At 49.9% G+C, this 120,301-nt stretch overlaps 5 protein-coding genes across 10 annotated transcripts; 4 read left to right on the top strand and 1 right to left on the bottom strand.

The window, feature by feature from the left end:
* The first annotated feature begins 11,586 nt into the window (after positions 1-11,586).
* Positions 11,587-27,253, top strand: CNBP (CCHC-type zinc finger nucleic acid binding protein). Of its 6 annotated transcripts, none has more exons than XM_062200556.1 (5): positions 11,587-11,736; positions 23,865-24,002; positions 24,131-24,193; positions 24,364-24,565; positions 26,155-27,253. In XM_062200556.1, the coding sequence occupies exons 2-5, from the start codon at positions 23,879-23,881 to the stop codon at positions 26,270-26,272; spliced, it is 507 nt and encodes a 168-aa protein (XP_062056540.1). In that variant the 5' UTR covers positions 11,587-11,736; positions 23,865-23,878; the 3' UTR covers positions 26,273-27,253. The 6 variants fall into 6 exon arrangements, with proteins under 6 accessions (XP_062056540.1, XP_062056538.1, XP_062056536.1 ...); XM_062200554.1 differs by having other exon boundaries at positions 11,588-11,736; positions 23,865-23,981; positions 24,101-24,193; XM_062200552.1 differs by having other exon boundaries at positions 11,588-11,736; positions 24,101-24,193.
* A 6,358-nt stretch (positions 27,254-33,611) lies between these two features.
* Positions 33,612-61,255, top strand: ISY1 (ISY1 splicing factor homolog). Its single transcript, XM_062200550.1, has 11 exons — positions 33,612-33,706; positions 34,803-34,825; positions 36,974-37,025; positions 38,430-38,495; positions 38,670-38,712; positions 44,388-44,500; positions 46,054-46,171; positions 49,202-49,324; positions 51,366-51,487; positions 56,267-56,353; positions 56,704-61,255. Exons 1-11 carry the CDS (start codon positions 33,704-33,706, stop codon positions 56,809-56,811), a joined length of 858 nt encoding a protein of 285 aa, XP_062056534.1. The 5' UTR covers positions 33,612-33,703; the 3' UTR covers positions 56,812-61,255.
* Positions 61,256-64,118: 2,863 nt separating this feature from the next.
* On the top strand, positions 64,119-93,471 carry RAB43 (RAB43, member RAS oncogene family). The gene is made up of 3 exons (XM_062200551.1): positions 64,119-64,524; positions 90,873-91,056; positions 92,581-93,471. Exons 1-3 carry the CDS (start codon positions 64,321-64,323, stop codon positions 92,829-92,831), a joined length of 639 nt encoding a protein of 212 aa, XP_062056535.1. The 5' UTR covers positions 64,119-64,320; the 3' UTR covers positions 92,832-93,471.
* Positions 93,472-93,573: 102 nt separating this feature from the next.
* Positions 93,574-96,977, top strand: LOC133766801 (LIM domain-containing protein A-like). The gene is made up of 2 exons (XM_062200549.1): positions 93,574-95,659; positions 95,847-96,977. The coding sequence occupies exons 1-2, from the start codon at positions 94,965-94,967 to the stop codon at positions 96,175-96,177; spliced, it is 1,026 nt and encodes a 341-aa protein (XP_062056533.1). The 5' UTR covers positions 93,574-94,964; the 3' UTR covers positions 96,178-96,977.
* Positions 96,978-108,161: 11,184 nt separating this feature from the next.
* On the bottom strand, positions 108,162-108,692 carry GP9 (glycoprotein IX platelet). Its single transcript, XM_062200090.1, has one exon. It carries the CDS (start codon positions 108,690-108,692, stop codon positions 108,162-108,164), a length of 531 nt encoding a protein of 176 aa, XP_062056074.1.
* Positions 108,693-120,301: the final 11,609 nt, after the last annotated feature.

Here is a 120,301-nt window from a genome sequence, read left to right as displayed (position 1 = left end):
CCCTGACACCTTTGTCTTTTATCCGCATATAAACTAACTTTCCATACTATCCTTTATAATATGAATATAATAAAGTGAATAAAAAGTGAAAAAGGGTATGTATATGCGATGTGAGGAAATGGCCCTTCATTAGCTCCTCTATGAAATGGACCTTAATATGTTACCATAACAATGAGATTACATTCCAGATGGTGACTTGACCAGTGTGTTCTGCTGGTTAAGAAGGTTAAATACTGTGTTATAGAGGAGGTGAAAGCAGGTAAGCACCCAACTGTGACATTTCTCCTGGTGATAAATGGCAGGATTGGAGGAGACTTGACATGAGATTAAGGCCATTGAGGTGACCTAGAGTTGATGCTGTACTGTTTACCACCTTAGGGCATCCCATGGATCCCACCCTGTGAGAAGATACTGGGCTAGGACACCAAGGCCTCCTTACCTAGTACATCCTAAGATACATTCATCTTACTTCGGGAAGTTGTGCAAGAATCTGTGTGGTTTCTATAGGGACTAAATAAGACAACAAAGGTGAAGCTACCCTGGATAGCACAGCACATAACAATCTCTCAATTTGCTGGTTGAGTTTTTAGGTGCAAACAATAAAGTGCTGTGGAAATATAGGTTATTATTCTCCTAGCGTGCTTTGGTTAATAAAATGGTAATCCCCACTAGACTGGGGCTGGTCAACCTTGAAGACAGAAGGAAGCAGTCCTGATTCACCCAAGATGTCCCTAGAGAAGTAGATGTGAGACCAAAAGGAAAAAAAAGCAAAAAAAGATCCTATTAAGCCCCCCATTTAAGTTTTTCCAACACTGTCTTTGAATTCTCTGTGACCCAAAGAAAATTTCCTTTTGGATAAATCTTCAACATTTAGAGTCAGTTTTAGTTCTTTGAGAATATTGCATCAAAGGGGGAAGCCAAAATCTAAAAAAGGGAAAAAATTACTTACAATCTTTCGTCAAATGCAGTAGGAATATTATGATTGCCTATTCATATGTCAAAAAAAATTCCTTTATATGTAATGAATCAATGTAGAAAGGGGATTTCATGACTTAGATGTATGACATTCACAGAATCTGATCTTAATCTTTTACTTTGCAAAACATTTTGGAATTCACAAAGCATTTTTATGTATTACACTTTATATAATCCTTACCACAGCCCTTTAAAAGTATCTACAGCCAGTGGTGGGCATTGTAGCACAGCAGTTAGGACACTGCTTGGGGCGCCCACATTCCATATCCCAGTGCTTGGGTTCAAGTTCCCACTCCACTTCCCCTACAGCATTCCTGCTGATGCGCAAGCTGGGAGGCAGCTGGTGATGGCTCAAGTACTTGCGTCCCTGGCACGTGTCCCTCCCATACGGGAGACCGGGACTGAGTTCTGGGCTCCTGGCTTTGGCTTGGCTCAGGCCTGGCTGTTGTGGGTATTTGGAAGATGAACCAGCAGATGGAAGATTTCTTTGTCTGCTTTTCTCTCTCTCTCTTTCTTGTTCTGCCTGTCAAATAAATTAAATAAACACAACTTTAAAAGAATGCATCCAAAACCTCTTTTCCTTAACATTATTTGTATCATATAGGTATAAATCTTATGCCCTTAAAAATCCCATTACTTGCCTCTATGTTTTTGCTGTGTTTTGTGGGGGGGAAATTATAAGAAAATTTGTATATCAGTTTCTTCATGAATAATTTGGGGCATTGCAATATTTATATAAATAACCTAGTCAAGGTAATTTTGTCTAGTGAATGTTTTATCAGGTAATTTATTAAAGTGAGAGCTAAATTTTGAGTTGTTAGCTCAGCTCTGAGACTGACTGCAAACGCCGAGCTGCAGCTGGCCTCCCTCCATACAGATCAGAAGGACAATTCACTGAGCTCAGTAGGACAGTATTGGCTGTGCCAGCTTGTACAATCCACAATTCTATGGCCAGGACTGCAGAATCTCTGCTTCTGCTCCCATCAAGGGAGAAAACAGAAGCAGTTAACAGATGAGAAAGCGAGAAAAGAAAAAGCCTGGCCATGACCTGGTTTGTCCAAAAGCTATTTCCCTTTCAAAGTCACTTTCTGAGCATGGACCAGACCAGAATAATCAGCATTCACTGTGGCTGGCTGAAGGGTGAGTCAGGATTCTAAATTCTGGCTTCAGTGCCCAGCCAAATGGAAGCACCAGCGAAGGAAGGAGTACATCATGATGTCAGCAGTTTCTGAGGGCTGGTCAAAATGCTGCAAAACAGGGCTGGTTCTGTGATGCAATAAATATATCTGAATGCCTCCCGCCCCCAAATCAGGCAAAGGATTAAATCTAAGGCTCCCCTGCCCCATCCTCCAAACCTAAGGCCCTCGGCATCAACTGGTAGAAGTTTTGATATGTTCTACCTAGCACCTAACATGTCGCCAGTTAAAGCATTTTACTTAACAATGCAGAAGAAATGCTGTGATGTGTGGTGCAGCAGCCTTCGCAAACTCAGTCTGGGCAGCCCCAAATGAAACTCCTTGTCACTTCGTCAAGGATCCGAATCCACGTTTCACTAATTATCAAGTTCTAAACTTGACAGCACTTGGAGAGATGATAATCACTAAAATGTTAAAACTTCATATAACTAATAGAGGATTCATATCCAGAAAATAATAAAGCCTCTTACAGGGGGATGGCATTGTGGTGTAGAGTGTAAAGCCACTGCCTGCAATGCTGGCAAATGATATGGGCACCGGTTTGGATCCTGGCTGCTCCACTTCTGATCCAGCTCCCTGCTAATGGCCTGGGAAAAGCAATGAAGGATGATCCAAGTGTTTGGGCCCCTTCCTCATGGGAAACCAGATGAAGCTCCTAGCTTCAGCTTGGCTAAACCCCAGCTGTTGCAGCCATCTGGGGAGTGAACCAATAGATGGAAAATTTCTCTTACTGTCTCTTCCTCGCTCTCTGTAACTCTTTCAAATAAATAAATAAATCTTTAAAATAAGAAATAGAAAAACCTCTTGCAAACTCCTAAGAAAAGGGTAAGCAACTTAATAGAACAAATGAGGAAAATAGGCCCAATAAGCTTGACTCCTTACAAAACATATGAAGGGACAGATGTTCAACACCATCTGTAATCTAGGAAGTGCTCCCTGAAAAAACAAGACACCAGCCGGCGCCGTGGCTCAACAGGCTAATCCTCCGCCTAGCGATTCCAGCACACCGGATTCTAGATCCAGTTGGGGCGCCGGATTCTGTCCTGGTTGCCCCTCTTCCAGGCCAGCTCTCTGCTATGGCCCGGGAGTGCAGTGGAGGATGGCCCAAGTCTTTGGGCCCTGCACCCGCATGGGAGACCAGGAGAAGCACCTGGCTCCCAGCTTTGGATCAGTGCGGTGCGCCGGCCGCAGCAGCAGCCATTGGAGGGTGAACCAATGGCAAAGGAAGACCTTTCTCTCTGTCTCTCTCTGTCTCTCTCTCTCTCTCTCTCTCTCTCTCACTGTCCACTCTGCCTGTCAAAAATAAAGAGAGAGAAAAAAAAAAAAAGACACCAAATGGAAAATTTTCATTCACATCCAAACCTGCTATTGATGTTCATAGCAGCTTTGTAATAGTCAAAAACAGGAACTAATACTTACCTGGCAGGGGAGACAGCATGATCACGCAGGTGGTTTTCCTGGGGCTCGGCTCATCCATTGCACTGCAGATGACAAAATTTTAGAAATGAAGAACAAGGATTAGAGAGGAGGGGAATGGAAGGGAAATCGGCATGACTGCAAGAAGGCACCAGGTATGATTCTTGTACTGAAACTGCTCTGATTGATGAGTGGAGGTAGATACACAGGCTGTGAGACAGAAGAATATCAGAGTAAATAGCCTACACTCAGACAAACACAAATGAGTACAAATGTGGGAAATCTGAACTAAAGCAGTGGATTATTCCAGTTTTTATATTCTGTTTGTGACACTGCTCTATATTTTTGTAAGAATTACCATTGGGGGAGCTGGGTAATGTTTGGGAAGTCCCAGTATTATTACTATTATTTTTAAAATTTTTATTTTTCTTTTATTTTAACATTTTATTTATTTGTGGGGCCAGTGTTGTGGCACAGCAGGTTAAGCTGCTGTCTGCAGTGCCTGCATCCCATATGGGTGCCATTTCAAGTCCTCGCTGCTCCACTTCCAATCCAGCTCCCTGCTAATGTGCCTGGGAAAGCAGTGGAAGATGGCCCAAGTCCTTGGGCCCCTGCACCTGTGTGTGGGAGACCCAGAAGAAGCTCCTAGCTCCTGGCTTTGACCTGGCCCAGCCCTGGCTGTTGTAGCCATTTGGGGCGTGAACCAGTGGATGGAAGATCTCTCTCTCTCTATCTCTCTGTACCTCCTCTCTTTGTAACTCTGACTTTCAAATACATAATTAATTCTTAAAAAATTATTTATTTGCAAGACAGAAGGAGAGAGAGAGAGAAAGAGTAAGAAAGATACACCTTCCGTCTGATGGTTCACTCTCCAAATGCCTGCAACAGATGGAACTGGACCAGGCTGAAGCCAGGAACCAGGAACTCCATCAGTCTGTCATGTGGGTGGCAGGGACTCAAGTACTTGAACTTTCATCATCTGCTGTCTCTAAGGGTGTGCATTAGCAGGAAGCTGGAATCAGAAGTGGAGCTGGAACTCAAACCCAGGACTGTGATATGGGATGTGGGTGTCCCTAGCAGTCCTGAACTGCTATGCCCAAAACCCCTCCCTATATTATTTCTTTCAACTACAAATTAATCTACAATTATCTCAATAAAAATATTAAAAAAAGAAAGATAGCATGTTTCACCCATCAGATTGGCAAGACAAAAAGAAATCCTCATAGTCTAAAGTGTTGTCAAAAGAGAAGTAAAATAAAATGTTGGCCAGGATGTGAGGAACATGTTGCCCTTGCCCACTGCTGCAGGGAGTACAATTTGGTATGGCCACTTTTGATAGTAATATGACAGGCAACCAATAAAACTTAAAACACATACCCTTCCTTGCTCAGCGTTCTTCTGAGTGTACATTCCCTAGGGAAATTCTCCCAGATAGTCCTGAAGGGATGTGTACAGAAGAGTGCTTATTATAATATTGTTTATAAAAGCAAAGTGTAGAAATACTGTAGCCTGTAATCAGGGAATGGAGATTGTTTATAATACATAGCATGATAAGGAGCTTCTCTAGAAGTACAGGTAAAAACAGACAAGACAAACTTCCTGGTTCACATATCTTAAATGTAGTAGTAAGGAAACATAAATAAAAAAGCAAATAAATATGATACTATTTATGTTAAAAATTTTTAAATGTGAAGTATGGTTTAAGATCTCAATATCAAACATATATTAGTGTATACATACATTTATTTATATAATATTAAAAACAGACCAGAAGAATATACAGCTATCCCTCAGTATTTATAGAAGAATGGTTCCAGGACCCTCTCTGGGTACCAAAATCTTCTGATGCTCCATTCCATAAAATAGCATTGTATTTGCATAAAACGCATGCACATGCCCCACCCATACTTTAAATCATCTCTAGATTACCTGCAATAGCTAATATAATGTAAATGCTATGTAAATAGTCCTCATAATGTATTGTTAGGGAATAATGACAAGAAAAACAATTTGTACTAGTTCAGTACAGATGCAAGGCCTAACTACATAGGTATACAATCCGAGATTGGTTGAATCCAAGGATTTGGAACGCGTTAAGATGGAGGACCGATACTTCTCTGTCTCTCTCTCTGTCTGTAACTCTGCCTTTCAAATAAATAAATAAATAATTAAAAAAAAAAAAGATTTATGGGCTGGTGTTATGGCATACCAGGTAAAGCCACTGCCAAGGTTGCTGGCCTCCCATATGGGCACTGGATAGAGTCCCAACTGCTCTACTTCAGTTTCAGCTCCCTGCTAATTAGCATGGGAAAGCAGTAGAGGATGGCCCAAGTGCTTGGGCTCCTGCACCCACGAGGGAGTTTCGGAAGAAGCTCCTGGCTTCTGGCATCAGACTGGCCTAGCTCCAGCTGTTGTGGTAACTTGAGAGAGTGAACCAGCAGATGGAAGATATCTCTCTCCTTCTCCTCTCTTTCTGTCACTCGGAGTTAGAGAGAGGGAGACAGAAAATGGTCTTCTATTCACTGGTTTACTCCCAAATGGCTGTACCAGCTGAGGAAGCCAGGAGCCAGGAACTCCATCTGGGTCTCCCTTGTGTGTAGAAGGGACCTAAGTACTTGAGCCATCATCTCCTCTTCCTAAGTGCCTTAGCAGGTAGCAGGATCAGAAGCAGAATAGCTAAGACTCAAACCAGCATGCCAACATGGGATGCAGGTGTCCCAGGCAGAGTCATAACCCACTGCACAACAAAAGACTGCATCCGCCCTTTTATTTTTTAAAAAAAGATTTATTTGTTTGAGAGGCAGAGTTAGAGAGAGGGAGAGACAGAGAGAGAGTCTTCCATCCACTGGTTCATTCCCTAAATGGCTGCAATGGCCAGAGCTGGGCTGAACCAAAGTCAAGAGGCAGGAACGTCTTCTGGGTCTCCCATGTGGGTGCAGGGGCCCAAGCACTCGGGCCATACTCTGCTGCTTCCCCTGGTACATTAGCCTGGAGCTGGATCGGAATTGGAGATGCTGAGACTCAAACCAGTTCCCATAATCGGCGCCCATATGGGATGCCTATGATGGAGGTGGCAGCTTTACCTGCTACGCCACAGGCCCATAACATTTTGCTTAAGCATATGGGCTGCTGGTGTTTGAAACCTGCCCTGTCATTCACTTTCTGACCTTGGGCAGATAATTAAACTCTCTGAACCTTTTCCTCATGGGGATATTAAAGTACTTATCTCTAGGGCAGTCTTGTGGCACAGCAGGTTAAGCTGCCATTTGGGAGGCCTGAAAGTGAAAACTTTTAACAAGGTTCTAGACAATGCCTCGCATATAGTAATCACTCAATCATACTAAACAATAATAACAGGCAACATTTTAATGGTAATTCTTTTATGCCATGCTGTTGTAACAGTTTCGTATATACGATATTAATAATTAGCTTACTTGTTAGTGTTCCTGATTGCCATTTCAGGATCTGGCTTAGTAAACCATGTTTTTGCTTCAGAAGCAGGCAGGAGATGTGGAAATATCCACTTACTCAGCCCGAGTTGCATCCTTTCCAAGTCAAGTCACAGAGCACCACTGTCCTGCTGGCAGAGGAACCGGACTTGGAAGGGTTGACATGATACCATCACAGTCTTTTTTTTTTTTTTTTTTAAGATTTTTTTTTTAAATTTTTATTTTTTTGACAGGCAGAGTGGATAGTGAGAGAGAGAGACAGAGAGAAAGGTCTTCCTTTTTGCCGCTGGTTCACCCTCCAATGGCCACTGCGGCCAGCGCATCGTGCTGATCAGGAGCCAGGTGCTTTTTCCTGGTCTCCCATGCGGGTGCAGGGCCCAAGGGCTTGGGCCATCCTCCACTGCCTTCCCGGGCCATAGCAGAGAGCTGGCCTGGAAGAGGGGCAACCGGGATAAAATCCGGTGCCCCGACCGGGACTAGTACCCGGTGTGCCGGGGCCGCAAGGCGGAGGATTAGCCTGTTAAGGCACAGCGCTGGCCAGCCATCACAGTCTAACAGCAAAATCTAAGGCTTCTGCTCCACACTGTGCCATTTAATCAGAAATTAAGAGTTGGCAGATATTGCTGCTCCACTGGTACCCATTCTAAGGAATCCTGAATCATGCTGAATCAGAGAAGTTCAGCCGGTCCCCTCTCCGGACACTTGATAGTTACTTATGGTCCTTGTCATCCTGCAGGTTCTACAGCAGCAACGTCTGTGGCTTAAGTAGCCACTCTGGTAACCCCACACCTGGGTAAGACTGAAAGGCTGAACAGGGATAAAACACAGCTCCGAGGGAAGGGAATGTGACAGGAACCTTTCTTCAAATATCATTGGCAGTTTTGAGTTAGCTGGCTTTTCTTCTTTTTCAACATCTCTAGTGAAAGGGGTACACCCCAGGGCAAGTCCAGGCAATACAAATACTGTAGTGAAATTTCATTAGTCTCCTCTGAAGACAGTCATAATACCCTCTAGCTGTTACTGTTACTGTTCCTAGAGCCAAGCAGTAAAGCTCACAACATGTCTTCTTTTTTTTTTGCTATATAAGCTCTTTTAAAACCTGTGGAACACTGTTGGGTACTTCTTTGTCACACTCAATCTCATTTTCTGTAGCTGATTTTTTTTTAATAAGTCTTTTTTTTTAAAGATTTATTTATTTATTTGAAAGTCAGAGTTACATAGGAGAGGCAGAGAAAGAGAGATTTTCCATCTGATGGTTCACTCCCCAATTGGCCGCAACGGCCCGAACTGCGCCAGTCTGAAGCCAGGAGCCAGGAGCTTCTTCTGGGTCTCCCACGTGGGTGCAGGGGCCCAAGGACTTGGGCCATCTTCTACTGCCTTCCCGGGCCACAGCAGAGAGCTGGATCAGAAGAGGAGCAGCCAAGTCTTGAACTGGCGCCCATATGGGATGCCGGCGCTTCAGGCTAGGGTGTTAACTCACTGCGTCACAGTGCCGGCTCCTTAGCTGATTGTTTTTTTTTTTTTTAAGATTTATTTATTTATTTGAAAGACAGAGTTAGAGAGAGGTAGAGGCAGAGAGAGAGAGAGAGATCTTCCATCTGCTGGTTCACTTCCCAGATGGCCATAACAGCTGGAGCTGGACTGATCCGAAGCCAGGAGCCAGGAGCTTCTTCTGGGTCTCCTATGTAGGGGCAGGGGCCCAAAGACTTGGGCCATCTTCCAGTGCTTTCCCAGGCCATAGCAGGGAGCTGGTTTGGAAGCAGAGCTGCCGGAACTTGAACTGGCACCCATATGGGATGCCAGCACTGCAGGCAGCAGCTTTACCCGCTACACCACAGAGCCAGCCCTCTTCAGCTGTTTTTTAAAGTTTTAATATTAGGAACATGCTGGGTCTACTGTCAGCAGCAAACACTTTATGCAGCATTACAGTAGAAATGGTAAACAAAAAAACACACTTTATGACTATTTGAACTTGTTCTCATGGTGTAGTGTGGATGCATCCAGGCTGGGCCTTGTGTAGGATTATTTTGTGCTTTTCTTTTTTTTTTTTTTTTTTTGACAGGCAGAGTGGACAGTGAGAGAGAGAGAGACAGAGAGAAAGGTCTTCCTTTTGCCGTTGGTTCACCCTCCAATGGCCGCCGCGGTAGCGCGCTGCGGCCGGCGCACCGCGCTGTTCCGATGGCAGGAGCCAGGTGCTTCTGGTCTCCCATGGGGTGCAGAGCCCAAACACTTGGGCTATCCTCCACTGCACTCCCTGGCCACAGCAGAGAGCTGGCCTGGAAGAGGGGCAACCGGGACAGGATCGGTGCCCCGACCGGGACTAGAACCCGGTGTGCCGGCGCCGCAAGGCGGAGGATTAGCCTGTTGAGCCACGGCGCCGGCCTATTTTGTGCTTTTCAAACTCAGTGTTAGAGCTTAAGAAGTTACTATTTTCTCTGCAATTGCTACTCTACGCCCTCCTTAAAGAGTCTATGAAGATTAATCAGATTAGGGAGGGGAAATCTATAAAGCTGTGAAAGCATTTTGGTAATAAGACCATATAAATACAAAATCTCATTTTATAACTGACAACTCCAGTGTTATAGGTCAGTACATGTACTGCTATGCATTTATTTAATCTGATTGGAAATGGAGCCTTTCCAAATTGGATTTTAAAACATTTTTACTTTACATTGTTTAGGATAAAAAAAGTTTAAAACAGCTTTAGTGGTTTTTTTTTTTTAGATTTATTTATTTACTTGAAAGTCTGAGTTATACACAGAAAGAGAAGGAGAGGCAGAGAAAGAGAGAGAGGTCTTCTATCCACTGGTTCACTCCCCAGTTGGCTGCAATGGCTGGAGCTGCGCTGATCCGCAGCCAGGAGCCAGGAGCTTCTTCCGGGTCTCCCATGTGGGAGCAGGGGCCCAAGGTCTTGAGCCATCTTGTACTGCTTTCCCAGGCCACAGCAGAGAGCTGAATCGGAAGTGGGGCAGCCAGGACTCAAACCGGAGGCCATATGGGATGCCGGCCCTGCAGGCAGCGGCTTTACCCACAGTGCCACAGCACCGGCCCCAGCTTTAGTTTTAAAGCCATATGTTCACTCTGATAACTGCTAGCCTTGACTGGCAGTGTTGAGCATCATCTGCCACTTGCCTCCCAGTGGTTGAGCATTAGTGATCTGAACCCAGGGTCAATTCCTGATGCTCAGCACAAGGGCTCTCGACCCCTCCTCACCAGCCTGATTCTACAAACCACAGCCTCGGAACCAGGAGGCGCAGAGCAGGGGCAACAGCAGATGCAGCATACACAGGCATCGGCAGAACGGCTGCTGCAAACAGACTGCTCAGCCCTCCTCTCAACAGCCCGGTGCACTTAACTTCAAAGGAATGAAAAGCCGCTTGGTGGGATCCAGGGACAACAGGGCGTGAGTGACAAACTGAGTACATCTTAAGACCCGTTAGAGGCCGGCGCCGTGGCTTAACAGGCTAATCCTCCGCCTTCCGGCGCCGGCACACCCGGTTCTAGTCCCGGTTGGGGCTCCGGATTCTCTCCCGGTTGCCCCTCTTCCAGGCCAGCTCTCTGCTATGGCCCGGGAAGGCAGTGGAGGATGGCCCAAGCCCTTGGGCCCTGCACCCGCATGGGAGACCAGGAGAAGCACCTGGCTCCTGGCTTCGGATCAGCGAGATGCGCTGGCCGCAGCGGCCATTGGAGGGTGAACCAGCGGCAAAAAGGAAGACCTTTCTCTCTGTCTCTCTCTCTCTCTCTCACTATCCACTCTGCCTGTCAAAAAAAGAAAAAAGACCTGTTAGAGCTGCAGAGATGTGGGCTTTGCCCATTCCCCCCACCACGTTTCTAATAAGAGCCATTCTAGAACAGTTCACTCCGTGTTGAAGTTTACACTGGGTGATGACAGCCGCCTCTGTTATCATCCTCAAGGTATCTATGGCCACCCACACCACCTCTTTTGGAGAAAATAAACCAGAAGCCGCTGGTGACCGTGACAGCCGCCCTCTCACCCGCTCAGGTCCCAGCGTGCTACACGGGTCACAGGGGGAATTGTGAGGCAGTGGCCCTCCAGTCCCTGCACCCCTTCACAGCTCCCCCCAGGCGCCAGGCCTTTACTTCGGCAGGAATTTTAGCGAAAGCCTAAACCGACCTCCGGGTCTGCGGCCTAGTACCACGGCCACTGTCCGTTCCAGGACTTCGGGCCCTGCTCTGATAGCCCAGCGCCTAGGGGGAGACTGAGAAGGGGAAAGAATTTCCCCGGGCCCCAGGCTAATCAAGATCCCCTCACCCAGCCCCAGCCCCTGGCATCCCTGGGCTCCAGCGGCCCGGCGGGGCGGGGCCCGGACTCTGAGAAGAGGCCCGGGGTGGGGCCCCGAGGCCAGGGGCCAGGGCCCAGGCGGGAAAGGCCGCGCGCGGGGCACGCCGGGAAGGGCCGCCGCGCGCTGTGGAAGGAGCCCGCCCCGCCCTGCGCCGCGCTCGGGATGGGCGGACCCTCCCCGCGGGAGGCTCTGATTGGTCGGTCGAGCCTCGCGCGCTGATTGGCCGTGTGGGCGAGGCGGAGGAGAGCCGTGCGCAGCGGCGTGTGTGGGGCCGTGTGCAGACCCGCGTGTGGCGCAGGCAAGGACCCTGAAAATAAACAGCCGCTAGCTCGCGAGCCGCCTTCTCCGGGCCTGCGTCCGAGTCTCCGCTGCTGCGGGCCCGCTCCGACGCCGAAGGTGAGAGCTGGGGAGGGTGGGCGCCGGGGCTGGCGCGAGCCGCGCCGTGGGCCGCGGGCCGAGGCAGGCGAAGAGGGTAGAGAGCGGTGGGGCGACGATGGCGGCCGCACTTCGGCCTGCGCTGCTGCTGCGTCAGGCGGGAAGCCCAGCTTCTGCCTCCGCGTCGGACTTGGGTTTCCGGCGCGCCGCGGCCTGGCGACCCTGCCGGCCCTCCTCCTGCCCCGAGACGCGGGGCTGCCGCGCGTCGGGACCCGCTCCAAGGCCAAGGCCGCACCCCAGGCCGCAGGCTTCCGGCGAGGGAGGCCCGACCCGTGCGCCCTTGGGCGCTGAGGCGTCGGGGGGCGCGGGGCCGAGGGCCGATTTGGCGGGAACTTCGTGGGGGAGGCCGTGGGGTGGGCACGGACCCTGGCGGCGGAGGAAGGGGGGTGGGGAGGGCTCGTGCGGGCCATGTGCCGGGGCGGTGGGCCTGCGGGCCATGTGCCAAGAGTTCTGGGCGCCTTCGAAACAGGCCCTTGAGGAAGTCCTTGTGTTAGGGGTGGCCGGACGTTCCGCTGGGAGACTGGGGGCCTTTGGAATTCATACTCTCCACAGCCGTTTCCCGAGCCTTGAATTTTTTCTTTTTTTAATGGTCATTTAAATTCTCTTTTTTTAAGTTGCCTGTTTCAGTCTGCCGTTGAAAAAGGGTAGGCTAGGACTCACTTTTCCTCTATCAGCGTGATTTAGTTTGCGGGGGCTTTTAAGAAACCTCGTTGTCAGAAAAGAAAAAAATCAGTTTGTCAACACCCCAGGACCATAGCAGCAGCAGTAGTCTTTGGATCGTTTCTTGGATTAATTAAGCGGATACGAATTACAAGTGAGACACGACGTTTAATTAGCCAGGCCCCATCTAGATTTTCCATAACGTGAAAACCTATTTTAGAACGGCATAATCGCCCGCATTTGGATTTGGGTGTTGATTTTATTATGGGTAAGGCTTCTGCTTGTTGCCACATGTTAGCCACATGGCCTCAGCCACGGAGCACTTGGAGAGGAAGTGACTACATCTGGTCTTGGGGGTCTTAAAGGATTGCTCAGTCGTCATCTGGGACTTCAGGTACCGGGTTTCAGGCAGTGATTCAGAAGGTGCCACGGAAGCGGTACAGTGAAGAAGCTAAGAGTCTGAATTTTTTTTGTCTTTTTGTAAAGTAAAGGAGCATTAATAAACACTCCCGCCTTGCTGCTGAATTACATTTTTTAAGAATAATTTTCCCCCGTTTCTGTTTGAGCCAATTTTGTCAGAGAGACAACCAATTAATCGTTGCATTTTGAGTTAATGTTTGAATTTAAACTAGCACCTTTTTTATTCGTTTCCTCAAACAGTGTAAATTGAGCATGAGACTTTGAGGATTTTAAAAAGGTGTATGGAATGTCGTCCCTGTTTCTTAGGCTTTTTTTCCATTCTATCAGTTTATAAAAAATACTTGTAAAGCATTCAAACTCCTATAAATCAGTTGAGCCTGATTCTTGTCTACGAATAGCTCAGCAGGTAGTGGTACATAAAAAAATAATGTATTAGAGTCTCAAAGGCTGAATTTAGGACTTGAAGTGTTTTCCAAATTGATTTACTCTTGGTAAGTTTTTTAATATGGTCATGCGTACCTACACCTACCTGCATTCCTCTCCTTAGAAATAAAGTTTTTCCCATAAACCAAAGGTCCACATTCCTTTTCATACTGATAACCAGAGGTAATGAATTTCGAACAGATGTTCAATGTAGTAACTGATTTTGAAAAGACTCAGTGAAAGACCAAGGATATTTAAGATGTAAATGAATTTTTTAACATGGTTTGTGACTGAGTTCTTAACTTTAAAATTCAGTAAAAAATGTGTGGCGCAAACATGGGAATGTGCCAGATGGGTGTTTAAAAGAGATGAGGCCACCTTTGGACTAAGCACTTGACCACAGAGAGATTGTGCTTTTTTCTCCCTGCAGAAATGAGAGTTAAACCGTGCTGGCTCTTTCCTCTTCCAGCCCCTGGTAGTAAGTGGAGAGCCTCTTTCTGTTCTGTGTTGGTAGAATCCCTGTTCTGGCAGTTTCAGTTGCTGCTGCAGTAAGGGAATGCCCCATTGAGAGATTCCAGCAGGCTCTGCGGCATTTTCATATTGTAGGGAGCTACTGGGATAATATAAAGCGTTTGATGGCAATGAAGGTTCGGGTTCTAAGTACAGGATTTTGTTAATTAGGAATATAAAAGTCTACAGCGATCACCTGGAGTGGCTCCTTAATTACAAATGGTGGGGATATTAACTATAGAAGGCAAATTGCCAGTGTTTGTGTGTCATGAAGGGAAAAAAAATCTTGGCCTAAAAATTCAAGAAAGGTGTATGGCAGAGTGAATATACTGTGAATGAATTCAGAGTCATGGCTGTAGATGAGCAGAGAGAAATACAGAAGGTAATTTTCATATTAAAACTCAAATGAACTTTTTTTTTTTTCACTTGCTAAACAGTGATACTCTTGTGTAGTATGTTTGAAAGAAGGAGTAAGTTTGGTGTCCTGTTAAAAATAACATTTTCATATACTTTATTCTAACCAAATCCTCTGGTGAGGATTTAGAGCTAGGCTGTTAAAATCCTGAGTCTGGTACTTTATGGCTGTACTGGCTTGGGTAAGTTGCTTGGTCTCAGATATTCATTGTCCTTATTAAAGTGGAGCAAGAACACATAACTTGTGTTGTAAGACATAGATATGTGTATTAATTCCTGACTCATAGTAGATATTCAGCTATTAAAACCCTTCAGAGATAAATGGATATAATTAACTAGGGAATAAATGCAGGAGCTTGGGTAACAGAATTAGTTCCAGTAATCTCTTCTCCATTATTCTGGTTAGAGTTCAGAAATGTGTCTTGCTTCCATTGAACCTGTACTTTTATTACAACAGGCTTCAGTACTGTGTTGGGAACACCAGACTGATTAATTTGTAGTATAATAATGAGTGAATGCGTTCAGAGGGTGCAGAAGTGTCACTTTGGGCTAAATGCAGGGATAATCCCGAGCTTGGGAGAGATAACTAGGATGTATGTCACACAAATGTGAATCTTTGTTGCCAGTTTGCCTTCACTGACATGAGTAATTGTACCAGACTGTTAATAAAGATTTACTTATATTTATTTGAAAGGCAGCATTGGAGACAGAAGGAGGTACAGAGCAAGATCTTCATCTGCTGGTTCACTCCCTCACTGACTGCAATAGCAGGGGCTGGGCCAGGCTGAAGCCAGGAGCTTCATCTCAGTCTCCCATATGGGACAGGGGCCCAAGGACTTGGGCCTTCTGCTGCTGCTTTACCAGTTGCACTAGCAGGGAGATGGACTGGAAGTAGAGCAGCCTGGAACAAACTGGCACCAAAACAGGATGCTGCCATTGCAGGTGGTGGCCCAACCCACCAAGCCATATCACCGGCCCCTGTACCAGACTTAAGACACAAAACCACCAGACCTCTTAAATCTAATAGTGTACAGAATATGGTCTAGACTAGTAACACTGGGGTTGGCGCTGTGGTGTAGCAGGGGTGCCAGTTTGTGTCCCAGCTGCTCCAGCTACAATTCAGCTCCCTGCTAGTGCACCAGGGAAAGCAGCAACTGCACCAACATGGGAGACATGGATGAAGCTCCTGGCTTGGACCTGGCCCAGACCTGGCCATTATGTCCATCTGGGAAGTCAGTCAGATGATGGGAGATTTCAGTCTCTCCGTATCTGTAACTCTGCCTTTCAAATAAATAAATCTTCCAAAAAACAAAGAAAAAACTAGTAACAACAGTTTCAAATCTCTATCCTAGAAAATAGATTGAATATAAGCAGCAACAGGAAAGCTAGGGATAATAGTAACCCTTGCAAAGCATGCATTTGAATTGGGCAGATGGCACTGTTTCATGGTTTCCCTGATAACCTCCTGGACACCAGGGACAGCTGGCATAAACACCTGGGCATTATCACCTCTTGAAGTATTGTTTGTGTCTGAAGTTTTTTTTCTATAATGTACATTTTTAAGATTTATTTATCCTAAAGTCAGAGTTACACAGAGAGTCTTCCATCTGATGGTTCACTCCCCAATTGGCCGCAACAGCCAGAGCTGTGCCGATCAGGAGCCAGGAGCTTTCTCCTGGTCTCCCATGGGGGTGCAGGGGCCCAAAATCTTGGGCCATCTTGTGCTGCTTTCCCAGGCCATAGCAGAGAGCTGGATCAGAAGTGGAGCAGCCGGGTCTCGAACTGGCGCCCATATGGGATGCCAGCGCTTCAGACCAGGGTGTTAACCCGCTGTGCTACAGCACTGGCCCCTGAAAATTTTACATATACAAATTGAAACGGAGAGTTGAAACTTGGAAGCATTTCTAGGGAGTGGGTATTTGGTGCCTTGGTTAAGCTGCTGCTTATGATGCCTGCATCACATATCCCAGTGGCTGGGATGGAGTCCCAACTCTACTTTGAATTCCAGCTTCTTGCTGAGGTGCACCCTGGGAGTTAACATGTGATGGCACAAGTAGTTGGGTCCCTGACACCAAGACCTTGTTGGAGTTCCTGGTCCCCTATTTCAGCCTTGCCAGGCCTTGGCTCTTGTGGGCATGAATGAACCAGCAGATGGAAGATTTCTCTTTTAATAAATTAAAAATAAATGCATCTGATTTCTGATAGTTGAAAACATGAATCACTTGAAAATCACCCACTTTTCTCTTAATCTCTTTGTCATTGTATTGAGGAAATGGGCTATAAAATGGGAGATATGAATTACTCTTTTAAAGATTTATTTTTTTTACTTGAGAGAGTTACAGACAGAAGGAGAGGTCTTGCATCCAATGATTCAGTCCCCAAATGGCCACAGCTGCCAGGCGTGGGCCCATCAGGAGCCTGGAGCCTCTTCTGGATCTCCCATACGCATGCAGGGGCTCAAGCACTTGGGCCATCCTCTGCTTCTTTCCCAGGCCATAGCAGGGAGCTGGTCTGGCAGTGTATCGGCTGGGACACCAACTGTCGCCCATATGGATGCTGGCACCGCAGGCTGATGCTCAACCTGTGCCAAGGTGGCTCCACTTTGACCTGCTGTGTAGGCATTGTAATGTGTTCTGTGTGTAAGCCAGTGGTCAAGCTGTTTTAAGTGTTTAATCCAGACTTACCCAAAATCTAATTATTTTACTGCTTTGTCAGGGTACATCATTGCAGTGTAGATTTTTTTTTTTTTTAATCAAAAGCAAGAGAATCTGTCCTCCTGCTGCCTGACAACAGTGAAAATACAGTCTTTTGGTGCTCCCCCGCCCCAGCCTTAAGTTACTATATGTGCAGCATTCCTTAAAATAGTACCAGCGTCTGATTGTGAATTCTTGGAGAAGATCCTGGGTGGCAAGTTAGGGGTCCTGGCCTGGCTGCTGGTTTAAGTGACCTCAGGTGAAAATGCCTCAGACATAGATGTACATTGTGTTAAATAATCTGAAATGTGCTTTCATTGCTTAACATTCAACAGCTTAGCTTTATTACAAATAGGAATCACAAAAAGAATATCTGAAAGTAGAAGTTAACTCTGTCATGCTTTGTTTTCTGGTTGTTTTTTTTTTTTTTTCCCAGTTGTATTGGGACTGTTTTTAGGGAACTGGATCCTAAAACTTAATTTGCACAGAATCTGACCTATGATTTCCCAAAGCTGGGAGTTTCAGAGAGTGATTAGCGTTACTCCTTAATGAGTATGTATTTGAAAATATATTGTTAACTTTGATGTGTCTTGCTTTCATGATTGCTTAATTCTTGTGAGTGATAGCAAGAACTTGGAGTGCTTTTTTGTACTTAAATTGGATTGAATCCATACAAGATACATAGTTTCATTCAGCAAATAACTATAAACATCCCCCACCAGCAATTAAAATACCGAGCTTATAACTGCTGCTGAAAGGATAACTATATAGAGAATTGTGATAGTTCAAAGGTAAATTATTTGGGCTTTGCCCTCAAGGAACATGATAAAAGTCTGTATGGTAATTCCACCAGACAGATACTACCAAAGTGTCACGAGTTTTAACAGGAAGAATAGTTTCAGACTGGAATATATGGCCAGAGTTGGCATTTGAGTTGGTCCTTGAAGGCTGACAAGGTGTGACAGGTGGAGAGTGAGGACAAGAGGACATGCAGTGAAATTACAGCCTTCCAGCCGGGAGCTGTCCCAGACATTGAGAATAATAGAGTCAACTTTATCAGCTTGGCCTCCCTTTAATTTCCTTAGGAATAACATGAAATTCTCTAAAGACTTTTTTTTTTTTTTTTTTTTTTTTTTTGGGACAGGCAGAGTGGACAGAGATAAAGAGAAAGGTCTTCCTTTTTGCCTTTGGTTCACTCTCCAATGGCCGCTGCGGCCGGCGCATCGCGCTGATCCAAAGCCAGGAGCCAGATGCTTCTCCTGGTCTCCCATGCGGGTGCAGGGCCCAAGGATCTGGGCCATCCTCCACTGCACTCCCGGGCCACAGCAGAGAGCTGGCCTGGAAGAGGGGCAACTGGGACTAGAACCCAGGGTGCCAGCGCCGCAGGCGGAGGATTAGCCTATTGAGCCACCGCACCGGCCTAAAGACATTTTTTAACAAGATAAAATAATACTTCTTTTGTTTTGTTTTAAAAGATGTATTTATTTGAAAGGCAGAGTTACAGAGAGAGAGATCTTGTATCTGCTGGTTCACTCCCCAAATGCCGCAACAGCTGAACTGGGCCAGTTTGAAGCCAGGAGCTTCTTCCAGGTCTCATGTAGGCGCCGGAGGCCCAAGCACTTGGGCCATCCTGTGCTGCTTTCCTAGGTGCATTAACAAGGAGTTGAACCAGAAATAGAGCAGCCAGGACTCTTAGCCAGTGTCCATACGGGATGCCCTTGTCACAGACAGTTGCTTTACTTGCTACACAACAACTTGGGCCCCAGTGACATCCCATTTTAAAAACAATAATGTAAACAAAGGTACATGATAATCATACTTTACAGACTTTCTCAGAATGTTTTACAGATATGTGGAGTATTTACAAATGCTGTTCACCATGTAGTAAAGATTGGTTGGAATTTTCCCTGCGCTTACTCCTCAGTAAATAAGTGTATTGGTATTATGTAGACATTTTTAAGAAATAGGGAAAGGCAATTTTCCTAAAATTATTTTTAACATTTGGGAATATAGAAATGAGATATAGTTTTGAGATAAACATAAAAGGGGGGCTGGCACTGTGGCGCATCAGGTTAAAGCCCTGGCCCACAGTGCTGGAATCCCATGTGGGCACTGGTTCAAGTCCTGGCTGCTCCACTTCCAATCCAGCTCTGCTATGGCCTGGGGAAGCAGTAGAAGATGGCCCAAGTTCTGTGGACCCTGCACCATTGTAGGAGACCTGGAAGAAGCTCTGGGCTCCTGGCTTCGGATCAGCTCAGCTCTGGCCGTTGTGGTCATCTGGGGAGTGCACCAGCAGATGGAACACTCTATAGCGCTGGCTCTACCTCTCTGTAACTCTTTCAAATAAATAAAAATAAATCTTTAAAAAAGTGAACATAAGAATGCCTAATTTAATATTTTAAAGCACCATTCAGTTAAAGCGTTTACATTCACTATAAAAAATGTTGCAAGAGATCTAACACTAATTGCTGTTATGCAGATTGCATGTTGGGTAGTGAAGACCTTAGTAAATACATTTATATGTAAGATGAATGTTAGAATGGGGATCTGCCTCCTATGATAAGTAGTATGCTTCTGAAATAATGGACTATACATGGGCTTAATGTTACTAAAGAGCCAAGTCTATCACAAGGGACCAGTTATTAGGAAATGTAGACCTGCTGTGTGACTGGATTGGCTAAATGGAGAAAGCAGATATACCAGTTACTTAAATCCACTGGAAAGACCTCTTTAAAAATCATGTACCATATGTCAGTGGTTTTGTTTTACTTAGGTTTAGTCCTTTTTTTTTTTTTTTTTTTTTTTTGACAGGCAGAGTGGACAGTGAGAGAAAGGGAGAAAGGTCTTCCTTTTGCCATTGGTTCACCCTCCAATGGCCGCCGCGGTAGCGCGCTGCGGCCGGCGTACCGCACTGATCTGATGGCAGGAGCCAGGTGCTTCTCCTTGTCTCCCATGCAGGTGCAGGGCCCAAGCACTTGGGCCATCTCCACTGCACTCCCTGGCCACAGCAGAGAGCTGGCCTGGAAGAGGGGCAACCGGGACAGGATCGGTGCCCCGACCGGGACTAGAATCTGGTGTGCCGGCACCGCTAGGCGGAGGATTAGCTTAGTGAGCCGCGGCGCCAGCTTAGTCCTAATTTATTTTAATGAACAGTTCTTTTAAAATTTATTTATTTGAAGGCAGAGTTACAGAGAGGGAGGGGCAGAGAAGTCTAACATCTGCAGGTTCACTCCCTAGATGCTGCAACCTCTGGAGCCACTCTGATCCAGAGCCAGGCGCTTCTTCCAGGTCTCCCAGGTGGGTGCAGAGGCCCAAGGACTTGGGCCATGTTCCACTTTCCTAGGCCATAGCAGAGAGCTGGATTGGAAGTGGAGCAGCCAGGACTCAAAACCAGTGCCCATGTGGAATGCTGGCATTCCAGCCAGCAGCTTTACCTGCTATGCCAGGTATAATGGTGCTTTCCCTGAATAATTCATACTGAAATAACTTTGTAACCAATTTTTGGTTGAGTATTAGAATAAAAGAAATAGAGCTTAATATTTAAAGTTACTTTAAATAGTTGGCTTTCTGTAAGTATTCTCATTTCCCTCCCTGAATATACTTTGGCTTTGAATCTAGAAATAAGACACAGTGAGGAAAGAAACAGTTAACAGTTGGTTAACAGTTGTTGAGTGGTTACATTTTTTGAGTTGATATTTCTTTCCCAAAAGTAAACCTGAAAACTAAACTTTCTTACTGATATTTGATGATTCATTGACAAGGTGAGGCTCTTTGATCTGAAAAGCTCCCAAATCCAAAGTTTTTTGAGCACTGACATGATGACATGAGTAGAACGTTGAGTCATGAAACTTTTTCATGCACAAAACTATTCAAATTGTATAAAATCACCATTAGGCTATGTGTGTAAGGCATATATGAAACCTAAGATAATTGGCATGCTCAGACTTGGGACTCATCTCTAAGATAGCTCATATATGCAAACATTCTTTTTATTTATTTATTTGAAAGAGTTACACAGAGAGGAGGAGAGGCAGAGCAGTCTTCCATCTGCTGGTTTACTGGAGTTGCGCTGATTGGAAGCTAGGAGCCAGGAGCTTCTTGGTGTCCCACATGAGTGCAGGGGCCCAAGGCTTTGGACCATCTTCTGTTTTCCCAGGCCACAGCAGAGAGCTGGATTGGAAGTGGAGCAGCACGTGGCAGCTTTACCTCTGCGCCACCATGTCATCCCCATATATGCAAACATTCTAATCCAAAACACTTTTGGTCTTTCTTGGGCATTTTAGGTAAAGGGTACTTAATATACATGTTTTTTCCTTTTCCAGTTATGAAACAAGCAGGTTTTTTTTTTTTTTTTTGAAAGGCAGAGGTAGAGAGAGAGGTATCTTCCATCTGCTGGTTCACTCCCTAAATGGCCCCAATGGTGGGGCCTGGAGCTTCTTCCACATCTCCATTTTGGGTGCAGGGGCTCAAGCACTTGGGCCATTTTCAACTGCTTTCCCAGGGTATAGCAGAGAGCTGGATTGAAAGTAGAGCAGCAGGTTTCTCTCTGTCTCTCTCACTATCCACTCTGCCTGTCAAAATAAATAAATAAATAAATAAAAATTTTTTAAAAAAGTAGAGCAGCAGAGACTTGAACCTGTACCCCTATGGGATGCCAACACTACAGGCAGTGGCTTTTACCCACTACACCACAGCACTGGCCCCACAAACAAGTCTTTGTGAAGCATTGTGAAGGGACTTAATGACTGGTTTCTTCTGACAAGCAGTGTCTATTATACCTATGGATCCACAAATATGCTGTGCAGCTAAAATGTTAGATTCCTGTCAATCAGATTGCAGAGAATTTGGGATAGTTGAGTACTGAGTTCTTTAGAATATTTGAGAATGGAAGCATTTTGAAACTAAAAACTTAAGCTTAATTATTGCTGCATGTTGCAGTTACTGACACCGAGAGATAAAAAAGATTCATGTATTTGAAAGGGTTAAGAGAAAGAGGAAGAGACAGCTCTTTCTACTGGTTCACTTCCTAAATGGCCACAATGGCCAGCACTGGGCCAGGCTGAAGCCAGGAATTTTATACAGGTCTACCACATGGGTGGCAGGGGCCCAACACACCTGGGACATCTTCCACTGCTTTTCTTATGCCATTCACAGGGAGCTGGATTGGAAGTGGAGCAAGCAGGACACTAACTGGGACACGTTAGGGATGTTGGTGTTTTGTGTATTGGTTTTACTTGCTACACTACAATGCCAGCCCCAAGAAGATATTTTAAAAACCTTATGTGTTGGGGCAGCACTGTGACATAGCAGGTAAAGCCATTGCCTGCAGTGCCAGCATCTCATATGGTTGCCAGTTCAAGACCTGGCTGCTCCACTTCTGATCTAGCTCTCTGCTATGGTCTGGGAAAGCAGTAGGAAAAGGCCCAAGTCCTTGGGCCCCTGCATCTGCGTGGGAGACCCAGAAGAAGCTCCTGGCTTTGGAGAAAGCAGTAGTAGATGACCCAAGCGCTTGGGTTCCTGCACCCATGTGGGAGACCCAGAAGATCCTGGCTCCTGGCTTCGGATTGGCTCAGCCCTGGCTGTTGTGGCCATTTGTGGAGTGAACCAGTGGCTGGAAGACCTTTGTCTCTCATCTCACTGTTTATAACTCTTCCTCTCAAATAAATAAAACCTTAAAAAAAAAAAAAAACCTTATGTGTCATAGTGACAGTAGAATTAAGGGTAAAAATATTCAGATAGGGAAATATGGAAATATTAAATTGCTTCCCATTTCATTCTGTGCTATTCTAGGAATAGCCTTTGTCTATTTTTAGATTGTTACATAAGTACAACATACATTTGCTTTAGTTTTATTTTGAAATACTTAGTTACGGAGTCTGTTATGGCATTGCAGATATCTTTGTTTTAATGTAAAATTATGTTACAGAATTCACTTGGAAAGAGAAGATGAGAAAATACAATTTTTTTCTTCTGTTTAACTATGGTGTACGTCATTTTTTCCCCAATATTTTTTAGTATACCTGTAGGATAGATATAAAATTTATATATATGTGTGTATATATATATGTATATATATGTATATATATATGTATATATATTCTCTGAAAACTGGATGATCTCTCAACTGCTGATTTACTCCTTAAATATGTGCAGTAGCTGGGGTTAGGCCAGGCCAAAGCCAGGAGCTGGGAACTCAGTCTCCCACATAGGCTGCAAGGACCCAAGTATTTGAGCCATCACCTGCTACCTCCCAGGATACACATAGAGTAGGAAACTGAAATTGAGAGTGGAGCTGGAATTCAAACCGAGGCACTCAGATAGGAGATGTAGGTATCCCAAGCTGGGTGTGTGTCAGCCACATTCCCTGCCCCTCCAGCCAACCCTTGAATTTCTTGCAGCTTGTCTGCTCTAAAACTGTCTCACTTGAGGCAAGTGCTGTGGTATGAATAGATATGGTTTTAAGTGTTAAGGTTACACAGATTATTTAATTCCATCAATCACCTTCTGGATCTGTACAACTCCCATTAATTTGGGTTATTCCAATTTTGTAACCAGTACATGACTTTAGTTTCCCAAAATGAAACCATGTAGCTCATAACCATGAGTGTCTAATTAGTTGTACTTGGAATTGGGTGTTAGCTACTGTTTTTTTTTTTTTTTTTTTTTAATTTATTTATTTGAAAGGCTGTGTGTATGTGTTGCTGGCTCACGAGCACAACAGAAAGATCTTCCATCCACTGGTTCACTCACCAAATGGCTACAATGGCCAGGCTGAAGCCTACTTCATATGTTGGATTATTTTACAGTTTGCTTTTTACTTTAATGTTTTAAATAGATGTTTAATTTCCTATCTAGTATAGTAGCTAGTTACTTCATCTGAGAATAATTTTTCAAAAATGCACTTCTAATGGAATTAAAGCTAGAAATAATCTCAAGTGGTTTAATGTTGTTATTTTTAATATTTTAAAGATCTAACTGCAGCCATGAGCAGCAATGAGTGCTTCAAGTGTGGACGATCTGGCCACTGGGCCCGGGAATGCCCTACTGGTGGAGGCCGTGGTCGTGGAATGAGAAGCCGCGGCAGAGGTGGTTTTACCTCGGATAGAGGTATTTTTGTCGAATAAGAAATTTTGAAATATATCAGTATTTATTAGTATCAAGACTGGTCTAATTAGCCAAATTCTCTTTGTTTTTGCTTAAAATAGGTTTCCAGTTTGTTTCCTCATCTCTTCCAGACATCTGTTACCGCTGTGGTGAGTCTGGCCATCTTGCCAAGGATTGTGATCTTCAGGAGGATGGTAAGTATTTAACACTTCCTTTCATATCCCTCTAGAATTTGGAGAGATGAGCTTTTGTACTGCATATAGCATTGGAAGAGATTTTCCACCTTTGAAGTTTTGTGTTGTGGTTTAAAGTGTAACTTGATAAAGGTTTTATAGTCTTGGTCTGCTTCTTTTCCTTATTGTTGAAGCCTGCTATAACTGCGGTAGAGGTGGCCACATTGCCAAGGACTGCAAGGAGCCCAAGAGAGAGCGAGAGCAATGCTGCTACAACTGTGGCAAACCAGGCCATCTGGCTCGTGACTGTGACCATGCCGATGAGCAGAAGTGCTATTCTTGTGGAGAATTTGGACACATTCAAAAAGACTGCACCAAGGTGAAGTGCTATAGGTAAGTTGGAATCTCGGTAGAGGAAAACTGCAAATATTTTTCTAGGGTTGGATTAGCTATGAATAAGTAGGTGGATTTAGTAGATCAGTACTTTTAGTGAAAGCTGTGGCCAGATGAAACCAGTGTTTGGTATACATCCAGCATCCTATCTGTATCAGTCCATAATTTGCCATGGTAGCTTGTTTATGGCACCTACCTGGACATTTTATGATTATGGAATTTCTTTTTTTATTTATTTTATTTTTTTGACAGGCAGAGTGGAGAGAGAGACAGAGAGAAAGGTCTTCCTTTACCATTGGTTTACCCTCCAATGGCCACTGCGGCTGGCGCACTGCAGTTGGTGCACCGCGCTGATCAAAGCCAGGAGCCAGGTGCTTCTCCTGGTCTCCCATGCGGGTGCAGGGCCCAAGCACTTGGGCCATCCTCCACTGCACTCCCGGGCCACAGCAAAGAGCTAGCCTGGAAGAGGGGCAACTGGGACTAGAACTCGGTGTGCCGGTGCTGCAGGCGCAGGATTAGCCTATTGAGCCGTGGTGCCGGCCGGGGAATTTCTTAATATTTAAACTATGAGTGTTACCGTTGTTTGAATCCTCTAGGGAATTGGATAAAGCTATATAATTCATATACATTGATGTTTTGTCATGTAACAAGAAATATCTGAGTTGACATACAGTACGGTGTACATATATATAACGTTCACTTTGGTAGCCCATGAAAATTTAAGAGTCTGTGTAGATCATCTTAGCTTGCGCTTTGGTGCTGATTTCTTTTTTTTTTTTTTTTTTGACAGGCAGGGTGGATAGTGAGAGAGAGAGACAGAGAGAAAGGTCTTCCTTTTTGCCGTTGGTTCACCCTCCAACGGCTGCCGCATCTCGCTGATCCAAAGCCAGGAGCCAGGTGCTTCTCCTGGTCTCCCATGCGGGTGCAGGGCCCAAGGACTTGGGCCATCCTCCACTGCCTTCCCGGGCCATAGCAGAGAGCTGGCCTGGAAGAGGGGCAACCGGGATAGAATCCGGCGCTCCAACTGGGACTAGAACCCAGTGTGCCGGCGCCACAAGGCGGAGGATTAGCCTGTTAAGCCACGGCGCCGGCCCTGGTACTGATTCCTTATGGCAAGAATTTTTTTTTAAGATTATTTATGTATTCGAAAGGCAGAGATAGAAAAGTCTTCCCTCTGTTGGTTCACTCCCCAAATGGTCAATAACTGGAGCTGGTCCAATCCAAAGCAAGGGGCCCAAGGACTTGGACTGTCTTCTGCTTTCCCAGGCCATAGCAGAGAGCTGGGTCAGAAGTGGAGCACCTGGGGCTATAGCCAGCACGCTGGTGGGATGCTGGCATTGCAGGTCTCAGCTTTACCCACTATGCCACAGCGTCAGCCCCAAGAAATTTTAATTCTATAACTTAAACTGTCTAATTAGCTCTATTTAAATCTTCTTTTGCCTTAGTTTATTGACAGTCTGTTATTGTGTTGAAAAATGTATTGTTTAGCTTGTTGATGGCTTTTTGTTCTGCATTGGATTTTGGTTTAGTGGATTTTTGGATTTTGCTTTCGGAACATCATAGTGAAGACTTTCTAATTTCCTTTTTAGGTGTGGTGAAACTGGTCATGTAGCCATCAACTGCAGCAAGACAAGTGAAGTCAACTGTTACCGCTGCGGCGAGTCAGGGCACCTTGCACGGGAATGCACGATCGAGGCTACAGCCTAATTATTTTCCTTTGTCGCCCCTCCTTTTTCTGATTGATGGTTGTATTATTTTCTCTGAATCCTCTTCACTGGCCAAAGGTTGGCAGATAGAGGCTACTCCCAGGCCAGTGAGCTTTACTTGCCGTGTAAAAGGAGGAAAGGGGTGGAAAAAAAAAAACGACTTTCTGCATTTAACTACAAAAAAAAGTTTATGTTTAGTTTGGTAGAGGTGTTATGTATAATGCTTTGTTAAAGAACCCCCTTTCCGCGCCACTGGTGAATAGGGATTGATGAATGGGAAAAGTCGAGTCAGACCAGTAAGCCCGTTCTGGGCTTCTTGAATATATTCCCATGTAGGAGGTAAAACCAATTCTGGAAGTGTCTGTGAACTTCCATAAATAACTTTAATTTTAGCATAATGATGGCCTTGGATTGTCTGACCTCAGTAGCTATTAAATAACATCAAGTAACATCTGTATCAGGCCCTCATAGAACATACAGTTGAGTGGGAGTAAACAAAATAAAAAGACAGACATGCGTGTTAGTGGCTATGCGAGAGAAATCGAGATAAAAGCCTAAACAGGAACAACTTCATCACAGCGTTGATGCTGAACATACAGATGATGATGGCAAAGGTTTAGAACACATTTTTTCAAAGACTAAATCTAAAACCCAGAGTAAACATCGATGCTCAGAGTTAGCATAATTTGGAGCTATTCAGGAATTGCAGAGAAATGCATTTTCACAGAAATCAAGATGTTATTTTTGTATACTATATCACTTAGACAACTGTGTTTCATTTGCTGTAATCAGTTTTTAAAAGTCAGATGGAAAAAGCAACTGAAGTCTTAGAAAATAGAAATGTAATTTTAAACTATTCCAATAAAGCTGGAGGAGGAAGGGGAGTTTGACTAAAGTTCTTTTTGTTTGTTTCAGATTTTCATTAATGTACATAGTGCAAAATGCCATATTAAAGAGGGGATTGTGGAGGACTGAAAGCTGACAGTTTGGACTTTTTCTTTTTGTATTAACACAGTCATGACTTCAGTAAAACATAATTGCTATTATGAGGACACAAGGTTTGGGTACTTTGAGATGTCTTGCAGAGCTATAGAAAACTTCATAATCCATTGTAATGACACCTTTTAGTTTTGTGTTTATTTTGAACATTTCTTTTAAAGATTGACTTACTTGAAAAGGCAGACAAATCTTGCATCTTAACTCCCCATATGCCTGTAACAGCTAGGCAGAAGGCAGCAGTCTGGGACCCAGTCTGGTTTTCCACGTGGGTGGCAAGGACCGAAGTACTTAAGGCATCACCTGCCTCTCGCCCGACTGTGTGCATCAGGAAGCTGGATGAGAAGCTAGGGCTCAGCAAGTTGATGTCCCCATAAGCATCTCGAACACTATGCCAGACACCTGCCCTCCTTTTGTGTTATTGTGTGAGAGACAGCTCTCTGACCACAATAGAACCCAACTATTTATCACTGCTGCCTCCAAGCATCTATACCAGCCTAATTCTAGGAACTCCCAATGTGGGATGCCAGCATATTTTGCGAGAAATAGGCCTGGTGTAGTTAGTTCAGGACCACCTTTAAATGTATGGCTACATCCTGCGCCATGGCTCAACAGGCTAATCCTCCGCCTTGCGGCGCCGCCACACCAGGTTCTAGTCACGGTTGGGGCGCTGGATTCTGTCCCGGTTGCCCCTCTTACAGGCCAGCTCTCTGCTGTGGCCAGGGAGTGCAGTGGAGGATGGCCCAAGTCCTTGGGCCCTGCACCCCATGGGAGACCAGGAGAAGCACCTGGCTCCTGCCATCGGATCAGCGCGGTGCGCCGGCCGCAGTGCGCCTACCGCGGCGGCCATTGGAGGGTGAACCAACGGCAAAGGAAGACCTTTCTGTCTCTCACTGTCCACTCTACCTGTCAAAAAATAAAAATAAAAAAATAAAAATTTATTTGCTACTGCACTTTATCTTAGTGAAAAGGCTGAGAAACGATTATTATTTATTTGAAAGGCAGAGCTACAGAGAGGGGGAGAGGGAGAAGTCTTCTATCTGCTGGTTCACCCTGCAGATGGGCACAATGGCCGGAGCTGTGCTGATCTGGAGCTAGGAGCTTCTTCCGGGTCTCCCAGGCAGGTGAAGACACCCAAGGACTTGGGCCATCTTCTACTACTATCCCAGGCCATAGCAGAGAGCTAGATTGGAAGTGGAGTAGCTGGGGCCTGAACTGGTACCCACATGAGATGCCAGTGCTGCAGGCAGTGGCTTTACATGCTATGCCACAGCAGTTCCTCCCCCCCCCCCCCCCCCCCCCCAGAATGCTTCCAACACTGAATGGTAGGATGGGAATAGGATACCTGTAGTAAACAGTCCCCTTCAAGTGCAAGAACATGGGGGCTGGCAAATGTGACGTATTAGGCTGAGCCTCTGCATCACTAGCTGCTGCCCTTGATCCAGTTCTGCTTATGGCCTGGGAAGCCAGTAGAAGATGGCCCCAGTGCTTGGGCCCCTGTACCCATGTGGGAGACCAGGAGGCTCCTGGCAGATTGGTGCAGCTTCAGCCATTGTGGCCCTTTGGGGAATGAACCAGTGAAGAATGAAGATATTTTTCTCCCTCTGTAACTCTACCTCAAGTTAATCCTTAAAAAAATGGGAGAAAATGAGAAAAGGAATTTTGGGTTGATTGCAAGCAATTTCAAATCTGAGCAAATACTAAGGTTTCAAAACGATCTGGAACACAAGCCTCCTGAGAAAGGCAATACCTAGTCACAGCTTAGTAGGTTTATCAGCCTGTTGACTGCCTATAGTTTGAGGAGTTAAATGGCCTCCTTTTTCGTTCTTTGTCACAGTTTAAACTGGTAGTGGTTCTGGTGTAAAATTCCCACAGACCTGTAGATGTGTGTGTGTGTCATGGGAATTCACTCTGTTAGAGAAATGTGAGGAAATAATTTTAGCTTTAGCCCTGGCTCCTGCCAAGCTGGTTCCTAGTTTCTGCCATTTTGTTGCCCCCTCTCCCCAAGTATTTATTTGAAAGGCAAAGTTAGCAATATTCTTCCACTGGTTTACTCTCAATGGCTGCAATGGCCAGGACTGGGGCAGGCCAAAAGCCAGGATCTCTCAGGTAGGTGCAAGGACCCAAGCACTTGAGCCATCTTCCAGGTACATTAGCAGAGAGCTGGATCAGAAGTGGAGCAGCCAGGACTCCAACCGGTGCCCATGTAGGATGCTGGCACTGCAGGTGGCGGCTTAACCCCCTATGTCACAGCGCCAGCCCCTAGCAGCACTTTTGATGTCAGTATTTAGTAGGTCAAATTTTTTTTTTTTTTTTTTGACAGGCAGAGTGGACAGTGAGAGAGAGAGACAGAGAGAAAGGTCTTCCTTGGCCGTTGGTTCACCCTCCAATGGCCGCCGCGGTTGGCGCACTGCGGCCAGCGCACCGCGCTGATCCGATGGCAGGAGCCAGGTGCTTCTCCTGGTCTCCCATAGGGTGCAGGACCCAAGTACTTGGGCCGTCCTCCACTGCACTCCCTGGCCACAGCAGAGAGCTGGCCTGGAAGAGGGGCATCCGGGACAGGACCAGTGCCCCGACCGGGACTAGAACCCAGTGTGCCGGCGCCGCAAGGCGGAGGATTAGCCTAGTGAGCCGCGGCGCCGGCCTAGTAGGTCAATTTTTAAAAATTTTTAAGATTATTTATTTCAAAGAGTTACAGAGAGAGAGAGAGAGGTCTTTGATCCGATGGTTCACTCCCCAAATGGCCACAACAGCCGGAGCTGCGCCAGTCTGGAGCCAGGAGCTTCTTCCGGGTCTCCCACATGAGTGCAGGGGCCCAAGGACTTGGGCCATCTACTGCCTTCCTGGGCCATAGCAGAGAGCTGGACAGGTAGTAGAGCAGCCGGGTCTCGAACCGGCGCCCATATGGGATGCCAGCGTGTTAACCCACTGTGCCACAGCGCCGGCCCCAGTAGGTCAATTTCAAAAAGATCTGTTTGAAAATCAGAGTGATAAATCTTCCAGCTGCTGATTCACTCCCTGTCTCCTAGGTGGGCCATTAAAGGATGCTGGCCTTTGTTATTTGCCCTGGTGAGTTAGGGAGCTGAATGGGAAGTGGAGCAAACAGAACTTCACGTACTCACGTACTTCACGTACTTCAGATGCCAAGAATCCCAGTCCTTACTGATAAAGATTTATTTTCTTTATTATATTTTCTTAGTTCTCACTAATGGGGGTGTTCCCATCCATATTTCTATAAAAGCCAGCCTTCTATGTTTTTGCTCTTCTCAATTCTTCAGCCTCTGCACATTGCCTAAGTCCAAAGCCATGTCCACATTTTTAGCTGTGAGAAAATCACCCCACTTTCAGGTGGCAAAATTGGTATCAGCTTCATAAAGGGGCACACATTTGGCACAGCAATTAAGTTGCCAGTTGGGTTGCCCACATCCTGTGTCAAGCTCTGGGTCTGAATCCCCCATCTCTGCTTCAGATTTCAGGTTCCAGTAATGCACACCCTGGGACAATAGCTGTTGACTCAAGTCCTTGGTCCCTGCCACCCACGTGGGACCACCTGGAATGGATTCCAGGTTCTTTGCTTCAGCCTGGCCCAGTCCTGGCTGTTGGGAACATAATGGCAAGTGAACTAGCCTGTCACTTGGGGGTAGGGAGTGTGAGTGAACATGTCCCCATTCCCAGAGGATTCCCGAGGGGGGAGTAGCTGCTGGAAGGACAGTCATCACAGGTAACGCTTCTTGAACCCTGCTATCTTGGGTCTGCGTGAGCCGAGTCAGGGATTTTTTTTTCTTACTAATTTTTATTTGAAAGAGTTTTACTCTACTGACTCACTCCCCAAGTGAGGCAGGGACCTAGTCACTTGAACTATCCTGGTCTTCCAGAGTGCTGGAATGGAGAGCAGCGCCATAGCTTGAACCCAGGCACTGTGATGCAGGCAAACCAAATGGGGGATTGGCTGCCGAGCCAAATGTCTGCCTCAGGAGCCAGGGACTTGTGGATAAAGGCACTGATGAATGAGTGAGAGTAGTCTGTGCTAGAAATGACCCTTTTTGGGACCATATGTTATTCAAGGTAAAGGTTAAGCTGCTGCAAGTAGAGCGACTTGATGTTTCTCCACGTTACAGAGTTCAGTATTTGAGACTGGAGAGGAGTACTCTGGCTTCCTTACTATAGTATGGATTTTCAAAAAGTTCATTGAAAATGCTTATGACGGGCCTGCGCCGCGGCTCACTAGGCTAATCCTCCACCTGCGGCGCCGGCATACCAGTTGTAGTCCCGGTCAGGGTGCTGGATTCTGTCCCAGTTGCCCCTCTTCCAGGCCAGCTCTCTGGTGTGGCCCGGGAGTGCAGTGGAGGATGGCCCAAGTGCTTGGGCCCTGCACCCCATGGGAGGCCAGGAGAAGCACCTGGCTCCTGCCTTCGGATCAGCGCAGTGTGCTGGCGGCAAAGGAAGACCTTTCTCTCTCTCTCTCACTGTCCACTCTGCCTGTCAAAAAAAGAAAGAAAGGAAGAAAATGCATATGACAGGCCGGCGCTGTGGTGCAGCGGGTTGAAGCCTGGCCTGAGGTGCTGGCGTCCCCTAGGGGCGCCGGTTCTAGTCCTGGCTGCTCCACTTCCAATCCAGCTCTCTGCTATGGCCTGGGAGAGCAGTAGAAGATGGTCCAAGTCTTTGGGCCCCTGCACTCGCGCGGGAGACTGGGAGGAAATTCCTGGCTTCGGATCGGCCCAGCTCCGGCCGTTGCGACCATCTGGGGATTGGACCAACAGAGGGAAGACCTCTCTACCTCTTTGTGTAACTTTCAAATAAAATAAATCTTGAAAAAAAAATGCATATGAGAAAGTGATACATGGTTTCAGTTTTGTTCCACTTTGTACTCGTTTCTAAATTCAAGTAGGCTGTGGTCACCTCAGCATTGGAGGGAGAAGGGTAAGATGCTGCTCACTCAGGAGCATGGCTTAAGTGGCACACTTCTGACTCCGTCCTCGCTGGCCATATTAAATCACAAATCCACATCTAGCTGCCAGAGAGTTGGGAAAATGGAAGTCTAGTGGGGTAGCCACTACCAACTCAAAAAGCCTTGGTGACTTCTCAATATCCGTTTGATCTTGAACCACAAGGCAGCTGCTTCCCTCTGGCTTGTACCTTCCAGCTAGATCCTCTGGTCGTCAGGACATTTCAAAGAGAAGCTGCTCTAACTGGCTGAACTCGCTCCAGGCCCTGACCTAACAGTCACACCGCAGTTCCTTTGCTGACCCCACACGGAGTGGCCACCAGATGCATTCCTACCCGTGCCCCTTGTCTTCCTAGTCCTCGTTCATGGATCTTCTGGTCCCAGGAGTGGGCCCATCACACGCTGACCGCATCTTTCTGGGGATGGTACATTCCACCTCTAACCGCCCTCCATACACGCCGAGTGGCTTTTTCTCTGAGCCTTAAATTTCTATTATAACAGGGTGACTTCGGGGGCTGGGGTTGTGCAGCGTGTGAAGCTGCCGCTTGGGGTGGCCGCACCCCATATCCGAGTGCCTGGAACGGAGTCCCGCCTCGCTTCTCACCCGGCTTCCTCAGAGGGACGGAGTTCCCGGCTCCCGGCTTCCGGACTGCTGCGGGCATTCGGGGAGTGAACCAGCAGGTGCAGGTCTCTGTCTCTCCCAGCTTTCAAATACATAAACAAGATTTTAAGAACACAGGAGGGTAAGCACCGGTCCAGCTCTGAAAGGCCTCGAGATTCCAGGAGGAGGGGCTTTGTAAAGTCCAGCCAGCTCCAGCTCGGCGGTACACACTCGTTTGCATCTGCCCCGAGAAGCGTTTGGGCGCCGGGACCAGGAGACCTGCTCAGACGTGCAGCGGCCGCGGCCATCATGCCCTTGTCCACGCAGCTAGGTGACGGTCCCGTCCGCGAGCCGCAGGCAGCTGAGGACTCAATTCATTCACAGAGATAAGAACCAGTGATTCCCAAACGAGGATCTGTATTCCACAGAATTACCAAGAAGGTGACTGGTGGGATAACCAAAGCACCAACAACCCGGAGAAAGCATTCCACGGACCTGGAGGGGCCGGCTGCCCTAGTACCACAATTATCGCGAGAAATTTCGCAGTTATCGCGAGAACAAGACAAGCTGCCGGCGCAAAGGCCAAAAACTTCCACTGCGCAAGCGCAGTTTTGCTACTCACCCTTCCCCACCCCGCTCTGTAGACGCGTACGGTGGTGCGACGTACAGACGCCACGGGAGCGCCGCCCGCAGGAGCGCGCCCGTATTTCTTCCCCTCCCTCATTTCACTTCCGGTCCTTTACTTCCTGTCTTACCGTCCAGGTCCTTCCGTTTATCCTTCCGACAAAAAGGTCGGGCGGTGCGCGCTGTTAGGCCCTGCAGCCTCGTGAGACTGTGAAGCTTCGTGGGCTGGGGCCGCAGGGCCCCGGGGCGGCGCCCTCGCCGAAACCATGGTGAGTGGAGTGTGTGGGCGAGGGGGCCCCCCAGCCTGGGTCCGGGGGCTTCTCTTCCAGCGGTGGCCGAGCTGGGAGAGGACAGTGGGGTCCGGGGAGCGGCACACAGTTTCGGGCTGCCCCTCCCAGCGTCGCGTGGGACAGCGCGGCGAGGCGAGGCGGAGTCGCAGGGCCGCGGCGGCTGTTGGCGGGATTCTGTGTGTTCCAGCCCGTAAACTTCACGAGGGAGGGCTTTGCGTCCTCAGAGCCCGGCACGGCGGCGGCAGGGCACGCTGTAGGCGTTGGGCACCTGCTGAGCGAGGGCGTGGCGTAGACACGGCCGAGGCGGCGGTGCGTGTTTGCACCGGCGCGATGTGATGATGCTCGTTACTGGACGGTTTGCGTTCAGTGGAACCCCCGTCAGGCGCACACGGCGCCGGAGTGAGGGTGCAGAAGAGGCACCGAAGCCGTTGTTCCCTGGCGAGCACAAGGCCCCAACGAGGAGCAGACCAGCGCCACGTCTCTGAGATAAGAGCTGTGATCCCTGTTGTAAAGGCGGGGAGACAGGAGTTTAGAGAGACCACTTCTCAGGGATGGTGAAGTGGACGAACTGGGAGTGGAACTCGGGTCTCCGCTGCTATTTGCACTTCCGCCCAGAAAATGCGTTCTTTGCCTGGCACTGTTTCAGGGATGAGATGCACTTGACACTTGTGTGACATTATTTACGTAAAACTCACTGTGCAAGAACCGGCCTTGGGTCTGGACCCCTAATTTCACTGACAGACATTTGTGATGCTGGGTGGTCACTGCCATGGTTAAGTGTACACCTGGGACGGGCACCAGCCTGACTGCGAAGAAGGTGTCATTGGAACAACTTTCTGGGGTGGCGATGACGAACGCAGAATCTGCAGTGGGACTGGAGTTAGCCCGGATGAGTGGGCGTAGCATAAGCCACAGGATTTGGACGCCTTTTGATTTTATTGTTATTGCTGTTGCTGTTCATATTAGGTAATTCGAGCATTCTGCTTGTGTCCTTGTAGAATTTTTCGCTTAGGAGTAAAAAACCAAAACTGTATTTAAAACATCATCATTTTTCTTCCCTTCTCTCTCCTTCCAGGCTCGAAATGCAGAAAAGGCCATGTAAGTATCCACTTGTTTTGCACTGTGAATTTTTTGTAACTTAATAGCCACCACTGAACTCTATTAGTATTTGATCCTTTACCAAAAGAAGCCCGTTTCATTCTCTCTTTTTGAGATTTATGTATTTATTTGAAAGGCAGAGTTACACACAGAGAGAAAGAGATTTTCCATCTTCGGGTGTACTGCCAAAATGGCCACAGCAGCCAGGGCTGTGTCAGGCTAAAGGCAGGAGCTTCTTCCAGGTCTCATGCCTGGGTGCAGGGACCCATAGACTTGCACTGCATTCCCAGGCACATTCACAGAGAGCTGGGTCAAAAAAGTGGAACGACTGGGACTCGAACCGGTGTCCATATGGGATGCCGGCACTTCAGGCCGCAGCTTAACCTGCTTGGCCCCCCTTTCTTTCTTTCTCTATGTTAAAATAGCATCTTGACGTTGGCTCTTTGTATTTTCTGTTGGTGTTTTCCGACAGCTTCTAGAAGTTTCAGATGAACATCCCTTCAGCTTGCCAATGGTACAGGGGCTGTGAGGATGAGAGTGAGGGCACTTCACAGCGCTCTGACGGGTAGAGTTTCCCACAGTCCTCACGCACACGGTGGATGTAAAGCAGATGCTTGGGTGTTGAGGAACACAAATGGCTTTATTCTTGGGATATTTTACTCTAATTTCTTTTTTTTTTTAGATCTATGTATTTATTTGAAAGAGATAGAGGGGCTGGCGCCGTGGCTCACTTGGTTAATCCTCCGCCTGCGGCACCAGCATCCCATTTGGGTGCCGGTTCTAGTCCCGGTTGCTCCTCTTCCAGTCCAGCTCTCTGCTGTGGCTTGGGAAGGCAGTGGAGGATGGCCCAAGTGCTTGGGCCCTGCACCCACATGGGAGACCAGGAGGAAGCACCTGGCTCCTGGCTTCGGATCGGTGCAGCGCTGACTGTGGTGGCCATTTGGGGAGTAAACCAACGGAAGGAAGACCTTTCTCTCTGTCTCTCTCTCTCTCACTGTCTATAACTCTACCTGTCAAAAAAAAAAAAAAAGAGAGAGAGAGAGAGAGAGAGAGATCTTCCATCCTCTGGTTCACTCCACAAATGGCCAAAACAGCCACGGCTGGGCTAGCCTGATGATAGGCACCTGGTACTCCATCCAGGTCTCCCGCTGGTCAGGGGCCCAAGCAGTTGGGCCATTTTCCACTGCCTTCCCAGGTGCATTAATGGATGGGAAATAGAGCACCTGGGCTGGAGTTGGTGCTCATATGGGGTGTGTGCATCACACCCAGTTGCTTAACCCACTGTGCCACAGTGCTGGCCCCTACTCTGGTTTCATTTCTTTTTTTTTTTTTTCCCCACTTAAGAATTATTTATTTATTTATTTGAAAGTCAGAGTTTCACACACAGAGGGGAGGACAGAGGCAGATATGATGTGAATTGAGCTGCATATCTAATTTAATCTTTACCACAGTTTTCTCTTGGTAGAAGCAGATGATAGTACTTAGAGAATGTTAGGTAACTTGCCCTGAACCTCAAGCTAATAAGAATCAGAACCAGGACTGTAATTCAGAACTGACTCAACATCTGTGCTCTTAATATTTATTAATACCACTGTCTTAAAGAGCTTTGAAACCTGTTTGCTCAGTTTTAGAGTGCTTTTCCCAGGGTTAAACACTGGCAAGAACTTTATTGAGATGTAGCTTTCATAAATGCCTTTTTCTTTTCTTTTAAAAATGTATTTATTTATTTGAAAGGCAGAGTTACAGAGAGGCAGAGGCAGAGAGAGAATGAGAGAGAGAGAGAGAGACAGACCAAGTTGTCTTCCAGCCACTGGTTCACTGCCCAAACAGCCACAACAGCCGGAGCTGCACCTATCCAAAGCCAGGAGCCAGAAGCTTCCTCTGGGTCTCCCATGCGGGTACAGGGGCCCAAGGACTTGGGCCATCTTCTACTGCTTCCCAGGCCATAGCAAAGAGCTGAATCGGAAGAAGAGCAGCTGGGACTTGAACCGATGCCCATATGGGATGCTGGCACTTCAGGCAGGGCTCTACCCGGTACACCACAGCACCGGCCCCTGAATATTTTCATGAGTAGATCTATCCTAGCAGAACTTGGGTGACAAGAAATCTGTGAGTAGAAGCTAATGGAGTCTTTTATGCCCCTCTTAGGACGGCCTTAGCAAGGTTTCGCCAAGCCCAGCTGGAAGAGGGAAAAGTGAAGGTTGGTGCTGATCTTCCTCATGAATTGTAATGTATCACGATGACTGCAGTGAGGCTCCCCCCTGGATAGACTTCATGTTTCTTGTCTGTACTTGATTGTTCTCTGCAGAGTCTGTACGCCTGGATTCCAGAGCTGGGGCATTGTGTTGATCTGGCTGCTGGTTCTGTTTCTGTCATGTGATGGCCAGGTTCTCATGTTTTCTCAGCTCTCTCCAATATTGAATAGGGAGTAGAGAGTGATGTGTGACCACCTCTAAACTGAAACTGATCTCAACTCATGGAGGCTCAGCTGGATTAGGGATAATACATACTGGTCACTGGATATTTTTCTTTGCTTCTTTGAAAATTCTTTTTTTTTTTTTTTTTTTGACAGGCAGAGCGGACAGTGTGAGAGAGACAGAGAGAAAGGTCTTCCTTTTTTGCTGTTGGTTCACCCTCCAATGGCCATCGCGGCTGGCGCACTGCAGCCAGTGCACCGCGCTGATCCGAAGCCAGGAGCCAAGTGCTTATCCTGGTCTCCCATGGGGTGCAGGGCCCAAGCACTTGGGCCATCCTCCACTGCACTCCCTGGCCATAGCAGAGAGCTGGCCTGGAAGAGGGGCAACCAGGACAGAATCCGGCGCCCGACCGGGACTAGAACCCGGTGTGCTGGCGCCTCAAGGTGGAGGGTTAGCCTATTTAGCCGCGGCGCTGGCCTGAAAATTCTATACACATATGTATGTGTATATTCAGATACATGTTTGTGTATTGTGTATGCACACATATTTACATACGTTTCTTTTGTTTACATCATTTTTTTTTAAAAAAGATTTATTTATTTATTTGAAAGTCAGAGTTACACAGAGAGAGAGAGGTCTTCCATCCAATGGTTCACTCCCCAATTGGCTGCAATGGCCGGAGCTGCGCTAATCAGGAGCTTCTTTCGGGTCTCCCACATGGGTGAAGGGGCCCAAGGATTTGGGCCATCTTCCACTGCTTTCCCAGGCCATAGCAGAGAGCTGGATTGGAAGTGGAGGAGCCAGGTCTCAAACTGGTGCCCATGTGGGATGCTGGTGCTTTAGGCCAGGGCATTAACCTGCTGCACCACAGCCCCGCCCCCCCTTTAAAAAAGATTTATTTATTTTACGTCATTTCTTAAAGTACTGTAAGATTGTCATGCAATAGTAAAACTTATTTAGCCGTCTCATATTACTGGACATTAGTTTCCACTGTTTCACTTTATTACTACAATGAATGTGGTTGTTGTAGAGGGATCTTTAAGACCTGATGAAGATCATCTGGGACTGAAACGTAAATGAATGTACGCCATCAGACGTTTCAGGTTTCAAGCCTGATTCGGCTGTTGATGCTGGATGAAAGTTTTAACTGGGATAGCAGTGACACCTGTTGTTTTGCTGCCCCTTAGGAACGAAGGCCCTTTCTTGCTTCGGAATGTACAGAGCTGCCCAAGGCTGAGAAGTGGAGACGGCAGGTAGGTTCTGTGTGAATCGGATCTTGCGTATAACATGTCTCTAATTGCCTCTTATCACCTGAATGACACACTAGAATTCTAAATATTCTAGGTACTAATTTTGAATTCTCGTTCTCCAGTCCTTTCAGACACATTCAGGAGTCATTAAAAACGTACTGTGTATTTTTTCCACAGATCATTGGAGAGATCTCTAAAAAAGTGGCACAGATTCAGAATGGTAAGCCAGCTCGACCCTGTAAACTGCTCGATTCTGAAATCCAAAAGTATTCCTGAGGACTTCAACGTTCCTAACGTATTAAGCAATAAAACAAGAATAACAAATTGCTAGGACATAGAAGACAGGAACATTACTGTCAATTTGACATAGCTAATATTTATTGAATACACTATTTAACCCCAAAGAATACATTTTCCCCAGGTTCTAGTCCTGGTTGGTGCACCAGATTCTGTCCCTGTTGCTCCTCTTCCAGTCCAGCTCTCTGCTGTGGCCCAGGAAAGCAGTGGAGGATGGCCCAAGTCCATGGGTCCTGTACCTGCATGGGAGACCAGGAGGAAGCACCTGGCTCCTGGCTTCGGATCAGCGCAGCACGCCGGCCGTGGTAGCCATTTTTAGAGGTGAACTAACGGAAGGAAGACCTTTCTTTCTGTCTCTCTCTCTCACTGTCTAACTCTGCCTGTCAAAAAAAAAAAAAAAAAAAAAAAGAATACGTTTTCATTTCTTAAGAGTACATGGAGGGGCTGGTGCCATGGCTCACTTGGTTAATCCTCCACCTGCGGCACTGTATCCCATATGGTGCCCATATAGGCACCAGTTCTAGTCCCGGCTGCTCCTCTTCCAGTCCGGCTCTCTGCTGTGGCCCAGGAGGGCAGTGGAGGATGACCCAAGTGCTTGGGCCCCTGAGCCCGTGTGGGAGACCAGGAGGAGGCACCTGGCTCCTGGCTTCAAATCAGCACGGTTCCGGGTGTGGCGGCCATTTGGGGGGTGAACCAATGGAGAGAGGACCTGCCTCTCTGTCTCTCTCTCTTTCTCACTGTCTGTAATTCTACCTGTCAAATTAAAAAAAAAAAAAAATAGACTACATGGGGAGCCGTTGCTGTGCCTTAGCAAGTGAAGCCACTGCCTGCAGTGCCAGCATCCCATATTGGCACCGGTTTGAGTCCTGCCTGTTCCACTTCCAATCCAGCTTTCTGCTGTGGATTTGAAGGCAGTGGAAGATGGCCCAAGTCCTTGGGCCCCTGCACCCACTTGGGAGACCCAGAAGAAGCTCCCAGCTCCTGGCTTCAGATCTGCACTGCTCTGGCTGTTGTGGACATTTGTGGAGTGAAGTAGCTGATGGAAGACTCCTCTCTCTCCCTCTGCCTCTGCCTCTGCCTCTGCCTCTTTGTAACACCTTTCAAATATATAGATCTATCTAAAAAAAAAAAAGTACATGGAACATTCACCAAAATAAAACATGTTCTGGGCTATTAAGCAAATGTTAGCAAATTTAAATCATTGAAATGATGCCACATATATTTTTTGAAAATAACAGTGGGAAGATATCTGCAAAATTCTTAAGTATTTGGGACTTAAACAACATGTTTATAATTTTTCTAAAAGATTTATTTATTTAAAAGGCAGAGTTACAGAGGCAGAGAGAGAGAGAGAGAGGGGAAGGTCTTTTGTCCGATGGTTCACTCCCCTAACGGCTGCAGTGGTCAGAGCTGGGTTGATCCACAGTCAAGAGCCAGGAGCTTCTGGGTCTCCCACTCAGGCACAGGGCTCCAAGCACTTGGGGCATCTTCTGCTTTCCGAGGGCATAGCAGAGAGGTGGATCGGAAGTGGAGCAGCTGAGACTCAAACTGGCATCTATATGGGATGCTGGTATCGCAGGTGGCAGCCCCACAACATGCTTATAATTACCCATGTATGTAAGAAGAAACTACAAGAAAATTAGAAAAGAATTAAATTGAGAATAAAAACATAACATTAAAATTTAGGAGATGAGAAAATTTTAAGGGATACATTCTTCGATGAAAACTTATGACACTGAAATAATAGAAAATGAGAAAAGTTTCAAATCAGTGATCTAAGTTTCTATCCTAATAAACTAGAAAAGAAGAACAAATTCAGCCCAAAGCCAGCAGAAGGAATGAAATAATAAAGAGTAGAAATCAGTGAAATTAAAAACAGATGAGAGGTGGGCATTTGGCCCGTCAGTTAAGACTCTGTTTAGGGATACCTGAATGCCACATCAGGATAGGTGGGTTTGATGCCTGGCTGTGGTTTCTGATTTCGGCTCCCTTTGACGCATTCCCTATGTGGCAGCAGTGATGAGTCAAATAGTTGAGTTCTTGCCACCCATGTGGGAGATGTGGATTCAGTTCCTGGCTCCTGGCTTTGATACTGCACTGTTACCGTTGAGAGCACTGGGGAGTGAGTGATGGACAGGAGCTCGTAGTTTAAAACCTTCCAACAGAGACAACTCCTGACCTGGATAGCTTCACTGATCAGTTCTCTTATACCAAACGTTTAAGGAGGAAGTAATATAATTCCATATAACTTCTTGCAGGAAGTTGAAGAGCAGCGAAGATTTCATAATTTGTTCTATGAATTTTAATTCAGCATTAGCATAGATATTAGAATCAGGAAAAGGCATTATAAGAAAAACAGTTAACAAATCAATATTCCTGATGGAAGTAGACAGAATTCTTCAACAAAATATTAGCAAGTCAAATCCAGCAGTATTTCAGCAGGTTGACATCCTAACCAAGGAGGAATGCATGGTTGATTCAGCGTTTAAAAGTCAACTAGAGACAGTTTTTTTGTTTTGTTTTGTTTTATTTTTGACAGAGTGGACAGAGAGAGACAGAGAGAAAGGTCTTCCTTTTTGTCGTTGGTTCACCCTCCAATGGCCATCGCGGCTGGCGCACCGCGCTGATCTGAAGGCAGGAGCCAGGTGCTTCTCCTGGTCTCCCATGGGGTGCAGGGCCCAAGCACTTGGGCCATCCTCCACTGCAATCCCAGGCCACAGCAGAGAGCTGGCCTGGAAGAGGGGCAACCAAGACAGAATCCAGCGCCCCGACCAGGACTAGAACCGGTATGCCGGCACCGCAGGCGGAGGAGTAACCTATTGAGCCGTGGTGCCAGCCAGGACAGTTATTTGTGGCGCAGCAGATTAAGCCACCACCTGCAACGCTGGCACCCCATATGAGTGCTGGTTCTAGTCCTAGCTGTTCCGCTTCCTATACAACTCCCTGTTAATGCACGCAGGAAAGCAGCAGAACCTGCTGAAGTACCTGGGCTCCTGCCACCCATGGGGGAGACCCAGATGAAGCTCTTGGCTTTGCCCTTGCTTCGTCCTGGCCACTGCAGCCATTTGGTCAGTTAATCAGCAGATGGAAGATCTCTGTCTCTCCCCCTCTCTCTGTAACTCTGCCTTTCAAAAAAATCTTAAAATAAGAGAATAGTGTTGTTTTTTTATTACCCTTTTGGAAGAGGAAAACTGGATGGTCCTATCAGTAGATGCAGCCAAAAGTATTTGGCAGAATTTAGCATTTATTTGAGATAAAACCTCTTGGAAAACCAGGAGTAAAAGAGAGTGTTTTTACCCTGATAATGTAATTCTGCCACAAACTTGACAGCCATTGTCATACTTAATGATGATAGATTGAATACATTCATCTTATCATCAGGAACAAGGCAAAAATACCTATTCATGCCACTGTTGTTTAAAGTCATAATGGAAATCCCAGCCAGTGTAGAAATGCAGGAAAAGGAAATAATAAGTATATAGTGTGGAAAATAAAAAATGAACTATTAGTATATAGAAGATTGTACTCAATTTTCTATGTAGAAAATTCCAAGGATTTTACAAAAAGACTTCTCAAACAAATATATGAATTTAGCCAGGCCACAGGATAGAAGAGCAGTATACAGAAATTCTGTTTTTTTAAGGTTTTATGTATTTTTGTTTTATTTGAAAGAGAGAGAGAGAGAGATCATCTATTTTCTGGTTCACTCCCTCACAACAGCCATGGTTCAGGAGTCTGGAACTCAGTCTGTGTCTTCCACGTGGATGACAGGAACCTAAGTATGAGTTATCGTCTGCTGACTCCCAGGGTGTGCCTTCTCAAGAAGCTGGGTTGGAAGCAGGGTAGCCTGAACTCTAAACAGACATCCCATAGGGGTGCAGCTGTCCCAGGCTGTGGGGAAAGGAATTATAAAGAGCAATAAGAATACTAATAATTTGCTTTAAAAAAATGGGCAAAATGATAAGCACTTGACCAAAGACAATGTAGAGGCAATTGAGCATCTTTTCATGTATTTTACATACTAGTCCACAAGGAAGTACAAATTAAAACTACAGTGAAGTACTGCTGCAGTTGTATTAGGCTTAAACAAAAAGTGGCAATACCAAGTATCGGCAGAAATGTGAAGCAGTTGGCACTCTGATATGCTGCTGATGTGGAAACAATGCTATAGTCACTTTGGAGTGTGGTTTGGTAATTTTTTTAAAAAAGATTTATTTATTTATGTGAAAAAGTTACAGAGAGGCAGAGACAGACAGAGAGAGGTCGTCCATCTACTGGTTCACTCCCCAGATGGCTGCAACAGCCAGAGTGCCGATACAAAGCCAGGAGCCAGTAGATTCTTCCGGGTCTCCCACGCAGGTGCAGCGGCCCAAGCACTTAGGCCATCTTCCACTGCTTTCTCAGGCCATAGCAAAGAACTGGATTAGAAGTTGAGCAGACAAGACTCGAATCAGCACCCATATGGGATGCTGGCACTGCAGGCGGAGGATTACCTCCTGTGCTACAGCACTGGCACCAATAGGGGCCTTTCTATACTTGAGTTTGTTATTCTGAATTATTTTATAAAGGCCTTGCTATGTCTCCACTGCATGCAAGTAGTCCCATGCAGCAGCTTCATGATACCAGTTTCCAGCCTGTCAGAGTTGGTCAACCGTTTTCCCTTCTCTGTGGTGGGATAGCCAGCTGCTTCTGGTTCTTGACCACCGTAAACAGCAGCTTGGCCAACTCTTGTGTGTATCTTTTTCAGTTAGTGCCTTAGCTTCTTTTTTTTTGATTTTTTAAGTTTTTTTTTTTTTTTTTTTTTTTTGACAGGCAGAGTAGACAGAGAGAGAGAGAGAGAAAGGTCTTCCTTTGCTGTTGGTTCACCCTCCAATGGCCGCTGTGGTAGGTGCGCTGCGGCCGGCGCACCGCGCTGATCCGATGGCAGGAGCCAGGTGCTTCTCCTGGTCTCCCATGCGGGTGCAGGGCCCAAGGACTTGGGCCATCCTCCACTGCCTTCCCGGGCCATAGCAGAGAGCTGGCCTGGAAGAGGAGCAACCGGGATAGAATCCGGCGCCTCGACCGGGACTAGAACCCAGTGTGCTGGCGCCGCTAGGTGGAGGATTAGCCTGTTGAGCCACGGCGCTGGCCTGCCTTAGCTTCATTCTCAGGCTGATAGTCCTTGAGAAAACATTTTCCGATGTAGCAACACACTGCTTTCCTGAAAGAGCTGAACACTGAAGGCTGCCAGCCAGGAGTCGTTATACCAGCTTCCTTACGTCTTTGCTGGCCTCCCTCCTCTGTAAGAGTTGGCTGTTTTAATAGTTGTAGCAGTAGAACTACATCGTCGTAGCTTATGTTTCTTCAGGGGCTATTGAGGATGCAGTTGTTTCCAAGGATTTTCTTCTTCTGTGATTGTGAAAACTCCTTGCCCTTTCATGTGTCTGGGTATGGATGGTTTGTCTTGTCAGTTTAAATGAATATTTTTATGTAATACACCTTTGTAGTTGTTGACGTGCATTTTAAATGTATGACATTGTATTGGGGGTCTTGGTGGACATTTTTAAAAAGGGGCTTGCCCTGTTGGGGAAATATGTTACTAACATTTTTGTTTCCTAGCTGGTTTAGGCGAATTCCGAATTCGTGACCTGAATGATGAAATTAACAAGCTGCTGAGAGAGAAAGGACACTGGGAGGTCCGGGTGAAGGAGTTGGGTGGTCCTGATTATGGGGTAAGTAAGCAGCAGGCTCCTGGTGCCTGCAGGGGAGCTGGAGAGCTTTTGGCCCCAGAAGTGGTGCTTGACAGTGAAAGAAAGCTTCAAAAGTATCTTGTCCATGGCATGTGGCAGGAGACCTGTGACAAAATTGGGTACCAAAGGCTCTTGACCGCTACTTATCTCTCTCTGCTTGTTTTTAAAATGATCATGACCCGCACACATCCTTCTTTGAGCTTTTTGGGAATTGGGGGCAACCATTTGTTGGCTTCTTGATGGAGCCTCAGGAATACTCCCTCTGTCTGTCCTTTTCTGGGTTCTTAATAATACAGGACTGTTTTCAGTGGCTTTCAAGTCATTTTAAGGCCACATTCTGGTCACACACACACATGCTTTATCAGAACCTAGAACACATAAAAATGTGGAAAAATACTTAGTACGTGTGATATACATGGATATTTCCCATGCTGTTCCATTTTGGTTTTTCAAAAATTGATGTATGTGACCTACTTAATAAATTCCATGGCCCACTAAGGGTCTTGAGTTTGAAATCTGCCGTCCTGGAGCCTGAACCTTTCTTTACCCATGTGTGACGAGACCTACCTTGGATCACTGGGAATGGTAGTATCTCATCAGTGGTAAGAAGCACACACGTTTTTTCACATGTTGGCCCTTTTACTTTATGACAGTCCCTCCTAAAACCGTAATCCCCACCTTAGGATGTGAGTGTTTGTTTCTGTGCAGAGGGACGGCACTCACATCACTGGAGTGCTGGCTTGTTCAAGGCACCAGGCTGGGAATTTTTTAGTTAGTTGTCCGACTTAACCTCTTCAGTGCCGTGGAGCAGATTTTTATTTTAATGTGGCTAAGAGTGAGTTCAGATCTATTAAGAAATTAACAGGTAATATGGTCTTAAGTTCTACCACTCAAATTGGACACTATTCATGTATATATTTCTCTTCTAAAATTGTCTAGTACTTAATATTTTCATTTTCTTTTTTAAAAACAATTGTGTTTGAGAGGCGGAAAGACTGACAGAGAGAGGTCCCATCCACTGGCTCCCTCTGTAAATGCCCACAGTGGCTAGGGCTAATCCAGGCCAAAGCTGGAGCCTGGAACTCAACTCAGGTCTCTCAGGGAGATAGGGACCCAGCTACTTGAGCCATCCCCTGCTGCCTCCCCTGGTGAGCATTAGCTGGAAGTTGGAATTGGGAGCAGAGCCAGAACTCATTCAGGCTTCTCTATGGGGTGTGGGCATCCCAGGGGCATCTTAACTGCTAGGTCAGATATCCGCTTCCATAAGTGATATCTAAGTCAATAAGACAGTTTCATAAAGACCATCATTTTTGAAGTATAGAGTATATTCCTTTAGTGAATATACTGTAATTTGTTTAAGTGGGCCTCATATTATTAGATTTTAGGTTGATTTTTAAGGAAGAAAAAAAATACATGGAACTTTTCTGTATACAGATATTTTCCACATTAAACATAATTTGAAATGTGTTTGCAGTCATGAAAATAGCAAGTTTACAGGTCAAATTTGTTTCTTCTTTTTTTTTTCTCCCAATAAGAAAGTTGGCCCTAAAATGCTGGATCATGAAGGGAAAGAAGTCCCGGGAAACCGAGGTTATAAGTACTTTGGAGCAGCAAAAGATTTGCCTGGTGTTAGAGAGTTGTTTGAAAAAGAACGTAAGTAACTCAAGTTTGTGAGATTTTAACCTCTAGTTGTTTTCATCATAAGGCTGGGTGTGCTATGTGCTCAGTGCTTTTTCTGTGTCTTGTATAGCAGCCCTATAGTTTAGGAATTATTGTTCTCAGATTTTATGAGTTTTAAACACATTGATTATTCAATTTTTAAAAATATTTATTTATGGCCGGCACTGCAGCTCACTAGGCTAATCCTCCACCTGCGGTGTCGGCATACCGGGTTCTAGTCCCGGTCAGGATGCCGGATTCTGTCCCGGTTGCCCCTCTTCCAGGCCAGCTCTCTGCTGTGGCCCAGAAGGCAGTGTAGGATGGCCCAAATGCTTGGGCCCTGCACCCCATGGGAGACCAGGAGAAGCACCTGGCTCCTGGCTTCGGATCAGCGCGGTGCACCGGCCACAGTGCGCTGGCCGCAGCGGCCATTGGAGGGTGAACCAACAGCAAAAAGGAACACCTTTCTCTCTCTCTCTCTCACTGTCCGCTCTGCCTGTCGAAAAAAGAAAAAAAAAATTATTTATTTCTTTGAAAGGCAGACTGACAGATCTTCCATCTACTGGTTCGTTCCCAGATTCCTTCACAGCCAGGGCTGGGCCAGGCACAGCTAGGAGCTAGGAATGCCATCTGGGTCTCTTATATGGGTGACAGGAGCCCAAGAACTTGGGCCATCTTCTTCTGCCTTCCTGGTCACATTAACAAGTGGATAGAATTGGAGCAGCTTGTTCTTGAACCAGCACTCCTATACAAGAGATGCTGGTGTCCCAAACAACAGCGTAACCTGCAGTGCCACAGTGCTGTCTTCTGGTCCCAGATTTTAAATGAGGAGCCATGGCACTGGAGTTGAAATCACAGGCCCAGGGCGTGCAGCTGGGCCTGGGGAGTGAGCCCAGGATTAGCTAGCCACCTTGTCTGAACATACCAGTCTGTATGTTTAGACAAGGGTTTTCCCTGTTCAGTTTCCCAAATCTATTGAAACAGGCTCTGAAGTTCATTCAGTCAGGTTCATATTTTATTTACTTATTAGTTGAAAAATTTTTATTTTTTTAAATTTTTATTTATTTATTTTTATTTTTTGACAGGCAGAGTGGACAGTGAGAGAGAGACAGAGAGAAAGGTCTTCCTTTTTGCCGTTGGTTCACCCTCCAATGGCTGCCGTGGCCGGCGCGCTGTGGCCGGCGCACCGCGCTGATCCGAAGGCAGGAGCCAGGTGCTTCTCCTGGCCTCCCATGGGGTGCAGGGCCCAAGCACTTGGGCCATCCTCTACTGCACTCCCTGGCCACAGCAGAGAGCTGGCCTGGAAGAGGGGCAACCAGGACAGAATCCGGCGCCCCAACCGGGACTAGAACCCGGTGTGCCGGCACCGCAAGGCGGAGGATTAGCCTAGTGAGCCACGGCGCCGGCTATTTTTATTTTTTTACAGATAGAGTTAGACAGTGAGAGAGAAAGATCTTCCTTCCATTGGTTCACCCCGCAAGTGGCTGCCACGGCCGGAACTACGCCGATCCGAAGCTAGGAGCCAGGTGCTTCCTCCTGGTCTCCCATGCGGGTGCAGGTCCCAAACACTTGGGCCATCCTCTGCTGCCTTCCTGGGCCACAGCAGAGAGCTGGACTGGAACAGGAGCGACCGGGACTAGAACCCGGTGCCCATATGGGATGCCAGTGCCACAGGCGAAGGATTAACCAAGTGAGCCACGGCACCGGCCCCGAAAAGTTTTTAATTGTTGAACATATCAAGGCTTGTGCCAAACCCCTACATGTATTAAAAAAAAGAAAGTGGAGCTATTCCTTTTGAATCCAAGTTGGGCACCCCCACCTCTTTCCCTTCTTTCCACCATTGCACATGGAGAACTTCGGGCAAACCTGGGGCTTTGAAAGAAATAATTTGAGGTCATTGGTTTGGGATCTTCGTGCACTTTAATTTTGCCTTGTAGAAAAGTATTGTAAAGACTTTGTGGAAGCAGTGTTTCTTATGCTTGGTACATCAGAGTGCAGTTCTGCTTGTGTCAAACCCTGCTTACTGGCTTTGCATGTGTTACCATCCCTTAAAAACAGTCGGTGGCAGGCTTTTGGTCTAGTGGTTAAGATGCCGCTTCACAGTGCCTGGGTTCAAGTCCTGACTCTTAACTCCTAAGACTCATGCCAGTTTCCTGCCAGAGCTAACTCTGGGAGGTGATAGCTCAAGTACTTGGATTCCTGCCACCCATGTGGGAGATGCAGATTAAGTTCTGGCTACCAGTTTCGTCCAGGCCTAGCCAAGCCGTTGGGGACAATTGGGGAATGAAGCAGAGATGGTGGCTCTTTGCGTCTCTCCCTAACACCCACCTCTCTGCTTCTCCAGTATTTTTTTTTTAAATAACAATAATAATCATTTAGATTTTAAACATGTCACCTATCATTAAAGCAATATATTTATTTTAGAGAAGTTGTAAAATACAGAAAATCAGGAACAAAAACCCTCAGTGTATTTTTATTTATTGCCATTGTGGATTGCTTTCTTTCTTGAAGAAGCAATGAAATGAGTCAGTCCTGCTGAGTGTAGTTCATAGTACAGAAAAAGGTCCCTTGTCACCCCTGTCCAGTGCCTTTGTCTTATTAGTATACCTATATTTACCATCATGCATTTTCATTAAACATTATGACATTTTCAGTGTAATTAAAACATTGTGCTACAGGATATCCCATCCCGCATAGATTTTATAATTTGTAGATACAACTTCTTCCTCAAAATTCACTATTAATAGAAATAATGCTGTGATACATCCCCTGTCCACAAAGCTTTGCTAGCCTGTGTTTGTGTTTGTTGTTTAAATTAGGATGGATTCCTTTTAAGTGGACTAATTGGGTTTAAATGTATTGAATCACTTAAATCAACCCTTGCAAAGTACAGGGAGGTGCCTGTTTCATGGTGTTTTCCTGCGCATACATGCTGTATGGCTCCATCCACAGCATTTTACAGGGGGGGAGCCCTGGTGTGACTCTGACTTGAGAATCCAGCTATATTCCTGCTCTTTCTTGTAGCTCTCCCTCCTCCCAGGAAGACACGTGCTGAGCTCATGAAAGCGATCGATTTTGAGTACTATGGTTACCTGGATGAAGACGATGGAGTTATTGTGCCTTTGGAACAGGAATACGAAAAGAAACGTAGGTCTATGGAATGTAATTTTTTTTAAAGATTTATTTGTTTTATTTAAAAGAGTTACAAAGAGAGAGGAGAGGCAGAGAGAGAGAGAGAGAGAGGTCTTCCATCCGATGGTTTATTCCCCAGTTGGCCGCAACAGAGGTGCACCGATCTGAAGCCAGGATTGAAGAGATTCCTCCAGGTCTCTCATGTGGGTGCAGGGACACAAGGACTTGGGCTATCCTCCACTGCCTTCCCAGGCCATAGCAGAGAGCTGGATTGGAAGTGGAGCTCCCGGGTCTCAAACTGGCGCCTTTGTGGGATGCCAGCACTTCAGGCCAGGGCGTTAACCCACTGCGCCACAGCACTGGCCCCAGGAATGTAATTTCTTTACAAATGGCCCCTGGTCTGTGTTCTCTCCTTTGCAAACAGCACTTTAAACCATGCTTCAAGCCAGAACAGCTATTTCTTTGCTGCTGGTGGCCTTCACAGGTAATGTTCTGGTAAAGACCTGAGCCCCAATTTGCAGGTGCAGTAGTCAGGACTGTGGTGGGCCAGAAGCACCATCTAGATTTCTTCCAGAATGGCCTGTCTTAAACTTGTCAAATGGTACCCATTTCAATAGCTTTTTTTAAAATATAGATTTATTTATTTATTTGAAAGATAGAACTGAACAGAGAGAGGGAGAGACAAAGATGGAGAAATACCTTCCATGAGCTGGTTTACTCCCTAAATGACCACAACAGCCAGATCTGGGCCACACCGAAGCCAGGAGCCCAGAACTTCTCTCCATGTGAATGTCAGGGATCCTAGCACTTACGCCATCTTCTGCTGCCTTCCCAGGCACATCAGTCAGGAACTGGATCAGAAGTAGAACAGCTGGGACTCGAACTGGCACCCCACAGGCACAACTACAGTCCCTAAAGTACCTTTTTGATCTAGTTAAAATGCAGCTAAAAGGGTTGTGCTGTGAAATGGGAGGGTGTCAGTGAGCACTTCGTTTATACCAGCTCTGTGCTAAGCAGTTCACAGGTGTTTGTTTTGTTGTTTTACTTGAAAGCAGAGTTATGCGGAGGGTTGATTTTTCCATCTATTTGTTCCCCAAATGGCCATAACAGCCTGGGCTCGACCAGGCTGAAACCAGAAGCCAGAGGCTTCATCCAGGTCTACCCTGTGAATACGAATATGAAAAGAAAGGTATGAATTTGGGCCATATTCTACTGCTTTCCTAGGAACAATAGCAGGGAGCTGAATCAGAAGTACAGCAGCCAAGACTTGAACTGGCATCCATATGGGATGCCTGTTCCAACACACACTGCACTACAGCGCCAGCCTCTGCAGGTGTTGGAAGCTTCATGACGGGAATGGGAGGGTTGTGTTCATGCTGATGCATGGGACACACAGAGCAGGGACTTGGGAAGCAGGTTGTTTGGAGCTGGGGCTGTTTTCCTGTGTACTGAGTTCCTGCACAGGTTATTTTTTTTTTTAGCATGTCTGGAAGCCACTCACGTTGGTGAACCAGGGAGGATCTAGAGATGGTCCCTAAAAATGCTGCCTGGTAGTGGCCCGGTGGAACTGTTGGAGGACCTGACTGTCCCTCACGTCCATGAATGAAAGGTGTCCATTTCCAGAGGACCTCTCCCTGTGTAGTGTTGAAAGCTTAGTTAGAGACTGGAATAGGCCGGCGCCGTGGCTCAACAGACTAATCCTCCGCTTGCGGCGCCGGCACACCAGGTTCTAGTCCAGGTTGGGGTGCCGGGTTCTAGTCCCGGTTGCCCCTCTTCCAGGCCAGCTCTCTGCTGTGGCCCGGGAAGGCAGTGGAGGATGGCCCAAGTGCTTGGGCCCTGCACCCGCATAGGAGACCAGGAGAAGCACCTGGCTCCTGGCTTCGGATCAGCGAGATGCGCTGGCCGCAGCAGCCATTAGAGGGTGAACCAACGGCAAAAAGGAAGACCTTTCTCTCTGTCTCTCTCTCTCTCACTATTCACTCTGCCTGTCAAAAAAAAAAAAAAAAGAGAGAGAGAGAGACTGGAATAAACAGCATTTGCTCTCCCTTGTCTCCAGTCAGAGCCGAGCTGGTAGAGAAGTGGAAGGCAGAGAAGGAGGCCCGGCTGGCAAGAGGAGAAAAAGAAGAGGAGGAGGAAGAGGAGGAAGAGATCAACATCTATGCTGTCACCGAGGAGGAGGTACTGGCATCGGTGCCCTGTGGTGCTTGTTGCCCTCTGTTCTGAGCCTTGAAGCATGGCGTGGTGGCAGCTTGGATCAGAATTGAGGGTTATGAGGCGTAGCCCAGCTTCCTCGACTGCAGGGTCACAAGGAGAGTTTCAGAACAGTGGCTGTGAGAGCTCTTTGTCAGCTGTGATTAAAGGCATTTTTTTTTAATTTTCATTTTATTTAAAAGGCAGAGAGACACACAGAGACAGGTAGGGAGAGATCTTCTATGTACTGGTTTACTCCCCATATGCCTATAGTAGCTGAGACTGGGCCAGGCCAAAGCGAGCAGTTTGGAACTCAGTTCACAACTTGCACGTGGGTGGCAGCGACCCAAACACTTGAGTCATCAGCTGCTGTCTCCAGGGTACACATTGGCAGGAAGCTGGAAGCCTAGTTACAGCCAGGGCTTGGAGTAGGCACTGTGCTATGGATGCAGCATCTTAACCTCGGCACCAAACACTTGCCTCCCTTTCTTCTTAAAGTGCTCAATGTACTGGGACCGGATTTATAAACCCAGTTGAAGTCATACAGGTTTAGGCCATGACCTCATTGTTTCTGTTCAAATGGCAGTGCTGACAGTGCTTCTGTACGCCTGCATTTTACAGACAAACTGACCTAGAGCAAAGAGGGGACTCCCTCAAAGCGTCACAGATGGAGGTGGAGCTGCAGTCCCCAGCTCTCAGGCTGGACCTCAGGCTCCAGGCCCTTCTGCAGGGCTTGGCATGCTGCAGGATTACCCATGCTTAGATGGCTTGGGTCCTATGTGAGGAGCTTGCTGTGACACCCATGCCAAGGAAGCAGGTTCAGAGTTTAGTGACTGCCAGACCTGAGGTTCGCGCTCAGGCCTGGCTGACCAGCAGTGGGGTCACTGAAGGGTCTGAAGCAGGTGACAGTGTGCCTGAGGAGGTTTCTGTAGCTGCAGACATTCACTTTTATTTTCTACAAGTTTAACCTGTGGCTGCTGTGAGCCAGGCCCATGCCAGGTGCAAGGACACAGCCACACGCCAGGTCAGCATGTAGCTCCCAGTCCAGGGTAAGACAGCAGGTTCCATAGCAGTATTGTGCAGGGAGAGCACGCAAAGGCTTTGCTGGGGAACTGACCTTTCAGAGGAGTTTGAGATGACCAAGAGGGAGCTAACCAAGTACAGAGGAGGTGAGGGAAGAATGCTGCAGGTTAGGGAATAGCACGTGCTGAGAGACCTAGGTGAGTGAGGGATGAACAGCAGGCCAGGAGACAGAGCTCAGGGACTGTGTGTTAGATACGCGGTGGCTGAGCAGTGGTGAATCGGATGTTTGGGGCTTGGTGCCTTTATCTTAAGAGCAGTAGAAAGCCACAGAGGAACTTCTTTTTTCTTATCTCTCTCTCTTTTTTTTAAATTTATTATTATTATTATTTTTGACAGGTAGAGTTATAGACAGTGAGAGAGATAGAAAGGTCTTCCTTCCATTGGTTCACCCCCCAAATGGCTGCTACGGCAGGCGCTGCGCCGATCCAAAGCCAGGAGCCAGGTGCTTCTTCCTGGTCTCCCATGGGGTGCAGGGGCCCAAGCACTTGGGCCATCCTCCACTGCCCTCCCAGGCCATAGCAGAGAGCTGGATTGGAAGAGGAGCAACCGGGACTAGAACCTGGCACCCATATGAGGTGCTGGCGCCACAGGCGGAAGATTAACCAAGTGAGCCACAGCGCCAGCCCTCTCTATCTCTTTTTTAAAAGATTTATTTATTCATCTGAAAGTCAGTGTTAGAGGGCTGGCACTATGATGTAGTAGGTAAAGCTGCTGCCTTCAGTGCTGACATCTCATATGGGCACCAATCCAGATCCTGGCTGCTCCATTTTCAATCCAGCTCTCTGCTATGGCCTGGGAAAGCAGTGGAAGATGGCCAAGTGCTTGGGCCTCTGCACCTGCCTGGGAGACCCGGAAGAAACACCTGGCTCCTGGCTGCAACTCGGCCCAGCTCCGGCTATTGCAGCCACTGAGGAGTGAACCAGCAGATGGAAGACTTCTCTCTCTCTCTCTGCCTTTGCCTCTCTGTAATTCTGCCTTTCAAATAAATAAATCTTTAAACAAACAAACAACAACAAAAGAAAGAGTTACGGATAGAGAGTGAGAGGTCCTCCATCCGTTGGTTCACTTCCCAGATGGCCACAATGTCTAGGGCTGAGCCAGGCTGAAGCCAGAAGCCAGGAGTTTCATCCATATCTCTCCATGTGGGTGGCAGGAACCCAAACACTTGGGTCACCTTCTGTCTTTTACTAGATCATCAACATGAAGCTGGATCAGGAGTGTAGCAACCAGGCCATGAACCAGCGCCTATAGGGGATGCTGGTGTTGCAGGTGGTGGCTTTACCTGCTACGCCACAGTGCCAGCCCCCTTTTTCTTTTTTCTTTTTTTTTTTAAATAGTTGTAGATTTACAGGAAGCTGGCGAAAGAGTACAGAAGGATCCTGCGTACCCTCCTCCCAGTGGTTATATCTTACGAGGTTATATGTAACACAGTAACAAAACCAAGACAGTGACACTGGTATAATGAATCAGGTTCTGGGTGTAGATCCACGTAACCATCTCCGCAGTCGTCACAGAAGCATCCTGTCAGCATGGAGACCTCTAGTGCTGCTTCTTTGCGGTCACAGCCAACCTTTCCTAGTCTGTTTTCCATCTCTATAGTTTTGTCATTCCAAGGGCATTTTATAAGTGCATTCATACTGTGTGTCGCCTTTGTAAGTGGCCTTTGCTCTCAGCACAATGCTCTGCAGACGCATGGAGTTGTCCTTGATGGGTGGTATTCCACATTCAGGAAGGGCACAGGTCAGCAGTGTGTGGGTCACACACCCATGCGGCCCATGCCAGGGAAGATGGAGAACACGACCACAACCCAGAAACTTGTTGATTCATAAGTTTTGTTAATGTTCTTCAAGATTTATTTTTATTTATTTGAAAGAGTTAGAGAGAGGTAGAGACAGTGAGAGGTCTTCCATCCTCTGGTTCACTCCCCAAATGGCTGCAATGGCTAGAGATGGGCCCATCCAAAGCCAGGAGCCAGGAGCTTCTTCTGGGTCTTCCATGTGAGTGCAGCAGCCCAAGGACTTGGACTGTCCTCTGCTGCTTCCCCAGGCCATAGCAGAGAGCTGGATCAGAAGTGGAACAGCTGCGACATGAACTGGTACCCATATGGGATGCTGGCACTGCAGGCAGTGGCTTTACCCGCTATGCCACAGTGCTGGCCCCAGTTTTTGTTGTTGTTTGTTTGTTTTAAGTAGTTCTTTTTTTTTTATTTTAAGGGCGCACACACACAGTTGCCATTCACTGGTTCATCCTCACATACCTACAGTCAGAGCTGGGCCAGGCCAGAGAGAGAGAAAAAGAGATCGCCCATCTGCTAATTCATTCCCCAAATACTCACAACAGCCAGGGCTGGGCCAGGCCAAAGCCAGGAGCCCAGAATCAATCCAGGTCTCCCACGAGTAGCAGGGACCCAGGTACTTAAGCCAACACTTGTCTCATGTTGTGATTGGTAGGAAGCTGGAATGGAGAGTGGAGCCAGGACATGAACCCAGACACTCTGACATGGGATGTGGCTGTCTCAAGTGGTGGCTTAGCCACTGCACCGAATGCCTGCGCCACAGAAGCTTGACCCACTTCTGAACTTTATATGTTCGTGGATTATGTGCATCCAGTGCCTGTGGATTTCTGGTGGTGTTCAGTTTGAGATGTATAATGTTTAGGAGTATTGTGGGCTTTGCTGTTTACATGCAGCATTTCTGTTGAGTGCATTCAGAGGGGTGGAATTCCCAGAGCATGGGTAGGCATGGATTTAGCATTAGCAGACCCAGCCATTTTTTTTTTTTAAAGAGTTTATTTGTTTATTTGAGAGTTAGAGTTACAGACAGTGAGAGGAAGAGACAGAGAGGTCTTCCCTCCGTTGGTTCACTCCCCAAATGGCTGCAACGGCCAGAGCTGTGCTGATCCAGAGCCAGGAGCCTCTTCCCGGTCTCCCATGAGGGTGCAGGGGCCCAAGCATTTGGGCCATCCTCCACTACTTTCCCAGGCCATAGCAGAGAGCCAGATTGGAAGAGGAGCAGCCAGGACTAGAACCGGCGCCCATATGGGATGCTGGCGCCAAAGGCGGAAGATTAACCTACTACACCATGGTGCCAGCCCCTGACCCAGCCATTTTTGCAGAGTCCTCCTACCAGCAGCATGTGAGAGGATCCCCCAGAAGGCTTGCATCCCAGCTCATGTGACAGCCCATGTGAGGGGAGGGTTACAGGGTCATGCGTCTGGCTCAGAGACTGACAAACGGGGGACTCCCTGTATGGCACAGGGGTTCCCTCTTGCCTGCTGTTCGCAAGTCTACTTTATATTGGCTCATAGAGCCTCTGAGTTCATCTTTTTTGTATGTATTATTTTTTAAATAAAAATAATTGATTATACCTTCACAAGGTTCAGAAATGAAAAGGTGCATAGAGATATTCCACAGGATTCTCTTTTCCTGTTGTTGCCCACATCCATCTAGTTCCCATAGTTTCTGTCCTTATTTTACCTCCTTATATGAAAGGCCCCCTAATAGACACTGTACTCTGTTGCTTTGTTATTTAATAATGTGTATTGAGTATCCTCCTTTGTAAGAAGAGAACATCCCCCGTTCTTTTATTCTCTTTGAAACAGCTGCAGAGTATTGCCTTTTGTAGAGGTGCTGACATTCCAACTGCTCTGCTATTGATGGACTTGTGCTTGTCTTTGTGTTTGTAGTCTGACGAGGAAGGCAGCCAGGAGAAGGGAGGGGAGGATGGGCAGCAGAAGTTCATTGCTCACGTCCCAGTGCCGTCGCAACAGGAGGTAGGATGTTGGGTGCCCTTGGGGTGGGCCTCTCCACAGCAGGCTTTGCCGAGCACTGCTGGGTTTTCCTGTGTCCTTGTGTCCATTAGGACAGCTCTGAGTACTGACCCCTTGGCGCTTGTGATTGTGTTAATGGTAATAAGGGTGGAGTCCAGATGGGCAGGAACCCCATACATGCATTCTGTTGTTTAGAGGTTCCCATGGGAGAGAGTGGGACTCCTGGAGGTCACTCTGGGTATTCAAATGAGACTCCATCAGGGACAGGCAGCCCCTGGGGGCCTCTGCCTGGGTTCTGGCTGGAGTTGGAGGACCTTGCTGACCTGTGAGTCCTGTGCTCTTGGTGTTTGCAGATTGAGGAGGCGCTCGTGCGAAGGAAGAAGATGGAGCTCCTGCAGAAGTACGCGAGTGAGACTCTGCAGGCACAGAGCGAAGAAGCCAAAAGGCTCCTGGGATATTAGGGCAAGCAGAGCTCTGTTTGCAGTTGAAAGATCTGGGAGTCCTGGCACCCCCACAGAGCCGCTGCCCACACGGCCACTGCAGAGGGCTGCAGGAAGCCACCATGCATTTGACGCCTCCTGCTCCCTTCTCCCCCCCCTCATTCCTCTCTTACCTCTTCTTACCTGGCATGTTGCTATGGAGGTGGGGCTGTATGCCCTGCTTCGCTGGTGGCTGGCTAGGTGCCGAACACTTCAGCCCTCACCTTTGTACAAATATTTGCTACTGTATGCATCCATTGTTTATATCGTCAAGTGTTTCACCATGTAGTGTGATGTGGGGAGCAGGATCAGTTTGTGGCCAGCATTAAAATATGTGATTTTCCTAAAAAGACATATTTTCTCTTGAGGAAGAAAACAGTGTCAGCCCTGTACCTGCATCCAGTGGGCCGACAGCAAGAGCCACCCCTTGGGCCAGCTCTCCATGTATGCGCTCTGCCTGCTGCCCCCTCCTACCTGGAGGGGGGCAGGAGTTTGAGTTTGCTACCTTTGTTTTATAACCTGTTCTGCACAGAGCTATTTTTATTAAAGACTTTTGTAAGAAAGGAAAGCCTCCATGCCTGCAGCTTGTGCCCTCGGCTGTAACGTGGGGGAGGGGGCTGGTTGTTGAGGTCATTGAAGGGCACTGGAGTGTCCAGGACAGTACTGGATCCCAGGCTGCATGTGGGAGCTGAGGTGGACCAGAGCATCCCACTGTGGGCTTTGTGGTTACAGCCATAGACAAGGGCATTTAGTAGCTGGTGTGAAAGCATAGTGACACGCGAGTTGAGTCCAAAGTCTCACCCTGATCTAGGTTTTCCTACTAGGGATCAGCAGAGGCGCAGCCCCAATCAACAGTGGGGTCTGGCCTACCTGCTCTGCAGTCATGGTGGTGTCTGGGAGCTCGGTGTAGGGCCACATTGCTGTCCTTTGGGCCTGAGGCTCCAGCTCAGGCTCTTTGGGAATGGGAGTTCCTGGCTTCCAGAACTCATCATGTGGCTAGTGGTTGGGCTCTTGCAGGGTCTCTGGGACCTGTGACTGTGAGAAGCATAGTCGGGGATAGCAGGGCCACATGAGGCTAATGGTACTGGTGCATGTTGGGTAAGCAGGTCCGGTAGCTAGAGGTACTAGAGGCTTGAGGGCTGTGGGAAACCTGGAGGGTTCTGAGAGGACAGACCCCGATCAGTGGCGGACCAATTTTCCAAAGCTCCCTGTGACCACATCGTGGAAACTGAAGCAGAGCTAGGACAGGCGGAGGCTGGGACAGAGCCCTAGGCAGCAGCTGGTGGGCTAGGTAGGGGTGGGATTGGCCACAGGGAAGATAACGTCAAGGCCAGAACCCCCTACATTCTGAGTTTCCTGGGGGAAGGACTGGCAGGGTCTCCCCTTCAGCTTAGCCCCAGGGTGAATGTGTACAGGGAGGAAGGGGTAGGGACCCAGGCAGGGGCTTAGGTGGCTGCCAGGAGCCAGGCAGGGCAGACTCTGCCCTGGGACGCAGCACCCAGCCCAGGACAGGCTCAGGTTGGGGTTCGGCAGTGAACGTGGGGGCTTGGGGCGAGTCCCTTCTGGACCTCAGCCTCAGCTTCCCTGTTTTAAAGGACAGCACTGGAGCCGTGCCCTCTGGGTTTGCCCTGGAGTCTTGGCAGTCCTGTGGTCTGGGCAGAGGTGTTGGGGGCTGGCCCAGGCTGGAGCCTGCCATGGGGTTCAGGTGGCTGAGTGAGGCTTCCTTCCAGGGGCTCACAGTGTCGCCTCCCTGGGCTGGGAGGAGAGCAGGAAGTGCAGCCATGAGGGTCCCTGCTCCCTGGGAAGATGGTTGGGGCCTGGCGCTGAGGGGTCCAGCCCATCGCTGTGCTGAGCCCCCACCCCCAGGGTCTCAGCAGGGCTCTGGATGCAGGAGGGACTGCAGTGCAGTTAGGACGCCACATTTGAGTATACAGAATCAGAACAGAGCAGCACCAGGCCGGCAGTCCTATAGCTGTACCTGGCAGAGGCCCCAGCAGGGCCTGGTGCTGAGGGCAGCTCTCAGGAGGGCTCCTGCCCCACCACGCCTGGAGACAGTGAGGAAGCCTGTGGGCGGATGTGAGCACTCAGGAGATGTGGGTGTGGTCATGGCCCAGTTCATTGCTCAGGGGTGACAGAACCAATCTCAGTAGCCTTTGGTTAACAAAATCTGTTTAATGGTTACACTAGCTTTGGCTCTGCCTGCAGTTTCTAAAAGGAGCATTTTCCATAGACACGTTTCCAACCACTTCTCTCTTCGCTACCCCACCTGGCCTCCTGTGACCTTGAAACACACAGCTGCCTCCTGTTTTGCCTTGAGACCAACCCCACCAGCCCCACCCAGGCTTCTGTCTGCCCTCGCCTGGCCTCTCCTCCCCTTGCATCCCAGCCCCTCTCTGTGTTGCTGCTCTCAGGCAATGTATACACCAGGAAGAGGTGTCACGTTCCTCCTCTTGCCCCTGCCACGCCCACCCTGCTTTCTGGACCCATGCTCACAGCTCTGTTCTAGAGAACAGGGCAATGGCATGTCGCAGCCTCTGGAGCCCTGGAGAGGATGTGGGGGTCGGGGAGTTTCCACCTGCTCACTCAGACCCTCCTGAAGGGACTTCAGACCTGACCCACCCTAGACCCCTTGACCAACAAGCAAGCAGGGCTTCCATGTCTGTCCCCTGTGCTCCACTGCCATGCAGGCATAGGGACAGGTTTGTTTTTGTTTTTGTTTTCTTTTCTTTTTTTGACAGGTAGAGTTAGAGACAGAAATAGAGAGAAAGGTCTTCCTTCCGTTGGTTCACACCCCATGTGGCTGCTACGGCCAGCGCGCTGCGCCGATCCAAAGCCAGGAGCCAGGTGCTTCCTCCTTGTCTCCCATGCGGGTGCAGGTCCCAAACACTTGGGCCATCCTCCACTGCCTTCTGGGCCACAGCAGAGAGCTGGACTGGAAGAGGAGCAACAGGGACAGGATCCAGCGCCTCAACCAGGACTAGAACCTGGGGTGCTAGCGCCGCAGGCAGAGGATTAGCCTAGTGAGCCGCGGCTCTGGCCAAGGGACAGTTCTAAGGACAGCACTGGGCTGTGCTCAGTTACTGCACCAGTTACTTCTCTGCCCACTGCAGGACCTTAAGCAAGTCCGTGTAGATTCTGAGCTGGGGTTTTCTCTTCAATCTGCATGCTAGGGAGGGCAGAGCTGTCCACAGACCCGTGGCTGGGCCGTGATAGGGATTCTGGGAAAGATTGGCATGTTGTGGGGCGGGCCCAGGAAATCAAGTGATGGGAGCAGATGATGTTAGCAAGGAGGGTCAGGCTTTGAACATGGCATTCCTGAGGTCTGGGGCTGTCACTGAAGTTTGAGATCACTTGTAGCAGGCAGACTTGGTTAGAGTAAGGAGCCTGTGGGATGAACTAGATACTGTGACCAGGAGGAAGCTGGGCCTAATCTTGGAGTAGCAGTGGACGCTGGGAGGGCACGGTAGCATTGCCAGAGATTGCAGTAGGGGAGAGGAAAGACAAGTGACCCCCATTTTTGAGTCAAAGCCTACAGTATGAGACTAGCACCGTTAACAGACACGTCAAGGGTGGAGGGTTCATTTGGCTCTTGTGTTGGATGTTTTAGGATTCTGAGAGGGGGACAGTGAGGGAGCCTTTGAGCCCCTCAGCCGGCACCAGCCCAGAGCACCTACGTCTACAGCTGCTGCAGCAAAATCTCACCTTTCTCCCACTTTTCATTTCCTGCCGTTTTGCAGCAAACACACTTGGCCAGACGGTCTTTGTGGTGTTTTTCACTTGTATTTCTGATTGGGGATGCATTTTTAGCACTAGCTGTGCCACCATCAGGTAAAGAAAATTGGGATGAGATTGTTGTATGCTATATTTGAACACTTGTGACTGTAGCAGACATACATACATATGCACATCAATCAATCAATCAATCAAAGGGGGGCAGGAAAAGGGATAAGCTGCATAATTGTTCCTCTCACTACTTGGAGAAGTTCTGAACACTGATTCCCAGATACCTGTAGGTTTATCATCCACGGTGCCACCGTGTGGCAGTGACTCAGACATTTAAAATTCATTCAGCCTACCCTTCACCCACTTTAAGGATGCTGATTCTTGACCCAGTTTTAAAAATTTGTGTTCTGGGGGCCGGTGCTGTGGCATTGGTGGGTAAAGCCGCCACCTGCAGTGCCAGCATCCCATATAGACACTGGTTCGAGTCCTGGCTGCTCCACTTCCAGTCTAGCTCTCTGCTATGGCCTGGGAAAGCAGTAGAAGTAAGTCCTTGGGCCCCTGCACCCATGTGGGAGACCTGGAAGAAGCTCCTAGCTCCTGACTTCGGATCAGCTTAGCTCCAGCTGTTGGTGCCAACTGGGGAGTGAACCAGTGGATGGAAGACCTCTTTCTCTCTCTCTCTGCCTCTCCTCTCTGTGTAAATCTGAACTTCAAATAAATAAATAAATCTTTAAAAAAATTGTTTTCTGTATTATTTCACATTTTGGATACTACATGTGATAAACCTTTTAAAATTTGACTCGTTTTCATATATTTGAAAGGCAGACACAGGTTTTTCCACCTGCTATTCTACTCCCCAGATGCCTTCAGCAGCTGGGGCTGGGCCAGGCTAAAGTCAAGAGCCAGGAACTCATTCCAGGGCTCCTATGTGTTGTGGAGTAACTCAGTTACCTGAGCCATAACTGTTTCCTCCCAGCCTTTTTATTGGCAGAAACTGGGAGCTAAAGCCAGGACTCAAATAAAGGCACTCTGATATGGGACAGAGGTATCCTAACCATTAGGCCGAAAGCTGCCCCCAGCAGATAGATTTTAACAGCTTTATTGAAGTATAACTTAAAGTCTACCTTCTGTAAGCACACATTTGAATGATTCTAATGAAGTTTCTGAATGGTGTACCCCTTGGCACGGTCCAGCTGTAGAATATGTCTATCACTCCACAGATGCAAGTGGTAGTGAGGTCTTCAGACAAAACCCATACCCTGCCCAACTGGCACCCTACCCAACCCACTCCAAACCCATCTCGGGCCAAGGCACCAGCCGCTATCCTCCCCCTCACCCCTACCCTGCCCTCTACCACCAGTTGATCCAGTTTAAACTTCACACAAATGTTTGGGTCTCACTCCTCTGAGGTTCCCTGGGCTGCACGGTCTTCCTCCCCAACTCTGTGCTCCATCCTGGCTCCTGGTCTCCCGCTCCACCTTGTGCTGTGGGAGGCCCTGTGAGCTGGAGGCAGTTGGCATGGTTTTCTGGGGTTCTGCATGTTGACACACACTGCCTCCCACAGCCAACCCCAGCACCCGGCACCCTTCTGTCTCATCCTCTTCAGTCTCCTACCTTGGAATGGCAGCTATTTCCTGCCACTTGACTTCTCCGCTCCCTACAAAGCAGGGAGCTCAGAATTGCTTTTCAATGGCACTTGGGGGTTTCCTGTCTGAGACAGTTGGGTATTTCCCATGGGGGTGGAGTACAAAATGTTTCAACACAAACAACTCTTCTGCCTTTTCCAAGGGGTCTGCCTTTGCCTCTTTGTCCAATTTCTTCTCCACTTGGCCGGTAAGACTGCTCAGGGTCCTCAGGAGTAAGGTGCAGCTGGTCTTGCTCCTCATGGTCTCTCGAAGCTTCTGGAAGGCCTTCCCTTTTCTACGAGAGAAGGTTTGGAGTGTTGTCTGCTTTGTTCACTGGTGCACTAAAAGGCTCTAGCACAATGGCCCACACCAGGCATTAGTCAAATTTATGGAGCTGGAGTGCTGTTAGGGGAGGTATCTGGGGCCTGTGTTGCGGCAAAGGTGAAGACGCCACTTTGATGTTGGCATACCATATGGGCTACTCTCCTTTAAATCCAGTTCCCAGTGCCTGGGAAAACAGGGGAAGATGGCACAAGTACTTGGGTCCCTGCCATCCACGTAGGAGACCCATATGAAATTCCAGGCTCCTGGCTTTGGCCTGGCCCAGTCCCGGATATTGCGACCATTTGGGGAGTGAACCAGTGAATAGAAATCTTTCCGTCTTTACCCTTCTCTCTGAAACTCTGCCTTTCAAATATATATATATATATATATATATATATATATATATATACATATATATGTATATATTTTTAAGAGACGCTGTCTGAAGCGGGCATGTTCTCAGTCCTCTCCCTTCCTGAGGGTTGAGAAGCCCTTACACTTCATGCAGATGCTTGGGCCTCATTTCTCTGAGGTGCCTTGGTTCTCTGGGCCTGCTCAGGAGCTGGTCTGCCCTTCCACCAAGCCCCCAGGCGTCTCCCTGGCCCTCGTCTCAGGCTGAGGTGCATTTTGGATGGGTCAGTTCCGTCAGCTGGACCCATAACCCCGGCTGAGCCACGAGGGCAGCTGCTGCGACCACGGCCAGGCTGCCTTTGTGACGGGATCTCCCCAGCCCTCCTCCTGGCCTAGCCTTCCGCCAAACAGGACGCGGGGTCGCTCTCCTCACAAAGATTTTGGCCTCATCTCCAGTTCTGTGGCAGTCGAATTTGTGGCCCACGGAGGACTTCTTTCTTCCTCGTCGTGTGCCGCCAGTGCCACGTTCCTGTGCGTGGGACTCTGAGCTGCCTGCCTGTCAGTGTGAGGGCTGAGGTGACACTGTCCTTGGTTGCCACTGTCCTCCAAGATCCAATCTGGAAGAGGCCATTCGGAGTCCAAGGGCTGTGGGCGTGCAGGCCCAGAGGCCCCACCCTTGCCTTGAGCTTAGTCCTGGTTATGGATCTGGGAGGTCAGCAGGTGGGAGCGCCCAGGCAGGCTGATCCCGCCTGGGGGAGGCAGGCCAGGACCCCGGGTCAAGGCTGCTGGGGAGGACGCTGGTTTGAGGGCGGGGCCAGTTGGCGATGGGGCGTGGCGTGGCGTTGGGGGGCGGAGCTGAGGAAAGGAGCGTGGAAGGGGCGGGGCCCAGAGCATCCCTGAGGGCACAGTTGGGCTGGGGGCGGGCCGAGAGCTGTGATGGGGCGGAGTCTTCCTGGGGGCGGGCCTGAGAGTGGCTGCGCGGAGGAGTGGTTGGACTTCCGGGACGGCGCTGCCGAGGGCGGGACGGGGTGGGGGCGGAGTCGGGATGCTGAGGGCGGGCTCGGGGGCCGTTTGGGGGGCGGGGTCTGGGCGGAATCGGGCTGAGGAGACCCCGGAGGCAGCGCCGGGGGGCGGGCCGAGGGCGGCTCCGGGGCGGGCCTGAGGGCTTGACTGGCCTGGCGCGGAGTTGAGGGCCGAGCCGGAACGCCGCTGAGGGCCGGGCCACGGCAGTCCGGGCGGAGCTGAGCCCGCGGGACTCCGGGTCGGGGCTCCGGGTCCGGGCGGGGCCGGGCCGGGACCGAGGCGGGGCCGAGGCCGGCGGTCGGCGGCGCCGCTGGTTCAGGTGTTGGGGCGGCTCCACGTCGCCAGGCGGCCCGCGGGCTGGAGCTGACGGAGCTCAGCCCGCGGCTTGCGTGAGCCAGGCCGGCCCTAGCGTCCGAAGCGCCGGCCTTTCGGCTCCCGTGAGGCCATGGCCGGCCCGGGCCCGGGTCCGGGGGACCCGGACGAGCAGTACGATTTCCTGTTTAAGCTGGTGCTGGTGGGCGACGCGAGCGTGGGCAAGACCTGCGTGGTGCAGCGCTTCAAGACCGGCGCCTTCTCGGAGCGCCAGGGCAGCACCATCGGCGTCGACTTCACCATGAAGACGCTGGAGATCCAGGGCAAGCGGGTCAAGGTGGGAGGCCGGCGCGGGGCCCCTGGAAGGTTCTCCCTCAGCGGGCGGGGCGGGCGCCGGTTGAGAGCCCCCCCACAGCGGATTGGTCAGGGGTTTCCGGCAAATCCCAGAATTTTGCTTCCCCTCTCCCTTCTTCCTGCGGGAGCAGGCCTGGGCCTTGGGGTCCGGGCCGGGTTCAAGTACGCGGAGCGCCGGCTTTGGGTTGGGGTGGGAGAGAGGGAGTGTGGAGGAGGGGGCTCCGGCCTCCGGAGCTCACACCCTGGCGGCGGCGGGGGGTGGGGAGGTTTGCTCTAAAATAACTTCTCTGGTAGAAGGCAACCTGTAAAACTGAGTTCTGCGGCTGGCAGGAGGGGGGCGCCCCAGCGTGCGGGGGACGCTCCTTTGGCTCCTCGGCCAGAAAGCGACGCCCCCAAGGCTGGTGGGATCGGGAAGTAGTCGCTTCTAGGACCGGAGGGCCAAAAGTTTTTGTCAGAATTTCCGGCCTGGCCACGCCTCCAGCAGTCTCTTTGTGGACCTGGTGGTGGAACTTTACTCGACCGGGGCCAGCACTGGGTCCCTTCCCCCAGCTGGAGTTTGATAGAAACCGAAAACTTCACAGACACCGGAAGATGGGGGGAGAGGACCAAGCTTTGGCAACGGCTCCGAATAGAAACAGCAGGATGTGGTTGCCACAATGTCCTGGCGCTGGCTTGATAAATAATGTTTGTGATGAATGAAATCAGAGTTTCTTAACCTGGGTGGCAGCCCTCGGTAACCGACTAGGAGACCTGGACTGGAGAGAGCATTGTTCTCTCTCCCAGAGTTGACTTTACTGCAGGATTCTGTACGTTCCTCCATGGTTTTGAATTTACCTGATCTTCAGAACTCCGGGCCTGGGGCTGGAGCAGCAGGGCTGTCTCTGTGTTTTCAAGAAGTCGAGCCAGGAAGATGGGAGTCCCTCGAGCCTGGCTCCTGCCATGGCGCTCTGCCTCTCTGGGTGGCTGTAGGCTTGCTCACTGTTGCCTTTGGCCAGGTTACTTAGCTTTGTCTTTGTTGCTATAAATTGGGATAATTTCTGGGTGTTGCCTCCCTCTTGCCCCTCTGTAGAGACAAACTCATCTAACAGACATTATGACCAGATGCCTGTAGACTAGATGTGACCAGGGAAACAGAAAATCCTGCCTAAAGGCTGTTTTTGTTTTGTTTTGTTTTAAAAAAATCTTCTGGGTTTCTGTGTGTTTTGGTCACTATGAGATGGAAAACAGCAAGGTGCAGGCAGGCAGCTTTGAGTCACTTGGGACCACCTCTTTTGGAGCAAGTGGAGGGGAAGTGCTGGCATGGGTGGAGTGTGTCTATAGCTGAGTTTGTGCCCTGAGGTGACACCAGCAGCTGCAAGGACAGTGGAGTGTGAAAACAGAGGCATGAAGGGCACTGGTGACCTCCTGGCAAGCTGGGGGCCTGTGTCTGAGTGTTGATGGTAGCCTGTGCTGACGGTGGTCAGGGGAGGGGTCAGTGTTCCTGTTTACCTGTCAAGATAACAACATGTGCCCCAGCAGAGCGGAGCCAGGGTGGACTGTGCACCCAAGCACAGGTTATGCAATGCAGAGCCTGGCAGTATGTGGTTTCTTTTCCTGTGATCACCTCCACATTGTCTTTCCTAGGTGGCCCTGGGTGCAGAAGAGCTATCTGGGTATGGTGACATCTCATAGCATAGCGACTACCTTTCTTGAGGGGCTTCTGTGAGCCACCTGTTTGACAGGTGTGCTCTCTGTTGACTGGAGGATATCATTACCTCCAGGGCGCACAGCTGGGAAGTCCCAGGGCTAGGCACTCCCCTCCCCTCCCAGTTTTTTCTGTCTGCGAAATATTGAGGATTTTCCCCTACAGGACTGCTGCTTAGGATCTGACTGAGTGGGAGAGCCTTTGGCAATGATTTACCTTCTCATTTTGCAGTCAGGAAAACCTGAAGCCCGTCCCACTATGGTGGCTAGGAATGAAAACTGAACAGGATGGAACTGAAAGGATATTGCCCTAAAAGTTAGGATTCCTGGGGTCTGCTGACTCAGCGGGAAGCTGTCATCTTTCCCCTCTCCCAGTCTGTTTCCTCATCTGAGACATCTTCCAGCCGTGTGATTTTTTTTTTTTTTAAGTAGGGTTTAGTGAGGCTTAATTTACACACAGTAAACTTTACCCATTTTACTTGTTGAGATCTGTGATTTTTGACAGATGTACACAGACATGTAACCACCATCCCAATCAAGAGAGAGAATATTTCTATCAACCCAGAAAGTTCCTTGTTTCCTTTATAGTCACTTCCCTCCTTTCACATGTCCCCTGGCAACCACTGGTCTGTTTTCCGTCCCTTTGTCTCAGCAGTATGATTTTTAACTGGAACCTTGATGAAACACAGTTTACTGTTGTTCCTGCAGAAAGTAAGTGTGCATCAAGGATTTAGTTAGAAAACTGTTCTGGGTCCAAGAAGCGTCCACTCTTCTCTCTGAACCGTCCTGGGTTTTGGTAGAATTTGAAGAGTCTTAGGGATAGAGCACTTGGTGTGATCAAAGCTTTCCATCAGGGCAGAGGTTCAGAAGGGCTTGTATCTTGTTGTGTAGTGAAGCTCCATTATTTGATTAAAGAGTTCTGCTGCCCCAAAATAAAGCATTTGAAAAATCACAGATCCAATTAAATTCCTTTATTGCTATAGTCACTTCCCATCACAACCAGGATAAGACACAAACTCCTTACTCAGAGAGATGGACCATGCCTGCCTCTCCAACTTCATCTCCCTCTACTCTGTCGCTCCCACCTGACTCTCCGGCCTCGTCAGTCTTCTGTCCTTGAACCATGGCAGCTGTATTTCTGCTTCAAGGCCCGCCCCCCCCCCCCCCTTTTTTTTTAATTATTTGAAAGGTAGACAGAAAAATCTGTCATCTTCTGTTTTCAGGGCTGGGCCAGGCTGAAGTCATGAGCCTAGAACTCAGTCTCGTCTCCCATGTGGATGGCAGGAACCCAAATACTTTCCTCCCAGGGTGCACATTAGCATGAAGCGGGAATGGATAGCAGAGTTGGAACTCAAACCCGGGCACTCTGATATGGGATGCGGTCATTCCAAGCCATGTCTTAACAGTGGCACCAATAATATACCTGGCTCGAGCCTCAGAACTTTTGTAGCTGCTCCTCTGCCTGTCATACTTTACACCTAGATCCCTGTATAACCACTAGCTCATCACTCAGCTTCCAGTGTGAATGCCACCTCTCAGGGAGGCCTTCCTTGACTTCACAAATCCTCTGTTCCATCACTCTGTCGTGTCTGATCATGGCACTCGGTGAGAATTGAAATTACCTGGTTTGCTTATCTCCCCCTGTAGAAGGTAAGTTCCTTGAAGTTGCAAGGATCCCTTTGGCAAGCATCAAATGGTGTTCAGTACATGCTTGTTCGTTGATTCTTATTTGTAGAAGGGAAGCTGAGGCCAGGGTACGTGAAGTGACTGGCTTACTCCGGATCACTTCAAAGTCCCTGACAAAACCAGGATTTGAATCCAGGGTTTGGCTGGCTCCTAAGCCTAGTGCTCATTGTTATACATGAGCTATCTTTTGATGTTCCTCTAAATTAATAAACCCTGAGATTCTGAGGGTTAATGAATCTGGTAAAAATACAGTTGGATCACTGCACTCACTGAGCAAAGAATGTGGACTTGGGCATTATTTTATAAAGATTTATAGAAATGTGGAGAGTTTCAAGGAATCAGAACACTTATTTTTTTAAAGATTTATTTACTTGACAGACAATGTTACAGAGAGAGTGAGAAGAGAAGGGAGAGAGAGGGAGAGAAAGAGAGAATCTTCCATCCTTTGGTTCACTCCTCAAATGGCCACAACCACTGAGGCTGGGCCAGGCTGAAGCCAGGAGCTTGGAACTCCATACAGGTCTCCCATAAGGGTGGCAGGGGACTAAACATTTGTGTCATCCTCTACTGCTTTCCCAGGCACATTAGTAGGGAGCTGGATTGGAAGTGGAGTAGCCAGGACTTGAACCACTACCCCTGTGGGATGCTGGTGTTGCAGGCAGTGGCTGAACCTGCTGTACTACAATGCTGGTCCTTAGTAGAACATTTAGATAGCCTTAAACAGCTCACATGTGTGGCTGTATCAGTTGTAAAGCTTTGTATTGGTGTGTGGTTGTCATTTCCTTTGCCTTTAGATTCATTTGGCTGTGGCTCTGAGCCACTGGGAAAATGAACTTGAATGCTGCTCGTCTTCTAGACTGTGGGGTTCCCAGAAAAGAGCACTAGATCAGGAGTCTGATCTACTTCCAACCCTGCCACAACCTTAGGCGTGTCACATTCCTTCTTGGAGCCTCAGTCTTCCTCATCCATGAAATGGGACTAAAATCTTTGTTCTTCCTGCATCGTAGGGTTGTTGGACAACTATGGACATACCTAAAATAGTTTTAAATTTCCTTGACTGATTTTTTGAATAGATAAATCCATTCACTTGGTTCATATTCCAAAATTTCAAAGTCTTGATAAGATGAAACAGGAAAGTCTTTCTTCTCTCTGCCTGCTGAGCCACCCAGTACTCTCTGAGAAGAAGCAATCAGTGTTACCCTTTCCTTGTTTATCCTGACAGTGCTGTTGTAAGTAAGACCAAGGGTTTATAATACAGACACACACAAGGCATTGTTTTATAGCTGCTGTTACCATTTGTCCTCCCTGGATGAGACAGATGATGTGTGAATTTGCTCCTCCCCTAGCCCTCATTCCTCCCCACCTCACTGTCCCCCAGGAAATCTCTGCTGGTTCTAAATCCTTAAAAACATTCTGACTGCTCCTCTGCTCACTCTTATCTGGGCCAACACAAAGGCCTGTTATGTAAACTCATTTCTGCACTAGATACACAGGCCTGAAGTCCAGCACAGAGGTCAGCCTTGTAGAATTGTACCCCTTTATTCGGCTCTCTATCAGACTTGCGGTCCCCTTGTCGGGGATGCTGCCAGATCTCTCCTTCACAGAGGTAAAGTCTGTGGCCTTGGGCCTGGGCCTCCAGATTGCAGGACCTTTGACCTTGGTTCTTGAGCTTCCTCTGGCCCTACAAGTCACCTTTGTTTTGTAGCTGCTCCTGGCACTTGCAAAACAGGGGTCAGGTTGGGGCCAAAGGAATGGGTTTCTTTTTAAAGTTTGCCTTCTCAGTCTTCCCAGTCCAGGGTCTTGCTTTGCTCATGTACTTTTTCTGTTTGAATAACATCAGTGTGACTTTTTAAGTTTTCATCAGAAATAGCAAAAGGACTGTTAGATAAGAGAGAAGTTCTAGGTCAGCCTGGCTGTCTGAAGAAATCTGTTCTTGAGATCAGTGACAACCATCCTCATTGCAAAATAAACCTTGCCTCCCCGGGGTTCTTAGAATCCTGAGGCAGTGTGCATAGTGCGAAGAGGGCCAGTTTCAGAACTGCACTGCCCCAGGTTAAAGTTTTGGCCTTGCCACATATTACCTTGGGCGTGTCCCTTCTAACCTGTTTCACCTGCACCCCCCCTGCCTTCAAGGACATGGCCCCTAGGGGATCTAGCGTAGCTTGAGCATGGCCTTTGATGTGGAACACCCAAAGCAAGGGAAAGGGTGGGAAGCTTGCTTTCTCTGATTGCCTGGCTGACTCTGTGCAGGTCACCCACTGATCCCTGACCCTATCAGTAAAGTGAAGAAAATCATACCTGTGTTACTTGTGTGTAGGATTTTCTGGGTAAGGAGAGGTTAGCCTCCAGCGCAGTGTAACCCTGAAGGGAGATGTAGACAGTGACCCTAAGCCCAGGACAGATCAGAGGGAGGAAGAATGGAGGAGACCTTCAGCATTTCTTTCCTCATTAAGCCCTTTTAGGTTGTCTTGGCCTCCCACTGGTCAAGTGGAGCGCTGGGCCTGTGGCTGGCCCTTGCTGAGGCCTGATGCTGTGTGGTTTCCTTGGGGAGTTTTGGGCGTGAGGAGTTCTTGGAGTTCAGTAGTGAGAGGAGCAGCCCTCCCTCACTGTGCCTGCATCTTCTCAGTTGTCACCACTTCTCTCATGCATTGTTCCATTTGATTCTTACCACCCCTGGGAGAGATAATCTCCATTTTACAGAGGAGCAGATGAAGGCCTTTCTATGGCAAAGTCTGAACCAAAGCCTAGCCTGAGGGCTTCTAGTCTGCAGCTGTTTCTTCCTTGCTATGCATTATATTCTCTGCTACTGCCAGCAGACACAGACAAACCAACAAATGCAGTAGGTTGGGACCGATTTAAAATCTAGGCCATCATAGGGAGTGAGCATTTAGCATAGTGGTTAAGATGTGCACATCCTACATCAGAGTGCCTGGGTTCAGTTCCTGGCTCTGGTTTCAGCTTCTTGCTAATGCAGACCCTGGGAGGCAGTGATGATGGCTCAAGTTCCTGCCACATTACCTGGGAATTGGGTTGTGTTCCCAGCTCCAGCCTTTGTAGGCATTTGGAGAGTAAAACTTTCTTGTTCTCCCTGCTGCTCAAATAAATTAAGTTAAAAAAAATTTAGGCCATCATAGATCTTTTGCATTTTACATTTTAATGAGCCATATATCAACATTCTAGTATCAGGTACTTATTAGACAAATAAAAATATGCTCCTATTAAATTCAAATTAGTTGGAGTGAGTGTTGGAATAACAGAAAAATCCCATCTTCTAGACTGGCCTACAAAATGCTGTTTTACTGTTCACATAGCAACAGAAAACAAAACCAAATGCTGTTAGATAAAGGGTCTCGCTAACTTGCTTTGAGTTCCTAAATAAGGGCCATCTGTCATCAGTAGCTCCTTTCTAACTGCAGTTAAAATACATGCTCCCTATTCTTCCTTGCATCGCTTTACCTTGCAGCCTTCTCTTTCTGTTTTGAAAAAAGGTCAGCTTCATCCTAGATGACTTGTGAGCATCACTTCTTAGAGGTTTTCACATATGTTCATGAGTGATGACGGTGACACTGTCCCAAATAAGGAGTGTGGCTGGAAAGTACAAATGGTCCCTGATTTATGATGCATGATTTTTTTGACTTTACAATGGTGTAAAAGCCATATGCATTCTACTACTTCGAATTTGGATTTTATCCCTGGCTAGCACCATGTGGTCCAATGCTCTGTTGGATGCTGGGCAGCGCCAGTGACACAGCTCCCAGTCAATGCTGACATCATGACAGGTAACAGCCAACACTTGACAGCATGCTGTGTTGCTAAGCTCTGGTGCTTGATAGGCCAGGTGTATTCAGTGCACTTGTGACTTAATGATATTCAACTTAAAATGGGTTTATCAGGATATAACCGTGTTCTAAATTGAAGGCATCTGTAATGTGTCTATTTTTAAAAACATAACAACCTGTAGCTAAAATATGTAGATGGTTGCTGTCCCTTTCAGAGTTGTCTCCTTGAGAAACTGTACTTGTGTTTCCCTAATGTTTATTCAACTGTAATGCTATGTATTCACAATCTTCCTCAGAAGCTACAAGTTTGTTTTTCTTGGCAGGTCTTTCAGGGATGGATTTGATGATTAAAAACAGTCACAATGGAGCAGGCGTTTGGCCTGGCATTTAAGACACTGGTTAGGGATGCCTACATACCATATTGGAATACCTGGTTTCCATATTGGTGCCAGCTGCTGACTCCAGTTTTCTGCTCGTGCAGACCCTTAAAGGCGGCAGTGATGGCTCAAGTTGGTTGGATTCTTGCCACCAACATGGGAGACCTAGATGAAGTCACAGGCTCCCGGCTTTGGACCCCTGGCCTGTGGGCATCCCAGCCCCCCCAACACCCCGTCTCTGCCTCTCAAAAAAACCAACCAAACAATGGGCGGCAGGTATTTGGTGCAGTTGTTAGGATACCATTTAGGATGCCCACATTCCTAGTTCGAGTGCTTAGGTTCTAGTCCCAGTTCTGCTTCTGGTTCCAGGTTCCTGCTAATGAGCACCCTTGGAGGCAACAGGTGATGGATCAAATAATTGGATTCCTGCCACCTGTGTGGGAGAGCTGGATTGAGTTCTGGGCTCCTGGCTTCAGTCTGGCTCATCCTTGGCTATTGTGGGCATTTAGGGAGTGAACCAGCAGATTCATCTCTGTCTTTCTGCCTTTCAAAAAAAAAAAAAAAAGAATAAATAGTCACAAGGACTCTGCCATAGTGTTAACAGTTTTTCAGTCTAAAACGAGGCCTGACTATAGAAGAACAGTTCTGGTGCATCTTTGACCTTGAGGGCTTGCCCAGGGGTCTGGAAGGTTACCTGGATATGTACTGGACTGTGACAAGTCATGTGAGTAAATGTGCTGTCTACTGAGGTGACTTCTTTTTTTCTTTTTAAAGATTTATTTATGTATTTGAAAGGCAGAGTTATAGAGAGGGAGTGGCAGAAGGAGAGAGAGGGGTCTTCTATCCGCTGGTTCACTCCTCAATTGGCCGCAATGGTTGGAGCTGTGCCGATCCAAAGGCAGGAGCCAGGAGTTTCTTCTAGGTCTCCCATGTGGGTGCAGAGGCCCAGGCACTTGGGTCATCTTCCACTGCTTTCCCAGGCTATAGCAGGGAGCTAGATAGGAAGTGGAGCACCTAGGACTCGAATTGGCGCCCAGCACTGCATCAGTATCCTTGTCTGTTATGGGATGATGCTGGGCTCTGTGATCTTTGGAACCTCTGCTGGCTCAGGAATCCCTCATTCTCTGAAAAAAGTTGCTTGTCATTTCAAACCAGATAATGCCCATGCCTACAATTTTTATTACCAAGGATTGTAAAAATTAAGAATTTTTAGAATTAAAAGTATTCTGTTTATAGTTTCCAGTGAAAACTTGACCTTTGTTAGGCTTGTCTTTTATTCTTGGGTTTTACCTATGTATGTGCATTCAAATAGTAGTGATTTTATGACCAAAAAATGGATCATAGTTGTCAGAATAAACTTCAGTTTGCTAGGTACAAATTTTTAATATCTTCCATATTTATATTTATAGATGAGATTGCAGAAAAAAGTCAATTTTATGAAATATGTGAAAGTTGTATGAAATATACACAAAAAAGAATTATTACTGAAATTCTCAGGTAAATATCTCAATGTAATTCTGACTCTACAATTTTCTTTGGGTTATTTTCCCTCCAGCAGGTAGAGGTTGCCTGTGTACATGCTGTATGGTGAGTGAGTGAGCCAGTGATGGAAAAGTGGGAGCGACCACTGAGTAACGAAGGGTGTCTCTGGACCCCCTGCTGGCTGCGCTGAGCTCTGAGAACTGGTCCAGGAGGGTGGGGCACCAGGGTGGTACCATGCAAGAGCTGTAGGGCACCTTGCAAATTCTAACAAAGAGCATGTGGAAGCAGAAACGAATGTGAGGTGAAGAATGAGACCTCATGGGAACCCAGGGCACCCCTGCTGCTGGGAGGGATAGTGGTGATGGCTGGGAAGCCCGGTGTGTCAGGGTAGCTTTGTGTTTGCTGTGTGTCTGGAGGCGTGCATGTATACATCAGCAGGTTATTGTTTGGCGCTATCTGCATTGACCTTCCCTGACTCCTGTCTAAAGTAGCTCTGTATTAATTTCCTTTAAAAAGAAATCCATAAAATCCTCCCACTTAAAGTATACAATTCAGTATTTTTTATATACTTAGGAACTGTGCACGAGTTGATGTTGTGGTGCAGCAAATTAAGCCGTCATTTGGGATGGCATATTGGAGTGCTGGCTCGAGTACAGGCTACTCTGCTTCCCACCCAGCTTCCTGCTAATGCTCCTGGGAAGACAATGGAAGATGGTCCAAGTGCCTGGGCCCCTGCCACCCATGTGGGAGACCTAGATGGAGTTCCAGGCTACTAGCTTCTGCCTAGCCCTACCCCTGCCGTTGGGGCCATTTTGGGAGTGAATGAACAGATGGAAGGAAGATCTCTCTGTTTCTCCCTTTCTGTCTATCACTGTCTTTCAAATAAATAAGTAATCATAAAAAAAGAGAGTTGTACAACCATCACAACAAACACTTTTAGGATATTTTCATCACCCCAAAAGAAACCTCATAGCCATTAGAAATCAGTTCTATTCATCCTAGCTTCCAACATCTACTACTCTGTTCTCTGTTGCTATAGTTGTGCCTGTTTGGGACATTATATATAAATGGAATTATTTAATATTGTGTTCTGCATCTAGCTATTTTCACTGAGTGTTATGTTTTTAAGGTCCAGGTTACTTTTTATCCCCTTAATTGCCTTGTTTTGTTCTTTCTTCCTAGTACTTAATACTTTCCCAGAGGTATCCTGATGTACACGTGTGTAATCAATATGAAAGTTCCTGTATTTCCAGAGCTCTATGGAATTTTCTTTTTACTTCTTTGGGTAGCTCCTTTTGGCCTTTCTCTGTCCTTCCTTCTGGGGGATGTACGGAACACGAGCTGGAAGTGGAGGATCTACCCTCCACATCTTTTGCCTTTCCTCCAGTTTCATAGCTAGTTGTACCATGCTGGATATCCCTAGACTCTGCCTTCCAGCTTTCTTTCTTATTTTTTAGATTTATTTATTTATTTGAAAGACAGAGTTACACAGAGTTTCCGAAAGGCAGAGGCAGAGAGAGAGGTCTTCCATCAGCTGGTTCATTCCCCAGATGGCCGCAATGTCCAGAGCTATGCTGATCTGAAGCCAGGAGCCAGGAGCTTCCTCCAGGTCTCCCAGGCAGGTACAGGAGCCCAAGGACTTGGGCCATCTTCCACTGCCCTCCTAGACCATAGCAGAGAGCTGGATTGGAAGTGGAGCAGCCAGGACCGGAACCAGCACCCATATGGGATGCCAGCAGTGCAGGCAGCGGCCCCACCTACTATGCCACAGCGCCAGCCCCCTTCCAGCTTTCTAATTTTCTTTACAGCTGTATCTGTTCTGGTATTCATTTCTTGGTTTCTTTATTTTGACTGAAGTACTGTTAGTTTCCAAGATTTCCAGTTCTTTTTCATGTCTTTCATTCTGAGGATATTATTAGTACTTTTATTTCATTCTTCTCAGCTTTATGCTATGAAAAATTCCAAACATACAGAAAAGTTGCAGAAAAGTTGAACCCTGTATAGATCCTCCTCCTAGAATTAATAGTTGTCCACATTTTGCTGTATTTGTTTTATTTTTCTACATTATATGATTTTTTTAATTTGAAAGTAACAGACTTCATACTTCACCCCTGAATACCTCAAAATGCAGCTTTTAAAAATGCAGATATAAGAATAAGCATAATATCCTTTTCACAACTAAGGAAATTCATATTTTCACGATAGTATCTATTGTGTAGTCCATCTTTAAGTTTCTCCAGCTGTCCCCTAAATGTCTTTTACAGTGTTTCCCCTGACCCGTAGCCCAGTGTGAGTTGCAGCTTTGCATTTGGTTGGTGCATGTCTCAGTTCTTTGCCAGTTGTTAATAGCACAGTATCACAGACTGGCTAAGTAGAAGAAAAGAGGTTTATTTTGGATCACAGTTCTGTCCAAGGTCAGGGGCCTATATTTGATGATGGCCGTCTTGCTGGCAGGGTCCCAAGGCAGCAGCACAGGTCATCACATGGTGAGAGACCTAGCCAGACTGGCTTTGATCGCAGACCCACTCTCCATTAACCCATTAGCCCCTTAATCCATGAGTAGGTTAATCCATTCATGAGGCCAGAAACCTAATCATCTCTTAAAGGTCCCATCTGGTCCCACTTCTTAATATCTCATAATGGGGATTACATTTCAACATGAGTTTTGAAGGGGACAGACCATATTCAAACCATGTCAGTGAGCCTCTTAAACCTTTTACAATTTTTTATTTATTTGTTTTAAAAATTTATTTGAAAGGCAGACAGAGAAAAGACAGAGATCTTCTCTCTGCTAGCCCACTCCCCAAATACCTGCAGCAGCTAGGGCTGGGCCAGGCTGAAGGTTGGAGTTAATCTGGTCTTCTAGTGGGCGACAGGCTTCCCAGGGTACACATGAACAAGAAATGGCGATTGGAAGTGGAACTGGGACTCAAACATTTCTCAAACTGAAATGGGATGTGGATGCCCCAAGTGGTGTCTTAACCACTGTGACAAATGCACGCCCTTCTTGCTTTTAGTTCAGTTTTATTTATTTCTCCTCACCCTTTTAGTTTTGAATAAACTTGACTAATTTTTTTTTAAATGATGTTGATTTCCCTTTTTGTAAGAGTCACTTCAGGTCTTACAGTTTCCTCTTCCTGTCTTTTCCCTTGTTCCTGTGTCCCTTATATTTCCCGAAAGCTCAAAGTTAGGTTCAGCAGCTCCCGAGCCTCCGGGTGAGCTGTGCTGGGGAGACTGTGCCTTAGTGGTGTGGGCTTCATCATGTCAGTCTTCAGGCCATGTTACTCCATTTCTCTGTTTGTTTTGCTTTTAGAATCCTCTTTGCTCTTGGACTTAGGTTTGGTTTAAAACTTAAGGTATGGTTTAAAAGTTATGGCCTTGAGCCGACCTTTTCTGTCTGGAGCAGAGGAAGTTGAAATGGGGTTAAGAGGGAAAAACACCCGAAATCTAGAAAGTATTCTGTGGAGCTTAATTATGGTTGTGGGCAAGAAGTTACCTATCTGGTGCCCAGAGAGGTAAACTACACCCTGAGGAGATGATTACATGGTGACTTGTTCATCGTTTCTTCTTTCATTCAGTAAGTATCTGCTCGCTCGCAGGCACTGTCCTATGCCCCAAAGAGAAAAACGGAATAGGAGAAGGCAGTCCCTATTCTTCAAGGGCTCACCTCTGGTTGGACAAAGAAATGTATAAACAAGTACGTGGAATGGGATGCTATTAATGCTGTTGCCATAGTGACCAGATTTCTGAGCCAAGCGTTAGACCACATGGCCCGACCAGCACATGGTTATTGTGGCTACCGTAGGACAGAATATTGACAGTTAAGACTGTTCCTGCCAAGCAGGGCTCTGCAGTAGTGATGGCTGGTGTGGAGCTGTGTTCCGTGTGCTCAGGGAGCCCCGGGAGGCAGGAGCCCTTATTCCCTAGGGCTCCAGTGACCTGAGGTTCAGCAAGCAGCTGAAAGATAAGTGAGAGAACAATGCAGGAGAGTGGCTTTTGCTACTACAACCGTGTATGCACATGAAAGCTATGGGAGTACGAGGGGAGCGTGAGGGTATTTGCCCAGGTGTGTGTAGCTGTGGAATGAGGGGGTGACAAAACCACAGAAAGTACCACAGCCTGCCTGGTCCTGCCAGCTGTGTCCCAAGGGTGGCAGAAAGCTACGTGGTCAGGCATGTCTGCAAGCCCTTTTAGAGGTTACCGATGGTTCTGAATAGAACCGATGGTTCTACCACTGTGTGGCCTGCAGGACAAGATGGAGGGAGGCCCAAGACCCATCTGAGGCTTCCAGGATGGGTTGTTCTCCCTTGGTTAGGGTAACAGGGCACAAGAGGGATGATGGGAGTTCAGTTTGGAACATACAGCATCTGAATGCAGTCATTGCTTGCTGCAAACCTCTCCTGATAGGCATGGCCACTGCCAGGAGCTTGCAGTACCCTCCTGATCACCACGCTGCCCTCCTGGCCGAGATGTGCTGCCTGAATTAGGCTGGATTGAGTTGGAGGGCTCCTGTGCTCTGTTAGGGTTTGGTCACCTGGTTTGTTTTCCCCTGCCAAAAGGGGCCCATGAGCATGGCGTTTGGATGGCAGCAGGGAGGTGGCCATGGAGGAAGTGCCTTGCTTCCCAGGAGAGTGGCTTTGGATGGTCATAACTTCCTTGGAGGGACTAGGGTGCTGGGAGCTAGCCGCCCTTTGTAAGCAAGCGAGACTTGGTCAGAAGCTAGGGTCCTTTCCCACACTGCGTCTTTTCCCCTTAACAATTGTTCAGGAATTGGTTTGATTTCTATAGGAAATGGAAAGTACTGATGAAATTTGTTGAAAAAATTGTGATGTGCTTGTAGAGAAGACACATATATGGTGAAGGACATGGGGTTTCACCGTTGGACCTGTGTACTGCAGCTCCTTGCCTGCTACCCCTCAGATGTGGAGAGTAACAAGACTGCCTGCTTAGGCTGATGTGCGGTGAAGTGGCCCAGCGGATGGGAGGCACTAGCAGTGCCAGGTGCTAGTGTCTTTACCCAGTTAACACAGTGGAGGTTTTACAGCGTCTTAGTGTTGTCCTGAACAGCACTCCCGTTTCTTGGCCTGTTTGCAAGTCGTGAGGCAGTCTTCCCTGGAGAGTCGAGTCATGGCAGAAGGGACAGTGAATGTCCAGGGCAAGAGGCTGGCCAGAGGAATGTCCTGCAAACTCCCACTCCTGCTTTGACTTAGAATGCCCCAAGACATTATGAAAACTAGCTCAGGAACTTGTATTTGGGTCAGTCTGACCAGGTCTTAGAGTTTATCCTAAGAACTGACCTTCCCAAGGTCCTTTTCTAGAGTGAAGAAACAAGGAACTCTCCCATTGCCTGCTTCGTTATTCAGGAGAAAGTCTGTTCACATACATTCATCTGTTTGTGCTGGGAGGGACCATGCTGATCACAGGTCTTAGAACTGAACCTCCAGTGGTGCTTTTAACCTAATACGCAGGAATGATTTCCCACTGGCAACATTGACCACGAATCCCTGGAAAGCAGTCTTCAGCCCTGTTGCCCTGGCCTGATGACCAGAACCTACCTTCAGTAGATTTCTAATTTGCTGGAGGCCTACTATGTGCTGGGCACCATGCTAGTTGCTGGTGAGACAAAGAGGAATAAGAAGGGGCTTTTTAGAACGGGTGTTGCCACTGCTTGGGATGTGCACATCCCATATCAGAGTACTGGTTCAAGTCCTGGCTACTCTACTTCCAGTACAGCTTCCTGCTAATGTACCTGGGAAGGCAGCAGATTTGGATCCCTGCCACCCACTTGGAAGACTGGGATATAGAGTTTCTGATCCAACTCCAGCAGGAATTTGGGGAGTGAGCCAGTAAATGAAAGATATCTCTCTCTCTCTCTGTAACTCTGCCTTTCAAATAATTTTTTTTTTTTTTTTTTTAAGAACCCATTCTCAATGAAAGTAGGCAGATCTAGAAACCTGGAGTCCCACCTTGCAGCCCTAGGCCAGTCCCCACTCTAATGCCCTTTTTGTTTGACCTCCAGAACTGAGCTTTGAAGATTTATTTATTCTTGAATTTGCTAAGGGCACTGTATCCTTTTCTGATTGTCACTGGGCCACCAGTCCTGTCCTCTGGCTGCATTTTACATTTCCTCCCTAACCCTCCAAGGCATCTGACTTGAAACAGGTAAAGTGGCCATGATGTGTGCTGTTGCCAAGGGGCTGCAGGAATAGGAAGAGAAGTTGCCTTCCTTCTGCCTAGGGCCTTGGGAGGGCCTGTGGCATCAGGGAGAGTTGTAGTGACAAGGTAACTTGGGCCTGAATCTGTGTATCAGGAGGCTGAACTGAATGCATCTATCCTAGAAAAGAGGGTGCTGACCAAGTGTGCCCACCCATCAGGGGTGTGCAGGTGGGTGGGTTGTGTAGGCTGGCTGTGGAATTTGGAGAATCACCTGTGTCACCAAGGTAAAAGAAGGGCCTGAAACCAAGGACTGGAAGTTGCTGTCTTGTGGTTCCTACCCACCACCCCCTTCACCCCATGTGAAACTTCCCTAACTGAAGGAGAGGAAGAGCAGTGCCCCTTTGAGCATCTGTGTTCTGGGAGCCCTTTTCATGCTAGCTGACCCTGAGCTACACTTCTGATCTAGCAGATATGGATGTCATTCTAGCTAGCAGCAGCCTAGATACCGCCCCCAGCGGCTGACTGCAAGACTGGTCAGCCTGGCTGGGAAAGGTTGAGAAGCTGGCACTGCAAGGTGGGAGGGCCCAGCACCAAGCCCCTACAGCTGGTCCAGTCAGCACAGGCAGCAGCCTCAGGGTGGGGGTTGCAAAGGAGCGCTGAGGTGGTAGTTTCAACTTGGCGGATGTTCTTAGCTGTAGTTTAAGGCCATTTGTGTGCTTTGGGCTGTGAAAAACTCCCTTCCTCCTCACAGTATGCAAATTACCCAGCAGTCGCCTGTGGCCAGGAGCCCAAGTGAACAGATGGAGACCAGGTAGGAGCAGGCAACAGGCTCTTGGGGCAGACAGCTCCTTCCCCAAACCTGTGTTGCGTACCTTCTACAGGCCAGGTGCGGTGCTGGGTGCTGGGCACGTGGCAGGACCCCAGCCTGGTACAGCCCCGACTCCCACAGAACTCACAAGGGAGAGACTGTAGAAATTAACACATTGAGCATGTGGGGTTGTGTCAGACAGTGACATGCACTGAGGAAAAAGAGACTGGGTATGGGATGCAGCTACTCTTTTAAAGAACGGTCAGGCGAGGCGTCCCAGTGGAGGTGAGACGTGAAAGCCGGTCATGTGAGTGTGTGCAGACCACTTGGAGTGGGTGTGGCGGGGCACAGCCAGGAGGCAGATGTGGTGAAGTGAGGAGACGCCACAGCAAGGAAGTCAGCTCATGTGGGTCTCGTAGCCCGGATCCTACCGACTCAGGTTGCCACCCAAGGTCTGAGAGTGGAGCAGTGATGATTCATTCCCAGTTTTAGAAGCTGCACATCGGCTACCGAGTGAACGCCCCACAGGTGCAGGAGGAAGACTGGGGGCAGGCTTGAGGCTGTTCCTGTTGACCCTGGTGAGAGGCAAGGAGGGTGCAACAAGGGCAGGCATGGTGGGGACTCTGTGAGTCTCCGCTTGCCCAGGCTGCTGGCAAGGCAGGAGGATTTCCAGGGTCTGTGTTCTGTGTTCAGGTGCCTTGGCCGTGTCTGGCCTTGGTCTCTCCTCAGTAACACGGAATCCTGACCTCTGTTTGCAAGCTTCAGTGAGGACCATGGTCTGTGCAGACTCCCACAGAATCCATGAGCTGGATCTTCTCAACTTCTGAGCCTCTGAGCCTGGTTTTGTTCTCTCCAGGCGATGGTTCAGGGTGGTTTCTGGTTGTTGTGTCTGGTCGATGCACCTGCCTCCTCCCCTGCCTGTTTCTCAAGCAGCTAATGTGGCCTGGGAGACTTGTTACACTTTTCACCCAGTCTCCCCTGGGTGCTGCCTCATGGCAGACCTGCAGGAGGTGGGAGAGCCTCTGTGCCTTGGGAAAGTAGGGGCTCTCCTGGCCTGACTTCCTTCTCCTTTTGGAACATGGTAGGCATTTGGGCCATGTGCCTGGGCCTCCTATTACACTAAGCCTTCTGCGATCCTCTAACAGCACCATTCTCCACTCAGGGGCCAGAGTGATATTTATTTGTTAAAAATTTTTTTTTATTTATTTGGAAGGCAGAGTGACAAAGAGAAAGCAGCAGTAGGGGAGGAGAGAAATAGATAGATTTTCCATCCACTGGGTCACTCCTCAAATGGCCATGACAGTTGGGTCTGGGCCAGACTGAAGCCAGGAGTCAAGATCCATCCTGGTCTCCCATGTGGGTGGCAGGGGTCTGAGTACTTGGGGCATCTTCGGCTGCCTTCCTAGGCATAGTAGCAGAGATTTTAACCAACACTCCATAATGGGATGCTGGCATTTCAGATGTTGACTAAACCTGCTGTGCCACAATGCTAGCCCTAAGAGTGATATTTTTGAAAACATAAATCAGGGGCTGGCACTGTGGTGCAGTGGATTAAAGCCCTGGCCTGAAGTGCCAGCATCCCACATGGGCACCAGTTCTAGTCCTGGCTGCTCTTCTTCCGGTCCAGCTCTCTGCTATGGCCTGAGATAGCAGTAGAAGATGGCCCAAGTCCTTGGGCCCCTGCACCCACGTGGGAGACCCAGAAGAAGCTCCTGGCTTTGGATCGGTGCAGCTCCGGCCATTGTGGCCATCTGGGAAGTGAACCAGCGAATGGAAGACTTTTTTCTCTCTCTCTCTGTAACTCTGTCTTTCAAATAAATAAAATAAAATCTTAAAAAAAAAAAAAAAAAAAAAAAAACCACAAACCAGAGCATACTTTGTATTAGCCTGAGCTCCCCCTAGAACACAGAGCCAGAGACAGGGTGAGCATATAGGGTATTTGCTTTTGGAACTGGGGAGAGTGGTAGAGAGGAGGAAGTTAGCCAGCTGTGTGGACAGGCAGCCTTGATCCTGGCCAGACTTCTGAGGAACATGGATGGGGAGTGTGTCTCACGGTCGCCCCTCTTGGAGGTGGAAGATGAGAGCTTTTACCCCGTGCCCCCCATTGGTTATGGCCTGATCCCCAGGGTGGTAAGCCCCTCTCAGTTCTGGGTCATGAATGCATAAGTGCATGGTGGTTTCCTGCAGGCCTCTCCAAGCAGAAGCGAGGCATATGTGGTGTGGCTGGCACTGGCAGGCTGCCATGTGGGTGTGCAGCTGGTGGCTGCAGGACAGGGTAGACTGGTAGATAACATAGGTGAGATGTGAGGTGCTTGCTTCACATTTCCCTGCCTCACACAGTCTCCAGTGGCTCCGCATTACAATAAAAATAAAATCCAGGCCAGCTCCGCGGCTCACTAGGCTAATCCTCCGCCTTGCGGCGCCGGCACACCAGGTTCTGGTCCCGATCGGATTCTGTCCCGGTTGCCCCTCTTCCAGGCCAGCTCCCTGCTATGGCCCGGGAGTGCAGTGGAGGATGGCCCAAGTCCTTGGGCCCTGCACCCGTATGGGAGACCAGGAAAAGCACCTGGCTCCTGGCTTCAGATCAGCGCAATGAGCCGGCCGCAACAGGCATTGGAGGGTGAACCAACGGCAAAAAGGAAGACCTTTCTCTCTGTTTCTCTCTTTCACTATCCATTCTGCCTGTCCAAAAAAAAGAAAAAAGAAAAAAAAAGTGCTATTATTCTACATTGTCAGGCGTAATGTTCTAGAAGTGTCCATTTTGTTTGATATTCATTATTCATACTGATTTTTTGTCTGCTTGTATCAGTTTTTTAAATATGTATATTTCAACTGTAATTGTGAATTTATTTCTTCTGCCTTTAGTTACATCAGTTTTTATTTTATGAAATTTAAAACAGTTATTTATATGTTTATGATTAGGTTTTTCTGATAAATTGCCTCTTGTCATTATGAGACTTTTTTTTAAAGATTTATTTGAAAGATAGAGTTGCAGAGAGGCAGAGGCAGAGAGAGAGACAGAGACAGAGAGAGAGGTCTTCATCCGCTGATTGACTCCTCAAGTGGCTTCAACGGCTGTAGCTGAGCCGATCCGAAGCCAGGAGCCAGGAGCTTCTTCCAGATCTCCCATGCGAGTGCAGGGGCCCAAGGACTTGGGTCATCCTCCAGTGCCCTCCCAGGCCACAGCAGAGAGCCGGATAGGAAATGGAGCAGCTGGTGCCCATATGGGATACTGGCACCACAGGCAGCGGCTTTACCCTCTATGCCACAGTGTCGGCCCTTGAAATGTCTTTTTATCTCTTGGGATTCTTTTTTTTTGGAAGTCTCCTTAATCTACTATTACTATATCATCATTCTTTTTTCTTTAAATTTTTAATTATTAGATTTTATTTGAGAGGCCAGGGTGGGAGAGAGCGAGCGAGCCAGCTCTTTTTGCCGGCTCAGTGCCCAAATACCCACAGCAGCCAAAGCCAGAATCCAAGAACTGAATTTGAGTCTCTCATGTGGGTGGCAAGAACCCAAGTACTTGAGCTACCACCTGCTGCCTCTTAAGGTGCACATTAGCAGGAAGTTGGAATTGGGAATGGAGCCAGGGACTCAAAGCAGGCACTCTCATATGGCATATGGATGGCCCACATAGCACCTTAACCCACTAGGCCAACGGCCTGCCCTCCTGTATCATCGTTCTAATACTTCCGTATGTGTGTGTGTGTGTGTGTATTTATATCAATTTCCCTTTCATTCTTTTACTTTCTACTTATTTGTGTCTTTAAAATATCTCAGGTAAACAGCATATAGTTAGATCTTGACTTATTTCAGTCTGTTAATCTGGCTTTTAATTGGAGCGTTCAGTGAATTTTATTGGTATGGTTGAGTTCTGATCTACTTTTTTTGCTACTTACTTGTCTCTTGTTTATTGTTCCTTTCCCACTTTCTTTTGGTTTGATTAAATTTTTAAATGCCATTTTATTTCCTTTTTTGAGAGGGGGCTTATTTCTGTTACTAAAGGGGTCAATAATATCCATCCTTTTTTTTTTTTTTTTTTTAATTTTGTTTGAGAGATAGTGTTATAGGCAAAGAGAGGGAAAGATAGAGAGGTCTTCCAGCTGCTGGTTTACTCCCCAAATGGCCACAACGGCCCAAGCTGAGCCGATCCAGTGCCAGGAGCCAGGAGCTTCTTCCAGGTCTCCCACGTGGGTATAGGAGCCAAAACACTTGTGCCATCTTCTACTGCTTTCCCAGGCTACAGCAGAGAGCTGGATTGGAAGAGGAACATTCAGGACATGAACCGGTGCCCTTATGGGATGCTGGACCACACAGCTGGAGGCTTAGCCCACTAGGCCACAGTGCTGGCTCCCATCCTTACCTTTTTTTTTTTTTTTTTTTGACAGGCAGAGTGGACAGTGAGAGAGAGAGAGACAGAGAGAAAGGTCTTCCTTTTGCCGTTGGTTCACCCTCCAATGGCCGCCGCGGCCGGTGTGCTGCGGCCGGCGCACCGCACTGATCCGAAGGCAGGAGCCAGGTGCTTCTCCTGGTCTCCCATGGGGTGCAGGACCCAAGCACTTGGGCCATCCTCCACTGCACTCCCTGGCCACAGCAGAGAGCTGGACTGGAAGAGGGGCAAGCAGGACAGAATCCGGCACCCCGACTAGGACTAGAACCTGGTGTGCCGGCGCCGCAAGGTGGAGGATTAGCCTGTTGAGCCACGGCGCCAGCCAAGCTATCCTTACCTTTTAAAGTCTCTTTAGAGTCATTATTATACCACTTCATAGTTCACAATTGGCAATGGTCTCTTAACGCTCTTATTTCACCTTTGTCTGACATTTCATGTTTTCACTTCACAAATTTTATAACCTTACAGCAGTATAATTTCATTTATCTGCCACTTTTGTCCTGTGTGCCATTATTCTCATACTTTAAAATTCCTAAGATGTTAAAACTCTTTCTTTCAGTTATCATTTGTAGTTTCACAGTTGTCTTCTAAAAAATTACAGGAAGGAAAATTATATTTATCTACTTATTTACTGTTTCTGGTGTTTCTCATTCCTTTCACAGGTCTGAGTTTCCATGTAGAATCATTATCCTTCCAACTGAATCTTTTTTTTTTTTTTTTTAAGATTTATTTATTTATTTGAAAGTCAGAGTTACACAGAGAGAGAGAGAGGTCTTCCATCTGCTGGTTCATGCCACAGATGACCATAACGGCTGGAGCTGCGCCGATCTGAAGCCAGGAGCCAGGAGCTTCTTCTGGGTCTCACATGCGGGTTCAGGGGCCCAAGGACTTGGGCCATCTTCTACTGCTTTCCCAGACCATAGCAGAGAACTGGATAGAAAGTGGAGCAGCTGGGACTCAAACCTGTGCCCATATGGGATGTCAGCACTGCAGGCGGCGGCTTTACCCGCTACCACATTGCCAGCTCCCCAACTGAATCTTTTAGTGCTTCTTTGTAGTGCAAGTATTCCAGATAGTTTTAATTATCTTTTTTTTTTTTTTTTTTTTTTTTTTTTTTGACAGAGTTAGACAGTGAGAGAGAGAGAGGCAGAGAGAAAGGTCTTCCTTTTCCATTGGTTCACCCCCCAAATGGCCGCTAAGGTTGGTGCGCTGAGGCCGGTGCACCGCGCCCATCTGAATCCAGGAGCCAGGTGCTTCCTCCTGATCTTCCATGCAGGTACAGCGCCCAAGCACCTGGGCCATTCTCCGCTGCCCTCCCGGGCCACAGCAGAGAGCTGGACTGGAAGAGGGGCAACCGGGACAGAATCCGGCGCCCCAACCAGGACTAGAACCCGGGGTGCCAGCGCCGCAGGCGGAGGATTAGCCTAGTGAGCTGTGGCGCCAGCCAGATAGTTTTAATTATCTAAAAATGTCTTTATTTCACCCTCTCTTTTGAGGGATAATTTTGCTTCATATGGACTTTGGTGTCGAGGGTTTCTTCTTTGGAACACTTCTCAGCATTGTCTTCTAGCCTTCGTGGTTTCTGATGAGAAGCTGCCATCGGTATTGTGCTCTCCTGCATGTAACATCTTTGTTTTTTCTGACTGCATTCCAGGTTTTTTGTCCTTTATCTTTGTTTTTCATCAGTTTAGTTTTGATCTACCACAGTGTTTTTGTTTGTTTTTTGTATTTCTGTTGCTTGGGGTTTCTTGGAGATTTTCTAGCCCATCGCTCTCTGAATGTTTCTCCTTGTTATCCCTGTATTCTCCTAGAAGTAGTTACATGAATGTGAGGCAGTTCGATGTCATCCCCCAGATGCCTTCGTCTCCATTCTCTCCAGTCTTACCCTTCTTCAGGGTCATTTTCATTGACTTTTCTTCTAGTTCACTGATCATTTTTTTCTTGCCATTCAAAATTTGCTGCTAAGCTCACCATGTGAGTTTTCCACATCACTTAACATCTTTGCAGTTCTAAAATTTTCACGTCTTTTAAAATTAATTTCTATTTCCCTGCTGAACTTTCCAACTTGTCTATTCATTATATGATCATATTTTCCTTCAGTTCTCCAAGCGTACTTTCCTTATTTTCTGAAAAATATTTAACATAGCTGTTCTAAGTCTTTGCTAAATTTGCTGAATTCCAAAATTTAGACCGTTTTTGGCACCAGTGTCTGTTGACTGTTTTTCCCTTGTTTCTGGTTCATGTTTTCCTTTTTCTTAAATACTTAGCAAGTTTGATTGTATAGTGGAAACTGTGATTGACGACTTGTAGAGACTCTGGATTCTGTTATCTTCTTTTGAAGACTGTTGATTCTTGTCTGGTAGTCAGTTCAGTTACTGGCTGATCCCCTTGAACTTGAAGGCTTCTTTTTCTGTGTTGTCAGGACCTGTCGGTATGTGGGAAGCCGAGGGTGTTTACCTAGCCTCTCTAACATCGCAGAACCCAACCTTCAAACGTGAGGCTCATATTAGAGCGTGCTTGTAGGCTTTGTCAGGGCAGGTTTCTGAGGGCCTTACTCTGGCCTTGTCCTCATTGGGCACAGCCTTGCTGATGTCTCAGCTGCACATAAGGGTTACTAACAAGGTCCCCTCACTAAAGAGGCCTCTTCAGTGTGTCTGGCTGGTAACTTCAGCATCCCACAGCACAGTTTAGCCTCTGTCTCTGCGCTGCTCTGATCCCTGGGGGCTACTCTGACAATATTCTGGTGGTCTGATCATGTAGCCCTCAATCAAGGACTCTCTGGGACATTTCACGTGGACTTTTGGGCTCTTCTTGTGTATGGCTTCTTATTCCAGTCCCATCAGCTGCTCCGGTTCTGATTTCTATTTGGATTCTAAGCCACTATTCATCCCATGGTCAGAAAACTCCCTTGATAGAGTGTGGTGGGGGTCAGGAGGTACATGTCATGAGTTTTGCTTCTTTTAGGAATTACAGTCTTGTACTATTTGCTGTTTACATTCAGGTAACAGCAGCCTCTCATATTTTTCTCCGGTGCTGCAGTTGCTTTCAGAGGGAGGTCTTGCTCCGGTTCCGCTGCCATAGTGGAAGCTGCTCCGAGAGTCTCTGGGCCTCTGAGCTGCTCCGGGTTGCTCGATGGCCTGGTTCCTGGTTAGCTGTTGTCTTGGATCTAACTTTCCCATCATCCTGGGGGCTCCCTTAGCTTCTCTTTTGAATCAGATCTGTTTTCTGGATGCTGCATTTTCTTACTTTTGGTTGATTTCTTGAGGTAGAAGAACCTTCAATAGCTTGCTTAGGAAACAGCAGAAAGGTGAGTTTTTTGAGACCAGCGTATCTGAAAATGCCTTTGTGGAACCCTTACACTTAACTCTTGGTGGACTGAGAATTCTAGGTTTGAAATAGTTTTTACTCATAATTTTAAGACATTGTTTCATTACAAATATAATGCCATGTGTGTCTTTGTGTTCTGTTCTTCCCCTTTGCTGTAGAATTTTTCAGTCATGTGTTTAGTGTGGGTTTGGTTCCTCCAGTGTGTGTGCACACTTAGTGAGCCCTTTCTATCAATTCTGGAGAACTTTTTTAAAGTTTATTTTTATTTGAGAGACAAAGGAATTTTTCCATCTGCTAATTCCGTTCCCAAAATGCCTATAACAGCTGGGGCTGGGCCAGGCTGAAGCCAGGAGCCTGAGACCCAAGTACTTGAGCTATTGCCTGTTGCATCATGGCACTAGCAGAAAGCTGGATCAGAAGTGGGACTTTATCCCAGGCACTCCAATATGGGATGCAGGTTGGGGCCCGGTGCTGTGGTGCAGCAGGGTTAACGCCCTGGCCTGAAGCGCCAGCATCCCATATGGGCGCTAGTTCTAGTCCCGGCTGCTCCACTTCCGATTCAGCTCTCTGCTATGGCCTGGGGAAGCAGTAGAAGATGGCCCAAGTCCTTGGGCCCATGCACCTGTGTGGGAGACCTGGAACAAGCTCCTGACTCCTGGCTTCGGAACTGCAGTTGCGGCCAACTGGGGAGTGATCCAGCAGATGGAACACCTCTCTCTCTCTCTCTCTCTCTCTCTCTCTCTCTGTAACTCTGACTTTCAAATAAATAAATAAATAAATAAATCTTAAAAAAAAAAAAAAAAGGGTATGCAGGTATCCCAAGAAGTAGCTTAACCTGTTGCACTGCAATGCTTGTGCCTCAGAAAATACATTTTTTTTTTTTTTTTTTTGACAAGCAGAGTGGATAGAGAGAGAGAGAGACAGAGAGAAAGGTCTTCCTTTTTGCCGTTGGTTCATCCTCCAATGGCTGCCGCGGCTGGCGCACTGCGCTGATCCGAAGCCAGGAGCCAGGTGCTTCTCCTGGTCTCCCATGCGGGTGCAGGGCCCAAGCACTTGGGCCATCCTCCACTGCCTTCCCGGGCCATAGCAGAGAGCTGGCCTGGAAGAGGGGCCACCGGGATAGAATCCGGCACCCCAACCGGGACTAGAACCCGGTGTGCCGGTGCTGCAAGGTGGAGGATTAGCCTGTTAAACCACGGTGCCGGCCCATTTTTTAAATATTTTTTTATTTATGAGAGAGAGGTAGAGACAGAGAGAGGGGGATCTTCATCTGCTGGTTCACTCCCCAAATGGATGCAGTGACTGGGGCTGGGCCATATGGGTGCAGGGGTCCTCCGCTGCCTTCTCAGAGCATTAGCAGGGAGCTGGATCAGAAGTGGAGCAGCCAGGACTCAAAGTGGTGCCCATATGGGATGCCAGGATTGCAGGCTGGGGCTTTAACCTGCTACGCCACAGTGCTGGCCCTATTTTCTTGAAAAATTGGTTTAATTTCCTGCCTCTTGATTTTGCTGTTCTCTTTTTCTGAAATTCTCATCCTGATCTCTCGGTTGGTTCTATAATTTTCTTTTCTCTATTTCCCATCCCTTTATATTTTTTCCTCTATGCTGGAAAAGTTTCTTCCACTTTTCTTCCAAGCCTATGTTACATTTTTCATTTATGTTATATTATTTCCTTAGGTTTCTTTTTTTTCCTCTATGAACACATCCTCTCAAACATAGTTTCCATTGTTTCATGGTTTTTTTTCTGTTTCTGAAAATATTGATGATTGTTTTGAGGTTTGGAGCTCTACATCATTTCTGTGTCCTCTCAGTTGCTTTAAAAATAATATTTAGATGCTGGCACTGTGGCGTAGTGGGTAAAACCACCACCTGCAGTGCTGGAATCCCATATGGGCACCGGTTCGAGTCCTGGCTGCTTCACTTCTGATCCAGCTCTCTGCTACAGCCTGGGAAAACAGTAGAAGATGGCCCAAGTCCTTGGTTCCCTGCACCCATGTAGGAGACCTGGAAGAAGCTCCTGGCTCCTGGCTTTGGATAGGCTCAGCTCTAGCTGTTGCTGTCATCTAGGGAGTGAACCAGTGGAAGGAACAACTTTCTCTCCCACTGCCTTTCTTTCTTTCTTTCTTTCTTTCTTTCTTTCTTTCTTTCTTTCTTTCTTTCTTCTCTCTCTCTCTCTCTCTCTCTCTCTCTCTCTCTCTCTCTCTCTCTCTAACTCACTTTCAAATAAATCTTTAAAAAATACATATATATATAAAGTAAATAAGTGAAGGAAGCCGGGGAATCTTTCCACACACGGGCACCTCTTCTCTGTAGCTCATGTCTAGTGGGGACTTAGCAGAGGGTACCATTGGGTATTTGTTAAGTGAGACCAAGGTGGGAAAAGACCCTAATCTCCTTGGCCATCCAGGGTCAGCTGCAGTGTTTGTGGGCAGACAGAGAGCCCAGACCAGTTCAGAGTATATCCCTAGCCCCCACTTCACCTTTTCCCTTCATACCCTCCTTTCTTCCTGAAAAAGCCAGAGGGTCTCACTCTCGTTGTCCACCTTCGAGCCTGGTGGACCGCTGCTCTGGGCGTGGGTCTGGTGTGCTCCCACGTGCCCGGCCCATACCACCGGTTCACCCGAGGCCTTTATTTCTGTAGCTGCAGATCTGGGACACGGCCGGCCAGGAGCGGTTCCGCACCATCACGCAGAGCTACTACCGCAGTGCCAACGGGGCCATCCTTGCATATGACATCACCAAGAGGAGCTCCTTCCTGTCAGTGCCTCACTGGATCGAGGATGTGAGGAAGTATGCGGGCTCCAACATCGTGCAGCTGCTGATCGGTGAGCTGGGGCATCATTCGGGGTCCTACTCATGAGCCTGGCAAGGCAGTGGTGGTACTTTATTTACTTGGCCCGTGCTGCCCATTTAGGGTCCAGCCCTGGCTGTTGTGGCCATTTGGGGAGTGAATCAGTAGATGGAAGGTCTCTCTGTTTCCATCCCTCTCTCTGTCATTCTGTCTTTCAAAGAAAGGAGGAAATTTTTTTAAAAGATTTATTTATTTGAAATGCAGAGTTAGAGGGATAGACAGAGAGAGAAAGGGGTCTTCGATCTGCTGATTCACTTCCCAAATGGCGCAGTGGCCACGGCTGCACCAGGCTGAAGCCAGGAGCCAGGAGCTTCTTCCAGGTCTCCCACATGGGTCCACTTGAGCAGTTCTCTGCTGTTTTCCCAGACACATTAGCAGGGAGCTGATTGGAAGTGGAGCAGCTGGGTCTCCGAGCAGTGCCCATATAGGATGCCAGTGCTGCAGGCAGCAGCTTAACCCACTACGCCACAGCACCAGCATCAGGAGGGAATCTTACAAAAAAAAAAAAAAAAAAAAAAAAAAAGATGCTGTGTTCCACATTCAGAGTATCTGGGTTTGTACCCCGGTTCTGACTCCTGATTTCAGCTTCCTGCCAGTTCAGACCCTGGAAGGCAGCAGTGATGGTTCAAATGGTTGGGTTCCCGAGATCCACATGACAGACTGAGTTGAGTTCTTGACTTCCAGCTTCGTTTCCAGCCCAGACCTGGCCTCTGGAGAGTGAGCCAGCTAGTGCTCCTGCTCTCGTGCTGTCTTGTAAATGAAATTTTTAGAAAAATTATGGAAATTGGGTCAAGGAGCAGTTGAACGGCTTATGTAGAATATAATGAAAGCATCCCACACCTTGTAGAGGAGCCAGAGGCCGTACCCCAGGGCAAAGTGGTCGTCTGCTCTTACTGTCAGAAAAAGCCAAATAATAAAAAATAAACCCATGGTCTTAACAAAGAACTTACAGATTCCAAAGGAAGAGAGGGTAGAGTAAAATGATAAGCATCATATCAAAAATTTCCGAGGAAGAAATGCAACACTAGATTTCCTTGTTTGCCCCGGCGTTCATGGAGTGCCTCCAAGTGTGGGTTGTTTCACCTTCCTCTCATCCCTCTCCTCTCCCTGTTGACAGTGGCTTGGTAGGCCGGAAACGGCCTCAGAGAGGACGCAGGCGTGGGCTCCGTGGCAGGCACTGGAGGCTGGAGCTCCTGTCCCGTCTTCAGCTCCTGTGTGCTTTACACCAGGCTCTGTTGCATCTAAATCTTAGAAAACAGTAAGATGGACCAGCTCTGGCACAGCCGAAAAAGAGAAAAAATGAGGGATCAATGGCGAGAGGAAGGGTTTTAAAACAAAAAGTGTGTTTTGAGAAGGACAGGTCCCTGTCGCTGACGGGGGAGTGGGTGGTGCTGGGGCTCTCAGTGTGGCACTGGGCCTCTCGGTGTGGCCTTGCTGGCTGGGACCAGGCTCGCTTGGCATCTGCGGACCTCACATGGTGCCTGTCCTTCCTCCACAGGGAACAAGTCGGACCTCAGCGAGCTGCGGGAGGTCCCCCTGGCAGAGGCACAGAGCCTGGCTGAGCACTATGACATCCTGTGTGCCATTGAGACCTCTGCCAAGGACTCCAGCAACGTGGAGGAGGCGTTCATGAGGGTGGCCACGGAGCTCATCATGCGGCATGGGGGCCCCATGTTCAGTGAGAAGAGCACCGACCACATCCAGCTGGACAGCAAGGACATTGGGGAGAGCTGGGGCTGCGGGTGCTGACTGGGGGCAGGGCAGGCAGGCCAGGGGCCTCCTCACTTCCTCCCTCCCCTCCCTTCTCTCTCCCCTCTGTTTCTCTCTGTCTCTTGCCTGCCAAGCCAAGTCCTCCAGGGCACCTGTACTGCCAGAGCAGCTGATTGAGGCTCTGGGATCTGTACCCCAGGGCCTGGATGCTTGGTGAGAAGGGAGAAACAGGGCACCCCTGTAGGAGGCCTGCTGCCCACAGGAGGGTGCGGGGCCCATTCTGCCAGCCAGCAGCTGGCTCTCCTTATTCTTCACATTCCAGGACTGGCCTGAGCCTGCCAGTGTGGACAGCAGGGAGGTGGCACAGTGTGGCTCCCCGGCCCCACCCCCCACTCTAGTGCTGACCATCTCCTACCTTGACTTTGCTGCAGCTGTGACAGCGGGTGCTGTTGTCCAGGGATGTGGCAGGTGCTCTGGTCTCTTCCACGACATTCCAGGGCCTCTGTACATAGCAGAGACCAAGAGCAACCAGACCAAGACTCGGTACTGAGCACAGCTCCGGGGGAGGCTGAGTTCCTTCCCGGTGTTTTCTTCCCTCACTGCCGGCTTGAGGCTCACAAGTGTCTCCTTGGGGCCTGGCCTGCTGCCTTATCAAGAACTATGGAGTTTTCTCGTTTTCCATGTAGCTTCTCCTTGTCTTCGGCGCAAGTGTGGGGTTGTGGCCATGGCCCTGTGGAGACTCTGCTGGCTTGGGGCTAATGTGTTTCCACTCAGGCCCTCAGGAGTCTGAGGGTTGGGGATTTGAGACAGGGATGTGGGCATAGAAGAAAAAAGTAGATGCGTTGTATCTGCAAGACTCAGGTCTGCAGGGCGGCCCAGGGTGGCCAGCCTTGGCCCATGCATGGACGTCTTTCCTGCTGTGTGCAGAAGTGCCCACTCCCCCCTGGTCCAGGTCTGGCTTATGGAGTCCCCAGATGGAATAGGCCAGGCCATGGTGGTCCTTGGCCTGGGCCCCTAACTGCCTGTATCCATACTGGGTGTGGAGATGAGGAGGCTCAAGTTAGGGGAGCCAGGGGCATCTTCCCAAGCCAATTCCAGGCCCTCCATATGAGCCCCATTCAGCCCCTCAGGCCCCTTAAGCATGAGACCCCCAGAAATTGCTCTCCGACTCACGGGTGAGGCCGCAGGCCCAGACTGGTAACTGTGCTTCTGCACCAGCCCCTTTCCCAGGAAGGGGAAGAAGCAGGCTTTCGCAGACCCCAGCAGTGCCGTGAGGCGGGGCCGGGCATCGACAGTGCTTTTCCGGCTACCAGACAAGCAGGGCTAGACGCTGGGCCGATTGTCCCCGTTTCTCTTTTGGGCAGGGAGGTGGCCTATGGAATGGCTGAGCCTGGTTCTAGAAGGGAGGAAGGTAGCCCAGGAGGGCCAGGGGCTGCTGGGCAGGGGCCTGAATTGAGGGGTAGCCCAGGGGAGCAAGCCCTGTGGCTGGGAGCAATGGGAGCTGGCAGCAGGGAGCTTCCTCGCTGCCGCAGCTTTGGCGGTGACAGAACCAGATGAAGCTGAGTGCGGCCCAGGGCCCTGTCTGCTGGCTTCATTTGGCCCCAGCTGCTGCCAGGGAAACTGGTGCCTGCCCCTCCATTGCAGTGCCTGGGGTCCTCCTACAGTGTAGACAGTGCCTGGCCCTGAGGGTGTCCTTCAGGCCCAGGACAAAGGTCCCCAGATCCAACTGGGACTGGGTGTTCTGTGGATGATGCTCCCTGCAGCCACACGACCCCTCTGCCAGGGGTTGAGGAGGAGCAGCGCGGGGCCTGGCCCTCTGAGCACCGGCGCTGACCCTGCCCACTTCTGCACAGCCCCACCGTCCTCTGCTTCAAGGCTGGAACCCCACAGCGTGGCCATCACCTTCCTCAGGATGCCAGCCAGCGAGGGGAGGGTAGAAACCTCTCCCCCTCTTCCTTCACAGGGATGCCCTGGCTGCCACAAGGATCCAGGATGGACACAGGGACATTGTCACCTTGGACCATGAACCACCCCCCTTCCTCCCCTCAGGGAGTCCCTTGGTGGCCTTGTGGCTCAGCCAGCAGTGGGGGACCATCCCGTGGCATCTGAAACATCGGCCCAGTGCATCTTCTGCAGTCCAACCCACAGACAGGAGCAGCCTCACCCCAGCAGATGGAAATCTGGGTCACTGGGCTTCCTGCTTTCCCCACTCTGCCACAGACAGGCCCATTCTCTCTCCTGGGCACCTCGCTGGCCTCGGCTTCTGCTCAGGGTGGCGGAAGGGTCATACCTGACGTGGCTGGGGCCTCCACTGCCTGGGTGTCCAAGGCCTTCCCAGCTCTGCAAGCTTCTCCCCAGTGCCTTGTCTTCCCCAGCACCCTCGGTCCTGTCTGGGCCAAGCTGGCCTTCCCGGCCCAGGCACAGCACACGCACACTCAGTGCGTTTCCCCTGCACTCTGCCTGCGGTCACACATACACGCACACACTCTGCCTGCAGTCTCACACACACACACACACACACTCTGCCTGCAGTCTCACACACACACACACACACACTCTGCCTGCAGTCACACACACACACACACACACTCTGCCTGCAGTCACACACACACACACACACTCTGCCTGCGGTCACACGCACACACTCTGCCTGCAGTCACACACACACACACACTCTGCCTGCAGTCACACACACACACACACTCTGCCTGCGGTCACACGCACACACTCTGCCTGCAGTCACACACACTCAGTGCGTTTCCCCTGCACTCTGCCTGCGGTCACACATACACGCACACACTCTGCCTGCAGTCTCACACACACACACACACACTCTGCAGTCACACACACACACACACACACTCTGCCTGCAGTCACACACACATACAGTGCGTTTCCCCTGCACTCTGCCAGCAGTCACACAAACACACACACATGCACGCACACACTCGGCCTGCAGTCACACACACACACACTCTGCCTGCAGTCACACACACACACACACTCAGTGCGTTTCCCCTGCACTCTGCCTGCAGTCACACGCACACACTCTGCCTGCAGTCACACACACACACACAGTGCGTTTCCCCTGCACTCTGCCTGCAGTCACACAAACACACACACACGCACGCACACACTTTGCCTGCAGTCACACACACACACACACACTGCCTGCAGTCACACACACACACATTCTGCCTGCAGTCACATACACACCCACAGTGTGTTCCTCCTGCAATCCTGCCTTTCCCTTTGCATCATTCAGAGTCTCACAGATGACCCAACTGGGCACACCCTAAGCTTTGACTTTGCCTCTGGTACCCCTAGCGAGAGCCATTCCTCAGCTAACCCTGTGCTCTTTGAGGTCTCCTGGGTCCTAGGCTGAAGCCATTTCCTATAGAGAAGCTTCCTCCATCCCTTCTGAAGCACAAATGTCAGTGTCCTGGGCCAGGAGAGGTCCCCATCCCCTCAGTCAGACAGACTGGGCTTGGCTGAGAAACGAAGTGTGAGAGAGAAAACAAAACTGGCCTCTGTTTCCTTCCCCGTGGCAAGCTTGGCCAGCTCCCAGCAGCCCAGGGCCTCTGGGGGCAGGGGAACAGTTTAATCTCTTCCTTTGTTTATAAATTACCCAAGAGCAGGAGCAGGTGGAATCAGGGACCAGGTTGGGTGGGGGGTGTGCTGGGAAGTGTCCTGGCAGCCGCCAGGGGCTGGGGGAGACTCCTGAGGCCTGGGTGGGGCTGCTGTGACCTGGGCTCCAGGAGAACCAGGGGCCAACTGGTGTCTCGCAGCAGTGGAGCAGGAACTGGTACAAATGCTGCCCTCTACTGGTGCTGGAGAGGTAGCTGTGGGCAGGAAAGGATTTGAGCCCGGGACACAGGCCCAGTGGGCAGGAATCAGGAGGGAGTTCCTAATTCATATTGAATTCAGTTCCTCTTTCAAGGAGGCTGCCAGAGTGGGGGTGCCTCCAGCCGGGCCCCTCCCAACCCCTGCAGGGTCTGGACTGGGGCGGGGCTTCAAGCCAGCTCAAGGATGCCATTTGCATTTGGGAATTTTTCACGTTCTCTATTTATGAATATGTAGAACTTTATATCAAATCTATTTTTTAAAACATGGAGAAGTTGCCTTCGTGGAAACAGCAGAGCCAGAGTGGACGCATTCCTCAGCGATTAAACAGGTTTCTCTTAACGTGGCAGCGGTGCCCAGGACTGGTTCTCTCACCCTTGAGCCTAGAAGGCTGCCCAGGTGGCCACGTCCCCAGCTGGTGGTCCCACCTGTTGAGCCAGCTTGCCTTGCCAGGGGCAGGGGGCAGATCTGCCCAGTGCTCAGTCAGCTTCCCGGAGTCCTGAACTCCTGCGTGACCGCCTGGGCAGGAAGCAGGCAGAGCCTGAGGGGTGGGGGTGGGAGCCCCTCTGTGGGCCTCAGGCTCCTCCAAGTGGATTGTTCCTTGGGAGAGCAATTTGGAGGTTGTACCCCCCACCCCACCCCCGCCCAGCATTGCTCACAGACCTCAGCTTTTTACAGAGGAGCAAATCATTCCACAGTGAAAAAGCAATGCAATGGAGCTGTCAGTCCAGGCAGGGCCTGGGATGTAGCCCCTGCCCACTGTTCCCAGCACAGAGAACATCCGGGCACCAGGCAGCCCATGAACACAGAGCCCGCTGGTCACCGCTCACAAGAGACCAGGTGGTACCTAGTCACCTGCATGGTGGGAGCCAGCCCAGCTCTGCCCTGACTGGCTGTGTGATGCTGTGCCAGTCCCTCTCTCTCTGGTCCTTGGCATCCTAACTGCACTGCAGTCCCTCCTGCATCCAGAGCCCTGCTGAGACCCTGGGGGTGGGGGCTCAGCACAGCAATGGGCTGGACCCCTCAGCGCCAGGCCCCAACCATCTTCCCAGGGAGCAGGGATCCTCATGGCTGCACTTCTGCTCTCCTCCCAGCCCAGGGAGGCGACACTGTGAGCCCCTGGAAGGAAGCCTCACTCAGCCACAACCCCATGACAAGCTCCAGCCGGGCCAGTCCCTACTGCCTCTGCCCAGACCACAGGACTGCCAAGACTCCAGGGCAAACCCAGAGGGCACCAGCTCCAGTCCCGTCGTTTAAAGCAGGGAAGCTGAGGTTGGGGTCCAGAAGGGACTCGCCCCAAGACCCCGTGTTCACTGCCGAGCCCCAACCTGAGCCTGTCCTGGGCTGGGTGCTGCATCCCAGGGCCGAGTCTGGCTCCTGGCAGCCACCTAAGCCCCTGCCTGGGTCCCTACCCCTTCCTCCCTGTATACATTCACCCTGGGGCTCAGCTGAAGGGGAGACCCTGCCAGTCCTTCCCCAGGAAACCCAGAATGTAGGGGGTTCTGGCCTTGACGTTATCTTCCCTGTGGCCAGTCCCACCACCTGCTGCCTGGGGCTCTGTCCCAGCCTCCGCCTGTCCTAGGTCTGCTTCAGTTTCCGCCATATGGTCACAGGGAACTTTGGGAAGTTGGTCTCCCATTGACTGGGTGTCTCCTCCCTCAGAACCCTGCAGGTTCCCCGCAGCCCTAGCACCACCAGCTACCCTGGCCTGCTTTCCCTTAAGAGGCACCACCTGTTGCCACCTGTGACTGTGCTGTTCCCGACTGTGCTGCTTCCCCCAGGCAGACAGTTCCCAAAGCCCCAGAAGAACCCACATACTTGCTGTGTTCTACAAACCAGGAGCTCCTGAGCCGGAGCCCCAGCTGCAGCGCGGATGCCTGTTTGGCCCTACACTGAGCTTCCAGACACTTCCATAACTGCAGAGCTTGGGGACTGGGTCCCATGGCTGTCCCTGGGCGGGGGGGGAGGCTGTACCTCTGCAGGAGTTCCCCACTGGAAAGACCCAGCTCAGTGAAGATTTGCAGTCGACTTGGGTGTCACTGTGTTTTCACAACAGCCACACGTACCCTTGGTCCAAGCAGCCCTGTCTATGGGCGTGGTCACGGAGCCTGCGGTGGGACTCTGGTCCACCTCAGTTCCCAGATGCAGCCTAGGATTTGGTCCTGTCGGGGCCCAGTCCTGGCTGGTGTTTAAGGGAGCTCGCAGTGCAGGACAGTGGCCCCCTTCTGTGACTCTGAGCTCGCCTTCTAATGCAGCCTCACCCAGGAATATCCAGCCCAGGGCACAAAGCTGCAGGCGTGGAGGCGTCCCTTTGGTCTCCTTCCTTAGCACAATGACAACTGCATCTGCTGTACCCTGGCCCTCCAGCCCATCAGCAAGCTCCAGGGACAAGCTGAGCAGAGGGAAAAAGGAGAGGTGTGGTCCATCAGGAAGCAGGGAGAGGGTCAGGGGCGGTGAGTTAGCTCCTGGGAGCAGGGGTGTGGTGGTTGGTGGTAGGGTGTGGTGCTGGCTTGCTCCAGCCTTGCTGCTCCTTGTGTTCCGTGAGCCAGCAGTCCTCGGATCACCCAAGCGTAGAATTTCAGCCTCCACCCTGGATTGAGTCAGAATCTTGAATTTAAAGTAAATCCTGCAGGAACTTGTGTGCATAATATAGTTTGAAGAACACCGGTCTACACAGACTGCCACCCATCCTGTCACCCTGCCAACTCAGAATTTTCATGGGTCCTTCCATTGGCCTGAGGGATCTTGTCTGTCTGTCTCTGGATGAAGTCTTTCCTTCCTTCGTGCCGGTGCTGAGTTGATCTTGGCCATCCAGGGCAAAGGGCTCATCATTTGCTCCTTGCCATGACCCAGTCTCTGACCAGGAGCGAGAGGTCAGCATGGGCACTGGGGTCAACAACACCCAGAATCTCTTCTCAGGAGCCGTCCTCATTCCAGTGCTGCCAATGTTTTTAGAAGCATCTGAGCTCGCCCTCCTGATAATGGTTCTTGAACTTTTCTGGATGCCTGAGATTTTCATAAGAAAAGGTAGAAGATCACACACAGTGCCGAATGTGGTGCACCATCGGAGCTAGCAGACGTTTGGGCCGAGGCTGCCCAGTGTCCCCTGTCCTGGATCTTCAGCCTTGTATTAGAGGGTAGGTATAGCCACTCAAGGTGAGAGAGGCTGGTGTTTACTGAGAGGCTTCTCCAAGTGCATGTTCTCAGCATTGTCTGAATTCACATGAGCATTTACATGCTTTGCCACATTTACATGCTTTGCATGTTTGTGCAAGTGGTGGGGATAAGATTTGAACCCTGATTATCCGGGCGCTGGAACTGCTTCATCCCGCAACATCCTGAGAGTGTTGGCCATTCACGGGTGAGTTTATTTCTGCAGAGACAGCTACCACAGACTCGGATTTTAGACATCACAAAGTACACACAATTCTAAGTGGACGCTTTTGAAAATAATTCCCCTTATTGGGGATGAGTCTGAAAAATTCTATGTACAGGAGGGGCGGGTACTGTGGGACAGTCTACTAAGATGTCACTGTGATGCTGCATCCCAGATCAGAGCCCTGCCTCCACTTCCTATCCAGCTTCCTGTTAATGAATGCACATTCTGAGAGGCAGCAGGGCTTGGGCCCCTGCCAAATTTGGGTGGAGTTCTTGCATTGGCATTGGGTCCCCGGAAATTTGGATGGAGTTCCTGCATTGGCATTGGGTCCCCGGAAATGTGGATGGAGTTCCTGGCTCCTGACTTTGGTCTGGCCTAACCACAGCTATTGCAGCATCTGGGGAGTGAGCCAGTGGATGGAAGATCTCTCTCTTTCTCTGCCACTCTCTCTTTTGCTTTGCCTTTCCAAATATAAACACACACACACACGTGTGTGTGTGTACAAGAATACTCATGGCAGCCTTATGTGCATACAAGGGGAATTTAGAAATCTTGATTCCTCATTGCAATGTACTTTACTTTTTATTTTAAATTATTTATTTATTTGAGAGGCAGAGAGAGTTCCCATCTGCTGGTTAAGTCTGCTGGTGAATAGGTTCCTTACCTGGATTGACCTGTGCGCCATATTTTTCCCAATTTGCCTTTCTCCCCCGATTTTCGGCCACCGTGGTGACTCTGTCCCTAGAACTTCAGCCTGAGTCCTAAGCTGAGGTCACTTCCTGCCCTGGTCACAGGTTAGTGTGCCGGGGCAGGACATGCGGCCACACTGGAAGATGCATCCACATTGAGAATCCACGGTCTCCCGACCTTGTCCTCAAAAGCATCTTTCTCCAATCCAAAGCCTAATCGGAGCCCACACACTGTACTCTCTTAACCTCTGATGATGAGGCTATTTGAGGTTTACGGAAGAGTTGCAAACGCAGCACAGAGTCCCGGCACACCTTTCACCCAGCTCCCCCGCCATGGAACACTCACCTCGGCACAACTGCAGGCTTTATTCAGCTTTTACCGATGTCTCTTTTCTGGTCCACAATCCCACATGCCACTCGCATGTTCTGTGTCCCTGGTCCCTCCAGTCTGTGACCCAGTTCCTTTGTCTTTCCTTGTCTTTCGTAGCCTTGAGGCTTTTGGAGAGGAGGGGCCAGTTGTTTGGGGGGAGGTCCCTTATCTGGGTTTGTCTGTTATGTTCTCCTGATTAGACTGAGGTCATACATGGGTGGGAAGGATGCCAGGGGTGCCGGGCGTCACATAGGGGTGACGTCATTGTGTCTCATGGATGGGAATGTTTACCTTGGTTGCTTGGACAGCCAAGGAGATGTCTGCTGGGCTTCACTGCAGTCATGACTTTGCCCTCTGCGATTACTAAGGACTTTGTAGGAGAGACTTTAAGGCTCTGTGGATCAGCTGTTTCTACTTAAACTTTCTCTTCTGCTTTAGCATTGGGCTGTGAGGTTTTGCCTGAGCAGTTGTTACCTGGAGCTCCTGCAGGAACTTCACATTTCTCTCGTTCCTGCCATGTTTGTTGGTTATTAGTTTATTAATCAGCAAGGAAGAGTTGGCCTTTCTCATCTCTCTGGTCATTCAGTCCTTTCTCTGTGTTGTGTGGGCTTATGGAGGTTTATTTCCGTATCTATGTTTCATTAATTAATTTGAAAGAGAGACAAACCAGATCTCCTGTCCACTGGTTTACTCTAGGAATGTCTACAACAGCCGGTACTTGGCCAGGCTGGTGCCAAGAGCTGGGAACTCAACCCAGCTCTCTCACGTGGTGGTAAGAGTCTGATTACCTGAGCCACAGCTGCTGCCTCTCAGGTCTACAAGACCAGGAAGCTGGAATCAGCAGCCAAGGCTGGGGTATGAGCCCAGGCAGAGACAGGGGGAGGGAGGGAGAGAGGGAGAGAGGGAGAGAGAGAGATCCCATCTGTTGGTTCTTTCCCCAAAATACTCACAATGGCTGAGGCTGGACTGGGGGCCAATTACTTGAACTCAATTACTTAACTCACAAAGGCAGCGCTGTAGTGTAGCTGGTAAAGCTGCGACTGATGTCCCATATGGACACAAGTTCGAATCCTGGCTGCTCCACTTCCAATCCAGCTCACTGCTCATAGCCTGGGAAGGCAACGGAAGAGGGCTCAAAGTACTTGTGCCTCTGACAGTCATGTGGGAGATCCATATGAAGCTCCTGGCTTTGGCCTGGCCCAGAAGTGGCCATTGTGGCCATCTGGGGAGTGAACCAGCAGATGGAAGATCTCTCCCCCCCCCCCCGACTTTCAAATAAATAAATAAATCATTTTTTAAAAAGTACTGAACTCTCACCACTGCCTCCCAGGGCTGACTTGCTTGAACAGGAAGCTGGAATCAGGTGCGAGACGCACAAATCCAACCCAGGTACTGGGCTGGGGGCTGGGGCATCTTAGGCAGTGTCTTAACTGCTGGGCTACATGAGCTTCTCAGAAGATTTGTTTTACTCTTTGCATTGTGATCCAATACTCTCACGTACTCTCATGTACTTCATCACTCCAGCTCTTGCAGTTCTGGCCCTTGGGACACTCCTGTACCTTTGCTTGCTTGATTTTCGGCATTCTCTTCACTCCCCCTGTCCCAGCCTTGAAATCTACAGTTCTTCGCAGAAGCCCTGGTTTCTTTGAGTAGAGAGTGGTATTTTGAAACCAAGCCCGTGGCGCCGGGTGTGCTCACCACTTCTGAGGTGTCATTGCTTCTAGCTTTTCTAGGAAGGGGGATGTGGGGAGTGCATGTGTGTGTGCCAGCCCTGCGCACTGAGAGAGAGAGAGAGAGAGAGAGAGAGAGAATCTTTCATCTATCCAAATGGCTGAAACAGCCAGGGCTGGGTCAGGCAACAGCCAGGAGCCAGGAGCTCCATCCTGGTCTATCACATGGGTGTCGGGAACCTAAGTGCCTGAGCCACTATTTGTTGCCTCCCAGGCATATCAGCAGGAAGCTGGATCAGAAGCAGAATTAGCTAGGACTCGAACCGGCTCTCTGATATGGGACACGGGTGCCCGCGGTAGCGGCTTTACCTGCTGTGCCGCCATGCTGGCCCCTGTAAGTTTTTTTCTTTTTTCCCTGCCTTTAATTGTCTTTCATGACCCTGGCATTGTCAAAGAAGCCAGAGATGACCATTTATGTGAGATCTCCTGCATTTTAATGCTGGGAACAAACTCAGTGTTTTTTGTTTTTGTTTTTAAACATTGTGTGAAGCAGACTGGAAAGTGTGCTGAGCTGAGCAGATGTGAGCTGTGGGTTTGTGGCAGGAGTAGGAAGCACACTGCCGCAGCCAGGGGCTGCCTGGGGCTGGGATCGTCCCACGTCGAGGCGGTTGTGACTTGGGGATGGTTCTGGTGGCCGGGGGAAGTCTTCACAGGAGTGGAGCCCGCCCGTGGTGGAGCAGCTAGAACCACACCCAGGCTGCTGACCTGGACAGGGACCCTGGGCAGGCAGCCTCCCTCAGGGGAACGCAAAGCCTGCTCTTCCTGTCTTTCCAGGGCAAGGTCAGTGTCCCGGCAGTGCGCGGCCAGCTGTTCCAGGCAGCACCACCTGCCGTTCCCAGCTGCCTCTTTCTGATTCTCTTGAGAGGCCAAGGGCACCAGCAAGCATAGGCACCAGTGGGCAGAGGGGAGAGAGACAGGCAGCCCAGGCTGCTGACCATGTGGGGAGTCTGGGAATGCAGTCTGCTCCAGGACGGAGTCCTCCATACCTCTGAATCCAGAGCCGAGACCCGGAGGACTTCCCCTAATCTCAGCCCCGACTTCCTACGTGCATGACCTTGGGAACTGAATAAACTTCCTCTCTTGGACTCAGTTTCCCTAATGGTAAAAGGGAGTGGGTTGGACTAGAGAGAGGTGAGGGTATCTCAGGGTATCCCAGGGTTCACCACAGGGGGTGGGGGACAGGGCTGGTGGGATTCCAGGGACCCAAAACCTGCTTGCATATCAGCATAGCGACTGGGTTTCCAAGTAAGATTTCATTAGCAAAAAGGGTTCCAGTATTTTCAGTACTTAAGATAGCCACCCCAGGTTGATATGCTAGGACTCTGGGAGTTTGTGGCTAATTCACACTGCGTGTGATGGCAAAATAAAACGCAGGTGCTGTGTGGGGTGGGGGCGGGGCTGGGGGAGTGGTGGAGAGCTGTGGGCAGAAGAAAAGGTGCCCCTGACAACTTATGATCGGATGAGCAGAAAGAGCCCATCAAGATTTGTTATGCTTTTTTTTTTTTTAATATATTTATTTGAAAGGCAGAGTTACAGAGAGGCAGAGAGGAAGGGAGAGAGAGAGAGAGAGATCTTCCATTCACTGGTTTACTCCCCAGATGACCGCAATGGCCAGAGCTGTGCCGATCCGAAGCCAGGAGCCAAGAGCTTCCTCCAGGTCTCCCATGCAGGTATAGGGGCCCAAGGACCTAGGCCATCTTCCACTGCTTTCCCAGGCCATAGCAGAGAGCTGGATCAAAGTGGAGCAGCCAGGACTCAAACTGGTGCCCATATAGGATGCCGGCACTGCAGGCGGCGGCTCTACCTACTATGCCACAGTGCTGTCCCTTCCCCCCGCCCCTTTGAGATTTATTTACTTCAAAGTCAGAGAGAGAGAGAGAGAGAATCTTCCATCCACTGGTTCATTCCCTAAATGACTACAATGGTGGGGCTGGGCTGAATTCAAGAGCCAGGAGCTTCTTCCAGGTCTCCCCACATGGATGCAGGGGCCCAAGCACTTGGACCATCTTCTCTGCTTTCCCAGGTAAATCAGCAGGGAGCTGGGTTGGAAGTGGAGCAGCTGGGACTTGAGCCGGTGCCCATATGGGATGCCGGCACTGCAGGAGGTGGCTTAACTTGCTATGCTACAGTGCCAGCCCACAAGATGTTTTATGCTTTTACATTTGCATTTATTTTCACTTTATATGAAAGGCAGAGAGACAGAGAGAGGGAGAGATCTTCCATCCACTGGCTTATTCCCTAGATGCTCTCAAGAGCCAGGCCGAGGCCAAGGCCAAGTTGAAGCCTGGAACCCCAAACTTAATCACAGGTGGCAGGGACCTAAGTCCTTGAGCCACCACCTGCTGCCTCACAGGGTGCGCATGAGAAGGGACTGGAACCAGGCATTATGATATGGTGGACAGCGACTTCACTGCTGCACCCAACGTGCATGTCCACAGGAGGTGGAGTGGAGCAGTCCGGGAGAGAGGACAAAGGCTCACTAGCTGGAGCCTGGGAACCCGGGCAGGACGGCCCATGGCTGGGAGGGACACTGGCAGCCAGCGTTTGGAAGCACGCTCAGTGCCAGCCCCTGGTATGGGGTCGGAGGCCCACGCAGCCCTCCCCGCCCTCTCCTCCCACCTGCCAGAGGGATGCATACATCCAACACAGGGCTTGGGGATGGGCTGAGAAGCTGGGCTGGGCTAAGCTGGGGCCGTGCAGGCCCCCAGGGAGCCCTGAGCTGGCCGCCCTGTGCGTGACGGCCAAGGTCGCTGGTCTGGGCCTGGCGGTTACTGAAGCTGGGACCATTACCTTGACAAGGTCCCTCGGGCAAGGGGGCTTAAAACCACTCGTGAGGATGATAGCGCGGTGACACCGGGACAGATGGTGACAACCGCTGGCATTTTGCCTACACCAGGGGTCTGGTGCTCCCAGCGGCCTTCAGCGGTGGGGCGGTGGTGAGGGTCCACTGAAAGCTTTGGTTTTGGGTAAGATTTGCTTGGCTCTCCCCAGAGTTTGCTGCGGGGAGTTTGGTCCTAGTGTGGCGGTGCGGGGAGGGGTCGGGACCTTTAAGAGGTGGGGCCCAGCGGGAGGGCCTCGGGTCACTTCACGTCCTCGGAAAAGGTTGAGGCAGTGGTCGGGGACCCTGAGTTGGTTCCTGCAAGGGGGCTGACTGACGACGGGCGACCCTGGGCCGGCCAGCCCACCATGGCTTCCTCCTCGCCTGTGAGCCCCCTGAGAGGCCCCCAGCCCCACGGGGCAGCGCCATCTTGGACGTTCAGCCTCCCGAACCGTGAGGTGAGGAAGTCTGGTTTTCGTAATTACCCAGGGTTTCGTGACAGAGATGTGAGCCTGCGAGGGGGACGAGGGGACGGGGTGGGGGCCGAAGCTGGGGCCACGGAGCGGCCGTGGGGGGAGGGGAGCGAGTCCGGCTTGTGCCGCTGATTGGGGTCTCACAGGGGGCAGCTGTGGCCGCAGGTGCTGGAGCTGGGGGCGCTGAGGCCGGGGCCTGTGCCCATGGCTCTGTGCTGGAGGCCTGAGGTGGAGACGGGGTTGGGGGCATGTGGTCTGCACGCGTCCCCCAAATCCATCCGTGGAGATGTGGGGTTAGCAGGTGGGGGATTCTGTCACGAGGGTGGAGCCTCAGTGCTGGGGTCAGGGCATTGGCCCTTTCTGCCCCACGGGAAGACCCAGCCAGCAGAGGGCGCCCTGATCCCCAGCTCCCAAGCCTCCAGCGCTGTGAGAGAGAAATGTCTGTTTCTAAGCTCCCCAGTCTGTGGCGCTTGTGAGAGGAGCAGGAAGGGGTGAGGGCAGTGAGAGAGTTCCCCAGACACCTGCTCTCTGGCCCCAGCGGCCACCACTGCAGGGAGGCCCCCAGGCTGGACCTCCGGGGCTGGTCTCCCGGGCTGTGGCGTGCACACCAGCCGACTCAGGAACCAGCAGGGGATCTGGGGACTGGGGGCTGGGGGCTGGAAGACGTGTCTTATTTATTTATTTATTTATTTATTTATTTATTTATTTATTTATTTATGAGAGTTATTTATTTGAAAGGCAGAATTACAGAAAGAGAGGGAGAGAGAGAGAGAGATATCTTCCCTCTGCTGGTTCACTCCCTAAATGGCCACAGTGGCCAGGGCTGGGCCAGGTGGAAGCCGGGAGCCAGGAGCTTCACGTGGGTCTCCCACGTGGGTGCAGGGGCCCAGGGATTTGGGCCATCACCTGGTGCCTCTCAGGGCGCACACGAGCAGGAAGCTGGCTTAGAAGCAGAGCCAGGATGCAAAGCCAGACATTGTGATAGGGGGATGCCGGAGCCCTAAGCACATCCTGACCACTGCACCAACCACCACCCTGAAGCTTCTGGGGATCCCAGCTCAGGTGCGAAGGAGGCCCACGCAGACGGCCTGAGGGCTGGGCCTGCGTCTGCCTGGCTCTGGGAGGGGAGCAGCTCCTTCCTCACCGGGTTTTACCCAGCGAGGGGCTCCACACCGGGCCTTACGTGGGCTAAGTCACCAGGGAGGAGGTGACAGCTGCTAGTGTTGTTTTTCTCCTGCAGCCGTGACACCACTGACCTTTGGGCCCGCTCTGTCTTCCTGGCCTGCAGGGCCACCCCAGCTGGCACTATTCAAAGCTCCCAGGCCTGCCGGTCTACTGCCTGCCAATTCTTGAGGGTAGGGACCTTGGTGTAGGGGAGTTTGGGTGGTCATTGCTTGGGGCCAGAGGGGGACTCAGCGGTCTGCTTGCTGTTTGCTATGAGAAAGGGAGGAGGTTTTTGGTTTTTGGTTTTTTTTTTTTTTTTTGGACAGGGCAGAGCGTTGGAAAGGAGGAGAGATGCTGGAGGGAGAGAAATGGGTACAGGTGAGCAGAGGGCCGTGGGAGCCTAGGGCCTAGGACAGGAGCCTCGGGGGCTGGATGGAGTAGTTAGGGCCACACTGGCAAAGTGATGGGCTTCTCAGTGGGAGCCCCCCTCCCTGTGCGTGCGGCGCCTCCAGCCAGTGCCGCTCTGTGCGTTGCTGTGCTGGTGTGAGAGCGAGACTTCTGTGGACTTTGCAGGGGGGCTGAATATTGATGTTAGGCCAGCCTGGGCCTCCAGGGCCTCCTGTGGGAAGCAGGTGAGGCCGAAGGCGAAGGTCATGGGAACCAGAGTCCTGGGACCAGGCAGGTGTTGGGGGAAGGCTTGGAATGTGCAGAGATTGTAGAATTGGCATGATGGCGCAAGAACAAGATCTGGTTTTGACAAAATGAACCCTGATTTTAGAAGGAATCAGGCTCGGGTGCCAAGAGGAATGAAAACACCCCCTAAGCTTCAATAAAATGGCTGAGTTGCCAGTTTATTTGGGGTTTCTGGGGTTCCGTGCCCTGGGGCACCCCTGGGGACCTGGCTCAGTCCAGGGGCTCGGTGGTGCACAGCAGGGCGGCCAGCAGAGCCAGGCCCAGGATGGCCACGGCCCCTAGAGCCATGTCCCACCAGGTGCTCGGGCCGGCCCAGGACGTCTGCAGCTGCCAGCCACAGTTGCCCAGCTGGAAGCCCGTGAGGTTGTGCAGTGGGCGGTTGGCGGCGGGGTTGGGGCTGGCGCAGTGCACGAGCCACAGGGCCTCGGGCATGCGGTCCTGCAGCCAGAGGCGCAGGTAGGTGAGGCCACAGTCGCAGTGCCAGGGGTTCTGCTCCACCTCGAGGGTCTGCAGCTGGGGCAGGTGGTCGAAGGCGCCTGGGGGCACGGAGCGCAAGCTGTTGTTGGTCAGCAGGAGTTGGCGGGTGTGGGCTGGCAGGGCTGGCAGCGCCGCGAGCCCCTGCCCCCTGCAGTCCACCCTCAGCCCCATGGTTTCCAGGGGTTGGCAGGTGCACGCCGCAGGGCAGTCCTTGGTGGCCTCCGCTGTGGCCCAGAGCAGGACCAGGACCCCCCAGGCAGGCATCAGGCAGGCAGGCTGCAGGGGAGAGCGGCTGTGAGGGAGGGCCTGGCAGCTCGCACCCATCCCCGGGCCCCCTCTCAGGCCTCAGCCTGCTCCTCTGTGAAGTGGGGTGATGGCTGGTGCGGGGCCTGGCTGACCCCCACAGGGCACATCAGAGGGCAGGACAGTGCTGGCGGTGGGGAGTGTGTTTTGGGGAAGGAGAAGAAACCTCCAGGCCCCCAGCCCTGCTTAGGGGTTCAAGCAGAGCTGTCCCCTCCAGCGCCCTGTCCACCATGGGTGTCCCCTGAGTATTTGTGGAATAAATGTGCTTATCCATGAACGCCCCCAGCCAGCCCCTTCTTCCCCAAGGGAGAGCCAGGGAGGGACCAGGGCCGCCTGCTCCCGGCTGGGGGCCACGCTGGGTGATAACGGGGCCGCTTACCTGTGAGGCCTTCTGTCGGGCACCCTCTCTGTGGCCTGCACGGCTGGAGACGGTTGGGAGGCAGCGGTGGCTGCCACTGTGCGAGAGGGAAGGAAATGACCAGAATAGCCTGGCTTATCCCCCGAGTGCAGCCGGGAGGGCCCTATCTGCGGAGGCAGGAGGCCCTCGGGTGCCTGGGCCTTGGCCGCTGCACCACAGCCCACCGATTTCTGGAAGGGCTTCCTGTGGTCCCAGCGGCACTGCAGTGCGCTTTGGTCCGAGGCCCCTGGGAGGACTGAGGGGGCCTTAGCTGGCCCAGGAGGTAGCAGCAGGGGGACCCTGGCATGCATGCTTCTGCTCGCTGTTCCTCTGAGTCACAGCTGTCCCCGGCTGTAGCATGGGAGCAGTAGCCTCTGTCCTGTTTGCGTTCCAGGGCAGTGGGCTGGGCAGCTCCCACGGGCAGACCAGGAACCTTGGAGCAGGGAGAGTGACTTAGATTTCCATCTTTCTGAATAGGTCAGGAGAGGTCTCCTTCTGTCACCAGGCCATCTGACACTTCCTCCTCCTCTTGCCTAACAGAGCTGCTGGCCGGGGCTCAGAGCTGCTGCCAGCCATCAGCCCCCAGCTAGAATGTCACGTTGCTGTTTTACCTGCACTCAGATATGGGATGTGGGCGACTTAACGGACAGCTTACCTGCCAGGCCAAACACTGTCCCTAAAGTTCCTTTTAGGAGATAAATGCATTTTTAAATATGGTTATGCATTGAGTCTTATACAGTATTAATCAGAATTAAACCCCACAGGGACAGGTGTTGGGATGCAGGGGGTTAAGCCGCTGTTTGCGGTGCTGGCATCCCATATTGAAACGGCATTTCCAGCCCTGGCTGCTCCACTTCCCATCCAGCTCCCTGCTAATGCACCTGGGAAAGCTGCAGAAGATGGCCCAGGTGCTTGGGTCCACGTTGGAGACCCAGAAGAAGCTCCTGGCTCTTGGCTTTGGCTTGGCCCAGCCCTGGCTGTTGTGGTCATCTGGGGAGTGAACCAGTGGTTGGAAGATCTCTCTCCCTCTCCCTCTCTCTCTCTCTGTTGCTCTGATTTTCAGATAAATAAATCTTGAAAAAAACCCTAATAATAAAATATTATAAATAATTATATTATAAATCAAAACACTGTGCATTTTATGATACCCCAGAGGTGTTTCCCCGTTATGAACCATTGGCTGGATCATGCCAGGGTTTGCAGAGACCACAGAATGTGCACACACAGAGGGGATGGGGCAGCGGAATCCTGGGAACCCTGGCTTTGGGAATGCGTAGGAAAATTCTAGCAACATCAGTAAACAGACCCCTTGGCCAGTGAGGAAGGGGACCCCTGGTCACCCTCGCAGTCATGGTCATAAGAGCATCAAACCCAGAAAGAGAGCCCTGGGCCCCCGTGTGGAGGGGGTCTCAGGGTCAGGGCTGGACGGGGAATGAGGCCTGGGGCCTTGGCAGACCGTGGTCTGCTGGGTGGGCTCTTAACCCTGGCCAGGCCAGAGGTGGCCATGATGTTCTCCAGCTGGCCTTCAAAGCAGGTCGCAGCTCCAGAGGCACAGCCGCAGGCAGCAAGGGCCGTTGTGTTCCATGCCACACCTGTGTGGGCGTCCCTCAGGTTTGCAGCAGCCTCTGCGTGGCCCAGCTGTGCTGTGTCCATCCCAGGGCCTCCTTCCCCGCTGCTCACACAGCTCCGAGAAAGGCAGGAGGTCACGCCTGCTCCGGCAACAGAGGACTCTGACCAGAGCCTGGGCCTGGACAGGGGTCTTGCCTGTGTCCATCAGGGAGCCCGAGGGCGTTCCACCTGCACTGTTCTCCACGCTTCTGGGCGGCTGACCTTGCCCCGCTGAGTGGGGGTCCCGTAGTCCACAGCCTGTGCTCCCGGCTGGTCTCTCTTCCTCTCTAGCCTCTGCGATTGCCTTTTCATTTTTAGCCTGCAAGACTGAAAATAACAGAATAACACAAATAACAATGCAGTCCCGTGGAAGCGTTAGGATGGTCAGATGAGCATCCCGAGATGGAACAGGACTGGCTCCCCTCCACGTGTGTTTTGTCCACACAGGAGCTTGTGGGCCCGCGTTCTGGTGGGACCCCCTCTTCTTCCTGTGAGAATCCCACTCCCATGCCCCGGTCATCCATGCCATCTTTCACCTTAGGGCTCTCCTGGGGCCTTTGGCAGGAGTGGGGGTGGGGCACGGCTACACGGGCTTTGGAGGGAGGAGGGACCCTTCATTCCGGGGCTGCCAGGTTGGTAGACCTGGTTTGCTACCCGTTTCCCTATGGGGAAACTGAGGCATTGCCCGCCCATGCCCCTCTGGGCTCCTGCGTCATCAGCCCCCAGCTCTGACCCATTCATTCTGGAAAAATCTCAGCTGTGTTTTGGATACCACGGCCCCGTTGCCCCCACTTTTCCCCTTTGCCCCACAGCCAAGCCAGCGGCGTTCACGGCTCCCTGGGCCAGGAGTTCTCGCCTCCCATGGTGCTTGTCTCCCTCGGCTTCTGCTCCGGCTGCAGCCACTGCCCTGTCTCTGGCTCTAGCCCAGACCTGGGCTCCTGGCCCTTCTGCATGTCCACTCTGAGCGTCACACAGGCCCTCACACTTACTGTGGCCTAAACCGGACTTCACTGCCTGCCCTCAAGGCTGGTCCCCCCAGGACTGCCCACCTCGGGGGGGAGCTGGCTCTGTCCAGCTGGTCACCCACGCAGAGGCCTGGTGCTGCTTGGCTGGTCCGCTCTCCTGACCTCCTCCATCCCCTTGACTGCCAGCTCCGCCTACTCCCTGTGGATCCCTCTGGACGGCAACCCAGTTCTGTGCTCCCATCCTCTGCTCACTCACCATCCCCCAGGGGACCCCTGCTGTCTGCCCACAGCAAACCTCAGAACCCACCTGCTCTGCTGCTCATTTTCCTCCCTGGGACCCATCGCCTGGCTCCTCGCTGCTGCTTCTGACCCCTCCTCCTCCCGAACCTCAGTGTTCTCATCTTTATTATTGCATAACAACAGGTTACCGTTTAAAAAAAGATGTATGTGAAAGAGTGACAGAGAGAGGTCTTCATTTGCTGGTTCACTCCCCAGATGCCTGCAACAGCTGGCGCTGGGCCAGGCTGAAGCCTGGAGCCTGGGACTCCACCTGGCTCTCCCATGCGGGTGCAGGGTCCAAGGACTTGGGCCGTCTCCCACGCTTTCCCAGGTGCATTAGCAGGGAGCTGGATCGGGAGTGGAGCAGCCGGGACTTAAACCAGCATTCTGATATGAGATGCCGGCACTGGGCGGCTTAACCCGCCGCCACATGTGCTGTTTTAAAGTGTGCAGGTCCGTGGTGTTGGGCATTCACGGTGCTGTGCCGCGGATCCCAGCCCTCTGTGTTCACGAAGCCTCAGCTACCCTCCGTGGATTCTCAGTCTGACTTTGGCTGCTCCCATCCGTGCTGCTCCTGCCCTGGCCTCAGATGGGCCCGTGTTTTTATTTATTTATTTATTTATTTATTTTAATTTTTATTTTCTGACAGGCAGAGTGGACAGTGAGAGAGAGAGAGAGAAAGGTCTTCCTTTTGCCATTGGTTCACCCTACAATGGCCGCCGTGGTAGGTGCACTGCGGCCGGCGCACCGCGCTGATCCGATGGCAGGAGCCAGGTGCTTAACCTGGTCTCCCATGGGGTGCAGAGCCCAAACACTTGGGCTATCCTCCACTGCACTCCCTGGCCACAGCAGAGAGCTGGCCTGGAAGAGGGGCAACTGGGACAGGATCGGTGCCCCGACCAGGACTAGAACCCGGTGTGCCGGCGCCACAAGGTGGAGGATTAGCCTAGTGAGCTGCGGCACCGGCCAGGCCCGTGTTTTACCTGCTGTGAGCGGTGGTGGAAGGGAGGGCGGTTGGTGGAGTCTCGTGGGTTATTTTCCCCAGCTTAGTATAAAAATAAGAAGCTGGGAAACAATCTGCAAAGAGGCAGAAACTTATTATTTGAGAGAAAAGAAACTTGTATTTGATTGGCCAGTGACAGAGAAAGCGTCTGGTCCGAGAGGCGAGCAGGCAGCGTGCCGGAGCGGGACACTGGCTTTGAGGAAGCGTCCTGGGTTTTTAAGGCGTTACTCTCTGTACACTGGGTCATTCTGTGGGGTGCCCCTTGGACAGGGGATTTCACATACGTATGTTGATTGGCTTGGGGCTCATGGAGATAGTGGGGGTCTCCGGGAGACTGTCTCCCCGGGGGCTCAGCCCTCTCCTCTGCCGGCTCTGGTGAAAGATTGCAGCCCCCCCCCCCCCCCCCGCCAAGGTGTGATTGAAGGCTGCAGGGTACGCATGGCGCGCAGAAGCTGTTAGTGGAGATGCCGGTCGGCCTGGAGACTGGAGACAGCTTTCCAGCCACAGCTGACAGCCTGCTTGGGAAGGACCTAGGTCCGAGGAGCCCAGAGACCCCCAGCCCCACTGGACGGCTCGCCTACTGCGGAGTAAAAGCCGCGCTCCTCCCACCACCTGTGGGGCCCTCCGTGGCTTGGCCTCGGCTGTCTCTTGAGCTCTTCACTCCCTTTCTTCACTCACTGACCCCCAGCCACACTGACTTTCTGATCCTCAAACTCTCCAGACTGAGCCACCTCAGGGCCTTTGCACCTGCTGCTCCCTCTGCCGGGAGCATCCTCCCTGCAGCTCCTCCCCTGGCTCCCTGCTGATCACCATTCACAAGGTCCCCAGCTGAGGCGGGGCTCCCACCTCCTGCTCTACACGGCCTCTCCCCCGGGGCTCCTCAGGGCCAGGGTGATCTGACGCTCACCGTATGATGTGTTCGTCAGAGTCTGCTCTGCGGAACGAGAGCTCTGAGAGGGCAGGGACTGTGTCCCTGTAGCGCTGCACCCCAGCCCCTCCCTCGGTAAACACTCGTCAGCCCCGCCGGCTGCACCCCCTCTAGTTCTGGCCTGGTTCGCGTCTTGCCAGGACTGCTGGCTACTGGGTTCCCGGCTCTGCCGCTGGCTGCAAAGGTTTGCTCTTGCTCCTGACCTGCTCAGCATCCCTTCATTGCTTGCTGGTATCTTCGGGGTAAAACTCACCTCCTTGGCTGGCGCCGCGGCTCAATAGGCTAATCCTGCGTCTGTGGCACCGGCACACCGGGTTCTAGTCCCGGTTGCCCCTCTTCCAGGCCAGCTCTCTGCTATGGCCCGGGAGTGCAGTGGAGGATGGCCCAAGTGCTTGGGCCCTGCACCCCATGGGAGACCCGGAGAAGCACCTGGCTCCTGCCTTCGGATCAGCGTGGTGCACCAGCCGAGGCGGCCATTTGGGGGGTGAACCAACAGCAAAGGAAGACCTTTCTGTCTCTCTCTCTCTCTCACCATCCACTCTGCCTGTTAAAAAAACAACAACAACAAAAAAACCCCACTTCCTCATCAGGGTTCTCCTTGTCTGTCCCCCCTTCCTGGCGTGAAGCTTCGTGGTAGGTCACCCTCTCTAGCATTTGTGTCTGAAGCACTCCTCAGAATGTCTCCTGGCACACTTCACCGAAGGGGTGACCTCTTTCAGGAAGCCCTCCCGGATCTACTCTCATCAGCTGAGTGGGTGGTGTTTCTGTTTGCTCATCTGCCCGCCCCCCTCTTGGAGACCCTTGTACCCAGTGTGGGAGTGTAGTGCCACGGATGCTGGTTCACGGAGCAGGGGAGAGCTGACAGTCGGTCAAGGCTGTCAGGTGACTTCAGGGGACAATTTCAGTCTGGCTGTTGTGTAGTTAAGGAACCTGCTCAGGAAGCCCCTTGGCTTAGAGGTTGGGCTCCTCTGGGGAGCAGAGGGGATCAGAGGCGGTGACGATCACATGGCTTTTCTAGCTTGTGTGCGACCAGGAGGAAGTGGTAGCCCCTGCCCATTGCTGTGGGGCCCTGGAGCCAGACACACAGCCTGCGGGTTCTCCCTAGATGCTGGCTCTGTCAGCCAGGCTGTGAGCAGCAAGCCTGTGTCCCAAGCCTGCTTTTGTTTTAGGATGTACTGAGAGGCATGGGGCCTGCGCTGTGGCACAGTAGGTTAATCCTCCACCTGCGGTGCTGGGATCCCATATGGGCGCCAGTTCTAGTCCCAGCTGCTCCTCTTCCGACCCAGCTCTCTGCTGTGGCCTGGCAAGGAAGTGGAGGATGGCCCAAGTCGTTGAGCCCCTGCACCTGCATGGGAGACTGGGAAGAAGCTCCTGGCTCCTGGCTTCGGATCAATGCAGCTCCGGCCATTGTGGCCATTTGGGGAGGGAGTGAACCAATGGAAGGAAGACCTTTCTGTCTCTCCCTCTCACTGTCTGTAACTCTACCTCTCAAATAAATAAAATAACTCTTTAAAAAAAGATGTATTGAAAGGCAGAGCTGCAGAGAGAGAGAGAGAGAGGGAAAGACACAGAAAGAGACATCTTCCGTCTGCTGGTTCGCTCCCCAAATGGCCACAACTGCCAGGGCTGGGCCAGGCTGAAGCCAGGAGCCTGGAACTCCATCCTGGTCTCCCACATGGGTGGCAGGGGCCCTGGTGCTTGTGCCATGCTCCACTGCCTTCCCAGGCAGGACTGGAAGTGGAGCAGCCATTACTGGAACTGGCGCCCCCATGGGATGCTGCTGTTCCAGGCAGCGAATTAGCCCTCTGTGCCACAAAGCCAGCCGACTGCATTTCTTCCCAGCTCTGTGACCTTGGACAGAGTCTCAGCCGCTGCTGCCTTGGTTTCCTCAGCTGTAGCATGGAGAAATCCAAGAACCTGTGTCCCCCAGGTAAAGGGCTCTGCTGGGACCCTGCACGCGTGGGTGCTGCGTGGACGCTCTCAGGGATACGAGATGAACCTGAGGCTGCACCCTACCCCGCACCCTCTGGCACCTGCCTCCCCCAGCCTGCTGGCCTTCAGTGCGAGGGCTTTGAGCTTGCTTGGTCCCTCAGGGAAGCGGGGCAAATACCGGGGACATCAGAACAAGTGCAAGTCTAACTCAGGTCTGTGTACGTGCTCGCCACCTAGTGGCAATAGTTTGAAATTACAGGATTTTATTTTTTTGGTGGCATTCTGGGCAATTTAAGGTCAACAGATTTTTTTTCTTGTCAGAAGGTGAGAGAGAGAGGAGATTATTTAGAATTTCCCAGAAAACACTTTTTAATGAATTGCAGTCAATTGAACAATCCCAAAGAAACTGTTGGGAAAAAAAGCCAAAAGAAGACTGGTAGATGTAAGGTTTCTTTACAAATATTTGATTTTCCTGCTTTCCATTGTAGAATTACTGCCACCTCCCCTCCTCCCCCTGTACCCAGCCAGCTTTGTGGGCATGTGACCAGCATGGCTGCTCAGGATTCCCCATTCCAAGGGGCCCTGGGCTTGGGGTTCTGAGCTTGGGGGCTGCTCTCCTGGAATCCGTAGCTGTTCCCTCTGGAGTCGTGTTTTGCTGGTGAGGCCAAGGGGACAGTGGGCCCACATGAGGGGCATGTGGTCGTCCTGAGCACCTGCCACCCACAGAGCCTCCCCACCAGGGTGGTGTGCTGTCTGTAATCAGGGGCCCTACCTGGACGCCCACAGTCCACAGTCCACTCGAGGGCTGGCTCTTGGTCTTGTGCATGCGATGGCTGTGAGGGCCATGTAGGGCTGTGTGCCCAGCACCGTGGGCCCCACAGAGTAGCGTCATGGCCCCCAGGTCCCCTGTGCTCCGTCTCTTCACCCACCCTCGACAGCCCCTCATCTCTTTATGCTGAGTCCGTGGTCTTACATTTTCCAGACTCACAGAGCTGAGATCACACAGTGTAGCCTTTTCAGATCAGTTTCTTTCCCTTAGCCACATGCATTTAAAGTTATCCCATATGTTTTCTTGGTGTGAGACCTCATTTTTTCCCATTTATTTACTTTAAAGAGTTACAGAGAGAGAGAGAGAGAGAGAGAAGTCTTCCATCCTCTGTTTCACTCCCTAGATGGTTGTAGTGGCTAGTGCTGAGCCAGGCTGAAGCCAGGAGCTTCATCTGCGTCTCCCCCATGGGTGGCAGTGGCCCAAGGACTTGGGCTATCTTCCACAGGAGGCTTTATCTACTTTGCCACAATGCTGGCCCCGATACCTTTTTTTTTAAAATTTATTTGACAGATAGAGTTAGACAGTGAGAGAGACAGAAAGGTCTTCCTTCCATTGGTTCACCCCCAAGTGGCTGATACAGCCAGAGCTATGCCGATTCAAAGCCAGGAACCAGGTGTGTCCTCCTGGTCTCCCATGTGGGTGCAGGGGTTCAAACACTCGGGCCATCCTCCACTGCCTTCCTTGGCCACAGCAGAGAGCTGGCCTGGAAGAGGAGCAACTGGCACTCGAACTGGTGCCCATATAGCATGCCAGTGCCGCAGGCGGAGGATTAACCAAGTGAGCCACAGCACCGGCCCCCATTTTTTAAAATGTGCATCAGAGTTTATCCATTTGCCTACCAGGGAACGTCTTGGTTATGTTTGGCAATTATGAATAAGGCTGCTCTAAACACGTGTATGCAGGTTTTTGCACCCTTAGGGTAAGTGCCAAGGAGTGTGATTGCTGGGTTGCATGTTAAGGGTGTGTTTGGTTTTGTAAGAAAATGCCAGACTGTCTTTCATAGTGGCTGTGTTGTTTTCCAGTAAGTAGTTGAAAGATGTGCTTATTCTTGATTTCAGCAGGAAAGCTTCTAGTTTCTCACCATTGAGTGTGGCCTTTTTTTAAAAAAAAAAAAAATTTTATTTATTTGAAAGAGAGAGAGAGAGAGAGAGAGAGAGAGATCTTTGATTCTGTTGGTTCACTCCCCAAATGGCCACAATGGTTAGTGCTGGGCCAAGCTGAAACCAGGAGCCAGGAGCTCCAGCCGAGTTTCCCACTTGGACCATTTTCTGCTGCTTTCCTAGGTGCGTTGGCAGGGAGCTGGATCGGAAGCAGAGCAGCCGGGACTCTAACCAGCACCCATGTGGGATGCCAGCATCCCGGGCAGTGGTTTAAGCAGCTATACCACAGTGCCGGCCCCGTGAGCGTGGTCTTAGCTGTAGGGTTTTTGTCACTGTTCTTTATGAAGCTGAGGAACTTCCCCTCTATTTCCAGTTTGAGGAGGGTTCTTACTCAGGAGTGGGTTTTGGGTTTTTGCCCTGTGCTTTGCTGCATCTGTTGTTACGGTCATGTGATCCTCCCTAGCTGTTGATGTCACTGATCGCATGCGTTCACTTCTGAAGCCAGTCCTGCCTACTGGACATGGATCTCACGTGGCTGTGGTGTTTACTGCTCTCTGAACGTTGCTGGGTTTGCTCACGTTGTGTGTTTGCATGTGTTTGCACGAGCGATGTTGTCTGTAGTTTCTTCCTTTGAGAGGGAAGGAGGAAGGGAAGGAAAGGGAGGGGGAGCGAGGGAGGGTGGGGGAGAGCTCCAGCCTGCGGGTCACGCCCCCAACTGCTTGCAAAGGCAGGGACTGGGCCAGGCTGAAGCTGGGAGCTGGGGACTCAGCCCGGGTTTCCCAGAACATGGCAGGGATCCAGCTGCTCCAGCCACAACCGGCTTCCTCCCAGGGTGCTCACTAGCCGGAGGCTGGGGCCAGGGGTGGAACCAGGACCCGAACCCAGGCACTCGGTTAGGGGCGACTGGTGTGTGAACCACCAGGCCAGATGCCTACCCCTGCTTTTCCTCCAGTGCCTTTGTCTGGTTTTGGGATCAGGGTAGCGAGGGGTCCACAGAATGAGGTAGGAAGGATTTCTTCTGCTTCTGTCTTCTGGAAGAGATTGCAAAGGGCTGGGATAATTTCCCCCTGAGAGTTCACTAGCAGAATTTGCCAGTGAGCCAGCCCACCCAGCTCTGCTCTCTTATGCAAAGTTATTGATTAAATCGTTAAGATTATTTACTTATTTGAAAGAGTAACGGGGAGGTGGGGGGAGAGAGAGACAGACAGAGATCTTTCACCCACTGGTTCACTCCCTCAGATGGTTTCAATGACCAGGGCTGGGCCAGGCTGAAGCCAGAAGCCATGAGCCAGGAGCGACTTCTAGGTCTTCCCTGTGGGTGGCAGGGGTCCAGGCACTTTATGCTGCTTTCCCAGGCACTTTAGCAGGGAGCTGGATTAGAAGTGGAACAGCCAGGACTCGAATCATCGCCCATATGTCCAGTGTCCCAGATGGTGGCTTTACCTACTGCACCACACCACCAGCCTATGTTGATTAAATTATCAGTCGAGACAGATTTGGTTTCCTTTCATTGCATTGTGCTTTGCAGGTTTTTTCTTTTTGTAACCAACTAAAGATTTATGGTGACCCTGCATGGACACAATCTCCCAGCCCCATTTTTTTCTGGTGGCATGTGCTCACTTTGTGACTCACATTTTGATGGTTCTTGCACTATTTCAGACTTTCCCAGTATTACCACGTGGGCTGTGGTGGTCCGTGGCCAGTGATAATCGACGTTGTTATTGATTGTTTGGGACCCTACCTTCAGCTGATCCTTCTTCTATCTGTCTCCCTGGGCCTCTTAGCCCCTGAGACACAACAACATCGACTTTTGGCCAATTAGTAGCTCTGCATAGAAACTGGTGCTATGGCGCAGTGGGCATTCCACATGGGCACGGTTCGAGACCCAGCTGTTCCACTTCCAGTCCAGCTCCCTGCTAATGGCCTGAGAAAGCAGCAGAAGATGGCTGAGTGCTTCGACCCCTGCCACCCATATAGGAGACCCACAAGAAGCTCCAGGCTTCGAACGGGCCCAGCCCTGGCCGTTGTGGCCACTTGGGGAGTGAACCAGTGGGTGGAAGACCTCTCTGACTGTCTCTCCCCATCTCTCTCTGTAAATTGCGCATTTCAAATAAATAAATCTTAAAGAAAAAAATCACCCGGCATAGCTTCTAAGAGTTCCAGGGAAAGGAGGAGCCTTCCCCTCCCACTTTAAATCAGAAGCTAAAAACGACTCAGCTCGGTGAGGAAGGAGCTTACGGGAGGCTGGAACAGGCCCAGAGCTGGACTTGCAGCACCAAGGGGTTTGCCAAGTCATGAACGCAGAGGAAAAGTTCTCAAAGGAAATGCAAAGGGCTGCTCTGGCTAAGGTTAATGAGAAGAAAGGCAGTTTTACTGCTGGTCACGAGAAAGCTCCAGTGGTCTGGGTAGAAGAGCAGACCAGCCCCATGTGGAACAGGGCCCTAACTCTGCAATTCTGTGACGGCCGAGAGGTGAGGATCCAGCCACACGTGGAACAGGGCCCTAACTCTGCAATTCTGTGACGGCCGA

This window comes from Lepus europaeus, chromosome 9 (genome assembly GCF_033115175.1).
Source record: "Lepus europaeus isolate LE1 chromosome 9, mLepTim1.pri, whole genome shotgun sequence".
Classification (NCBI taxonomy): Eukaryota; Metazoa; Chordata; class Mammalia; order Lagomorpha; family Leporidae; genus Lepus; species Lepus europaeus.
This window is presented reverse-complemented; position numbering and strand designations above follow the sequence as displayed.

Coding starts and splice junctions, on each gene's coding strand:
- CNBP (XM_062200552.1), top strand. CDS start 23,879: ATGAGCAGCAATGAGTGCTTCAAGTGTGGACGATCTGGCCACTGGGCC. Junction 24,003..24,100: donor TGGTTTTACCTCGGATAGAG/GTATTTTTGTCG, acceptor TGCTTAAAATAG/GTTTCCAGTTTGTTTCCTCA. Junction 24,194..24,363: donor TTGTGATCTTCAGGAGGATG/GTAAGTATTTAA, acceptor TCCTTATTGTTG/AAGCCTGCTATAACTGCGGT.
- ISY1 (XM_062200550.1), top strand. Junction 37,026..38,429: donor TGGAAGAGGGAAAAGTGAAG/GTTGGTGCTGAT, acceptor GCTGCCCCTTAG/GAACGAAGGCCCTTTCTTGC. Junction 51,488..56,266: donor ATGCTGTCACCGAGGAGGAG/GTACTGGCATCG, acceptor TTGTGTTTGTAG/TCTGACGAGGAAGGCAGCCA.
- RAB43 (XM_062200551.1), top strand. CDS start 64,321: ATGGCCGGCCCGGGCCCGGGTCCGGGGGACCCGGACGAGCAGTACGAT. Junction 64,525..90,872: donor TCCAGGGCAAGCGGGTCAAG/GTGGGAGGCCGG, acceptor TTATTTCTGTAG/CTGCAGATCTGGGACACGGC. Junction 91,057..92,580: donor CATCGTGCAGCTGCTGATCG/GTGAGCTGGGGC, acceptor CTTCCTCCACAG/GGAACAAGTCGGACCTCAGC.
- LOC133766801 (XM_062200549.1), top strand. CDS start 94,965: ATGGAAATCTGGGTCACTGGGCTTCCTGCTTTCCCCACTCTGCCACAG. Junction 95,660..95,846: donor CACACACACACACACTCTGC/CTGCAGTCACAC, acceptor CACACACTCTGC/CTGCAGTCACACACACACAC.
- GP9 (XM_062200090.1), bottom strand. CDS start 108,692: ATGCCTGCCTGGGGGGTCCTGGTCCTGCTCTGGGCCACAGCGGAGGCC.